Below are 144,179 nucleotides of genomic sequence, written 5' to 3'. Positions count from 1 at the left end.
TCTGCTGGAATGTCAAGACGCAGTTGAACACAGCAGTTTAAAGCAGGATAACTCAAGCAGCAGGAAGATACACCAAAGAACTCTACTGCACGCTGGATGGACTGCAAGCAAACACCCTGAGAAACATCTCCTACAAGTCTGATTCCCACTCCATGTACCCTCTACTCCTCCTTTTCACATTACTACCCTCTGTTCTCAAAATGTCATTTCTTTACCCCTCTGCTCCATCACAAAGCTTATACATCTCACCCTCACTGCTACCATCTCCCTACTACTGCTCTCATCACCTCCTGCTAGTACTTTACTCACCTGCTGACCCAAACACCAGGACAGGAAGACATGTGCACTCATATACATCCCGCTCCCATGTTACTTCCCTCACCCTCCTTGTTCTCCTAACTAGAGATGAGCGAATCGAACATGACGAAGTGGAATTCGTTTCGAAGATTAGGAAAAATTCGATTCGCGCCGAATCCGAAAATTAGCAAACTTCGGATGCACGAATCAAATTTTCCCAAAAATGGCGGCGACATGTGTGGCGACGGAGCGGGGATCTCTGGGAAGGCACGCAGACAAGGCTATTAGTCGTCTCCCCACGCTGCTGCTGGGGGGACTTTTTAACATAGGCCTCTGTATGGCCTTCAATTTTAGCTGCTTACGCTCCGCCACTCTGCCATGGGCCCCTGTACCGCCTCCTCATGCTGCTGCCAGGCCCATAATCTGCCATGGGCCCCCGTACCGACTCCTCATGCTGCTGCCAGGCCCGTAATCTGTCATGGGCCCCTGTACCGCCTCCTCATGCTGCTGCCAGGTCCAGAGTGTGTTATGGGTCCCTGTACGGCCTCCCATTGCTGCTGTCTCCATCGCCACACTCTGCCATGTGCCACTTTCAGGTCTCCTCACACTGCTGGTGGGTTCCATTTTGTCATAGGGTGCTGTATGGCCTCCCATTGCTGCTGCCTCCACCGCCACCCTGCGCCATGTGCCTGTCGTCTGCTCACGCTGCTGACGGCTTCCGCTTTTTAACCGAGGCCTGTGTTTGGCTTCCGAATACTGCTGCATCCACCGCCACCCTGCGCCATGTGTCTCTGTCGTCTGCTCACGCTGCTGACGGCTTCCGCTTTTTAACCTAGTCCTGTGTATGTCTTCCGAATACTGCTGCCTCCACCGCCACCCTGCGCCATGTGCCACTTTCAGGTCTCCTTACACTGTTGGTGGGTTCCATTTTGTGATAGGGTGCTGTATGGCCTTCCATTGCTGCTGCCTCCACCGCCACCCTGCGCCATGTGCCTCTGTCGTCTGCTCACGCTGCTGACGGCTTCCGCTTTTTAACCGAGGCCTGTGTTTGGCTTCCAAATACTGCTGCATCCACCGTCACCCTGCGCCATGTGTCTCTGTCGTCTGCTCACGCTGCTGACGGCTTCCGCTTTTTAACCGAGGCCTGTGTTTGGCTTCCGAATACTGCTGCATCCACCGCCCACCCACTGCTGCTGCCAGGCCCGTAATCTGTCATGGGCCCCTGTACCGCCTCCTCATGCTGCTGCCAGGTCCAGAGTGTGTCATGGGTCCCTGTACGGCCTCCCATTGCTGCTGTCTCCATCGCCACACTCTGCCATGTGCCACTTTCAGGTCTCCTCACACGGCTGGTGGGTTCCATTTTGTCATAGGGTGCTGTATGGCCTCCCATTGCTGCTGCCTCCACCGCCACACTGTGGCTCCACACTCTGGTTTTGGCCCCGTGACTGCCCAAATGAGTGAAGTGTGCGGTGATTCTAAGATTGACGGCACTCATCTGCATGTCATACTGACTGACAGTATTAGTTCTCTTCCCCAGCAGACTCCAAGGGCATTTAAATTAAAGGTACAGTGTTCTGCACTAATATAAAGGCTCTCTGAAGCCTAGAAACACCCTTTTTATAAGTTAAATTCGCAGCGAATATATTCGCCTCGAATCGAATTTATTCCGCGAATTCGGCGAATCAGCCGAATCGAATTTTTGAATAATTCGCTCATCTCTACTCCTAACCTCTGGGGATATCTCCCCAAACTCTGGTCCTCCACTATCTCACCCCCACATGGGTCACCCTCCTTCCTCCAGGAATAGCTACAATCCATTCAATTTTATCTCTATCCCCGTGCTCCTAAAAACCACCCTGCCTTTTCATGTGCACTCTGGAATGCCCGCTCTGTCTGTAATAAGCTCACCTCTGTCCATGACCTTTTTTTCTCCCGCTCCCTAACGTACTAGCAATTACATAAACCTGGCTTCAAGCAGCAGATTCTGCTTCTCCCGCAGCACTTTCCTATGGAAGCCTTCTCTGGACCCACTCACCCAGACCCAATGGTTGTAAAGGAGGTGGAGTTGGTATGCTTCTATCCCCACTGAGCACCTTTCAAGCCCTCCCTACACCTCCCTCTCTAACCTTCTCTGCTTTCGAGACTCACTGCATTCGCCTGTTTTCTCCCATTTCTCTGAGGATTGCAGTGATCTACCAGCCTCCTGGACCGGTGTCCAACTTTCTTGATGACTTCTCTGCTTGGCTACCCTACTTTCTCTCCTCTGAAATACCCAATATCATTCTTGGAGATTTCAACATCCCCAGTAATGTCAACAACCCGGCTACATCCCAACTCTTCAACCTAACCTCATCTTTTTACGGTTCTCCATTCACTCTGATGGGAATACATTAGACCTTGTTTTCTCCCATCTGCCCTATGCTCCCTCACTCACATCTTCAATCACTTTCTCTCTAATGGCACCTACCCCACCCCTCTAAAGCATGCACAGATCACTCCCATACTTAAAAAGCCCTCCCTGGACCCCACCAACCTGTACAACTTAAGACCTAACTCCCTGCTCCCGTTTACCTCTAAACTCTTAGAACGCTTAGTCTACAATCACCTGAGCTCCTATCTCACTGACAACAACTTTCTTGACCCTTTACAGTCTCGCTTTTGCTCACTCCACTCCACTGAAACTGCCCTACTAAAACTCACTAATGATTTACTAACTGCTAAAACCAATGTCAATACTCCATACTCCTACTACTTGACCTCTCTGCGGCTTTTGATATCGTTGACTATCCCCTCCTCCTCAAAAAACTCCACTCTCTTGGCCTCTGAGACTCTGCTCTCTCCTGGTTCTCCTCCTACCTAACGCAGCGCTCCTTCAGTGTTACCTATAACTCTGTCTCCTCCTCTCCACTTCTTCTTTTTGTAGGGGTCCCTCAAGGTTCTCTCCTTGGACCCCTTCTCTTCTCCATCTACACCTCCTCCCTTGGTCACTTGATAAACGCTCATGGCTTTAAGTACCATCTCTATGCTGATGACACACAAATCTATCTTTCTACTCCTCACCTCACCCCTTCAGTCTCCTCTCACATTTCTAACCTACTAAGTGACATATCAGCATGGATGTCACTCCACTTCCTCAAACTCAATCTTTCTAAAATGGAGCTCCTACTATTCCCTCCAGCCCGTGCCCCCTCCCCTGACTTCTCCATCAAGATCAATACAGCCATCAGTCCCTCCCCTCATGCCAGGGTACTAGGTGTAATCCTGGACTCCCATCTGTCCTTTCAGCCCCATATCCAATCGCTGTCCAAATCTTGTAGACTTCACCTCCGCAACATCTCCAAGATACGCCCGTTCCTAACCTCGGAAACCACTAAGCAACTTATTCACTCCCTTGTTATCTCTCACCTTGACTATTGTAACTCCCTCTTCACCGGCCTACCAAATTGCAGGCTATCCCCTCTTCAGTCTATCATGAATGCTGCTGCCAGACTCATCCACCTTTCTAACCGTTCTGTATCTGCCATCCCTCTCTGCCAATCCCTCCACTGGCTACCTATTGCCCAACGGATAAAATTAAAAACATTAACAATAACACATAAAGCCATTTATAACTCTGCCCCAAATTACATCACTTTTTTTCTGTTTTTGGGAGTGATTTACTGGCAGAAAAAAAACCCTGAATCCTCCTAAGCTTTTCACTGCTAAGAGCCTGTCTCCAGCATTTTCTTTCTTAGTGGCAGCCGCCAGCGTCCTCAACAACCAGTGAATAGCTGGTTGTCAAGGATCGGCCGCTGTGTCCTTAACAACTGATGACTCATCAGCTGTCAGTGGGGATCCCTACTGACAGCTGAATGTAAACAAAAGAATTGCTGGCAATGAAAATTTGAGGGGAAAAAAACAGCATGGGGGCCCTTCCCCAATCCTTCAGGTCTGGTATGGATTCTGAGAGGAACCCCCAGCCAAAATGAAAAAAAAAATCCTTACCAGATCCTTATCCAAGCATTCAGCCTGGTAGGCCAGGAAAGAAGTGGGGGGGTGGGGGGGGGCGAGTAAGTCTCCCTCACCACTGGACTCAAGAGCCATTGACGAGGACGCAGGGGGTGAGGTTGAGCTGCACTATTTATGTCAATACACACATGCTCAGGATTGAGCCTGCACAAGAAAATTGCCTAGAAAGTGGCTCGCTAATTGGGGTACTTGAAGAGGGGAGGAGCCAGGAGCATTGGCAGAGAACCCCAGAAGAGGAGGATCAGGGATTCTCTGTGCAAAACCATTGCAAAGAGCAGGTAAGTATAACATGTTTATTATAAAAAAAAATAATAATAATAAAAATTTGAACCTTTACCACTTGCCCTCCTGAGGATTTACCCCCCTTCCTGAACAGGCCATTTTTTGCGTTACGGTGCTGCTTTACTTCAACTGACAATTGCGTAGTCATGCAATGCTGCACCCAAATGAAATTTATGTCCTTTGTTTCCCACGAACTGAGCTTTCTTTTGGTGGTATTTGATCACCTGTGCGATTTTTATCGCTATGAAAAAAAAAAAAAGATCGACAATTTTGAGAAAAAAGCTATATTTTTGACTTTTTGCTATTAAACATGTCCAGTGAAAAATTTTAAAAATCTAATTTTGTCATACATTTAAGCCAAAATGTTTTCTACGACATGTGAATATGGAGAAGGTGGGAGATGGAGAGAAAATAACTCTACCTAGCCTTGTATATTGGTTTTACTGGTACCACACCCCTAGGAAAATAGTTGAAAAGACCCTAACCAAAAAAGATAATGGGGCTTTAAAGGTGCCATACCATAACATTATAAATATAGTAAACACGTATAGACAATAGATAACATTTTATTAGGTTAAAAAACCACCTATAGGTGGAAAAAGTTGATAGGCATATACATGGAAAAAATTACAATCAACAAAAAAGAAAGGTCGCAGTAAGCCGTGGCTGACGTCCTAGACGTTAGGGCGTCACGAGTGTCAAGCCGCAACGAAAAAAGAAAGGTCGCAGTAAGCCGTGGCTGACGTCCTAGACGTTAGGGCGTCACGAGTGTCAAGCCGCAACGAAAAAAGAAAGGTCGCAGTAAGCCGTGGCTGACGTCCTAGACGCTAGGGCGTCATGGGTGTCAGCCACAATGAACAGCAGCCACTACATACAGTGGGGATCGAAAGTTTGGGCACCCCAGCTAAAAATTTGTATTAATGTGTATAAAAAAGCCAAGGAAAGATAGAAAAATCTCCAAAAGGCATCAAATTACAGATTAGACATTCTTATAATATGTCAACAAAAGTTAGATTTTATTTCCATCATTTACACTTTCAAAATAACAGAAAACAAAAAAATGGCGTCTGCAAAAGTTTGGGCACCCTGCAGAATTTATAGCATGCACTGCCCCCTTTGCAAAGGTGAGACCTGCCAGTGTCATGGATTGTTCTCAATCATCGTCTGGGAAGACCAGGTGATGTCAATCTCAAAGGTTTTAAATGCCCAGACTCATCTGACCTTGCCCCAACATTCAGCACCATGGGTTCTTCTAAGCAGTTGTCTAGAAAACTGAAACTGAAAATAGTTGACGCTCACAAAGCTGGAGAAGGCTATAAGAAGATAGCAAAGCATTTGATGCCTTTTGGAGATATTTCCATCTTTCCTTGGCTTCCTTATGCACATTAATACAAATTTTTAGCTGGGGTGCCCAAACTTTCGATCCCCACTGTAGGAGCAGAGAAACTATTGAAAAAATAAATAAAGATACATGGTTAACAGTGAAGTGTCAAGGTCCTACCTTTTCCCAGAGGTTATGCTGCTCCATGTGCTGGCATCCAGCCCCAACCCTATTGTTTGACAATCCCTTGCCTATTAGCTAAGAAAGTATCCATTGCTGTTTTTACATTCATCTCCCTTAGACCTAAAAAAAGATTTTGGAATTGGCATCTTAACTTTAATCATGTTCTGTGAATCCATCTCAAACAATACCTAGGTACGTTTGGCTCATCCCTACTGGCCAACATTTATTTCCAATATAATGAACACTTCTCCACTGACCATCAATGTAAAGGAACACTACTGTCTGCTTTTCTTTTCTGGACATTTTAGGTATTAGTTTTTTTCCTCATTAATATTACTTAAAATAATTTGGTCATACAGAGACGTTCTGGGTGTCAAATACCCTAAGTATGCCATATTCCGTATTCTCTTTACTTACTGCTCATGTTATGAACTGTAGATTCGGTAGTTATTAGCAAGGGTTCCCTGAAGCTTAAAATCTTTTGGCCTAAATACGAGGTGGCATCAAAAAGTTTTAAGACTAGCTCTGTTTACAAGAAAGTACTTTATTTATCTCCATTCTCACACTATCACCTTCAAACTAGTCCCCTTGTACAGCAATTCAGCGTTCCTAGCATTCCTGCCACTTCTGGAATGTGTCCTGGAAGTCTTCTCTTCAAGCACCTTCTGCTATTTGTGCTGGATCTATGCAATGTTGACAAAATGGCGACCTTTAAGCTGGATCTTTGGGAAAAGGTTAAAGTCCGCAGGAGCCAAATCTGGCGAGCAGGGTGGTGTAGAAGTAAGATCACTGCAGCCTGGGGATGAACTTGGTAATAACACGGCGCATGTTCAAAGCACATGTGAGGATTGCCTGGACTGTTCAGTATGGCACACAGACAATAGCAGGAACGTTGTGGATTGTTCTACGACGATCATCATGCACAAGTTGCCAAATGGTTTCAACATTTTTGGGGGTTGATCTAGATCAGTGGTCTCCGAACTGTGTCCTAAGGGCCAGATGTGGCCCTTTGCTTGCCTTTGATCAGCCCTTGGGATACTATGCCTCCCATTGATACGAAGCACTGTTTCTTCCACAGACAGCAATGATGGGGCACTATTCCTTTCACTGACGCCAATGATGAGGCACTATTACTACCATGGATACCAACAACAGGACACTATTTCTCTCACTGAGACCAGTTATGGGGCACTAGTCCACTTTCCCCCCAATATCAAAGATGGGGTACCAGGGGCGGACTGACCATTTGGAAACTTGGTCACTGCCTGAGGGCCCGGTATCAGTAGGGGGCCCCATGAGATGCCCCTGGTACCTTTTTCATAGGCATTTTTGAGTTTGGGCAAGGACACAGGGGCCCCATGATCCCCTATTGCCCAGGGGGCCCCATGAGTTGTCAGTCTGCCCCTGTGGGGTACTATTCCTCCCACTGACAACAAAGATGTTACATTGTTTATTCCCATTGATGCCAGGACATTTTCTACTCCCACTGGCAACAGTTTGGCCCCACTATAGTCTGAAGAACAGTAAACTGGCCTTTTGTTTGGGAAGTTTGGAGACCTCTGAGCTAGATGAAGGTCTTCCTGATCTCTCATTATCTTCCAGTGATGTTCTTGCTCTTTTGAAACACACATGCCACTCAAAACACTTCAAATGACTCATTGCAGCATCGCCATAAACTTGCCAAATTATGTGAAACGTCTCTGCGGCAGGTTTGCCTAGTTTCAAGCAGAATTTCACTTTTGTGCTTTGTTCTAACTTTCTGTCCATGAAGAAATAGGCAGCCGTGGTAATGTACGTAGTCAGAATAGCACCAGTTGCACAGCTCCCAATGTACACAAGACGATGTCTTTTGGCACAGTGACCTATTGTCAGGGCTCTGTCCTTTGCAGAGGTGTTAGGAGACCTGGCACCCCTGCCAGTACTTTGCATGGCCGCAGAAGTTCACATCAGCTCAAATGTGGCTCCAAACGGCCTTTATAAGGAAGCCCTGCACTACTCTCAGGTCCTGGTTGATCTCTGGTTTCCTAGTACCTTGTTCCTGTTCCTGTGTTATTGTGATCTGTGATTTCCTGATACCGACTCGGCTTGCTCTTGGAACTGTCTTCTCTGCTTAACCCCTGATCTGACCTCGGCTTGGCTAACGGATATTCTGTCTTGCTCCTCTGTATATGACCTCGGCTATCCCATCTGACTACGTCTGCTCTGATTTCCACCTGGTACCTGACCTCAGCTTTGAACTGGCTATCCTGTGATTCTCTGTTTCCCGGAAGGCTTGCATACCTCGCACAGGCACCACCTGTCTGCAGATCCCATCTCAGTGCTCCTGGGTGGACCACCAACCAGCACTCCTACAGGTGACCTGTGCCACTTTGGGCCTGACTCCTGCTGTCCTACTCTCAGGGGAGTCTGGAACTTAGCCGCAAGGGAAGCCCTCTCTCCATTGGCCTCTAACACCAGGTACGTGATACCTATGAAGGTTGGTACTCAATGTGACTGTGCGTGCAGCCTTGTGCTGCCGTCTGTTGGTGTGTTACAAAACTCTCAAAACTTTTTGATACCATCTCGTATTTACTCACTCAACATATTCTATACTTTGCTAACAAATGTCTTTATATATTTCTAGGTAAGTTTCCTGAACTACAAGGGCAATTTTACCAAGAATAAGTTTTGGGTTTTATGTTTCTTTTGGGTGCACATCAAAACTTTCATTGTAACTATATGAAGAATAATGAATAGACAGACCTTTGATACCTCGACTGATATATAGACTAATCCTTCATACCCCGGCTAATGTAAAGACTGATATTTGATACCTTGGTTGATATATAGACTGGTCTTTGATACCTCAGCTTGGGGCCCTCTGCAGAGTACAAGCAACAAATATTTTAAATCCTCAACAGAGTATAGACAGTATGGGGGGGGGCAGCTACCCAACTTACTAACATCTCTCCAGACCTTGATCTTCCAACCCTTCAGTTTAGTTTCCCCTTTCCTCCATTTTTTTTTAAATTCATCCTCCTTCCCATACATTTCTTATTTCTTCCTCGAAAAGGTTGGTTCAAACCTTGCACTGTGACTGAGGGGATAAACATTTACCAAATGCCATCTCTACATCCAAACATGGGAAAGAACCTGAGAAAAGAGGTGCCACAATAGATCCAAGTAATCTGACTTAAAAAATGAAACATTATTGATACAATTTGTAAGTAAAACATATATATGGATAAGTTGTAAATGCAAAGTAGCAAATGTTGATTTTGCAGGAGCCTCCACTTTTCCACATCCAAGCCTTCGTTGACCTAAACTTGAACTTTCATTTCAACAAAATTCCTCAGTAGCTGCAAAGCATATAAAGCCAATCTATGTGCACCGAATAATTTTCAATACCAGATATTACCCTGTAAAAGTAGCAGTGACATCATCACTGTGGGACGGAGCCAGCAGCTGCACTTACTACAGGAGTGGGTGGAGACAAGACCAGTCACCCAGAGGGAGCAGCAGTGAGCAGTCTTTGTTACAAGAAACTTCTATACAAAGTGCAGGAATTGTTTCATACTGGATTACTGTACAGGTCTGGAAGAAATACATAGAAGATGCCATGTTCCACATGGAAATCCACATGCCTCTTGATGCAAGCTGCGCTGAAAAAAAGATGACTGCCAAGGAGGATGTGTCCTGAAGTCTATATTTTGGGAATAATTGGGGATACAGGGATGGGAAGCGGTTTGTGGAATGTGGGGTTGTAGCTTTAAAGTGTTTTTGTGCAAATTTTCAGATCACACAATGTGGACCCATAAAAAAGCACTGTCAATCAAAACCACAGAACAAGCACAAACTACACTGCTCAAAAAAATTCAAGGAACACTTTAACAACCCATCAGATCTCAATGGGGAAAAAAATATCCTGCTGGATATCTATACTGATATGAACTGGGTAATGTTTAGGAACGTAAGGATGCCCCATCGTTTGATGGAACTGAAAATGATCAACCTACAGAGGACTGAATCCAAAGACACCCTGAAGATTAAAGTGAAAATATGATGCAGCAGGCGAGTCCATTTTGCTGAAATTTCATTGCAGCAACTCAAAATGGTCCTCAGTAGTCTGTAAGTCCTCCACGGGCTTGTATGCATGCCTGACAACGTCGGGGCATGCTCCTAATGAGACAGCAGATGGAGTCCTGGGGGATTTCCTTCCAGATCTGGACCAGGGCATCACTGAGCTCCTGGACTGTCTGAGGTGCAACCTGGTAGCGTGGGATTGACCGAAAAATGATATCCCACAGGTGTTCTATTGGATTTAGGTCAGGCGAACGTGAAGGCCATTCAATGGTATCAATTCCTTCATCCTCCAGGAACTGCCTGCATACTCTCCCCACATGAAGCCGGGCATTGTTGTACACCAGGAGGAACCCAGGACCTACTGCACCAGTTTAGGGTCTGACAATGGGTCCAAGGATTTCATCCCGATACCTAATGGAAATCAGGGCGTCATTGTCTAGCCTGTAGAGGTCTGTGCGTCCCTCCATGGATATGCCTCCCCAGACCATCACTGACCCACCACCAAAACGGTCATGCTGAATGATGTTACAGGCAGCAGAATGTTCTCCATGGCTTCTCCAGACCCTTTCATGTTTGTCACATGTGCTCAGCGTGAACCTGCTCTCATCTATAAAAAGCACAGGGCGCAAGTGGCGGACCTTACTATTCTGGTGTTCAATGGCTGTAATGCCTATGAAATGTGTTGGCCTTGGACCCTTAGTTCCTTCAGGGATTTTTACAATAAAGCATTGTTGCCCTTATGCCAGAAGCACGAGGAATGACACTGATGTAATTTCTTAAAGCTAAAGGAAAACTTACAAAGTAACAAGACATTATACTGCTTAAATTAGAAAAGAAGAATTAGATAAGAAATTGTTTGTGCAGTTTAAGAACTTGTTTGTGCATTTTGTAATGTTTACTTGTTTGAAATCTTTAAGTTAAGAGTAGATAAGAACTTGTTTGTGTAGTAAGAGATGTTTCATTAGGATTGGGGGTAAATTATAAGAAGTTGTTGGGACCTTTCACTTCTGCTGACACTTCCTGAAGTGGGTGTGGCGCCTGCCCAGTTTGGGAATGTTGCCATAAACACTGAACCAGGGTATTTAAGGAGAGGCCTGGACATGGTGAAGCCAGAAGCCTTCAGCTGCTTTGGTGTTAATGAAATTAACAACAGGTGTACTAGATGGGCAACAAAGACAATCCCCAAAAGAAAAATGGTTTTACAGTTGGAGGACACTGACATTTTTTCCCTACTCATCTTTTCTGACTGTTTTTCACTAGTTTTGCATTTGGCTAGGGTCAGTGTCACTACTGGTAGCATGAGGCCATACCTGGACCCTACAGAGGTTGCAAAGGCAGTCCAACCCCTCCAGGATGGCACATCAATACATGCCATTGCCAGAAGGTTTGATGTGTCTCCCAGCACAGTCTCAAGAACGTGGAGGAGATTCCAGGAGACAGGCAGTTACTCTAGGAGAGCTGGACAGGGTCGTAGAAGGTCCTTAACCCATCAGCAGGACTGGTATCTGCTCCTTTGTGCAAGGAGGAACAGGATTAGCACTGCCAGAGCCCTACAAAATGACCTCCAGCAGGCCACTGGTGTGAATGTCTCTGACCAAACAATCAGAAACAGACTTCATGTGGGTGGCCTGAGGGCCCGATGTCCTCTAATGGGCCCTATGGTCACTGCCAGGCACCATAGAGTTCAATTGGCATTTTCCATTGAACACCAAAATTGGCAGGTCTACCACTGGCACCCTGTGCTTTTCACAAATGAGAGCAGGTTTACCCTGAGCACATGTGACAGACGTGAAAGGGTCTGGAGAAGGCATGGAGAACATTATTCTGCCTGTAACATCATTCAGCATGACCGTTTTGGTGGGAGGTCAGTGATGGTCTGGGGAGGCATATCCATGGAGGTATGCACAGACCTCTACAGGCTAGACAATGGCACCCTGACTGCCATTAGGTATTGGGATGAAATCCTTGGACCCATTGTCAGACCCTACACTGGTGTAGTGGGTCCTGGGTTCCTCCATGTGCACAACAATGCCTGGCCTCATGTGGTGAGAGTATGCAGGCAGTTCATGGTGGATGAAGGAAATTATACCATTAAATGGCCCCCACTCTCACCTGACCTAAATCCAATAGAACACCTGTGGGATATCATTTTTCGGTCAATCCCACGCTACCAGGTTGCACCTCAGACAGTCCAGGAGCTCAGTGATGCCCTGGTCCAGATCTGGGAGAAAATCCCCCAGGACTCCATCTGCTGTCTCATTAGGAGCATGCCCCGGGCCCCCGACATTGTACATGGGGGTCATACAAACTACTGAGGACCATTCTGAGTGACTGCAATGAAATTTCAGCAAAATGGATTAGCTTGCTTCATCATTTTTTTCACTTTGATTTTCGGGGTGTCTTTGAATTCAATCGTCTGTAGGTCGATCATTTTCATTTCCATCAAACGATGGGGCATCCTTACATTCCTAACACATTACCCAGTCCATATCAGTATAGATATCCAGCAGGAGATATTTCCCCATTGAGATCTGATGGGTTTTCAAAGTGTTCCTTTAATTTTTTTTAAGCAGTATATAAACAGTGAGGGAGGGTTGCTGAGCCTATAGTTGGACTTTTGCTTGACAAAGTGTAGCAATTGTCTATGTTACATCAATTGTTTTCATTGTTGGTGAAAGAAGTGCTTCATAATGTCATTTTAAAAACCATTCCTGTTCTAAGACTGTCACGGCATTATGCTAATAGATTTGTGTTCAGAGAAATTCATTAACATTTGCATCCACTCTTTACTAAAGCAGTATAGGGTGCTCTGTGCAGCTTGGCCTGTCATTCTGTAGATGGTGGGGGCGATGGACTGGATAAAGACAACACTACATTGCATTATTCTGCTCCAGGTCCTCTTTTACATCGGCGCTGATGACTATGAGTATTCCTATGAAGAAGACCACTTTGTAAGTAGGAATCCAACTTCAAAATTACTTTATCAGTAGAGATCCACACAGTGTTTACATTAAGTTATGGTGTATCTATAGCCAAAAGGGTTTTCAGTCTTCAAAAATTATATTTTATTTAATTCAGGTACCTTTATAGTGCCGTCAATTTGCGCAGCACTATACATATGTATTACACATTTACATCATTCTATAACCCTCAAGGAGCTTACAATCTAAGGTCCTTAACTTACATTCATACATACACATACTAGGGTCAATTTAGACCGGAGGCAATTAACTTACCAGCATGTCTTTGGGGTGTGGGCGGAAACCCACACAGGCACAGGGAGAACATGCAAAATCCAGGCAGGTAGTTCTATGGTTGGGATTCAAACCAGAGACCCTAGTGCTGCCAGTTAGAAGTGCCAACCACTTAGCCACTGTGATACACCTCTTATTAAGTTTGTATTGCTATTTGTACCTCCATTAGGGAGCTTTGTGTAGCTAGTGGGTCTGCCAAGCCAGTACAGGGAAAAGGCTCTCTTTCATTTCCAATGTACTTACCTACTGTTGCTCAGTCTTTCTTAAATGCTAATTCCAATTATCTCCCAACCCTTAATCCATCACAACCCCCTTGGAGCAATCCACAGCTTTTTTTTGTGAAATAATGTGGCCCTGTTGTCTAAAGCATTATGGGTTCTTGGCGACTGGAATACGTGTCCCCAGTGGGGGAGGGGGGGGGGGGGAGTGGATAAAGTAACTCCAAGTATCATTACATCTAGAAAATGGAAATTTCAGGGGACAGTGCCAGACATAGGGTGTGCAGTTCACCCTGTATTTGGGTTGTAACCTAACATTTTAAGTCCTGATGAAGGGAATCTATTAGAAACCCAAATTGTGTTGCCTTTCTAATGGATACTGTGAAGGATACATTATACACTCACTGGCCACTTTATTAGGTGCACTTGTTCAATTGTTTGGTAACACAAATTGCTAATCAACCGATCATATAGCAACAACTCAATGCATTCAGGAACGTAGATGTGGTAAAGATGACTTGCTGAAATTCAAACCGAGCATCAGAAGGGAGAAGAAAGGGGATTTAGGTAACTTTGAATGTGGCATGGTTATTGGTGCCAGATGGGCTGGTCTGAGTATCTTAAAAACTGCTGATCTACTGGGATTTTTACGCACAACCATCTCTAGGGTTTACAGAGAATGGTCTGAAAAAGAAAAAAATATCCGGTGAGTGGCAGTTGTGTGCAGGAAAATGCCTTGTTGATGTCAGAGGTCAGAGGAGAATGGGCAGACTGGTCCGCGGTGATAGAAAGGCAAAAGTAACTCATATTAATATGGACCAAAATTTCTGAGGAATGTTTCCAACACCTTGTTGAATCTATGCCATGAAGAAAGAAGGCAGTTCTGAAGGCAAAAGGGGGTCCAACCCAGTACTAGCAAGGTGGACCTAATAAAGTGGCCAGTGAGTATATATGAACTCCAGTACGTTTTGGTGCTCTCCTTCCTCTAGCTCTGATAGGTTTTTATTATTGCTCTGTGTGTTCCTACTGGAGGAGATTCACTCTCTCTATCTTTCCTGGTGAACATCAACACCAGGGCAGAAAGTGGTGGGAAACCCAGTTGTCACCAGATTAGGCTGTCAGGGAAAATCTACCAACGCCCGTGTTCCGGAGTCAAGTATGCAGATCAGTTCTGACTTCACACTTGGTTTTTGCTGATCTGCATGCCTATCAGTGGCTCAGAAAATATTCAAGCCACTGGATCAGCTTGACAGTTGTCAACTAGAATTTTCCCAAGGTGGTCAGAAAATGTAGCTCCTATATTCTTCTTGATAACTGTTTCCATCAAGTAGAAATAACCCATGCAATATTCATTCAAAAACTAGTGTGTTATTGTGTAAGGTGGAAGAGTTCTTCATACAGGTGATTGAAAATAATTTTTGAGCCTAAAAATCTGAAATTGCACAGTAATAAAAAAAACTTTTGTTATTTATTGGTCTTCATCAGGAAAATAAGGGATGGATTTATAAAAAAAAACAATTACAGAGCTATTCTTCCTGCAAAACTGCATATGCATTAGTTCTGTGCAAATGGGGGCAGATTAAATTTTAATAGGCTAAATTTTCTCTTCAGGTTGAATGCTAATATTAAGAATAGAGCAAATCAGGGAAGTACCACATTATGGCCACTTGATGGATTTGACGATTATAGTAAATAAAGTGGTTGTAAACCCTTACATATACTCAGTGCAATGTTTGGCCTCAGGTGATACCCAGAAATTAACCAAACCTTCCTGCATAAGTTGTACCTGGGTATCTGAAAGGATGTAGAGAAGAAAATACTGCAAAGTCAAGAATTTATAAAGTTTGTTTGAACTATTAGAAACCAAGGGGTGGATAGCTGAAATTACACTCTGCAGAGCTCAATGAGGAGAGTCCTGAGACAAAGTTTACTTTGTCCCCTAAAACCAATATATACTATATTGCCAAAACTATTGGGACACTGCTTTAAATCATTGGACTCAGGTGTTCCAATCATCTCCATGGACACAGGTGTATAAAATCCAGCCCCTAGGCATGCAGACTGCTTCTACAAACATTTGTGAAAGAATGGGTCACTCTCAGGAGCTCAGTGACTCCAAGCGTGGTCCCGTGATAGGTTGCCACCTGTGCAATAAGTCCATCTGTGACATTTCCTGGCTACTAAATATTCCACGCTCAACTGTTAGTGGGATTATAACAAAGTGGAAGCGACTGGGAACAACAGCAACTCAGACACCAAGTGTTAGGCCACGTAACATGACAGAGCGGGGTCAGCGCATGCTGAAGCACACAGTGCGCAGAAGTCGCCCACTGTCTGCAGAGTCAATAGCTAAAGACCTCCAAACTTGGTGTGGCCTTCAGATGAGCCCAACAACAGTGCGTAGAGAGCTTCATGGAATGGGTTTCCATGGCCGAGCAGCTGCATCCAAGCCTTACATCACCAAGTGCAATGCAAAGCGTCAGATGCTGTGGTGTAAAGCACGCCACCACTGGACTGTAGAGCAGTGGAGATGTGTTCTCTGGAGTGACCAATCATGCTTCTCTTTCTGGCAATCCAATAGACATATCTGGGTTTGGCTGTTGCCAAGAGAACGGTACTTACCTGACTGCATTGTGCCAAGTGTAAAGTTTGATGGAGGTGGGATTATGGTGTGGGGTTGTCTTTCAGAGGTTGGGCTTGGCCCCCTAGTTCCAGTGAAAGGAACTCTTAAGGCGTCATCATACCAAGACATTTTGGACAATTTCACGCTCCCAACTTTGTGGGAAGAGTTTGGGGATGGCCCCTTCCTGTTCCAACATGACTGCGCCCCAGTGCACAAAGCAAGGTCCATAAAGACATGGATGCGTGAGTTTGGGGTGTAGGAACTCTTCAACCTGAGAGAACACCTTTGGGATGAATTAGAGTGGAGACTGCGAGCCAGGCCTTCTCCTCCAACATCAGTGTCTGACCTCCCAAATGTGCTTCTGGAAGAATGGTCAAACCTTCCCATAGACACCCTCCTAAACCTTGTGGACGGCCTTCCCAGAAGAGTTGAAGCTGTTATAGCTGCAAAGAGCAGGCCAACTCAATATTGAACCCTACGGACTAAGACTGGGAGGCCAATAAAGCTCATGTGTGTGTAAAGCCAGGCGGCCCAATACTTTTGACAATATAGTGTATGTATTATTTGTTATCTTACATAATGACAAAGATATCACTTAATTTACAGAACCATAGTGGGAAGGTAAAAAGTGCTCCAGTCCAGTATATACAGGTTGGAGAGCTGTTAATTTCCCAGGTTACTTTGCAAATCAATGCAGCACGTTATGGGGGATCTCTTACCAATTTGCATAATGTATTTGTCAAGTGAATTACTTGCTATTATCAATCATGTCAATCCTGTTGACATGCAAACAGTGAATGCAAATGATCTCACCTGGTCCATTGTTGATCTCACTGCATCCATTACAATGCTAACTGGAGATATGGATTATTAGCCTCTGTGTCCTTTGCTTACAATGTAACTCATCAAGTGCGAACAATTGAGGGCACATTCATAAAGAAACACATAGGGGGAGATTTACTAAAAGTGATGCACACAGAATCTGGTGCAGCTTTGCATAGGAACCAATCAATTTCTAGGTTTTATCATCAAAGCTTAATTGAACAGAACTGAAGTTAAATGTTGATTGGCACAGCTGCACCAGATTCTGCGTGCTCCAGTTTTTGTAAATCTCCCCGATAATGTATTTGTTGACTATACACTATTGCAGCATTCACCTTGTTTATCAAGGCATACTCCATTTGGAATTGTTAACATCTGCCCAAATGAGCAACATTTGTCCACATTGACTATTATTTCAGATGATAAGATTGACGCAATTCATGACAAGATCCCCCACCTAACATACCATATCTACCAACACATTCAACACTTTCCTCCTTAGATCCTATTGCCACAGGGTAGGTTGCTATTCTTCTGTCTGATGCCCACCTAACCATCTCCACCATGGATCCCATTCGCAAAAATACTCTGCTCACATCTTGCTCTATTCCAATGTCTAATTCATATCTTTCTATCTCTCTCTTTCTACTGGCATATTCCTCACCCTTCTAAACCATGCCACTGGTCTCCCCCCTACTAAAACACCCTCACTGAACCCTTCCTGTCCAATCAACAAAGGACCCATCTCCTTGCTCCTGGGTTGCTTCCAAACTTAGTCTACAGCTGTCTGAGCCACCAACTCCCTGTTAACAACATTCTTTGACTTACACCCACAACACTCCACAGAAACTGTCCTCCTAAAACTCGAAAACAACGTATTAATTACAAACACCAATGGTCACTATTCAGTATTCTTTCGATATACCTTTCTGCTGCCTTTGACACAATTGACCACTTGATCATGCTCCAAAAATTCTACTCCCTTGGTGTCAGGAATGGACTGGCCAGCTATGGTGGGACTCACCTGCCTTTTGATCTGCAGTACTAGGGCTGGCCAGCGGGTGTTCCCAGCAATCAGAGACTCAACTTTGCAGCCAGCTAACACCTGTAACTGATTATGCTGGGATGGCCAGACCCACAGACTCTGCCTTGGTGTTGTGTTTGTCCTGGGCCCTGTATCCTGTTTCTGTCCTGCATCCTGTTTCTGAACCGCTGCTGACTTCTCCTGCTCTGATCCCGGCTCGCTCCTGACCATCCCTCTGTCTGACCCTCTGTACCACGCTGCTTGCTACCTGTTCTGATCCCTGGCTTGTGACCCTGACCAATCTCCGCTTGCTCCCCCTGTACCTACCTGCCCTATTGATATTGACCCGGCCTGCCTGACGACGCTTGCTTGTATGTACTGTTATCTGTGGGTGGTTTGGTTTGTTTGCACTGTATTATGTTTTAGTATTGCACTGCGTTTATGTTTGTATTGTTAGTGTTAATAAATTATATTGTTTATAACATATCAGAGGTCTGCGTTTCCCTGCGTCAGTCACACATCTCTGGTCACACCTGGGAGCCCTGACATTACACCAAGGCCAATCCTGACCAGAAGTGGCTGCACAGGGAAGCCATCTTGGCTTGTTGATGGGAAGGATGGATCTGGATGAGGTTGAGTATTTATCTCTGCTAGTGCTTGATGACAGAGAGTATGCTTATCAGACTCTGAAGGAGTATCCCCGGGATGAACTGCTAGAATGTATACGGCTCGCTCATGTTCTAGTAGATCAGGGCACAGAGTTCTCTGAGGTGCAGCCATTGATTCAGGTTTGTGTTGAGTTGGTTTCATCTGGTTCCCCCGAATGCAGGGATGAATTTTTGCCACCATTTAGTGCAGACCAGGTAGAGTCCCTGGTGTGGTTATTAGAGGATGATGTGGGTTACTTTCTGGAGCGTTATTCCACATGTTCACCACAGACACTAAGAGATTGTATAAACGCAGTGCAGTCATTGACCAGACAGGCTTTGTGTAAGCTCAGCTTTGTTCAACCCATACTGCAGACATGGACAGACTTGTTGCACCCAGCCTCAGTCAGCTTACAAAAACCCAGTCCTGCTTCTAACTCTACTCCTGTATTCCCACCAGCTCCTCCAGTTACAGCCCAGTATACTTGGCTATCTACCGCATGTCAGTACCCTGTTCCCACTCGCTGCACCTATCCTGCCTTTAACCCTGTAAAAAAGCCCTCTGTAGCAACTGCTCCCTCTCCTGTTCCATCCTCCAGTTTTTCTCTGTCTCCAGCTGCTCCATTCGTTTGCAGACCTGCGTTTACTTGCAGTGCTCCAGTAGTTAAAACCAGAAAAAAGCGAAAATTCTTTCCAACCAATACCATCCTGCCAGTATCCAAACCGGTGAACCTGCCTTCCGTGACTCAGTCTGAAGCCTCTACTCAGCCGGATGCCTCTCCTCAGCCGGATGCCTCTCCTCAGCCGGATGCCTCTCCTCAGCCGGATGCCTCTCTTCAGCCGGATGCCTCTCTTCAGCCTGAAGCCTGCATTCAGCCTGATGCCGCTACTCAGCATGATGAACTGATCCAGCCCGACGATCCTATTAGGCCAGTTGACTCGATGCCCGCTGTTGATCCAGATGATCCGGTACCTGATCCAGTGCCCGCTGTCGTGCCAATTGACTCAGAGCCCGCTGTCATACCTGGTGACCCGGTGCCCACTGCCTTGCCAGATGACGCGGTGCCCGCTGGCAAGCCAAATGACCTGATGCCTGGTGACCCAGTGCCCGCTGTCATACCTGGTGACCCGATGCCCGCTGTCGAGCCAAACAATCCGATACCTGATGACCCGGTGCCCACTGTCGTGCCTGTTGACTCGGTGCCCACTGTCGTGCCTGTTGACTCGGTGCCCGCAGTCTTGCCAGACGACTCGGTGCCCGCAGTCTTGCCAGACGACTCGGTGCCCGCAGTCCCGCCAGTTGACTCGATGCCCGCTGTTCCGCCAGTTGACTCGGTGCCCGCAGTCTTGCCAGACGACTCGGTGCCCGCAGTCTTGCCAGACGACTCGGTGCCCGCAGTCTTGCCAGACGACTCGGTGCCCGCAGTCTTGCCAGACGACTCGGTGCCCGCTGTTCCGCCAGTTGACTCGGTGCCCGCTGTTCCGCCAGTTGACTCGATGCCCGCTGTTCCGCCAGTTGACTCGATGCCCGCTGTTCCGCCAGACGACTCGGTGCCCGCAGTCTTGCCAGACGACTCGGTGCCCGCAGTCTTGCCAGACGACTCGGTGCCCGCAGTCTTGCCAGACGACTCGGTGCCCGCAGTCTTGCCAGACGACTCGGTGCCCGCAGTCTTGCCAGACGACTCGGTGCCCGCAGTCTTGCCAGACGACTCGGTGCCCGCAGTCTTGCCAGACGACTCGATGCCCGCTGTTCCGCCAGTTGACTCGATGCCCGCTGTTCCGCCAGACGACTCGGTGCCCGCAGTCTTGCCAGACGACTCGGTGCCCGCAGTCTTGCCAGACGACTCGGTGCCCGCAGTCTTGCCAGACGACTCGGTGCCCGCAGTCTTGCCAGACGACTCGGTGCCCGCAGTCTTGCCAGACGACTCGGTGCCCGCAGTCTTGCCAGACGACTCGGTGCCCGCAGTCTTGCCAGACGACTCGGTGCCCGCAGTCTTGCCAGTTGACTCGGTGCCCGCAGTCTTGCCAGACGACTCGGTGCCCACTGTCGTGCCTGATGACTCGGTGCCCGCCGCTCCGCCTGGGGGTCCGGCGCCCGCCGCTCCGCCTGGGGGTCCGAGGCCTGTCGCTCCGCCTGGGGGTCCGATGCCTGTCGCTCCGCCTGAGGGCCCGAGACCTGTCGTTCCGCCTGGGGGTCCGGCGCCCGCCGCTCCGCCTGGGGGTCCGATGCCTGTCGCCCCGCCTGGGGGTCCGATTCCTTTTGCCCCGCCTGGGGGTCCGATGCCTTTCGCCCCGCCTGGGGGTCCGATGCCTGTCGCCCCGCCTGGGGGTCCGATGCCTGTCGCCCCGCCCGGGGGCCCGGTGCCTGTCGCTCCGCCTGGTGGCCCGCTGCCTGCTGCTTCGCCTGGTAGCCCGATGTGCCTCTGCCCGGGGTCCTGCCCGATGTGCCTCTGCCCGGGGTCCTGCCCGATGTGCCTCTGCCCGGGGTCCTGCCCGATGTGCCTCTGCCCGGGGTCCTGCCCGATGTGCCTCTGCCCGGGGTCCTGCCCGGAGTCCTGCCCGATGTGCCTCTGCCCGGAGTCCTGCCCGATGTGCCTCTGCCCGGAGTCCTGCCCGGTGTGCCTCTGCCCGGAGTCCAGCCCGATGTACCGCTGCCCGGAGTCCTGCCCGGTGTGCCAGTCTTTGATATCCCGCCAGTTACCAGACCCGGGCGGTGGAACATTTTTTCCAGCTAGGACTGTTTGGAGCGTCCTGAGGCCGCTCCTTGAGGGGGGGGGGTACTGTCAGGAATGGACTGGCCAGCTATGGTGGGACTCACCTGCCTTTTGATCTGCAGTACTAGGGCTGGCCAGCGGGTGTTCCCAGCAATCAGAGACTCAACTTTGCAGCCAGCTAACACCTGTAACTGATTATGCTGGGGTATTTAAGGGATGGCCAGACCCACAGACTCTGCCTTGGTGTGTGTTTGTCCTGGGCCCTGTATCCTGTTTCTGTCCTGCATCTTGTTTCTGAACCGCTGCTGACTTCTCCTGCTCTGATCCCGGCTCGCTCCTGACCATCCCTCTGTCTGACCCTCTGTACCACGCTGCTTGCTACCTGTTCTGATCCCTGGCTTGTGACCCTGACCAATCTCCGCTTGCTCCCCCTGTACCTACCTGCCCTATTGATATTGACCCGGCCTGCCTGACGACGCTTGCTTGTATGTACTGTTATCTGTGGGTGGTTTGGTTTGTTTGCACTGTATTATGTTTTAGTATTGCACTGCGTTTATGTTTGTATTGTTAGTGTTAATAAATTATATTGTTTATAACATATCTGAGGTCTGCGTTTCCCTGCGTCAGTCACACATCTCTGGTCACACCTGGGAGCCCTGACACTTGGCCTCCAAGACGTTACTTACCACCAGGGGCGGACTGACCATTTGGAAACTCCGGCACTGCCCGAGGGCCTGGGGTCAGTAGGGGGCCCCATGAGATGCCCCTGGTACCTTTTTCATAGGCTTTTTTGAGTTTGGGCAAGGACACAGGGGCCCCATGATCCCCTATTGCCCAGGGGCCCCTTGAGTTGCCAGTCCGCCCCTGCTTACCACCAAAAGAAAGCTCTATTTCTAGGGGAAAAAGGGACATACATTTCATTTGGGTGCAGCATTGCATGATCATGCAATTGTCAGTTAAAGTAACGTAGTGTTGTATTGCAAAAAAAATGGCCTGGTCAGGAAGGGGGGAAATCCTCTGGAGGGCAAGTGGTTAAATGCTGTATCAGGGTATAGTGGAAGCCTCAGCCTGCCCTGGGAGCACCTAGTGAGAGCTCACTCTTGGTCCGTACTTGGGTGCAGACAATGGCAACACTACAACAAAGGTGAGTTCTGTTAGAGTGCTGGAGTGCCATTCTAAATGAATGACATTTTACTGCAGAAACATATGCTACATGCATTACCGTGTTTTGTGCTAACTTGCATGGTAATGCACTGGTTAGTACAACACGATAAATGAGTCCTTAAGTTTGGGAACTGGTGGATAATCGTCTATTTGTCACTCCATAGTTACGATAACCTGGCATCCCATTAAATCCATCTATATTCCAATAAACTTTACTTCATCATACTAATAAAATATACGTGGAAATATGTTTCAGGCTAGGTTCACATCTGTGCGGGTGGTGCCGCTGCGGATCTACGTGCAAATCCGTGCAGGCGCCCACACTGGAAAACGCAACCTTACTGGGAACCAAGGTTCCTCTGCGGGTTGCGTTTTCCAAAGAAGTGCAGGGACTTCTTCCCTGCGGGTCACGGGCACGGGAGTCCATTCAAATGAATGGGCTCTCATGCCCGTGCAAAACACAGCCGCATATGTGAACCAGGGGTCAGGGTTATCCTCACACATGTCCACTTGACCTTCAGGTCTATCCTTTTGCAGGGTATACATGGTTTGAATTCTGAACGATTTTCGTCCAAAAATCGAAAACATTGTTCGCTCGGTAATCCTATGGTGCCGTCAATGATTTCGAAAATCGACCGACCAAGTCATAAAGTTCACCCCATACAACAGGCGAAACTTCTGTTCCTTCCAGGTCACGGCTCATGCGCATATTCTTTTTGGAAAAACAATTGTACGATTTGACCATCATTGAGTTGAAAATTGGTTGTTTTTCACTAATTTTCCAACATGCCCAATCACCGAAAAGGGGAGGAACCATGAAAATTGGCCAGTGCCATTGACCCACTAACAGATCAAAAATCGGCCAATTATTCTTAGGTCCGATTTTTGGACATAAAATCAGTCGAATTTCGATCCATGTATGGTTGGCCTTAGTGTTATCGTCACCCACAGAAACTAAATGATCAACATTTACCAGTGCCTTGCACTATTCCTCCTCATCATAAATATCCACACATTTGTCAGAACTCATTTCAGTGTTTGGCAGGGCAGTGTCTGGAGACACACATCGGAGTGGTTGCCTCCCATGGGAACGTCACTATCCACCAACTCCACTGGCACATGAACCTCTTCCAGCAACTGTCCTGACACCTAACCTTCATAACATAATTCCACAATTGGTTTACTGACCCCATTCACTTGATTTGTGCCATCTGACCAACACCAGCTCGTTTGGTATCACATTGTTCATTACCACACTTTTAGATCCTTTGTGGGACGTGGGCACGATCTCTGCTATGTGCTCAATCTCACTTGGCCCTTCTATTTTGGGAGACAAGTGTACAATCCAATCGCACACGTTGCTGCGTTAAAAATGGCGGTGTGTATAAGTGGGCGCTGCAGAGACCGTTGACTGGAACCGAACAGAATCAGCAAGGAAAAATGTCACCAGCACACCAAGGATTACCAATATGGGTCCAAAAGGTTTAAGGAACGATCACATAGTTGCAGCAAGGCAAAGTTTCAGAGTCTCGTAGGACTCCTTCACATGCCTGATGAAGGGGTCCTGCGAGACTCCGAAACGTTGCCTTGCTGTAACTATGTGATCGTTCATTAAAACTTTTGGACCCATATTGGCCATATGCCTGATGAAGGGGTCCTACGAGACTTCGAAACGTTGCCTCTCTGTAACTATGTGATCGTTCATTAAAACTGATGAAGGGGTCCTGCGAGACTCTGAAACGTTGCCTCGCTGTAACTATGTGATCGTTCATTAAAACTGATGAAGGGGTCCTGCGAGACTCCGAAACGTTGCCTCACTGTAACTACGTATGTGATCGTTCATTAAAACTTTTGGACCCATATTGGCCATATGCCTGACGAAGGGGTCCTGAGAGACTCTGAAACATTGCCTCTCTGTAACTATGTGATCGTTCATTGAAACTGATGAAGGGGTCCTGCAAGACTCCGAAACGTTGCCTCGCTGTAACTATGTGATCGTTCATTAAAACTTTTGGACCCATATTGGTGATCCTCGGTGTGCTGGTGACATTTTCTATTTTGGGAGGGACACCATCTGCAGCAACTGCAAGTGTGCCCTTGACTATAAAATGGATATCAGGGATGGATGGATGGATGGGAGCAGTAACACTGAGGCAGCTCTTCTTAGAGTGGAAGCAAGGCTCTAATGCAGGAACATAAAAAAGAGAGGAAGGCGCCTCTAAGTGCAGTATTGACAATTTATTAATAAACAATAGATAAACAATAGATAAACTCTGACCTACAAAGCCATTCACAATGCCGCCCCGAACTACATAACTGACCTGATACCCAAATACTACCCTACCCGTGCCCTCCGCTCCTCACAGGACTTCCTACTCTCTAGCTCCCTGGTCTCCTCCTCCCACGCTCAATTGCAGGACTTCTCCAGGACATCCCCCATCCTCTGGAACTCCCTACCCCAATCAGTCAGACTGTCACCTACCATCCTCACCTTCAGGCGCACCCTGAAAACCCTCCTCTTCAGGGAAGCCTACCCCAACCTCACCTAACACCTGACCTCACCTAACAACTAACCTCCTCCACTCCTCCCACCACTCCATCCCCCACAGCCATTTCCTCCTTTACCACCTTCCCCTTCCTCCTAGATTGTAAGCTCGAAAGAGCAGGGCCCTCGAACCCCTCGTGTATTGTATTGTTACTGTCTTGTCTCATGTTCTGTCCCCCTTGCTACTGTACAGCGCTGAGCATACCCTTTGGCACTATATAAATACTGTATAATAATAAAAAAATTGCACTTACAAGATAAATCGATCCTGGGCTCTACTTCCTGATCCTATAGACAGAGTTTGCTGCTGGATGTCTGGATGCTCCACCTGGATTTTATTACACCACACGATGAGTCTTTTTAACTTTTTATCTTGTAAGTGCCATTTATCTATTGTTTATTAATAAATTGTCAATACTGCCCTTAGAGGCGCCTTCCTCTCTTTTTTTTTTTTTGTGCCCTTGTCTATAAGCTGCTCTGCAGTCCCTCCATTTAGGAGCAACAGAGCATCGGCCATTTTCTCTGTGTAGCGCCTTTTTCAAATTTTGCAAGGAAGTCCCCAACCTCCTCTGTAGGTAACATGGGTTGCATGTAATCAGAGGCCCAGAACTCAGCCCTTCTTGCCGTAGACTTGACATCGCAGCTATTGCTACGAGCAACCACCCTCCTCTCAAACTTGTGGTCAGCCTGTCGCTCATTCCTGGCACTCAGAGCCATTTTGCCAAACACAGATGCAGTCCTTTGCTTTGATATGGAACTTTGCAATGGAGGTGGGGACAAAGGGCATTTAGAGACACCCCCACTCCCTGCACCGCAAGCATCGCTCTTGCCAGAGTGTCTTGTCCAGGCTTCCCAAATTGCATTCTTTTGCCAGCTTAGGACTCTGCACATTAATAGCTGGTCTCCCTTCACCGGTGTTGCCAGGGGCAACCGCAGCCATTTCCCACTGTGGCAACCTCAGTTCATCCATGTATGGGCCTCGTTCTGGTGATAACAACCCTTCCTGCCACAGGGGTCTGTCTCTCATTTCAGAAATCCTTTCTTCTTTTTTGAGTTTTGGCCGCCCCATCTTCACAGTCACGCACATAGAAGTTTGTAACATAGTTCAGCAACACAATGGAACACCGTCTCTTTAACCACCTCCCGTCCGGCCGTTGTATATAAACGGCTGAGCGGTGGCAGTGCAGGGGTGAGTAGCCATTTATAAACGGCCTCCCTGCACCCTGCTTGTGCGCGCTCCTTGGGAGCGCGCAGTACTGCAATCCGGTGCTCATTGTGTCCTCCGGACACAGAGAACACCGATTGTCGGACGGGACCTCTATACGAGGTCCCGATCATGTGATCACTGATTGGCCAATCAGTGATCACATGCAGAGTAGTAAGCAAGATGTCACTTCTGACATCATTGCTTACTACGTGTGAAATCTGTGAATGATCACAGAGGTCACATGGTACAGGGCTATTCACAACAGCCTTGTACCATGTGACAAGCTGTGACCAATCACAGCTCACTCAGTAGTTCTCAATGGCTGCAAGAATGCAGCCAGAGAGAAGTAGAAATGATTGCTTTTATAGCCTTTATGGGTGTAAAAGCAATCAGTGTAGAAAAAAAAAAAAATCTTCATCCCCCCCCACAAGTAGTACAGTGTCACCATCTTCATCCCCCCCTACAAGTAGTACAGTGTCACCATGGTGACACTGTACTGCTAGGGTACTGCTAGGGTGACTGCTAGGGTGACAGTATGTAAAAATAAATAAATAAATAAACAAATTATATAAAAAATGTAAAAAAAAATGTTTAAAAATTATAATTTTGGTTATAAACTGTATTGGGGTTTTTTTTTTACTAAAATATAACTGAATAAATTTTGGCCAAGATTTATGATGAAATACTATTTATTTGCTAAATTTTATAAGAAAAACACTTTTTTTCAAAATTTTTTAACTTTTTAATTTACATAGCAAAAAAAAATAAAAATCCCAGTGGTGAATAAATACCACCAAAATAAAGCTTTATCTGTCTAAAAAAATGCTACAAAATTCATATGGGTACAGTGTTGAATGACCGCGCAATTGTCATTCAAAGTGTGACAGCGCTGAAAGCGGAAAATTGGCCTGGACTGGAAGGGGGTAAAAGTGTCCGGACTGGAAGTGGTTAAGGTAAGTTCCTTTGCTCTTGCAGGTTCTCTCACCAGCACACACACAAATTGTACTGTCTCATACACATAAACACAGTTCATATACAGTTGCGCTCAAAAGTTTGCCTCCCCTGGCAGAAATGGTGAAATTTTTGCATTGATATTGAAAATATGACTGATCATGCCAAAAAAATGCTCTTCTATTGAAGGATGATGATCATATGAAGCCATTTATTATCCAATAGTTGTTTGGCTCCTTTTTAAATCATAATGGTAACAGAAATCCCCCAAATGGCCCGGATCAAAAGTTTCCCTCCCCTGGAATGTTTGGCCTTGGTACAGACACACAAGGTGACACACACGGGTTACAATGCCGATTAGAGGTTGATGTCCCACATCTGTGGCTTTTTAAATTGCAATTAGTGTCAGTGTATAAATAGTCAATGAGTTTGTTAGCTCTTACGTGGAAGTCCTGACTAAGCTAGATACTGAGCCATGGGGATCAGAAAAGAACTGTCAAAAGTCCTGCGTAACAAGGTAATGGAACTTTATAAAGATGGAAAAGGACATAAAAAGATGTCCAAAGCCTTGAATAGGCCAATCAGTACTGTTAAATCACGTATTAACCTCTTCATGCCGGCTGAACGCAAGTGTGCATCTGGCATCTGGGCCTAGACGCCGAGCGGCTGCACATTTGCGTTCTTTTAAAAAAGGACATATGTGCTGAGAGCACGCGCCCTGCGCGCTCCCAGCACACATGTCCGGTACTCACGGAAAGGTCCCAATCTCCTCTTTCGATCGGGACCTTTCCTGATCATGTGACTGCCGTGAAGGCGTGTCACGGCGGTCACATGACCCTAAACCCCGCCCCGCCTCCCGGCTTCTGAAACTCTTAAAGGGCCGGGAGGCGCCGGCGTGAAGGGGTTAAAAACTGGAAAGTTCAGGGATCTCTTGATACCAAGCCAAGTACAGGTAGACCAAGAAAGATTGCAGCCATAACTGCCAGAAGAGCATAAAGATCCTGTTGCACAGGTGATATCAAAAGGATTTCGTGTGATTTTATTCCATTAAATTCGTGCAGGGGATATGATAAAAAATGCGCACTCACGAAATGCGTCAAGGAGGAGCTGTACGCCGTGACGTCATGGAGCCTCACGAAGGTCTGACAGCCATCTTAGAGAGTGGCAGGTCAGACTTATGGGTTTTTTTTTAAAACTCTGCTTTTTCATGTTTTCTCCACGTGGATGATACTGTTTTTATACCATAATAAATTGATTTAATTACTACACTATGGGCACCTGTTTCTTAGCTCTATATCGAGCTAAACAATTTCCAGGATTCTATCCAGAGAACAGCTGCAGAGCAGTTCCAGATCCATCGGCGGGAGTCTCTTCCTATGCTGCTTGCTTGGTCCACAATAAAGGGGGCTTCTGGCAGACCTTACAATCATCATATGATTCTATATATTGCGCTTTTATTATGCGCATCAGGTGAGTGCGCATTTTTTATCCTATCCCCTGCACAAATTTAATGGAACAAAATCACACAAAATCTTTTTGATATCACCTGTGCAACAGGATCTTTATGCGACAAAATTTTTTGATTGGTGTCAGACTTTCACCATTATATGAAGATTTTTCGGTTTATTGACTCTCACAGTTGTACGCAATTATTTGCACTTATTATAACGAAGCACTTTCTATTTATCACTTGTATTTATTTGAACCACAATTATCATCATTTTTTTCATTTTTATTCATTTTTTTAGCACTGCACTTTTTGTTTATATGTGTCATTTAAGGTCTTTGGGTTCCTTTTTAGTGCACATGCTGCTGACCCTATTGGAATCCTGAGAACTCGCTGCTTTTCTCATCATATATGTGAGAACTAGCATCAAGGGTTGAGCTTTTACAGCACACAGCCACTCGCTTTCTTCTTTTTTAAGGGCCTTTTAGCCCAATTTTATTTAAAGGAAAGTTCCATACAATATATGTTTCCCACGCAGGAGTATCCACCATCAACGCAAATGAAACAAATATTCAGCCTCCTGGCTCTCTCAGGTATACAGCCCCTTGCTGCTCTGGCTTCTACCTCTCCTAGGTGGAGCCCTCCTGACTCCTGAGTAATGACCTCCTGTCTGCCGGGGTGTAGCCCAGAACCATGGTTTGGCCTCTACAAAAAGGCCTGCATACACCTGTGCAATTAGCGTGCTGGGGGTTCTGAAAACATGGACCCAGGATTGGAGATTTCATCCCTCCCAAATCACTCTGAGATCTCCAGGCCCCAGGTCCCAAAACGGGCTTTACAAACCAACGAGGAAACTGACAAACCAGTTTCCTCTGCATTAAGAGAACTGCCTGGAGCCCCTCAACATGTATAGTTGAGAATCCTGGGTTATAACCTTCACATAGACCAGGGGTGGGCAAACTTTTTGACTTGAGGGCCGCAATGGGTTCATATATTGGACCCGGGGGCCGGACCAAGAGTAGATGAATGATGTGTATGTGTGAATATAAATTAAATTAAAATTTGTAACAATAAATGTTTAGATTAATTTAAGGTAGAAAAGCATAAAAAGAGTTATTTTACAAAACTTTTATGCCCCCCATTAGCTGCTGGCCAGTCCAGCCACTACCATGCCATCCATAGTAAGTATAGTAATATTCCCCCATAGTAAGCATAGTAATTAATCCCCCATATACAGTTGCAAGAAAAAGTATGTGAACCCCTTGTGATTACGTTGAGTTTTGCATGAATTGGGCATAAAATGTGCTCTGAATGTCATCTAAGTCACAACAATAGAAGAATACAGTCTGCTGAACATAATATTACACAAACATTAGATGTTGCCATGGTTTAATTGCACATAACATGTAAACATTCACAGTGCAGGGAGGAAAAAGTATGTGAACCTTTGGACTTAATAACTGGTTGACCCTCCTTTGGCAGCAATAACCTCAAGCAAACGTTTCCTGTAGTTGCAGATCAGACCTGCACAACGATCTGGAGTAATTTTGGACCACTCCTCTTCACAAGACTGTTTCAGTGTAGCAATATTCTTGGGATGTCTGGTGTGAATCGCTCTCTTAAGGTTATGCCACAGCATTTCAATCGGGTTGAGGTCAGGACTCTGATTGGGCCACTCCAGAAGGTGTATTCTGTGATGTTGCAGCCATTGTTTTGTTGAATTACTTGTATGCTTTGGGTCATTGTCCTGTTGCATCACCCATCCTCTGCGGAGCTTCAGTTGGCGGACAGATTTTCTTACGTTTTCCTGAAAAATGTCTTGATAAACTGTGGAATTCATTTTCATATCAATGACAACAATTCATCCAGGCCCTGAGGCAGCAAAGCAGCCCCAAACCATGATGCTCCCTCCGCCATGTTTTACAGTGGGGATGATGTTTTGATGTTGGTGTGCTGTGCCTTTTTTTCTCCACACATAGTGTTGTGTGTTCTTCCCAAACAACTCAATCTTGGTTTCATCTGTCCACAGTATATTTTGCCAGTAGTGCTGTGGAACATCCAGGTGCTCTTTTGCAAACTTCAAACGTGCTGCAATATTCTTTTTGGACAGCATTGGCTTCCTCCGTGGTGTCCTCCCATGTACTCCATTCTTGTTTAATGTTTTCCTTATTGTAGATGTGTCAACAAAAATGTTAGCATGTGCCAGAGATTTCTGTAGGTCTTTAGCTGACACTCTGGGATTCTTCTTTACCTCATGCAGCATTCTGTGCTGTGCTCTTGCAGTCATTTTTATAGGACAACCACGCCTAGGGAGAGTAGCAACAGTGCTAAACTTTCTCCATTTGTAGACAGTCTGTCTTACCGTGGACACATGAACATCAAGGCTTTTGGAGATACTTTTGTAACCCTTTCCAGCTTCATGCAAGTCAACAATTCTTGATCGTAGGTCTTCTGAGAGCTTTTTTCTGCGAGGCATGGTTCACATCAGACAGTGCTTCTTGAAACCAGTAAACCCAAAACAGGTGTGTGTTTTTTAAGGGCAGGACAGCTGTCAGCAACACATCCAATATCATCACACTGATTGGAGTCAAGGTTGGCTCACTCCTGGCTCCAATTAGCTCTGGGAGAAGTCATTAAGCTAGGGCTTCACATAATTTTTCCTCCCTGCAGTGTGAATGTTTACATGTTATGTGCAATTAAACCATGGCAACATCTAATGTTTGTATAGTATTATGTTCAGCAGACTGTGTTCTTCTATTGTTGTGACTTAGATGACGTTCAGAGCACATTTTATGCCCAATTCATGCAAAACTCCACGTAATCCCAAGGGGTTCACATACTTTTTCTTGCAACTGTAGTAATTCATCCCCCATAGTAATTCATCCCCCATAGTAATTCATCCCCCATATAGTAATTCATCCCCCCTATAGTAATTCATTCCCCATATTAATTCATCCCTCATATAGTATTTCATCCCCCATAGTACTATTCCCCCCCAAGTAGTAAGCCAAGTCCCCCCTGTGTCAATTTACTTACCTTTGCTCCGCGCGTTCCTCTCGCCGTGTTCCCGCGCCGTTCCGGTCTTCAGGGCGGACTGTGAGAGGAGCCTAGCTCCCCTCATGTTCGTCACGCTGCCCCGCCTACACACATCCTGACAGCCAATGTTTGCCTGCCCTGGCTGTTTTTTTTTTTTCATCACGCTCCGCGGGCCGGATTAAAAGGTCCGCCGGGCCGTATACGGCCCGCGGGCCGTAGTTTGCCCATTGCTGACGTAGACCGTGGCAGGATACCGCACTGCCACAGTATGTATTGATATCTATGTTATTTGCCATGAACCACAATTTTCATTTATTTGCTCAAACATTTTTTGTCATATTAAATCATTAAAAGCATTACGTATAGAAATGTACATGAAAGATATTATCATGTAAAACACACTGTATATTAAATATTAGGTGAGAGAAAATAAAATATGGGGAAAAATACTGAAAATGTACTATATGTTCTACAATAGAAACTCAATTTCCCTGATTTTGTGATTTGTTCTGATACAGATGGACTACAGGTCACTGGATGATGCCGCAGAGAAGAATGGATCCCGGAGCAAGAGAGCAACATGTATGACGGGTTTTGTTTTCTTTATTTAATCAATAATATTAATAATAAATAACAGTTTTCCTCAAAATGTAACATGGGGAGGACAACAGAAGAGCTCTCCCAGGATAATATAATGGGAAGGAGCAATTATTCAAATCAATAAACATTTTCTCTCCCCCTCTCTTTCTCCCATCTTTCTGCTTACTGCTTTCTCTCTCTCCCTCCCTTTACCCCTCCCTCTTTTTCTCTTCTTCCCATTCCCACTCCCTCTTCCCCTCTCCTCTCCCTCCCTCTCTCTGTCTGTGTTCTCTATCTATCTTGCTTGCTCTCTAGCCCTCTTTTTCCCTCCTTCCCTCCCATTTCTCTCTCTCTCCTACTCTCCCCCCCCTCTCTCCCTTTCCCTCTCTCCCTCTCCTCTTTCTCTCTCCTTCTCTCACTTTCCCTCCCCCCTTTCTTTCTCCCTTTTTCACTCTTCCCCTCTGCCTCTCTTCTCTCTTTCCCTACCTTTCCCTTGCCCTTCCCCCCCTCTCTCTTTCACTCCCTCCCTTTGCATGCCCTTCTTCTCTCTATACAATATCTCTTTCATTCTCTCTTCCTCCTTCTCTCCCTTTCTGTTCCCCCCCCCTCTCCCTCTCCTCTTTCTCCCCCTCCCCTTCCCTCTTTCTCTCCCTCTCTCCTTCTCTACATTTTTCCCTCTCCCCTCTGTCTCTTCTCCCCCCACCCCCTCCCTTTTCCTTTTTCTCTCCCTCTCCCCTCTTTCTCTCCCTCTCCCCGCTTTCTCTTCCTTCAACCCTCTCTCTCTACCTTCCTTTCCCTCTCCTCTCTCTTTCTCACCCTCCCTTTCCCTCTTCCCCCTCTCTCTTCCTCTCTCTTCCTCCCTTTCCCTCTTCCCCCTCTCTCTTCCTCTCTCTTCCTCCCTTTCCCTCTTCACCCTCTCTCTTCCTCCCTTTCCCTCTTCCCCCTCTCTCTTCCTCTCTCTTCCACCCTTTCCCTCTCCCCCTCTATCTTCCTCTGTCTTCCTCCCTTTCCCTCTCCCCCTCTCTCTTCGTCCTCTCTTCCCCTCCCCCCTCTCTCCCTCTCTCTCCCTTCATCCTCTATCCCCCTCTCCCCTCTCTCCCCCTCTCCCCCCCTCTCTCCCCTCATCCTCTCTCCCCCAGTCCCTTAATCCTCTCTCCCCCTCTCCCTCTCTCTCTCCACCTTCATCATCTCTCCCCCTCTCCCCTCTCTCTCCCCCTTCATCATCTCTCCCCCTCTCCCCTCATCATCTCTCCCCCTCTCCCCTCTCTCTCCCCTCATTCTCTCTCCCTCTCTCTCCCTTCATTCTCTCTCCCCCTCTTCACTCTCTCTCCTCCCTCTTTCTCCCTACTCCTGCTCTCTCTCTCTTTCTCTCCCCCCTTTCTTCTCCCCCTCTCTTTCTCCCACCTCTCTCTCCTTCCCTCCTGCCTCTTCGCTCTCTCCCTCTCATCCTGCTCCCTTTCTTCCCTCTCTCTCTCCCCCTCCCTTTTTCTCCATACTCCTGCTCCCCCTCCTTCTTCCCCAAATGTCTCCCCCCTCTCCTTCCCCCCTTCTCCTTCCTTCTTCACTCTCTCTCTCCCTCTGCCCCTCCGCTCTTCATTGTCTCTCTCCTGCCCCATCACCTTTTTCCTCTCCCTCCCACCCTGTCTCCAGTTTTGAAGGGCCAGAAAGTGATATACCCCTACATTTAATATGGTTGATGTATTATTAGTGTAAGTTCATCCAAGGTTTTTTTGTTACTGTTGGATATAGTGGGGGAGGATTTGAACCCCTGTCGGATGTTTGTGGTATTCTTTGGCTCCATTAAAAAGATTTTCTCTTCCTTGCCATCCCAGTAACAATTGTTTCACCAACCAGAAAGTGAAAGAAACCTACAAGGACTTTGGCCCCTTTCAGATGGGACGGACCCATCAGCGGATCCACCTGCTTAGCGGGGGGATCTCTTTGCTGATCCCCACTGAGCAGGTGGATGACAGGTCTGTGGCCGCTCCGCTACTGCAGAGAGGACACATGCACAGCCCGTTGACTTCTATCGAACGGTCAGATGGAAATGGTCCACTTGCCCATTTCCACCTGACTGTCATCCAATCCAATCCGCTGAATGGATGTAGAACTGATCCTCATCCCTCTGTTTTTGGCATACTGGACCATATTGGATGCTGGTGGGTGTTAGCAGACACACTGGTCCATAGAGGTCTATGGATGGTCCAATCGGGTCCGCTGGAAAAACTGACAGGCAGGCCTGATCAGGCTGTCAGTGTGAAAGGGGCCTTAGACAGAATTAAAAATCTGACTGGGGTTCTATTCTTCCCCTACTCTACTAATGAGAAACAAAAAAAATTTTTTTTGTCTGTATTGCTGTTGGAAATTTTTCCTAATTTTCTAACTGCTGAAACGATTGTCACCAAGACAGGAAGAGAGGGGACATTTCTGTAACTGAGCCCGTTACAGCAGTAAATTAAAGTTCCATTTCTTCCTACTCCATCCAAAACAAAATGAGTTTTGGCTGGACATACACTTTACAGTCTTTGCTCCAGCCCAACTTTCATTTCAGCCTCTTCAGTATACCCCCCATGGATCAGGGTCATTTTTACATTTCTAGGCCTGTTTTTTTCTGGCCATACCCTTTCCAGTACTAAAGAAAAGAAAGCAATACACACCGCATGTTTTTAAGGGCGAATCAGCCTTTCTTTTGGAGATATTTTGCAAAAAATATTTTTATTAAATAGTTAAGACAAAAGCAAAAAAATACAAAAAAAATGTTTTTACGACTGTTTTCTGTGTTATTTAAAAAAAATAGTTCTATGGTCTTATCATAGATAAAAGTATAAATGTATTCTATATTTTGTCCTGTTTAAAATGTCTCAAAAATTATTATTCTCATCCAAAACATTGAGCATTTTATTTTTATTAAATTGTTAGACAAAAACAAAAAAAGATTAAAAAAAGGTTTTTACGACTGTTTTCCATGTTAGTTAAAAAAAAATAGTCTATGGTCTTATCATAGATAAAAGTATAAATGTATTCTATATGTTGTCCAGTTTAAAATGTCTCAATTGTTATTCTGATCCAAACCATTGAGCATTTTATTTTTATTAAATTGTTAGACAAAAACAAAAAAAGATTAAAAAAAAGGTTTTTACGACTGTTTTCCGTGTTAGTTAAAGAAAAAAATTGTCTATGGTCTTATCATAGGTAAAAGTATAAATGTATTCTATATGTTGTCTTTTTTAAAAGGTCTCAAAAATTATTATTCTGATCCAAAACATTGATCATTTTATTTTTATTAAACTGTTAGACAAAAGCAAAAAAAGACAAAAAAAAGGTTTTTATGACTGTTTTCTGTGTTAGTAAAAAAGAAATAGTTCTATGGTCTTATCATAGATAAAAGTATAAATGTATTCTAGATTTTGTCCAGTTTAAAATGTCTCAATTGTTATTCTGATCCAAACCATTGAGCATTTTATTTTTATTAAATTGTTAGATAAAAGCAAAAAAAGACAAAAAAATGTTTTTACGACTGTTTTCCATGTTAAGTAAAAAAAATAGTTTTATGGTCTTATCGTAGATAAAAGTATAAATGTATTCTATATGTTGTCCTTTTTAAAAGGTCTCAAAAATTATTATTCTGATCCAAAACATTGAGCATTTTATTTTTATTAAACTGTTAGACAAAAACAAAAAAAGATTAAAAAAAGGTTTTTATGACTGTTTTCCGTGTTAGTAAAAAAAAAAATAGTTCTATGGTCTTATCATAGATAAAAGTATAAATGTATTCTATATTTTGTCCAGTTTAAAATGTCTCAATTGTTATTCTGATCCAAACCACTGAGCATTTTATTTTTATTAAATTGTTAGATAAAAGCAAAAAAAGATAAAAAAAATTTTTACGACTGTTTTCCATGTTAGTTAAAAAAAATAGTTTTATGGTCTTATCATAGATAAAAGTATAAATGTATTCTATATTTTGTCCTGTTTAAAATGTCTCAAAAATTATTATTCTGATCAAAAACATTGAGCAAAGATATCTACAATGAAATAATTTTTCACTTTTTTTGTAATTACGGTGAGGAACAGAAGTATTTGAACACCCTGCGATTTTGCAAGTTCTCCCACTTAGAAATCATGGAGGGGTCTGAAATTCACATTGTAGGTGCATTCCCACTCTGAGAGACAGGATTAAAAAAAAAATTCAGGAAATCACATTGTATGATTTTTAAAGAATTTATTTGTCTTGCACTGCTGAACATAAGTATTTGAACACCTAAGAATTCTGGCTCTCAAAGACCTGTTACTGTGCCTTTAAAAAGTCCACCTCTACTCCACTCATTAATCTAACTTAGTAGCACCTGTCTGAGCTCTTTAAAGACACCTGTCCACCTCACAGTCAGTCAGACGCCAACTACTACCATGGGCAAGACCAAAGAGCTGTCAAAAGACACCAGAGACAAAATTGTGGACCTCCACAAGGCTGGAAAGGGCTACAGGGCAATTGCCAAGCAGCTTGGTGAAAATAGATCAACTGTTGGAGCAATTGTTAGAAAATGGAAGAGGCTAAAGACGACTGTCAGTCTCCCTCGGACTGGGGCTCCATGCAAGATCTCACCTTGTGGGGTATCACTGATGATAAGAAAAGTGAGGAATCAGCCCAGAACTACAAGGGAGGAGCTGGTCAATGACATGAAGAGAGCTGGGACCACAGTTTCAAAGGTCACTGTCGGTAGAACACTACGCCGTCATGGTTTCAAATCATGCATTGCACGGAAGGTTCCCCTGCTCAAGCCATCACATGTCCACCCCCGTCTGAAGTTTGCCAATGACCATCTGGATGATCCAGAGGAGGCATGGGAGAAAGTCATGTGGTCAGATGAGACCAAAGTAGAACTTTTTGGTCTAAACTTCACTCGTCGTGTTTGGAAGAAAATGAAGGATGAGTTACATCCCAAGAACACCATCCCTACTGTGAAGCATGGGGGTGGTAACATCATGCTTTGGTGGTGCTTTTCTGCGAAGGGGACAGGACGACTGCACTGTATTAAGGAGAGGATGAATGGGGCCATTTATTGTGAGATTTTAAGCAACAACCTCCTTCCCTCAGTCAGAGAATTGAAGATAGGTCATGGCTGGGTCTTCCAACATGACAACGACCCAAAGCACACAGCCAGGAGAACCAAGGAGTGGCTCCGTAAGAAGCATATCAAGGTTCTGGAGTGACCTAGCCAGTCTCCAGACCTAAATCACATAGACCATCTTTGGAGGGAGCTGAAACTCCGTGTTGCTCAGCGACAGCCCCGAAACCTGACAGATCTAGAGGAGATCTGTGTGGAGGAGTGGGCCAAAATCCCTGTTGCAGTGCAAACCTGGTCAGGGACTACAGGAAACATTTGACCTCCGTAATTGCAAACAAAGGCTTCTGTACCAAATATTAACACTGATTTTCTCAGGTGTTCAAATACTTCTGTTCAGCAGTGCAAGACAAATACATTCTTTACAAATCATACAATGTGATTTCCTGAATTTTTTTTAAATTCTGTCTCTCAGAGTGGGAATGCACCTCTATGATTTCTAAGTGGGAGAACTTGCAATATCGCAGGGTGTTCAAATACTTCTGTTCCTCACTGTACATAGTTAGTCTGGCTGAAAAAAGACAACAGTCCATCCAGCTCAACCATAAAAAAACCAATGCAATGCAACACTAAAAAAGAACAAATGATTGAATAAAAATGAAAAAAGTTTAAATGTTTCAATACACACAAAAAAAAATCATAGTTAAAGGATAAGTTCACCTTTGGGACATGTTACATGTTCCACCCGTTTTTAGGGTGGAACATGTAACATGTTTCCATAGCCCTCCCCCTCCCGACAGTACTGGGAGAAGTTTCCCCATACTATCTGTTAGATTTGAAAACAGCATGGCCGTGCAGGGCTCCGCCCACACGGGCGTGTCATTCATTCACGGACTTCTGTGAAAGAATGAACTCCAAGTCCTGGCAGCCTAAGCAGCTGTTGGCTTGTAATTTTCAATGAACATTGAAGCTTCCTGCCATAATTTCTGCTTGCTCCAACATCCCGTACGGTAAGCAGATATTCTGACAGGTCTTCAGGAGACCTGCATGGCACCAGCGATCTATCGATCACAGGTGCAATGCTTTCCAGGCTCCTTTGGACAAAAATAATAAATGCACATTTTTTTACCTGCAAAAAAAAATGTGCATTTATTTTGTCCAAAAGGTGAATGTATCCTTTAAGAGGAGAAGGGGAAGAAGCTGATTAGGGTAAACTAAGGGTTAACATGGGGCTAAATAGGAACAAATAATTAAAAAGGTTAAAAATAAAAATGACCTGTCAGGTTGCTTTAACTGACATCAAGGACCTCATTCAAATGACAGATTAGTGCCATACCAGGGGCGGACTGACACCTCATGGGGCCCCCCGGGCAATAAGGGATTATGGGGCCCCTGTGTCCTCACCCACACTTAAACCACACCCAAAAAAGCCTATGAAATGTACCAGGGGCATCTCATGGGGCCCCCTACTGACCCTGGGCCCTAGGGCAGTGCCGAGTTCCCAAATGGTCAGTCCACCCCTGTGCCATACAGTACATTACCGAGAATCAGCATAAATCTGCAGTAGGGATCAGAGGCCAGGAATCCTTTACGGATCAATGACAGGCTGACAATTGCCAAAGCTGTCTGCTTGATATGTGGTTACATGCCAACAGCCCTGGGCTTGTCAATTACATAGTTACATAGTTAGTCTGGCTGAAAAAACACAAAAGTCCATCCAGTTCAACCATAGAAAACGTGTGACATTGATTTGTATAGGTGTCTTGGCTGCAGCTGATCCCTACTGCAGAATTACACAGATTATTGGCAGTGCATGGCCCCAATCAGCCATGTGAATAGGGCCTAATGCAGATTGAAGCTCATACCTTTGACATGCAGATGAATAAAACAAAGTAAATACAAAAGCACCAATGTCACTTTGTACCTCTTTATCTTGCAGCTGAGCAGTGTTTATAAACATTGTGTTAGATGGTCCTTTTTCTGATAGCAGAAGCTTAGACAGCTGTTGTAATTGCACAGCAACTCCTGGCTGTCATTTTGATGGTTGGGAATTGTTGGGGAGTGTGCATGTGTGTGTGTGGGGGAGCAATTGAAAAAAGATAGTGTGTAAAAACAACCTCTTTATTTGTCCTAGCATGACCATTCTAAACAGGACAGAAAATGAGAGGATGTCACAGTAAGAGATCAGGCTTGGAGACCAGGAGCTATAGCAGTAGAGAGGCTCCCACCAACCAGCTGGATAAGTAAAGCTGAAGGTCACCCTGGTGGACTACACGGGTTCATTGAGGTGCAGAGCCTAAGCACTGACCGGTATTCACCAGAGCTCCTGATGGTGGAGATGGGTTTTCCTGCATGATAGTACCAGGTTGTGGTCTTCAGGATCGCCCAACCAGGAGGTGGGCAAGCCAGGGTCCAGTAGCAGCTATCGCAGGTAGTGATCAAGCGTAGTCTTCAACCCCTTGCCACCAGCACCTCCCGGCACTTTAATAGGTTTTAGATGCCAGGAGGTGGGGGGGGGGGTGGTTTCTGATCATGTGACCACCACAATTGGCTGTGACAGTGCTCACAAAAACGGAAAGCTCCCGATTGCAAGTAGATATCAGCAGATATCTGTTAGCTGACAGTAAGTATGGTGGGAGCGTGCATGGCACATGCTCTCGACACAAGTCTGTTTACCTTTAGGTACCCACAGGGATTTTTTTCAGTGGGAACGTGGAGGAACATGGGGGAACGTGGAGGAACATGGGGGAACGCAGTTCTGGCACCTTCATCACTGAAAGTATGTAATGGCAAGGGCTGCTGGGCTGTGCTGGAGGATCTATTGATGCTGCCTGCTGGGAATTCTATTGTTGCTGGTGGTGGTTTATTGTTGATGGGGGAATCTAGTGTTGCTGGGGAATCTAGTCTTCCTTGGTGATCTAGTGTTGCTGGTGGATCTATTGTTGCAGGGGTGAATCTATTGTTCCTGGGGGATCTCTTATTGCTGGGGTGCATCTATGTTTGCTGGGAGGGTCTGTTGTTGCTGGTTGCTGGCTGCATGTTACTGCTTTTCTTGTTGCCATTAACAAATTCCTTACAAATTGATTCTGTATTCTCTAAAAGGGGGTGGTACTGGGAGGTGGGTAGGGGGTTTAACCAAAGGGTGGTGCTCGGAGGTGGGTAGGCGGCACAGACAAGGGGTGACTCAGAAATAGATAGTACTGGCACCTAGGGTGCACGTATATGCAGCCTCTCGGTGATAAAGCCCACCTGCTGAGAGGTCATATATTTCCACTCGGCCAGCATCAAGGAGTTAAACAAGCCAAAGGTCGGTAACAAGTGGTTGCAGGTTATGATCAAAGAGAAGCATAGTTGAGGAACAAGCCAAAGTTGATAATAAGTGGTAGGGGAGATACAGACAGCAGCAGGAGTGACAAGAGTGAGATGGCTGGAAAGAGCATAATAATCTGGTAAATAGGAAGTAAAAAGGCAAGGCTTAAATAGGAAGTTAATGGAACGAGCAAGGGGTTCAAGGTTCAAGAGAAACAAGGTTTAAAGGCAAGATCTGCTACCCCTCCGCTAATCCCTCCACTGGCTTCCACTCGCCCAAAGAATAAAATTAAAAATTCTAACAACATCTTACAAAGCCATCCACAACTCTACCCCCAGCTGCGTCACTAAACTGGTCTCAAAATATCAACCAAACCTTTCTCTTCGATCCTCCCAAGACCTTCTACTCTCTAGTTCCTGTGTCACCTCCTCCCATGCTCGCCTCCAGGACTTCTTCCAAACTTCTCCCACCCTACGGAACTCCCTACCCCAATATGTCCAGCTATCACCTAATCCAGGGTTTCTCAACCAGGTTTCTGTGGAACCCAATGGTTCCTCCAGAGGTTGCCAGGGGTTCCTTGAGCAATAAGCAATTTTTCCCTCTCAGGTAAGTTCCCACTGACAGCATTGATATTTTTAGCAATCTGTAAGGGGGTAATTCTTCCCAATAACCACATGTGTAAGGAGCATTCTTACGTCTGACTATCACACTAATGAATCATAAATTGTGGATATAGTCATTTTTAGCAGGGGTCCCCGAGACCGGAAAGTGACGTCAAGGGTTCCTCTGCATTGAAAAGGTTGAGAATGGCTGTCCTAATCTATCCACCTTTAGATGATCTCTGAAAACCTCTCTCTTTAAAGAAGCCTCTCCTGCTTCTAACTAGTAACTGCCTTTTATTTCCTCCATCAGCCCATCCCCCTCAGCTATTACCTTTTGTATCACTCAACCCTTCCTCCTAGATTGTAAACTCTAACGAGCCGGGCCCTCTGTTAACTCTTGTACCAAATTTTAACTGTAATGTCTACATTAATTTTTGTTGGCGTTATATAAATCCTGTATTATAATATTAATCTTCCAAGTAATTGTCCCAGGAGCTCTCCTGCATCACAAGTGGCTACAGAGGTCGCAGGTTCAGACCTGGGTCCTGACAGGAAAAATACAAAATTTTTAAATTGTCTGCAGAACAAGAGGTGAGAAATCTTCCAGCAGCAGCACCCATCGAAGAGGTGAATTCCCATCACTTTGCAGGGATTTTCTCTCACTTCCTCTTGCATTTCTGGGAAAGAAAGCAAAGAGAGATCTCCCAAATGACACACAGATATCAAAAAGCAAGGATATTTATCTGTTCCCTACTCTTTCAAAAAAGAAAATGGCTCTACGCAATGTACACTTTTATTTAAGATAGAATGACAGAGTGATGGCCTTTTGTTCAAAACTACTAACAAGTATATTTTTTTTTTAATTTTTGTTTTTTAATTGAATTTACTTTCTGTGAAAAAAAAAAAATCAAATAACAAGAAACTACAATAAACACACACAAAGGATATAAAACATGGAACACTTTGCAAAGCAATATGGGAAGGTTTACTGTTTTTCAAAAATGTTTTAAAGCAAAAATGCATTTTGAATTTAGAGAATTATTTTGCCAAAATTTTCCTGGTGGGAAATCAATTTTACAGACATTCTACTCATCCCAACATGATAAAACTTTGATCAAATGTTGCAACTCAATGGATTTCTGGTTAATCTAAGGAGTGCACTGTCACTTCTTTTTTTTTTTTTCCCCAACAGCAACGAGCGGTTTGTGCTACTTTCCATTTGTTTTCAACTATAACACTTACAGCACATGTACCACAGACGGCGGGGCAACATTTCTCTGGTGCAGTCAGACCTATTACTTCGAGACAGACCTAAAATGGAGCCTATGTAGCAGCCAAGGTAATAATTGTTTTTACATGCTACCTACAAAAAAAATTCTAAAAAATCTTCTCCCTGCAAGTTTAGAGCATAATGTGCTAGTATGCATCTCAGGGGCGGACTGACCATTTGGAAACTCGGGCACAGGGTCAGTAGGGGGCCCCATGAGATGCCCCTGGTACCTTTTTCATAGGCTTTTTTGAGTTTGGGCAAGGACACAGGGGCCCCATGATCCCCTCTTGCCCGGGGGCCCCATGAGCTGTCAGTCCGCCCCTGATGCATCTCATACTAGCACATTATGAAAGACTTACCTGAAAACTAAGCCCTCCAGCAGAGGCTGTCATGGCTCCCCGAGGCTTCCATCTTCAACCGGTCTTTCTTTCCGGGTTTGCGAGTTGTGGCCATCTGATTGGTTGAGCCACGATGTTGTCACTCCCACACATACGCAAAGGGAGTCTCGGCCATGGCATGGCTCTCTCAATGGACGGCATGCCATCCATTGAGTGCGCAGTGTGCATGCACCAGTGACATCATAGCCTCTTCTACAACAAATTTCTCCTAAATGGTGCATGTTTAGGAGATATTTGCAGTACCTACAGGTAAGCTTTATTATAGTCTGTGAGTAATAATATGCTAACTATAGAAAATATATAAATCCTCAGTTATATCACAAAAACCATATATCAAATCAAGCAAAAAGAAAAATGTCCAAAATAAAATCAAATAAGTATAAAAATAATGTCCTTCCAAAATATATAGTCACTCTGTGAAAAATTCCCAAAAACAATCTTCATATTGAAACCTTCCAAATGGCTCCTAAGGCCAATAGAAAACCTCAAAGGAAAAGAAAAATCACATAGTGCATTATCTTTGACAACCCTTAAATAATGCACACTGAATAAACAAATGAAATATATGAAAAACGCAAAAACATGCGTGATCACAAATAGTGATAAAGTGAATAAATGTGTCAAAAAACGTGACAGTGAATCAATCAAGTGAAAAATATATCAATCCAACAACACGTGAAACTACTGTGTCCACTTCTATAGTGTAAGGAGTGAATACCCTTACCAAATATAATAAATAATGCGCCTTATAACTATCAGGACAGGATAATTTCACATAATCTGCTTCACCAAGGAGATACTTTTAGGATATCATCAGAGCCTTATAGATACACTCAAGATGTCATCCGAATACAGCAGCTTGCATGTTCCTTATCCTTCTACCATCAATCTCCAAGCTCCACCGATGTCATATATGAAGTAAAGTATAGTGTAAGCCTGCAATACACCAGTAAAATATACTTTATTAATCTGCTTACATGTTATTCCATCTTTAAAAACGCCTAATATATGATAGCCAGACCTCTGGGAGTATCCTGGTGTCCTCCACATGCAATTCAGAGAGGAACTGCTAGTATCCAAGATGGCCGCTCAATCACTTCTGATTACGCTGTGTGGCTGACGTCACTTCCCTTGACGCGTTTTGTCATCGGACTTATGAATAATAATAGATAATGCACTATGTGATTTTTCTTTTCTTTTGAGGTTTTCTATTGGCCTCAGGAGCCATTTGGAAGGTTTTAATACGAAGATTGTGTTTGGAAATTTTTCACAAAGTGACTATATATTTTGGAAGGACATTATTTTTATACTTATTTTATTTTGGACATTTTTCTTTTTGCTTGATTTGATATATGGTTTTTGTGATATAACTGAGGGTTTATATATTTTCTATAGTTAGCATATTATTACTCACAGATTATCACACTTTTGGGGTGAAAGTGTACACATATTCTATAGGGGAGATTGGATATAGTTATTTGAGGGGATACCGTAATTTCAAATTATTTAAGCTTAATTATAGGCCTACCTGCAGGTAAAAGTTACCAAAGTCGGTTTACTTCAACTTTACGTTATTCCAACTCACCAGCCAAAGCTTAGGGCTCTTTCACACTAGCGGGTGTAAAAACAGGCGGCCAAGCCATGGTTTTTCTAACCCCGGGCCACCCACCCAACATCACAGTCTAGCAAGGCTGCACACATGCCACGGCAGCTGCAATTTTACCTCGGGCTTCAGAGTTTGACAGATGGCAGTGCCTGTCAAACCCACTCATTAAGATCAATGGAGCTAAAACTCAACCACGAGCCAGACTCTCAGTTCGCAGATGCAGTCCAGTGCCGCAATGTAAAACTGCCATCAGCAATTAAAAAAAAAGTAAAGAAAAACAGACATCAGGAGGTGCCAGGAGGCTGCAGTAGTGGCCATTTTACAAACATCTGAAGAATATATTTAAAAAAATATATATTTTAAAAAAAAAAATTTTCTTGAGATTTTTTTTAACCTATAAAAAAGTAATTGTAACATATATTCTTACATATATTTGTAAATGCATTCCAAAAATTTAGATTAAATGTATTTTTAAAGACATACAGTATATTTGAAAATAAAAATGCATTTCAGCATACAGTACAAATAACTACATCCAAACTCCCCTATAGCATATGTGTACACTTTCACCCCAAAAGTGTGATAATCTGTGAGTAATAATATGCTAACTATAGAAAGTATATAAATCCTCAGTTACAGTCAGGTCCATAAATATTGGGACATCGACACAATTCTAACATTTTTGGCTCTATACACCACCACAATGGATTTGAAATGAAACAAACAAGATGTGTTTTAACTGCAGACTGTCAGATTTAATTTGAGGGTATTTACATCTAAATCAGGTGAACAGTGTAGGAATTACAACGGTTTGCATATGTGTCTCCCACTTGTTAAATGACCAAAAGTAATGGGACAGTTGGCTTCTCAGCTGTGCCGTGGGCAGGTGTGTGTTATTCCCTCATTAACCCAATTACAATGAGCAGATAAAAGGTCCAGAGTTCATTTCAAGTGTGCTATTTGCATTTGGAATCTGTTGCTGTCAACTCTCAAGATGAGATCCAAAGAGCTGTCACTATCAGTGAAGCAAGCCATCATTAGGCTGAAAAAACAAAACAAACCCATCAGAGAGATAGCAAAAATATTAGGCGTGGCCAAAACAACTGTTTGGAACATTCTTAAAAAGAAGGAACGCACCGGTGAGCTCAGCAACACCAAAAGACCCGGAAGACCATGGAAAACAACTGTGGTGGATGACCGAAGAATTCTTTCCCTGGTGAAGAAAACACCCTTCACAACAGTTGGCCAGATCAAGAACACTCTCCAGGAGGTAGGTGCATTTGTGTCAAAGTCAACAATCAAGAGAAGACTTCACCAGAGTGAATACAGAGGGTTCACCACAAGATGTAAACCATTGGTGAGCCTCAAAAACAGGAAGGCCAGATTAGAGTTTGCCAAACAACATCTAAAAAAGCCTTCACAGTTCTGGAACAACATCCTATGGACAGATGAGACCAAGATCAACTTGTACTAGAGTGATGGGAAGAGAAGAGTATGGAGAAGGAAAGGAACTGCTCATGATCCTAAGCATACCACCTCATCAGTGAAGCATGCTGGTGGTAGTGTCATGGCGTGGGCATGTATGGCTGCCAATGGAAATGGTTCTCTTGTATTTATTGATGATGTGACTGCTGACAAAAGCAACAGGATGAATTCTGAAGTGTTTTGGGCAATATTATCTGCTCATATTCAGCCAAATGCTTCAGAACTCATTGGACGCCGCTTCACAGTGCAGATGGACAATGACCCAAAGCATACTGCAAAAGCAACCAAAGAGTTTTTTAAGGGAAAGAAGTGGAATGTTATGCAATGGCCAAGTCAATCACCTGACCTGAATCCGATTGAGCATGCATTTCACTTGCTGAAGACAAAACTGAAGGGAAAATGCCCCAAGAACAAGCAGGAACTGAACACAGTTGCAGTAGAGGCCTGGCAGAGCATCACCAGGGATGAAACCCAGCGTCTGGTGATGTCTATGCGTTCCACACTTCAGGCTGTAATTGACTGCAAAGGATTTGCAACCAAGTATTAAAAAGTGAAAGTTTGATTTATGATTATTATTCTGTCCCATTACTTTTGGTCTCTTATCAAGTGGGAGGCACATATGCAAACTGTTGTAATTCCTACACCGTTCACCTGATTTGGATGTAAATACCCTCAAATTAAAGCTGACAGTCTGCAGTTAAAACACATCTTGTTTGTTTCATTTCAAATCCATTGTGGTGGTGTATAGAGCCAAAAATGTTAGAATTGTGTCGATGTCCCAATATTTATGGACCTGACTGTATATCACAAAAAACATATATCAAATCAAGCAAGAAGAAAATTGTCCAAAATAAAATAAAAAAAGTATAAAAATAATGTCCTTCCAAAATATATAGTCACTCTGTGAAAAATTCCCAAACACAATCTTCATATTGAAACCTTCCAAATGGCTCCTGAGGCCAATAGAAAACCTCAAAGGAAAAGAAAAATCACGTAGTGCATTATCTATTATTATTCATAAGTCTGATGACGAAACGCGTCAAGGGAAGTGATGTCAGATGCAGAGCGAAACCGGAAGTGATTGGGCGGCCATCTTGGATACTGGCAGTTCCTCTCTGAATTGCATGTGGAGGACACCAGGATACTCCCAGAGGTCTGGCTATCATATATTAGGTGTTTTTATATATATGTGTGTATGAAATATTTTACACACACACATATAAATATATATATATATATATATATATAATTATATATAATATGGCCAAAATTGTAGCATTTCAAATATGTCAATATATTTGGGAGGCATATTTTTTAAATAGATTTAAAATAGATTTTTCTTCCATATTGGCTGTATCTATGGAGAAGCTGTGATGGACACCGTGGTTGCCACACTAGGCTGTTCTCCTGGTTTGAACTACAAACATGTCTTCCTCTCTTCATCTCCATAACATTGGGTGGCAATTTGCAGCTTAAAGAAGATAGGAAGGAAGATAACTTTGCTTGTGATTTTCATTGAATTCACAGTAACTGACAAGGACATGGAATTTCTGGCAAGATCAACAGGTATTTTCTGTACTGGCTAAAAATTTTCCTAGTCAGAAAAAAAAAAGGTAATGCGGCCATCACATCTGAAAACTGGCAACCTGCAATATATTAAAATGTTCTTCTTGGGCTTAGATATCTTTTAACATTAAAATAATGCTATTTTCCGGCAAACCCGTTATATTTGAAATGTATTTTTTAAAATATTTTTCATATATTTTGTAATAAAAACGCATTTCAACATGCAGTATATATATATACCATGAGCAGCAAGATGGCCAGTTTCTGGGACCAGCGTGACATCACGCTGCCTCCATTCTTACCCACATGGAAGAAAAATATATTTCAAGTATATTTTAAAAATATTCTTCCCAAATATATTGAAATATATTTTAAAATATATTGAATATGGCCAGAATTGTAGCATTTCAATTATATGTCAATATATTTGGGAATAATATTTTTTAAATATATTTGAAATATATTTTTCTTCCATGTGGGTAAGAATGGAGGCAGCGTGATGTCACACTGGTCCCAGAAACTGGCCATCTTGCTGCTCATGGCATGTTGCCACCCACCAACCTTTCAACAATCCCACATCATGTAAAAATAATTTTTTTTGCCTGGAGTTATACTTAAAAATGTATCTGTTCCAACTTACCTACAAATAAAACTTAAAAACAAACCTACAGAATCTTCAGATTTGTGTTTGTAACTCGGGGACTGCCTGTACTACCCTCTGAAACCACAGAGAGAGCAGTCTCTTTTCAGAGAGCAGGAGGTCTTGTCCACCTGTATGAGAGCCTTTACAGATTTTCAAAATTTGGATAACCTGTTACAGATGTTACTTATAAAAGTGCTAAATAATACCAACTGAAAAAATAAAAAAATAATATCACTGAAAGGTTTACCCAATCTGGTGGTTAAAGGGCCCATTCACACCAGTGACTTGGCTAGAACACATGTGTATATGGCCGCAGGGCTGATGCATCTACAAAGGACCAAGATTGGATGGAAGTTTGGACCAAGCCCTACTTCTTTTGAGGATAGGGCACCCACATACTTGTCTTTAGGAGAAGCTCCTCCATATTGTGCCACTCGCTCTCCTAGCCCACCTCTGAACATATTCCTGGCTTGAAGCCTGTTAGCAGGAATGAAGAATGTTCTCTCATGATGCTTTTCAATGATGTACTGAAGAAGATTGGCATAGCATTACAGTACTTGACTTCCTCAACAGTGTGTTTATGGTGCAGAACACAGTACCTCCATTACACGACCTCATGAAGTAGTTTCCAAAGTGCAGGGCACTATACTGCAGCTATCACACAGCACATTAAGTCCAGCCATCTCTCTAAATTGTTCCAAGAAGGTCCCCCAAGGCACCAAGTACCACACAAGCTTGTAGGTAGGTGTAGTCTCAAGGTTTCAAACCTTCTGTGTGTAGCAGCCCCCCCCCCCCCAAGCCTCCCTAACACTTACCTGAGCCCCCTCGTGATTCATTGATATCCATGAGAGCCTCGGTTCTCTGGAAACTCTCACTCCTCATTGGCTGAGACAGGAGCAGGAGCCATTGACTCCCGCTTCTGTCAGTCACAACCAGTGAGCCAATCAGGAGAGGGAGGGGGCAGGTTTGAGCCGCAGCTCTGTGTGTCTATGGACACACAGAGCCGTGGCTAGGGAGCATGCCTGCTTAGGTGCCCCCATAGCAAGCTGCTTGCTATGGGGGCATCCTACAGGAGGGAGGGGCCAGGGGTGCCAGCATGGGACCCCAAGAAGAGGAGGATCCAGGCTGTTCTGTGCAAAAGCATTACACACAGAAGGTAAGTATAGACATGTTGGTTATTTTTAAGAAACAAAAACAAAGACTTTAGTGTCACTTTAATTGTTTTTAAAGATGAACTCTGGGTAGATATAAAAGGAATAGATTAATTTTGCACTGCAGTTATCAATTAATCATTTTAAAAAATATTTTTAGTCTGTATAGCAGAGCTCAGAAAACTGGAGGGAGCAGCAGCACAGGGAAACAATGGGGTGTGCCACAGACCAAGTACCATTCTGATAGGAGAAGAGAGCAGAGTGACAGATCATTTCATCAGTGTGCTTCTTTTCTTTTTACTGTTTGGTGTAAAGAACTTGTAAGCAGGGGCGGACTGACAACTCATGGGGCCCCCGGGCAATAGGGGATCATGGGGCCCCTGTGTCCTCATCCACACTCAAACAACACCAAAAAAAACCTATGAAAGGTACTAGGGGCATCTCATGGGGCCCCCTAATGACCCTGGGCCCTCAGGCAGTGCCCAAGTACCCAAATGGTCAGTCTGCCCCTGCTTGTAAGCCAATGTGAAACTGCAGCAGAGAATGAGGGTTGGGCTCTTGGAAGAGCTGTGTAATTATCAGGTCCATATGAACAGAAATAGAAACCTTTGGCCAGGTAAAAAAAAGGTTTCATAGATGTGTCTCATCTGTGTATTTAGTTAGGCATTTGGCATTAAATCATAGCACACCTCAGTTTCAAATTCATCGTGTTCAGTCAATGTTTTGATCTTGTTTCTGATCATTTTAAAGGAAACGTGGGAATTTCCAATTGTACTTCTTCAACACTCTGCAGTGCCCAGCTAGATGTCTGCACTCTTCTATATAATGACACTGCAAGTCAAGATGTCGCTAGAATATCCTGCACGACGCTCAACTCTTATTTAGATGGCTATGAACAAATTCAGTGCAGTGGACCAGGTACATCGTGAATTGTGTGTGCACAGATGAAACATGTCTGACCACAAAGTTTTGTATTTACCTTTTATGCTTATATTCTCTGCTTGGTTTGTCCTTTTCTTTTTTTTTTTTGCTTTACAGTGTTACCATCAAATAACACCTTGTGCTCTACTACAACCGGGACAACATCTACCACAGCTTCAACTCCACCACCCACAAGTGACCAACCTGTGTCTACCACACTTCCACCATCTACAACAGATGTCCAAATTACAACACCATTAACTACATCTCTTCTATCCTCAACAGATGTTCAATCTGTTGCATCAACCACACTTCCACCAAACACAACAAGTGTTCAATCTGTGGCGTCAAACACACTTCCACCATCTACAACAGATGTCCAAATTACAACACCATTAACTACATCTATTCTATCCTCAACAGATGTTCAGTCTGTTGTATCAACCACTCTTCCACTACCCACAACAAGTGTTCAATCTGTGGCGTCAACCACACCTCCGCCATCAACAACAGCTGACCAAATTTCAACACCATCAACTACATCTCCACCACACACAACAAGTGTCCAATCTGTGACATCAACCACACTTCCACCATCTACAACAGCTGTCCAAATTACAACACCATTAACTACATCTCCACCACCCACAACAAGTGTCCAATCTGTGACATCAACCACACTTCCACCATCTACAACAGCTGTCCAAATTACAACATTAACTACATCTCTTCTATCCACAACAGATGTTCAATCCACTGTATCAACCACACTTCCACCAAACACAACAAGTGTTCAATCTGTAGCATCAACCACACTTCCACCATCTACAACAGCTGCCCAAAATACAACATCAATAACTACACTTCCGCTACCCACAACCAGTGTTCAATCCATGACATCAATCACACTTCCACCATCTACAACAGCCATCCAAACTACAATGTCATTAACTACATCTCCACTACCTACGAGTGTCCAACCTGTGACATCAACCACACTTCTCCCATCTACAACAGCTGTCCAAATTACAACACAATTAACTACATCTCCACCGCCCACAAGTTTCCTTCCTGTGACAACATCAACTTCAAGTGCACCACCCTCAACAAGTGTCCAACCTGTGACATCAACCACACGTCCACCATCTACAACTGGTGTACAAACTGCAGTACCAACAACCACACTATTGGCATCAACAATAGGTGTGACATCTGGGACAACTTCAGTGACTACGACTACTACATCCACAACAGCAATTGTTTCCACGGGACAACTAAGCACAGCCTCTCAGCTATCTTCGGGATCTCCTTTGCCAGGGTCAAGCACAATGTCTTCTACATGCAATGCACCAGGCTCAACTAGCTGTACGTATATGTATTTCACTGAAAGTGAAGTGGACTTACTAAAGGGGTAGCGCTTGTTTACTTTGGAAAGTGAGTGTTGGCAAATAAGCTGCCCTCGCTTAGAATATTCAACCACAAGCAAGTAAAATAAAAAAAAAAATAGAAAAATAATAATAAAATAAATAAATAAAACAGGATTTTTGGTCGTACACAGTTGTGTATTTAGAGCGCACACAAAGCTTTATCCTATTTATTAGCATTTGCTTTGCATCACATTAGAAGCTATTTGCTTGTTTGCTTTTCCCTCTCTCTTTAAAATGTCAGATGGAGTCTACTGAAAAAAACAAGAGAGGGGGAGGGGGAAAGGGAGAAGCCTCTGCTCTGGCTAAATGTACAAAGGGGCCTAGAGTGCCACCTGCTGGATATGAGGATATAAAATAAAGCATGCAATATTTCATAATCCCCTAATTTAAAAAAAAAAGAATATATTTTTTTTTTTCAGTGATCCTTACCATAATAAATCAATAAGGAAAATACATGCAAAACCACTGTACAGCATTGCTTTTAAAGTGTTACTAAACCCACAAGAGTACAATCAGTCTGTATATGCAGTAAAGCATGCTTGTTATACTCACTGTGGAACCTAAGGGGTTAATTCTCCACATGCAGGGCCCGGGGAGACCGGATATAGTGAATGCAGGGCCCGCGGAGACCGGATATAGTGAATGCAGGGTCCGGGGAGAGCAGATATAGTGAATGCAGGGTCCGGGGAGAGCAGATATAGTGAATGCAGGGTCCGGGGAGATCAGATATAGTGAATGCGGGGTCCGGGGAGACCAGATATAGTGAATGCAGGGCCCGGGGAGACCAGATATAGTGAATGCAGGGCCCGGGGAGACCGGATATAGTGAATACGGGGCCTGGGGAGACCGGATATAGTGAATGCAGGACCCGGGGAGACCGGATATAGTGAATGCAGGGTCCGGGGAGAGCAGATATAGTGAATGCAGGGTCCGGGGAGATCAGATATAGTGAATGCGGGGTCCGGGGAGACCAGATATAGTGAATGCAGGGCCCGGGGAGACCGGATATAGTGAATACGGGGTCCGGGGAGACCGGATATAGTGAATGCAGGGTCCGGGGAGACCAGATATAGTGAATGCAGGGTCCAGGGAGACCGGATATAGTGAATGCAGGGTCTGGAGAGACCAGATATAGTGAATGCAGGGTCCGGGGAGAGCGGATATAGTGAATGCAGGGTCCGGGGAGAGCGGATATAGTGAATGCAGGGTCCGGAGAGAGCGGATATAGCGAATGCGGGGTCCGGGGAGAGCGGATATAGTGAATGCAGGGTCCAGGGAGACCGGATATAGTGAATGCAGGGTCCGGGGGAGACCAGATATAGTGAATGCAGGGTCCTGGGAGACCAGATATAGTGAAAGCAGGGTCCAGGGAGACCGGATATAGTGAATGCAGGGTCCGGGGAGACCAGATATAGTGAATGCAGGGTCCGGGGAGACCGGATATAGTGAATGCGGGGTCGGGGGAGAGCAGATATAGTGAATGCAGGGTCCAGGGAGACCAGATATAGTGAATGCAGGGTCCGGGGAGAGCGGATATAGTGAATGCAGGGTCCAGGGACACCGGATATAGTGAATGCAGGGTCCGGGGAGAGCAGATATAGTGAATGCAGGGCCCGGGGAGAGCGGATATAGTGAATGCAGGGTCCAGGGACACCGGATATAGTGAATGCAGGGTCCAGGGACACCAGATATAGTGAATGCAGGGTCCGGGGAGACCAGATATAGTGAATGCAGGGTCCAGGGACACCGGATATAGTGAATGCAGGGTCCGGGGAGACCAGATATAGTGAATGCAGGGCCCGGGGAGAGCGGATATAGTGAATGCAGGGTCCAGGGAGACCAGATATAGTGAATGCAGGGTCCGGGGAGAGCGGATATAGTGAATGCAGGGTCCGGGGAGACCAGATATAGTGAATGCAGGGTCCGAGGAGACCGGATATAGTGAATGCAGGGTCCGAGGAGACCGGATATAGTGAATGCAGGGTCCGGGGAGACCGGATATAGTGAATGCGGGGTCCAGGGAGACCAGATATAGTGAATGCAGGGTCCGGGGAGAGCGGATATAGTGAATGCAGGGTCCGGGGAGACCAGATATAGTGAATGCAGGGTCCGGGGAGACCAGATATAGTGAATGCAGGGTCCGTGGTTTTGTAACACTTTAAGGGCTCATTCAAACAGGAAGAAAAAATGCTGCTTTTAGATGCATATTTTCTGCATGATAGAAAGATCCTAAGTAAAATATGCACCTGAAGTACTTGGATTTACACACATGTGTTCACGTTTATACATGTAAGTGAGTACATTCTGCAAATATATGCCCATAAAATCTGCAGTTGTGTTCTTTTTTTTTTTTTTGACAAAGCACAGTGCACATTTTCATAGGTAAACACAGCTTATTGATTACTATAGTGTTGCATTCAGATGGGCACAAAACTATCTGCTGTATGCATCTAAATGCAGCGTTTTTCTGCCCGTGTGAATGAGCCCTAAGATTCCCCAAGTAATTCAATACTGTGAATAGACCAGCATGCAACCTGCCCTTTTATATATGAAAAATGAGAATTCTGCTGCTAATTATCCTTTGTGTATTGCATATCAGCCACCAGTACATACGCGATAAACATGGCCATGCTGCAGCTCTGGATGAATCAAGCATCTTCGGTAAGTTCAGATTGCTGTCATTCAACGAACTAGGCTGTAGAAAGGTGAAAAAGTTCTGGACAGAGTTATTGGGATGGATGAGGAGCCTAATTATTATTGTTATTCAGGAGGTGGTATCAAAAAGTTTGGAAACTAGTTTTGTAACACGCCAAAAAGATGGCAGCACAAGGCTGCATGCACAGTCACAGGGAGCACCAACCTTCATAAGTCAGTGTGCCAAAACACATCATCCTGTGTACATCGGGAGCTGTGCATCTGGTGCTATTCTGAACATGTGTGTTACCACGTCTGCTATTTCATTATGGACAAGGGTGGACTGACCATTTGGGAACTCGGGCACTACCCAAGGGCCCGGGGTAAGTAGGGGGTCCCATGAGATGCCCCTTTCACAGGTTTTTTTGGGTGTGGTTTGATTGTGGGCAAAGATACAGGGGCCCCATGATCCCCTATTGCCCGAGGGGCCCCATGAGTTGTCAGTCCGCCCCTGGTCACAGACAGCAAGTTAGGACAAAGAGCAAACATGAAACTGGGCAAATCGCTGGATCTCCCCCCACCACTTGCCAGTGTTTCTCTGGCTTACCATTTCAACCAGTGCACTCGACAAATGATCCGACGATGCGGCTAGTTGGTTACAGAGGCGAAGAGAGACCAGATCATCTCTGATCACCTCTATGGCCTTGGAGGACCAGAGCGATGTCATGACATCACTTCCAGTATAGGAAGGATGTAAACAATTTTTCTTTTTTTTTTTAAAGAAAAAGATCAATTTTTTTTTATCTTTTGTTTTTAAAGGTAAAATAAAGATTTGGGGTCTTTTTGACCCCAGATCTCTCCATATAGAAGACCTGTTCTTGCATATTTCTATTACAGGGGATGTTTATGTTTCTTGTAATAGGAATAAAAGTGATAAAGAAAAAAACATTAAAAAGGGACAGTGTAAAAACAAAAAATAAAATAAATAAGAAAAAATACATTCAGAAGTGAACTCACGTGTAAATCGTACACACATATGTCAATGGTGTTCGCAGCACACGTGCGGGGTATCGTCACAAATGTTAGAGCAAGAGCCATAATTCTAAAGCCAGACCTCCTCTAAAATATTTTACAGGTTACCTGTTTAGAGTTATAAAGTGTCGCCTATAGGGATTTTTAAATTCCCTAGTTTGTCACCATTCCATGAGCATGTGCAATTTTAAACCGTGACATGTTAGATATGTAATATTATCTTTCATATTTTACAGAAAAAAAATGGGATATATTTGTGTGTAGTTTTTTAATTCATTAACCACTTCCAGTCCGGACACTTTTACCCCCTTCCTGTCCAGGCCAATTTTCAGCTTTCAGTGCTATCACAATTTGAATGACAATTGCGCAGTCATGCAACACTGTACCCATATGAATGTTTTAGCATTTTTTTGAGACAGATAAAGCTTTATTTTGGTGGTATTTATTCACCGCTGGGATTTTTATTTTTTTTGCTATGTAAATGAAAAAGTCCAAAAATTTTGAAAAAAAGTGTTTTTCTTATAAAATTTTACAAATAAATAATATTTCATCATAAATCTTGGCCATCATTTATTCCGTTATCTTTTTAGTAAAAAAAAATAACCCAAATTAGTTTATAACCAAAAATTATAATTTTTAAACATTTTCTTTTTACATTTTTATTTTTTTTTAATATTATTTATGTTTTTTTTTTTTTACATACTGTCACCCTAGCAGTACAGTGTCACCATGGTGACACTGTACTACTTGTGGGGGGGTGTGAAGATTTTTTTTTTTTTACAGTGATTACTTTTAAAGGCTGTAAAAGCAATCATTTCTCCTTCTCTCTGGCTGCATTCTTGCAGCCCAGGGGCGGACTGACCATTTGGAGACTCGGGCACTGCCCGAGGGCCCGGGGTCAGTAGGGGGCCCCATGAAATGCCCCTGATACCTTTTTCATAGACTTTTTTGAGTTTGGGCAAGGACACAGGGGCCCCATGATCCCCTCTTGCCCGGGGGCCCCATGAGTTGTCAGTCTGCCCCTGTTGCAGCCATTGAGAAATACTGTGTGAGCTGTGATTGGTCAAAGCTTGTCACATGGTACAAGGCTGTTGTGAATAGCCTTGTACCATGTGACCTCTGTGATCATTCAGAAGATTCATTCAGAAGTGACATCTTGCTTACTACTCTGCATGTGATCACTGATTGGCCAATCAGTGATCACATGATCTGGACCTCACACAGAGGTCCTGTACGATGATCGCTGTCCTCTGTAGGTCGATCATTTTCATTTCCATCAAACGATGGGGCATCCTTACATTCCTAACACATTACCCCGTCCATATCAGTATAGAGATCCAGCAGAAGATTCTTCCCCATTGAGATCTGATGGGTTTTCAAAGTGTTCCTTTAATTTTTTTTTGAGCAGTGTACTATTTAGGAGGTGGGGGGATTATGTGCTACTTAGATGTGTTATTTTGATGAATGAAGTTTTCAGCCCTATTATTCCTCAATCTGTTTAACTGTTCTACTGTATGATTTCTATGATTTCCAGAATCAACTGAATTCAGGAGGAGTCGATGTCATAGAGTCACTCTGGAGCTATACCACCAGCTCCTCTGTTGGGTTTCAGCAAACTGCAATTCCACCAACGTTGTATATATTAGGGAATATCACCAAAAATGCTCAACAGGCAAATCTCAAGTTTAACGTGACCACAGTAGAAGTAAGTATCATACAGATCACAATATGTGCGTATATACTGTGTGTATAAATATATATATATATTTACTGTACAGGGCGCCAAGGATGGATCCTGGATGATAAATGTGGTGGACATTTACTAAAACTGGTGCACTCAGAATCTGGTGCAGCTGTACATGGTAGCCAATCAGCTTCAAATTTCAGCAGGTGTCAATGAGCAGGTGTCAATGAGGGATGGCGTGAAACAGGACAAAGGGTGTTGACTGGCTAGCTCATGGGTTCTTAACCTGTGGCTTTCCAGCTGTTGGAGAACTACAAGTCCCATGAGGCATTGTAAGGCTGACAGTTGTAAGCAAGACTCCCAAAGGCTCAGCAATAAGGGACAGGAGCCAGATCCTCTGCTCAGGAAGAAAGTCTCCAGATTGCTGGGTGAAGAGGAGTTCATCTAGATTTTGGGGTGGTACAACTGGAGCTGCTGACTAGCACTCCAACAGAGACTGCATCAGAGAAGCTGTGAATAGTTCTGGAAGTTGTCCTCAGATTTCAGTTCCCTCCATGTCCATTGTTGCACTCAATATTTCCCTCATTTACCCAGCGTGTTAAACTTTTTTCTAATGCCCACCTAACCAGCTGCATCCTGACTCCTATTCTCTCTTAAACACCACCATCACCCTCTGCCTCTATCCTACACTTTCTAACTTAAATTTTCAATATCTCCAGCTCTTCTGGCATCTTCCCCAACTTTCTAAAATATGCACTGGTCACCCACATGGTTAAAAAGCCTTCACCGGATCCCACCACTCTTAACAACCTACGCCCCATCTCCTTGCTGCTCTTTACCTCCAAATTCCTTGAAAGCTTGGTCTACAACCACCTGAGCTACCACCTCACTGAGAATAACCTTCTTGATCCCTTTCAGTCTGGATTTCACCAGCAACACTCAACAGAAACTGCTCTCTTAAAACTCACAAATGTTTTATCTTCATTATTCTGCACTCTTGGATCTCTCTGCTGCCTTTGATGCAGTTGGCCACCCCCCCGCCTCCTCAATAAACTCTATTCCTTTGGTCTCCATAAGAGTATTCATCTTACCTATACCACCTTACGTTCAGTATCACTTACACACTTACAATTCTACCTCCTCCACTCCTCTTACTTTTTCTGTCATGGTCCCCCAAGATTCTGTTGTTGGACCTCTCTTATTCATTAATTTATTAACAGGCATATCAATATGGATACCACTCCACTTCCTCAAACTCAGTCTATCTAAATCCAAGCTCATAATAGTTCCACCTCCACATGCCCCTTCCCCTGAATTCCCTCTGTCGAGATCAGTGACACAACTATCAGTCCCTTCCAGTATGCCAATGTGCTAAGTGTAATCCTGGACTCTGAACTTTCCTTTCAGCCCCACATCCAATCACTGTCCAAATCTTGCCACCTCAACATCTGCAACATCTCCAAAATAAACTCCCTCCTCGTTAGATTACTTTTAAGTAGCCTATCCCCCCTTCAGTCCATCATGAATGCTGCTGCCAGACTCACCCACCTTACCAACCATCAGTGTCAGCTACCCCTCTCTGCCAATCCCTCCATTGGCTTCCACTCACCCACCAAAAAATATTCAAAACAAATTAGAAATCCATTCACAACTCTGCCCCCAACTACATCACTAACCTTGTTTCAAAATATCAACTAAATTGTTCTCTTCTTTCCTCCCAAAACCTCCTGTTCTCTAGCTCCCTCATCACCTCTTCCCATGCTTTCTTCTAGGACTTCCACAGGGTCTCAGGTCCAAGTACCCATAGTCAGGGTTGAAAGCTCTTTAGCACCCAATATTTCTCTGATCCTTCAGTTTTGGGACTCATATCGAGACCTAAAAATCCTCAGAAAAAGAGCTCAGTTTTTAGTCTATATGGGATTACTCCGAAACCTCTCACCCTTCATACATAAGTGAGAATCCCTGAGTACTCCAGCTGCTTCCTGTCAGCCCCCCCCCCCCCAAAGGGACAACAATCGAAATAATGGGGACACATACCTCTAATCCCTGGTGTCCTGTACAACAGCTACCATTAATATGTTTTATCTGAGTATTTAGCTGTTTGCTTGGAGTTCAACTCTGACATCACAAAACCAGCTTAGTACTAATGTTGAGTTTTTGGGTTTACATTCCCTTTAATGTTTTATTTAAACCTAAACTATGATTCTGAGTATCTCCGAAAGATGTTATTACACCTAAAAAAAGAAAGCATGTAAAATACAAGATACATGGATAGATATTGTGTTACTGATTTTTTTTTCTATCACACAGAAGGTGCTTTCAATTGCTGACCAGCTGATGACAGACATCTCTTTGGAGCCCTCAGTCAGTCTGGAGGAGAACCTTGGTCCTCAATTAGTGGGATGTATTGAGAATGTTTTCTCTGTGATGTCAGTCACCTATCAGCCCATAAGTAAATCCTACAAGAACTTTGAGCTTTTCTGCTCTGCGTCCTCTTGCAGAGATCTTGAAGTAAACAAAACCCTGCACCTTGATTCTTCTACATCTGTGTCATTGCAAAATGAGAACAATTTTCCACCTGAATGTTATATAAATTTACTTTTTATGACTTTCAATCCAAAGAACTTTAGCTTTACCAGCCTGTATGATAGTAATACAATGGATACATGCTACGTTTTGGCCAGTGACATAGAGATATATGTGATGATAGTCAATAACAGAAGCTACCACATGGCCAACATCAATACAACCTTTACATGTGGGAACAGAATGTGTGACCAGACGGCTATATGCGTCTTTTGGGATTTCCTTTCTAATAAGTGGTCATCACAGGGTTGTGTTACACAAGTTTCCAATGGATCCACCTACTGCACATGTAGTCATCTGACCTCCTTCGCTGTATTAATGTCCAACTCCATAAATGAAAATACTTTTGATTCAACTATACAGGACTACATTACCAAAATTGGACTTTTTATTTCCACAGTGTCTCTGGTAGTTTGCATATTGATACAAGTGATACTTTTGAAACACTCTCTGAAAATGGCAGCTCTCTACAGACACGTGGTCATCATCCATATGTCCGTGTTTCTTTTGATTGGCATGATCTCCTTCCTAGCATCAAGTTTCATTAACCAGTCTGTTCAGGATCAGCTGTGCATGGCCTTTACCTTCTGCAGTCATTTCTCCTTCATGGGCTTCTTCTCTTGGACCCTAATTCAGAGCCTTTATCTAGCATCTCGACTGTTGTTTGTTTTCCACCATGTTACCAAGACCGAACTTGTGTCCATCTCTGTTGTGTTTGGATACATGTGTCCAGTGGCTATAGCTGTGGGCACATTCTTGGTATATTTTCCAAATAATTACATGAAGGATAATGCTTGCTGGCTGAACATTGAGTCTGGTGCCAATATGGCATTTAATATACCAGTGATTGTAATCTTGTTCATAAATTTTCTAGTACTTATTGTTGTGATCCGGAAACTTCTGAGGCCATCAATCTCAGAGGGGAAGAGTGAAGATGAAGAAGTGCTGAAAAAGATGACAAAGGCCGTTGTTTTTTGCACACCACAGTTTGGTTTGACATGGGCTATTGGGATCCCTCTCCTATCCATCCCAGCAGTCCAAAAATCTTTAGTTTTAGAATACATTTTTGTAATACTTAACCCTCTTCAGGTAAGTTCTTTTGAAAGGCATTCTTGCTCGGGAGATAAACCCAGATAATTTCAAGCTGTATCATGTCTTAAACACATACATGTTGTTTATCATGATTTTTAACAAGCACAAATCAAATACCCAGTCTATAGTAGCGGTAAATGAATATATGCTATCCAGCCAAAACTGTGTGGACATCTGACCATAACACCTGCCCTATATGGTCAAACTTCTGTAGACACCCATGCATATTACTGAATATGGGTGTTTCCAGTTCAGGGTACTGTTAATGCTATAGCATAGAAAGACATTTTGGGTAACTGTGAGTTTCCAATTTGTGACAACAGTTTTGATGAGGGCCCTTTTCTACTCCAGAACTTCTGCATCACGGGCAAAAAGCCAGATCTATAAAGGCATGGTTTTACCAATTTGGTGTGGAGGAACTTGAGTGGCCTGAACAGATTCCTGACCTCAACTACGTTGGAATAATATGGAATGCCCAATAATTGGCCACTTGGCCAAGGCCAGAATAATGGAGGCTGGAGTAGCCTCAAAAAGGGGACCCAGCTCCATCTTAATGCCCATGGTTTTTGAATAGGATATCCAACAAGCTCATGAGTGTGTTGGTCAGATGTCCAATGACTTTTGGCCATATAGTGTAGGTGGTATTTGTTGAACACTTATTATTAAAGGGTGCTTTTAGGTGTACATTAGCCCCCTGCCCGCAGACCTCCTCAACCATTGGGCCTGGGTTGTTGGGTAGAAACTTTGCCCTCAATAACATAGGTACAAGACAATGTACCCACCCCCCATGTTGAGGGCATGTGTCATGATATACATCAGGAGGGGAGCTGCATGCTAGTTCTCCTCTTTGAAGACCAGCATGCTCAAATAAGGATCTGGAACCCCAGCCTTTTTTCTCATTGTTTGCGTAGATCGGAAAGGTCTGGTGTGCCATTAAGTGGGGAACCCTGCTTATTTCTTTCTGTTATTTTTTTTTTTTTGCTTGGGGCCTCTCTTGACATCCATACCAGACCCACATCAAGGATAAAGGTCTGGTATGTATTTTTGTTTAGCGTGGGGGTCCCCTATTAACATTTACACTATATCAGATCCTCATCCAAGATAAGGGCCTGGTAAAGATGAAGAAAATCCTCAGTTGTTTGTTTATATTTTCTTTGTAAATATCAGTCTAGCTGTAGCAGGTTGTATGCATTGGTTTTTAAAGGCGTTTTTCATTTTTAATGTTGTCTTTAAAGCATTTTTAAAATTGCCATTCACTGAATTTTTTAAAATAATTTTTGCTTTGGTACAAGTTCCCCAGGGTAGTGCCCCCCTCTCCCAGTGCCATTTGTTTCAATTTGTTTCATGATTCCCTGCCTTTTACAAAATAAATTAATGCTTTTTAAAATTCAACTCTAATTGATTTCAATGGGATTCATATTCAGCACCCATGATGTCTCATTAAAAGGAAACTGTTACCAAAAAAAGCGTGTAGAAGCAGAAACAACACCTCTTGCGCTCAGGGACCCAGATCAAGGGTGGATGGGTGGGAAAAATACTTTTGGAAGTATGTCCACCAATGGATGAAAGGTTGTGTAGCTCTTAACAAGGCTGGGGAAGCCCGACCAGCACTGCAAAGTGAAACAAAAAGAGAGCGCACCAACCTTGCGCATTACCTCAATAAACTGTGATTTTATTAAAATGAGATATTTACTCACAAACAAAGAAGTAAAACAAGCGTATGAGATCCTCAAGAGAGTATTGAAGTACAAAACCAGAGCGAGTCACATCAAGAGGGGAGACTCTCAAAGTTCCCTGACGCGTTTCGAAGGGCTCTGAGTAAGAAGGGACCCCCCCTTTGAAATGCTTCAGAGGAGCTTTGTGAGTCTCCCCTCTTGATGTGACTCGCACTGGTTTTGTACTTCAATGTCCCCTTGAGGATCTTATACGCTTGTTTTACTTCTTTGTTTGTGAGTATATATCTCATTTTAATAAAATCACAGTTTATTGAGGTAATGCGCAAGGTTGGTGCGCTCTCTTTTTGTTTTACTTTGCAGTACCAAAAAAAAAGCATCACATAGGAGACATTTTGTCCCCTATGTGATGAAAAATGTAGCTTAACTAGCTGCCGACCGCAGATAGCCGAATGACGGCTGCACTGCGGCCGGCCAGTTCTGAGTGGACGTCATATGACGTCCTCCCAGAACGCGCTCTCCTGCGCGCCACAAAGGGCGCGCACCCGGCGATCTCCGTGATCGCTGTGTCCTACAGAAACAGCTGATCACGTGATGTGGTAAAAGGCCAATCACAGCGGCCTTTTACCACGTGATCAGCGGTGTCCAATGACACGCTGATCAGAGGGAAATGCAAGTGCCGGTTCTCGGCTGCACTTTCCTCACGCTGTCAGATCGTGAGGAAAGTACTGCCGAGAACCGGCAGTTGTCAGAGCGGGGATCGGCACCGATCATCAGGGCACTGATGATCAGTGCCCTGATGATCGGTGCCCAGCAGTGCCACCCGCAAGTTCCGCCCACCTGTGCCCAGCAGTGCGCCCACTAGCTCCGCCCACCTGTGCCCAACAGATCATCCACCTGTGCCCAGCAGTGCACCCACCTGTGCCCAGCAGTGCACCCACCTGTGCCACTCTGCAGTGTCACACACCTGTGCCCAGCAGTGCCACCTACCTGTGCCCAGCAGTGCCACCCACCTGTGCCCACCCACCTGTGCCCACCAGTGCCACCCACCTGTGCCCACCCACCAGTGCTGCCCACCAGTGCCACTCACCAGTGCAGCCCAGCAGTGCTGCCAGTCAGTGCCACCAGTCAGTGCCCAACGGTTGTGCCAGTCAGTGCCGCCAGTCAGTGCCCAGCAGTGATGCCAGTCAGTGCCGTCTATCAGTACCCATCATCAGTGTCACCTATCAGTGCCGCCTATCAGTGCTGCATATTAGTGCCGCCTATCCGTGACACCTCGTTAGTGCTGTCTATCAGTGCCGCCTATCCGTGCCACCTCATTAGTACTGCCTATCAGTGCCCTTTAGTGCTGCCTATCAGTGCCCATCAGTGCCGCCTATCAGTGCCCATCAGTGCTGCCTCATCAACGCACATCAGTGAAGGAGAAAAATTACCTGTTTGAAAAATTTTATAATGGAAACAAAGAAACTTTTTTTTTTTCAAATTTTTTGCAATTTTTATTTATAGCGCAAAAAGTAAAGTGCCCAGTGGCGATTAAATACCACCAAAAGAAAGCTCTATTTGTGAGAAAAAAATGATCAAAATTTCATATGGGTACAATGTTGCATGACCGCGCCATTGTCAATCAAAGTGCGGCAGCGCTGAAAGCTGAAAATTGGCCTGGTAAATAAAGGGGTATAAGTGCCTGGTAGGCAAGTGGTTAATGAAAAAAAGTGTAAAAAAATAAAGTTACACTCAAGTACTTAAACCTCCTCCCCAAAAAAATTTTTTAGCTTCTCCAATCCGCATGTGCCTACGTACAAAAATGTCACTTGCCCTACACATATTACATATCACCACACACGTCATAGTGAAAGCAATAATTCTAGTCCAATATGTAGGGTACCGAAGCCTGTTGCCTTTTCATATGTGTATGTAATTTTAACGCTTGGCATGTTGGGTATCTATTAGCTTTGTACAACCCCATCTTTCATATTTTACCAAAAAAATGGGTAATCTAGAGCATTTGTGTGCCCTAAAAGTAACTTCAGTGTATTTTTAACTGAAATTTGCACCTTTGCGCCAATATCGTGTGACATAAAAAGTTAGCACTACCACTATTATATTTTTGAGGGTGTCTGCTTTCTAAAAAAATATAGAATGTTTGGGGGTTTGAGGTAATCTTAAGGCCTAAAATAATTTTTTTAATGTGTGCAAAAAAATGCAAAAACGGCTCTGGCAGCAAAAAGTTGTAAAAAATACGTCTATGTTTAACTAATTCGCATTCGTTCATTCTCATTCTATTAACCTAGAAATTGGCCATGACTGTTTTTTAACATTTGGCTCCCATTGATTTCAGTGGGGTTCAATCAATAATGTTTGCCGAACTCCACGAGCCAAACCCAGGTATATTTGGCTCATCACTACTCCCAAGTTGCAGGGGACTGCTAGAGATTACAATGGCCCTATTTTAAAAGAAAATATAGTGCTGATGATGGGAGGGGCCCATAAGATCTTTACTGTAGAGATGGATCCTGAATTTTCTACCTAAATTCAGCAAGTCTGTGACAGGGCAAACTCAGCTGAACCACTGGAAGCCTATTTCTCAAGTGTATTCCTTCTGTGTTTTTATTGACAACCAATTAGAAGTCACAGAAATATCTCTTATGGACCACAATTAGAACTACAGTATATGAGCAAGTATTTTCTATGAGACTAAATGGAGAATTTCTAGCCAAACTTGACCTATCACAGTCAGGAAAGAGTGGGGATTTCCTATGAACACCCATTGAGTAGGGTGAGATGCAAGTTCAGTTTGGAACTGGGTTTTGGGCAAACTCAGCCTGTTCATGGCAAATAGCCAGGGGTCCCATGTGACACCCTTGACCAAATTTAGTCACTAACCACATTTTGCCAATCACGGCACCCAAAATCTCTGGCAATGTGTTTTGATTAACGCAGTGCTAGGAATCTGTCTTTAAATAAAGGGAGTTTGATGTGTACACATCAATGGGAATCGGGTCATCTTGATTTATAAGGATTTTATCGCTGGGGGGAGGGTAAGAAGTTATCAGCACTCCAAAAGATGCATTTCCACAATTTATTGTGAGTATATCTGCAGGTACTTCCATGTTACCCACAGAATACATCACAGGACTTCCAATGGTGCTCACAGAATCCCTGTCAGTACTTCCAATGATACTCATGGATTTCCTGACAATGGTACTCACAGAATCCCTGTCAGTATCTCCAATAATACTCATGGATTTTTTGACAGTGTTTCCAATGGTACTCACAGAATCTCTGACAGTACTTCCAATGATACTCATGGATTTCCTGCCAATGTTTCCACTGTTACTCACAGAATCCCTGACAGTATTTCCAATGATACTGATGGATTTCTTGCCAGTGTTTTCAATGGTACTCACAGAATCCCTGATAGTACTTCAGTGATACTCGTGGATTTCCTGCCAATGTTTCCAATGGTACTCACAGAATCCCTGCCAGTATTTCCAATGATACTCATGGATTTCTTGCCAGTGTTTCCAATGGTACTCACAGAATCCCTGACAGTATTTCCAATGATACTGACGGATTTCTTGCCAGTGTTTCCAATGGTACTCACAGAATCCCTGTCAGTACTTCCAATGATACTCATGGATTTCCTGACAATGGTACTCACACAATCCCTGACAGTATTTCCAATGATACTGATGGATTTCTTACCAGTGTTTCCAATGGTACTCACAGAATCCCTGCCAGTACTTCAATGATACTCATGGATTTCCTGCCAATGGTTCCAATGGTACTCACAGAATTCCTGACAGTATTTCCAATGATACTCATGGATTTCTTGCCTGTATTTCCAATGATACTCATGGATTTCTTGCCAGTATTTCCAATAGTACTCACAGAATCCCTGACAGTATTTCCAATGATACTGATGGATTTCTTGCCAGTGTTTCCAATGGTACTCACAGAATCCCTGCCAGTACTTCAATGATACTCATGGATTTCCTGCCAATGTTTCCAATGGTACTCACAGAATCCCTGCCAGTATTTCCAATGATACTCATGGATTTCCTGCCAGTGTTTCCAATGGTACTCACAGAATCCCTGCCAGTATTTCCAATGATACTCATGGATTTCCTGCCAGTGTTTCCAATGGTACTCACAGAATCCCTGACAGTATTTCTAATGATACTCACAGATTCACTGCCAGGACTTCCAGAGTTCCCTAAAACCAGGCTGGGCATGTCTTCTAACCAAAAGGGTATTTAATTTCCACCCTTCGAAATTACGGGTGCTGTGTCTATAAAACAGCTTTTCATTATTGCAAGAGCTATAATACTATCTGTGAGATTGACTGACCATTAGCCTCACTGTGCCTGACCTGTCAAGACCCCAGCCTGGACCTTACCACTCTTCTGCCTACTATCTGCCAAAACCCCTGCCTTGAGCTGACTACTCCTCTGCCAGCTGCCTGCCAAGACCCCTGCATGGACTTGAGTTTTCTCCTGCTAACCTTCTTGTTATGCAGTCTTCACATCATAGCCTTCCCTATTCCTTCTATCCCTTTTCGTGGCAATCCTGAGGGTCACATCCTGGGGAGAGTTGTAGCTAAGCAAACCAGGTTTGCAAACCACAAGGTTCTCTCCTCCTTCACAAGCTTGGGTGAAGATCAACTGTCACTTAGACCTTGAGCCTTGGTGGAGCTTATATGACCTGCCGAGGGACCACCATAACAATAAAATGTCACATAGATCAAACTGCCATGCCAATGTTTTGGGGACTCACAAGGTCCCCCTCCTCAGGGGAATGCAGTGACAGCAATGTAAATCCATTTGTCGACCACATCCTTCAATTATTATTATTCAGGTTTTATATAACAGTTTACAACATGAGGGCAGCCAGTACAGTTACAATATAATTCAAGAGGAATCACAGGGCCCTGCTCGTTAGAGTTTACAATCTAAAAGGGAGGGTCAAGTGATACAAAAAGTTATAACTGTGGGGGATAGGCTTCTCCGAAGAGAAGGGTTTTCAGGTATCACCTAAAAGTAGACATAGTAGGAAATAGTTGGGCAGATTGGGGTAGGGAGTTCCATAGAATGGGAGAGGCTCGGGAGAAGTGCTGGAGGCGAGAATGGGAGATGGTGACAAGGAAGCTAGCAAGCAGGAGGTCTTGAGAGGAACGAAGAGAACTATTTGGTTGGTATTTTGAGACTAGGTTAGTCATGTAGCTGGTGGCAGAGTTGTATATTGCTTTGTTATTGCTAGAATTTTTTATTTAATTTGTTGAGTGAGCAGAAACCAATGGTGGGATTGGCAGAGAGAGGTAGCAGACACTGAACGGTTGGCAAGATGGATGAGCCTGGCAGCAGCATTCATGATGGACTTAAGGGGGGATAGCCTATGTAAAGATAAGCCAATGAGGAGAGAGTTGCAGTAGTCTAGGTGAGAGATAACCAGGGAGTGAATTAGAAGCTTTGCGGTGTTATTGGATAGAAAGAAGCGTATTTTGGAAATGTTGCAGAGGTTGAGGTTTCAAGCTTTGGACAGTGATTGGATACGTGGCCGAGAGGAGAATTCGGAGCCTAAGATTACACGTAGCACCCTGGCATGTACAGATAGGTTGAGAGTTGTGCCATTGATCTTCACAGAGTAATACAGGAGAAGGGACACATGGGGGAGGAAATATTATAAGCTCAGTTTTGGATAGATTGAGTTTGTTGAAGTGGTGTGACATCCAGACTGATATGTTTGTTAGTAAATTAGTGATACGTGAGGATACTGAAGGAGGGATATGAGGGGTAGAGAGATAGATTTGGGTGTTGGCAGCATAGAAATGGTATTGAAAGCAATGGGATGCTATCAGCTGACCCAGGGAGGATGTGCAGATCAAGAATAGGAGAGATCCAAGAACAAAACCTTGGGGGACTCCAACAGAAAAAGGAAAAAGAGAAGAGGAAGCAGAATTGAAAGTGACACCAAAGGTCCAATGGGATAGGTAGGATGAAAACCAACAAAGAGAACAGTCACAAAGAGCAGAGGAATAGAGAAGGAGGGGGTTGTCCACTGTATCAAAGGCAGCCAAAAGGTTAAGGAGTAGGAGTACCGAATTGTGTCCATTAGTTTTAGTTGTTAACAATCGTTTGTGAGTTTTAGGAGAACAGCTTCTGTTTGTGAGTGTTGAGGGCAAAATCTATACTGAAGGGGATCAGGAAGGTTATTCTCAGTGGGGTGGTCACTCAGTCGGTTGTAGACCAGACGTTCAAGGAGTTTGGAGGAAAATGGGAGCAAGGAGATGGGATATGGGTTGTTAAGGTCAGTAGGGTCCAATGAGGGCTTTTTAACTATAGGGGTGACTAATGCATGGTTTAAAGAGTTGGGCAAGATTCCAAAAGAGGGAGAAAGATTGAAGATGTGAGTTAGAGAGTGTAAGATAGAGCCAGAGGGTGACCGTAGTATTTGAGAGGGAAATTTCGATGTACATAAATCCTCATCAGTCATAGTAACCCAACATCTGCTGATGTGTACACATAGCAGTCTCATTATTTTTTTTATTATTATTATACAGGATTTATATAGCACCAACAGTTTGCTCAGCACTTTACAATATAACGGGAGACAATACAGCAACAATACAGTTCAATACAAGAGGGATTTGAGGGCCCTGCTCCTTGGAGCTTACAATCTAGGAGGACTCATTGTTAATGGTCGGCGATATCAAATAGGATTCCCTTTCCTGGCTACCCAGGCTGTATGCCTGGATAAAGGACTAGCTGAGAATGTAAGAGGAAGAAATAACAAGATTTGCCTCCCTCAGACTTCATTGGGGTTCAGTGCTAAGTTTGGACGTCTCGCTGGGCTCACTAAATCTCCCACGTACCGAACTGAGACAGATTCAGTCTTCCCTATCTCTAAGGAATGAAACACAACCCTAGTCCCCCCAAAAAGTAAAAAAATCTATTATGGGTTAAAATGTTAAACTATTAAATACTTTTACTAAAAAGCTATTTTATATACATTCCTGTTCTTTTTATCCAATAGGGTTTCTTTTTGCTGCTGTTTGGCTGTCTTCTGGATAAAAAGGTTAGTATTTCCCTGGTATAACAAGTCTTTCAGCTACTTTGCGTAAAGGTAATGTATAGTATTTTTTTACATACACTTTAAACTGCTTGCTGCCCAGCATATGTATACAAATGTCCTGGTTATACCAGGTTCATGGCTGTACCCATATGGAAGAAAAATATATTTGAAATATATTTTAAAAATACTCTTCCCAAATATATTGACATATATTTGAAAGAGTACAATTTTGGCCATATTCAATATATTTAAAAAAAAAAAAATATATATATATATATATATATATATATATATATACACTGTATGTTGAAATGCGTTTTTCTTACAAAATATATGAAAAATATTTTTTAAAATAAATTTCAAATATACTGTATGTCTTTAAAAGTACAAATCTACATTTTTGGAATGCATTTACAAATATATGTAAAATATATATGTTAAAATGACTTTTTTATATGTTAAAAAAAATCTGAAGAATATATTTTAAAAAAATATATTTTTTTTAAAATTATATATATTTTTTAAATATATTCTTCAGTTTTTTGTAACATAAAAAAGTCATTTTAATATATATTTTCCCTAAATTTAGAATCATCTTCTGTGCATATCACTGGCTTTTTAGTTTTTCTGAGCCCACCTTATCATACCCTGTCTGGTTGTACTTTTTTAGCTGTGAACATTGTATGGTTCATAATTGCCACTTGGAATTCTCCATTGAGTCTATATTGCAAATAGCCTGATTTGGACTTCTTTTTTGCCTCAGGTTATGGATCTTGTCAGAAAACATCTTTGGAAGAATTCCTCTCCCAGCACCTTGGTAAGAAATGTTGTAAAACGGAAACTTTTTGGGTGTAACCTTTTGCACGTAATATATCTTTCTGGTGGAGAAGGTGTTTCTAATGTAAATGGCATGGTGTAAATGAAGATACAGATTTTTTTTCCTCCTGTGCTGTTTATTATAGTGGGAGAATATCATTGGGGAAAAAAGATCCGAAAAAGAGAAAAGTGATAACGAAGCTCCTTCTGTTTATATTGTATAAAATGATGTTACACTAGCACAGCTGTGCAGTAGTGTTACCATTGTATTCCATTAGTATTCCCACATGGAAGAAGAATATATTTGAAATACTACAATTTTGGCCATATTCAATATATTTCAAAATATATTTCAATAAAAAAAAAACAAAAAAAACTATATATATATATATATACATATATATATATACTGTATGTATTTTAAAAATATTTTTCATCTGGGGAGACCGGATATAGTGAATGCAGGGTCCAGGGAGACCGGATATAGTGAATGCAGGGTCCTGGGGAGACCAGATATAGTGAATGCAGGGTCCGGGGAGACTGGATATAGTAAATGCAGGGTCAGGCGTGACCGGATATTGTGAATGCAGGGTCCGGGGCGAGCGGATATAGTGAATGCAGGGTCTGGGGAGACCGGATATAGTGAATGCAGGGTCAGGGGTGACCGGATATTGTGAATGCAGGATCCGGGGAGAGCGGATATAGTGAATGCAGGGTCCTGGGAGACCAGATATTGTGAATGCAGGGTCCGGGGAGACCGGATATAGTAAATGCAGGGTCAGGTGTGACCGGATATTGTGAATGCAGGGTCCGGGGCGAGCGGATATAGTGAATGCAGGGTCCGGGGAGAGCGGATATAGTGAATGCAGGGTCCGGGGAGACCAGATATAGTGAATGCAGGGTCCGGGGAGACCGGATATAGTGAATGCGGGGTCCGGGGAGAGCAGATATAGTGAATGCAGGGTCCGGGGAGACCGGATATAGTGAATGCAGGATCCGGGGAGAGCGGATATAGTGAATGCAGGGTCCGGGGAGAGCGGATATAGTGAATGCAGGGTCCGGGGAGACCAGATATAGTGAATGCAGGGTCCGGGGAGACCGGATATAGTGAATGCAGGGTCTGGGGAGAGCGGATATAGTGAATGCAGGGTCCGGGGAGACCAGATATAGTGAATGCAGGGTCCGGGGAGACCAGATATAGTGAATGCAGGGTCTGGGGAGACCGGATATAGTGAATGCAGGGTCAGGGGTGACCGGATATTGTGAATGCAGGATCCGGGGAGAGCGGATATAGTGAATGCAGGGTCCTGGGAGACCAGATATAGTGAATGCAGGGTCCGGGGAGACCGGATATAGTAAATGCAGGGTCAGGTGTGACCGGATATTGTGAATGCAGGGTCCGGGGCGAGCGGATATAGTGAATGCAGGGTCCGGGGAGAGCGGATATAGTGAATGCAGGGTCCGAGGAGACCAGATATAGTGAATGCAGGGTCCGGGGAGACCGGATATAGTGAATGCAGGGTCCGGGGAGACCGGATATAGTGAATGCGGGGTCCGGGGAGAGCAGATATAGTGAATGCAGGGTCCGGGGAGACCGGATATAGTGAATGCAGGATCCGGGGAGAGCGGATATAGTGAATGCAGGGTCCGGGGAGACCAGATATAGTGAATGCAGGGTCCGGGGAGAGCGGATATAGTGAATGCAGGGTCCGGGGAGACCAGATATAGTGAATGCAGGGTCCGGGGAGACCGGATATAGTGAATGCAGGGTCTGGGGAGAGCGGATATAGTGAATACAGGGTCCTGAGTTTAGTAACACTTTAAAGTGGAGCTCTGGTCAAAATGTCAAAAATATAAGTCAGCAGCTACAAAAATTTTAAAAAACAGACACTCACCTGTCCCTCAATCCACCGGCCATCCTCTGTCCCTGGCACTGGAATCTTAAGTGTGGGCACTCGGCTGTGACATATAATAATGAATAACACAGTGCAAAAAAATATATAGTTATAATAAAGTCCACAATCTTACATAATAGGTGCTTAAATGCTCCAAAAAAGAAATCCGTGTAAAAGAAAGAAAATTAAAAAAAATCCCATTCCTTTAAGACAAAAGATGATAACTCCACGTTGTGCTCAGTGGACCCCCCCTTGTGTCTTCCACACTCACCAGATAATATGGACTTTTAGCTTTCTTGGGTTTAAGAGTCAAAAATGCTTATTTCTGGTGAGATGTGCTCATAGAGATATCCAGGGTTCAATAGAGTTCCAGACCCATGTTTATGGAGTATAGGTGCCATTCATCAGTATGTTCCATCATTCACCATACAGACAAGAGGAAAGCAAAAAGGACACTAATAGTGTGATATTGCTGGGCTATTTATGCCATAAAAACAGTGATACGTATTACACTCCCATTCAGGGGTGGACTGACAATTCATGGGGCCCCCGGGCAATGGGGGATCATGGGGCCCCTGTGTCCTTGCCCAAAGTCAAAAAAGCCTATGAAAAAAGGTACCAGGGGCATCTCATGGGGCCCCCTACTGACCCCGGGCCCTCGGGCAGTGCCCGAGTTTCCAAATGGTCAGTCCGCCCCTGCTCCCATTAAATCAGCAATACATGAGCATTTTGGCAATAATTCTTGTTTAGCCTCCAAAGGTAATACAGCGCTAATAAAGATGGCTCTGTTTGTGTGCGCTCCATTCACCGGACGTGACGTCACACAAAACCACTGGAACCAGAAATTGCATCGACGCGTCTCGCCCCCTCCTCCAGGGCGTCCTCAGACAGTGATCTCCGGCCCCTGCATAATTAATATACCCTACATACGCACCTCCCATCCTGTGACTCACTTCCTGAATACTTTCTGTTGGGTGTACTAGCTTCAGACTCCTAATAATTAGATCGACTTCCTATACCCAACTGTACCAATCATACAGCACATAATCTGATTTTTTTAAAAACTTTCATACTAATATATCTATAAATAAAATCATAATCTATGTAAATAAAACCATCTCATACATAAAATAGAATAAAAATAAAAAACAAAAACAATGAGGATAGTCTCGGAACTGTGATCCAGATGAAATAAATGGAACTATATTCATGGTGGAACAGGGCACAATCTATGGTCATTTCCTCATCGAACCCAAAATAACAATAGGGTTCAAGTGCAAGAAAATGAACCAAACCAACACTCTAAAAACTGTTAATAAAATGACTAATGACCAATATAAATGAATAAAACCATAATTTTACCAATTGTAAATGAAACAATTCAGATCTATTTCTACATTTAACCCATTGGGAACTATGGTGTCTAATTTTTGAATTCATTCTGTGATATTGATTTTTTTTTTTTATGTCACCTCCTCTCCATAAAGGCTTATCTTTATCAATCCCACAGAATTTCGAAAGAGTGGGGTCCTTGTTGTGAAAATTTCTAAAATGATAAGATAAGCTATGATGTCTGAAACCCTTTTTGATGTTTCTAATATGTCCACTCAAACGTACTGCAAGTTTTCTAGTAGTTCTCCCTACATATTGCAGTCTGCATGGACATTCTAAGAGGTAAGTCACATAGGTACTCGCACATAAAATACATCTCTTGATCTTATAGGTTTCTCCTCTAGTATAAGATTGAAAATGTTCCATTGTCTTAATTTTGCTCTCCACAGTCCTACAATCCAAATACCTTCCACATTTGAAAAAAAATATTTGTTCTAGAAAGGTGCTTTTTTGTGGGGGGGATCTTTCACATTTCTGGCTAGTTTATTTCTCAATGTGGATGGTTTTGTTTAAAGAAATCTTGGTGTCTTAGGCAAAATTCCTTTGAGGATATCATCCTGCAAAAGGATTTGCCAATATTTTCCAAACATTTCCTCAATCAGCCTATATTGTCTAGAATACCCCGTAATAAATGTTACACCAAAATCTTCCACTCCATGGTTGGCCTCTATACCCTCTCCTTTGAAAATCCCCTATATGTGGATTCCAACCTAAGGGGTTCAAACCTGTTCTGCAGCAGTACCCTAAATTTAGGGGTTCTATCTTGCAGATTATCCTCTTCTCTATAATCCAACTTTGGAGGAAAATTATTATTTCCCTTCTTACCATATGGTTCACCTCGTTGTTGTGTGTCCTTCCTCTTATGGGGATTTTCAAAGGAGAGGGTATGGAGGCCAACCACGGAGAGAAAGAGGAGGACCCATTTTCAGGGGAAGTGGAGGTTTCTACTTCCCTCCAGAGAGAGGAAGGAGGGGTTGGAGACAAGACTACCCAACACCCGATTTGGAAAACCAAGTAAGAGATGGCGGAAGGGAAAAAAAGTGGCTGTAGAGGGGGGAGGAGAAAAAAGGAAAAGAGAAGGGTAATGCAGAGTATTTTCAACCTGAGTGACGCCACATTCACTGAAGATGAACTGAATGTTTTGGAATTAGGCTTAAAATATGCTCCAGATAAGAATCTGGATAAATTTGATACATTTATAGATTTGCAGAAGTTTATTAGAAAGGTGAATATTAAGAAATATCTTGAAAAAAAATGGGACAATAGTGGGACAGGATGATGAGAAATATATGCATACTAATTTGAGGAATAAGTCCATTTTTAATCCAAGGATAAATAATAATAATTGCTGTGTAGAGACTTTTAAAAAGATGGTGGAGCATGATTTGGAAAGATTAACAATTCTCCCTATTAGGCAGAAAAGAGATTTGATTAAGGGGTTGGAACATCTGGAAAATTTTCAATGTTATACTAGAGGAGAGACCTATAAGATCAAGTGATGTATTTCATGTGCGAGTAGCCATGTGACTTACCTCTTAGAATGCAGACTGCAATATGTAGGGAGAAATACTAGAAAACTTGCAGTACATTTGAGTGAACATATTAGAAATATCAAAAAGGGTTTCAGACATCATAGATTGTCTTGTCATTTTAGAAATTTTCACAATAAGAACCCCACTCTTTCAAAATTCTGTGGGATTGATAAAGTGGAGCCTTTCTGGAGAGGAGGCGACATAAAAAAAATCAATATCACAGAATGAACCAGATGGATTCAAAAATTAGACACCTTAGCTCCCAAAGGGTAAATGTAGAAATAGATCTGAATTGTTTCATTTCCAACTGGTAAAATTATGGTTTTATTCATTTATATTGGTCATTAGTCATTTTATTAACATTTTTTAGAGTGTTGGTTTGGTTAATTTTCTTGCACTTGAACCCTATTGTTTTTTAGGGTTCGATGTGGAAATGACCATAGATTGTGCCCTGGCCCACTATGAATATATAGTTTACATAGTTAGTCTGGTTGAAAAAAGACAAAAATCCATCCAGTTCCACCATGAAAAAAAAAAAAGTTATAATCCTATACCCACAGTTGATCCAGAGGAAGGCATAAATACCCAGCAAAGCATGATCCAATTTGCTCCTGCAGTGAAAAAAAATCCTTCCTGATCCCCCGAGAGGCAATCAGATGTTCCCTGGATCAACTTTACCTATAAATGATAGTATCCAGTTATATTCTGTGTATTTTAAAGAAATAATCCAGGCTCTGCCTGCCTATATGGAGGGAAGCACTAAATGAAAGAACATGTCCAACATCCCTTTAGATGTGCATTCCTGCTGACCACTAGGTGCTGCAGACTTTAACAAGGAACTATTCAGTAGAAGACACAGCTAAAGCCTGCAACAACCAGTGGCTAGCAGGCATGCACAGTTAAAGGGAAGCTGGGGAAATATTCTTTCATATAATGCTCTGGAAGAGCAGTACAGTGGATGACACTAGCCCTAAAGATCATGCCCATGCATGATGAGGAGCAAAAACGAGTGATGGAAAGAAAGCTAACAGCTGTGAAAGGCATGGCAACAACATTATGGATTATGAGGACCAGGACTGGTGGTGATTGAAGTTATTCAGACTTCAGGAGATGTAGGGGGCTCAAGGTAGCCTCCGCAGCTTCGGATTTTCATATTGTGGATATGCAAGTTTGCAGGGCATTGAGAGGAAGCAGTTTCAACAGAGGAGAGGACTCTTGAACCTCCTTGGGACACAGCAGTGATGGTAGGGAGGGAGGGGGAATCTGCCCAGCTGGATCTACCTTTATTCGAATAGCAGTAGAAGGTTTGGATCATTGACCCAGAATCAATGGAAGACTATTTCAGCCTGATCATTGATAGAGGGAATATAAAGGCTTCATTTGAAATACACTGTGGCATAGATTCTGGGGAAAGACCCTAATGAAATGAAACTGGATGAATTGCAATATTCTATACCACCCATATATTGCATCAAGATTGATCCAGTACTGCCATTATGAGTGTTGGCAATAAAGCAAGGTAAGGGGTGTATGGGCTTGTACACACCAGGATGGCACAATTGATTTTTAAGTGGTTAGATTTTATATTACAGTATTGCAGATACCTTTCAATAACTCTACATGTTCTTGTTCATGTTCTTCGTTGTCATTTGATTGAAGCACGATTTTTATGTTTTAGGCAATATTGTAACAATATACAAGAGAAGTTATTGCTGGTGTTCTGAGGGAGATGCTCACAAAATATACACTAAATTGCCAATAGTATTGGGCCAACTGCCTTTCCATACACATGAACTTTGATGGCATCCCAGTCTTAGTCCGTAGGGTTCAATATTGAGTTGGCCCCGCCCTTTGCAGCTATAATAGCTTCAACTCTTCTGGGAAGGCCGTCCACAAGGTTTAGGAGGGTGTCTATGGGAAGGTTGGACCATTCTTCCAGAAGCACATTTGTGAAGTCAGGCACTGATGTCAGACAAGAAGGCCTGGCTCACAGTCTCCGCTCTAATTCATCCCAAAAGGTGTTCTATGGGGTTGAGGTCAGGACTCTGTGCAGGCCAGTCAAGTTCCTCCACTCCAAACTGGCTCCTCCATGTCTTTATGGACCTTGCTTTGTGCACTGGTGTGCAGTCATGTTGGAACAGAAAGAGGCCATCCCCAAACTCTTCCCACAAAGTTGGGAGCATGAAATTGTCCAAAATGTCTTTGTATGCTGACGCCTTAAGAGTTCCCTTCACTGGAACTAGGGGGCCAAGCCCAACCCCTGAAAAACAACCCCACACCATAATCCCCCCTCCACCAAACTTTACACTTGGTACAATGCAGTCAGGCAAGTGCCGTTCTCCTGGCAACCGCCAAACCCAGACACGTCTATCAGATTGCCAGACAGAGAAGTGTGATTGGTCACTCCAGAGAACACGTCTCCATTGCTCTAGAGTCCAGTGGTGGCGTGCTTTACACCACTGCATCTGAAGCTTTGCATTGCACTTGGTGATGTAAGGCTTGAATGCAGCTGCTCGGCCATGGAAACCCATTCCATGAAGCTCTCTACACACTGTTGTGCTAATCTGAAGGCCACACCAAGTTTGGAGGTCTTTAGCTATCGCCTCTGCAGACAGTTGGCGACTTCTGTGCACTGTGTGCTTCAGCATGGGCTGACCCCGCTCTGTCATTTTACGTGGCCTACCACTTGGTGGCTGAGTTGCTGTTGTTCTCAGTTGCTACCATGTTGTTATAATCCCACTAACAGTTGACCGTGGAGTATTTAGTAGCAAGGAAATGTCACGGATGGACTTATTGCACAGGTGACAACCTATCACGGGACCACGCTGGGAGTCACTGAGCTCCTGAGAGCGACCCATTCTTTCACCAATGTTTGTAGAAGCAGTCTGCATGCCTAGGTGATGATTTTATACACCTGTGGCCATGGAGGTGATTGGAACACCTGAATCCTGTGATTTGGGGGGCTGGCCCAATACTTTTGGCAATACAGTATAGTATATTTTAATATGTATTAGTAATTTTTTATACAGCAGAATGTCAGCATTGTCTCACTCAATGGATGTGTAAAAAAAACCAAACCAAATTCATTTACTTTGCTTTACAGACTACATCAGTGGCATCCATTACCTGAATGACCCTTCAACATCGCTACTTGGTAAGTATGGCATGAAGGCTTTCAGTCTATTTCAGCATTTCTCAACCTTTTTATTACAAAGCACCCCTTGAAATATTTTCAGGTCTTGAAGAACCCCAGCTAAAACTAATATACTGAGTATCAGTGTGCCTCTTACATTGGAGGTCAGAATGGAGAATCCCAACCCTTTACAGACAACCAGATATCATTGGTGTCATGCATTTGGCTCAGACAAATGGCCTTGGCTCCAGAACTATGCAGGAACCATGAAGTAAAAAGTCAGCCAGCGACAGCTCAAGGAACCTGATGCAACGTCTGGAGGAACCCTGGTTGAGAATGGCTGCTGAATCCTATATTACAGTTGTCCTAAAATTATAGTTCATTGTTATTTTCACCAAATGATAATAGTGAGGGATTTTTTCCAGAGGGAAAGCGGGGGAACGCAGTTCCGGCACCTCCAACTCTGAATGTATTTAATGGCAAGGGGTGCTGGGCTGTGCTAGAAGGTCTATTGATGCTGGCTGCTGGGGGATCTATTGTCACTGGAGAGAATCCATTTTGTATTGTGATCTATTGTTGCTGGGAGGTCTATTGTTTTATTGTTTCAAGTGGGGAATCTATTGTTGCTGGGGGGGGGTTATTTGTTGCTGGAAGGGATCTACTGCTGAGGAAGGGGTCTATTGATGCAGGCTGCTGGAGAGTCTGTTGATGCTGGCTTCTGAGAGATCTGTTGTTGCTGCTGGGTGTCTATTGTTGCTGGGATGTCTATTGTTTCTTGTGGGGAATCTATTGTTGATGGGAGGTCTATTGTTTCTGGTGAGAAATCTATTGTTGTTGGTGGGTCATTTGTTGCTGGAAGAGATCTACTGCTGAGGGAGGGGTCTATTGATGTAGGTTGCTGGAGAGTCTGTTGATGCTGGTTTCTGAGAGATCTGTATTTACTTCTGGGGGTCTAATGTTGCTGGTGGGGAATTCTTGTTGCTGGGATGTCTATTGTTTCTGGTGGGTAATCTATTGTTGCTGGGGGGGGGGCATTTGTTGCTTGAAGGGATCTACTGCTGAGGGAGGGGTCTATTGATGTAGGTTGCTGGAGAGTCTGTTAATGCTGGCTTCTGAGAGATCTGTATTTTCTTCTGGGGGTCTATTGTTGCTGCTGGGCGTCTATTATTGCTGGAATGTCTATTGTTTCTGGTGGGGAATCTATTGTTGCTGGGAGGTCTATTGTTTCTGGTGGGAAATCTATTGTTGTTAAAGGGTCATTTGTTGCTGGAAGAGATCTACAGCTGAGGGAGGGATCTATTGATGTAGGTAGCTGGAGAGTCTGTTGATGCTGGCTTCTGAGAGATCTGCTGTTGCTGCTGGGTGTCTATTGTTGCTGGGATGTCTATTGTTTCTGGTGGGGAATCTGTTGTTGCTGAGGGTCCATTTGTTGCTGGAAGGGATCTGCTGCTGAGTGAGGGGTCTATTGATGCAGGCTGCTGGAGAGCCTGTCGATGCTAGCTTCTGGGGGATCTGTTATTGCTGCTGGGGTCTATTTTTGCTGGGGTGGTATTTTGTTGCGACGGTTCACTATTGCTGCGAAAATCTATTGTTGCTGTGGTGGGGTCTATTGCTGCTGGCTGCAGGGAAACAACTTTTCTTATTATCATTAACAAATGCCATAGAAATTACTTAGCACTACTAAATTATTCTTGACTCTGTATTCTCTAAAATCAGCTGTACTGGGAGGTGGGTAGGGTGTGTAACCAAGGGACGGTGCTTGGAGGTGGGTAGTTTGTGGAACCAAGGGACGGTGCTTGGAGGTGGGTAGTGTGTGGAACCAAGGGACGGTGCTTGGAGGTGGGTAGGGGGTGGAACCAAGGGACGGTGCTTGGAGGTGGGTAGGGGTGGAACCAAGGGATGGTGCTTGGAGGTGGGTAGGGGGTGGAACCAAGGGACGGTGCTTGGAGGTGAGTAGCGGATGGAACCAAGGGATGGTGCTTGGAGGTGGGTAGCGGTTGGAACCAAGGGATGGTGCTTGTAGGTGGTGGAACCAAGGGATGGTGCTTGAAGGTGGGTAGGGGGTGGAACCAAGGGACAGTGCTTGGAGGTGGGTAGCGGATGGAACCAAGGGATGGTGCTCGGAGGTGGGTAGCGGGTGGAACCAAGGGACGGTACTTGGAGGTGGGTAGGGGGTGGAACCAAGGGACGGTGCTCGAGGGTGGGTAGGGGGTGGAACCAAGGGACGGTGCTTGGAGGTGGGTAGGGGGTGGTACCAAGGGATGGTGCTTTGAGGTGGGTAGGGGGTAGAACCAAGAGACAGTGCTTGGAGGTGGGTAGGGGGTGGAACCAAGGCACGGTGCTTGGAGGTGGGTAGAGGGTGGAATCAAGGGACGGTGCTTGGAGGTTGGTAGGGGGTGGAACCAAGGGACGGTGCTTAGAGGTGGGTAGGTGGTGGAACCAAGGGACTGTGCTTGGAGGTGGGTAGAGGGTGGAACCAAGAGACAGTGCTTGGAGGTGGGTAGAGGGTGAAACCAAGGCACGGTGCTTGGAGGTGGGTGGGGGCAAAGACAAGAAGCAACATTGAAGTGGGGAGTTTCTGTACTTATTCTCTGAGAAAAAAAAGGATAATCTCTAATAATAATATGTGTAGATAGAGAATACCAGAAACGTTCAGACAGACAAGATATGACCTTGTACATAATAATGTGACTACAACCATCATTTCTGATTGTATCAAGTTGTAAGTCATGACTCCAGTATGTCGAGTTGTCAGCTTGATTGGTTTCCAGACATACATAATATGACATCCCCAGTGACACCAATACAGTGATCAGTGCTAATAAAAAGCACTGACACTGTACTAATGGGACTGGGCAGGAAGGGGTTAACCTGTGGGGCGATCAAAGGGTTAACTGTGTGCTGTGTGTGTTTTACTATGGAGGCATGCTGCTTTTTATTGCTGTGCAGTGCATCCATACCAAGCCCTTCAGGTCTGATATGGATTTTGAGCGGAACCCCCACGGCAATATTTTTTTAAAAAATGGCATGGGGGTCCCCCCAAAATCCATACCAGACCTTTATCCGAGCATGCAGCCCGACAGGTCAGGAAAGGAAGCGCCCCCCCACTCCTGAATCATACCAAGCCACATGCCCTCAACGTGGGGGGATGCTTTGCTCCCCCCCAAAGCACCTTGTTTTCATGTTGAGCACCCCCAATGAACCTTACCAGGCCACATGCCCTCAACATCGGAGGAATGTTGATGGGGACAAGGCCTCTTCCCCACAACCGTGGTCAGTGGTTGTGGGGGTCTGTGGGTGGGGGGGCTTATCAGAATCTGAAAGCCCCCTTTAACAAGAGGACCTCCAGATCCCATCCCCCCCACCCATGTGAATGAGTATGCAGTACATGTGTCAGGGATACTACAGCGGTAGCCTCTAGCACTCCACAGACCGGATTCCCCCAAGGCGTGGAATCTAAGCTCCGACCTGCTTGTTCACCAGGGCCCCTGATGGTGGGGATGGACTTGGAGCAGGCCGAGACCAGGTTGCGGCCCCTGGGTTCACCCAGCTGTGGTAGAAGCACCGTTGGAGGTGTATAGCAGGTGAGAGTCTGATGTGAGGAGGTAACAAGAGCAGCGTTGGGCTGGCTGGGTCGGTAACAGTGGTGGCGGCGCAGTACAAAATCAGCAGGCAGAGGGATAAACAAGTCACAAGCCGGGTTCGGTAACAGGAGGTCAGAACATACAGGGTTAAGCAGGAAAATGGTCAGACAAGCCAGGGATCAGAGCAGGAGACGGACAGCAAGTCAGGGTCAGGCAAGGTCGGCAACAAGGCAATCTACAGTATGCGTTCCAGACTTCAGGCTGTAATTGACTGCAAAGGATTTGCAACCAAATATTAAAAAGTGAAAGTTTGATTTATGAATATTATTCTGTCCCATTACTTTTGGTCCCATAACAAGTGGGAGGCACATATGCAAACTGTTGTAATTCCTACACCGTTCACCTGATTTGGATGTAAATACCCTCAAATTAAAGCTGACAGCTTGCAGTTAAAGCATATCTTGTTCATTTCATTTCAAATCCATTGTGGTGGTGTATAGAGCCAAAAATGTTAGAATTGTGTAGATGTCCCAATATTTATGGACCTGACTGTATATATACACATGATTTTGCGCACCCATGCCGCCCTGTAGCAGTATTTCTGCTATAGGAAGGCATGGAAGTGCTTACAAAAAATTTTTTTTAAAAACTTTTTTTATTTTACTTTTAGCCTGGGTTCACACTGATGCGGTGCGGAAATTGCCGCGTTTTCTGTGCGAATTCCGCACCGCATCAGAATCGCACCACTTTCATGCGAACCGCTGAGGGTGAGCATGTTAAGTTAACAACACCCTGAAAGCGGTCCGCAAAATGTGGTGCGATGTGCAATAATCGGATCGCTTAGGTGTGAATACCCATGCAATCCAATTCTAGCACGGACCAAAAAAGGGTCCTGCACCTTTGTGGTGTGGATGCGGTGTGATTTGAGCCATACAATATGTATGAATCCAATCACACCACACACAATTCGCATGTGATTTGCATAGGAATGCGGCGCAATCCCTGCATGAACCACATGTGATATACCGCACCGCATATATGTGAACCCGGGCTTAAGGTCGCTCCAACGTCACATCTGCAGATTTAAATTCATCCCTTTTATGTGCAGATTAATAGACCAGCGTAAATAAAAAGTAGTCATTTTGTACGTCTTTTGAAGTGTTGATAAAATCTGAAGTCAGATGATTCTTTTTTGACAGCAGCAGCTGCTGGAGCTGCTCTATGTACACAGCAATTCCTGGCTTCATTTTCAGAGCCAAGAATTGCTGGCAATTGATAGTGGCGGGGGGAGGGACAGAAGGACTGGACATGCTGCACATGTCCTGTGTACTAAAATAAAATTTTTTTTCTTTTTTTTTGGGTGTGAGTAGCACATTCAGTGTCTTAAACTGATTAAAGCTGGACTCTAGGCAGATACAAAATGGATGCAACCCTGTAATAATTAATACATCATTAAATTTATTTTTTTAAATGCAAGCAGTGTAAGCCCTTGATTTTATACGGTATCAACCTCTTGCAGTGGAAATATAACTGGAGGCTCAAAACAAATCTGCTGTTATAAGTCTGCTGTCATAAATCTGCTGCAATAAATCTGCTGTCATAAGTCTGCTGTCATAAATCTGCTGTCATAAGTCTGCTGTCATAAATCTGCTGTCATAAATCTGCTGTCATAAAACTGCTGCCACAAATCTGTTGTCATAAGTCTGCCGTCATAAATCTGCCGTCATAAATCTGCCGTCATAAATCTGCCGTAATAAGTCTGCCGTCATAAATCTGCCGTAATAAGTCTGCCGTAATAAGTCTGCTGTCATAAGTCTGCTGTCATAAAACTGCTGTCATAAGTCTGCTGTCATAAAACTGCTGTGATAAATCTGCTGTCATAAAACTGCTGTGATAAATCTGCTGTCATAAAACGGCTGCCACAAATCTGTTGTCATAAGTCTGCTGTCATAAGTCTGCTGTGATAAATCTGCTGCAATAAATCTGCTGTCATAAAACTGCTGTGATAAATCTGCTGTCATAAAAAACGGCTGCCACAAATCTGTTGTCATAAATCTGCCGTCATAAGTCTGCCGTCATAAGTCTGCCGTAATATGTCTGCCGTCATAAGTATGCCGTAATATGTCTGCTGTCATAAAACTGCCGTCATAAAACTGCCGTCATAAATCTGCCGTCATAAATCTGCCGTCATAAGTCTGCTGTCATAAGTCTGCTGTCAGACTGTATCATATAGTTATACGTTAATATTAGGTTGTATTTATGACATGCTTTTGCATTATGTCCTCATCAAGGAACTGAATTAGGTTTTCTTTTTGTTTTCCCTACAGTGACCCCTGGGACACCCGGCTCTGTAGAATGTGGTCACACGTCTTCACCTCTAAAGATTCTGGAAGCTAACAACACAGAGCTAGTGCTGAAAATCTAAACATAAATTCTCTTCGACTGACATATTTTGCTGGCATTATTCTGCGATTTTATTGCAAGAAATAATAGAATTCACATGAAATACACTAAAGATACTTTTTAGTTACGGTCATTGTTTGTTTAACCGCTTCCCGACCACCCTATAGCAGAAGTACAGGATGCGCAAAACTTCGTGTGTGTATATATATATATATATATTTATTTATTGAAATATGACCAAAGTCATATAACAAAATACACTTTGGCATAAATGTATGTAGAATATTTTTTTTTTGTATTTTTTTTTTTCATTGGATATGTTTTATAACAGAAAGTAGAAAATATTGGGGTTTTTGGGTTTTTTTTAGATGTTTGGTCTTATTTCATTTATATATTAACTTCTTCCCTACCGCGCTATAGCCGAAAGGCGGCTACAGCACGGTTGTCTAGTTCTAGGATGATGTCCATGGACGTCATTCCAGAACACGCGCCCCCAGCGGCACGCACCCGGTGTCGCCGGTGATTGCTGTGTCCTGCAGATGACAATGACACAGCAGATCACCGGTAAATACAGTTGCTGGTTATCGGCTGCACTTTCTTCACGCTGTCACAGCATGAGGAAATTACTGCTGATAACAGGCAATTGTCAGAGAACAGATTAGCACCGATCATCAGGACAATAATGATCAGTGCCCAGCAGTGCCACCGACCTGTGCCACTCACCTGTGCCCATCAGTGCCGCCCACCTGTATCCATTAGTGCCTCCCACCTGTGCCCTGCAGTGCCACCCACCTGTGCCCAGCAGTGCCACCCACCTGTGCCCAGCAGTGCCACCCACTTGTGACCATCAGTGCCACCCACCTGTGCCTAGCAGTGGCACTCACCTGTGTCTAGCAGTGCCACCAACCTGTGCCCAGCAGTGTCACCCATCAGTGCTGCCCAGCAGTGCCACCCATCCAGGGGCGGACTGACAACTCATGGGGCCCCCGGGCAATAGGGGATCATGGGGACCCTGTGTCCTTGCCCAAACTCAAAAAAGACTATGAAAAAGGTACCAGGGGCATCTCATGGGGCCCCCTACTGACCCCTGGCCCTCAGCAGTGCCCGAGTTTCCAAATGGTCAGTCCGCCCCTGCGCCCATCAGTGCCTCCCATCAGTGCCGCCTATCAGTGCAGCATCATCAGTGCCAGCTCATCAGTGCCGCCTATCAGTGCAGCATCATCAGTGCCGCCTATCAATGCTGCCTATCAGTGCCTCCTATCAGTGCCCACCAGTGGTGCCTATCCGTGCCACCTCATCAGTGCCCATCAGTGCTGTCTATCAGTGCCCATCAGTACTGCCTATCAGTGCCGCCTCATCAACGCACATCGGTGAAGGAGAAAAATTACCTGTTTGCAAAATGTTATAACAGAAACAAAGAAAAACTTTTTTTTCTCAAATATTTTTACCTTTTTTGTTTATAGCGCAAAAAATAAAACCCCCAGTGATGAGTACATACCACCAAAAGAAAGCTCTGTTTGTGTGAAAAAAATGCTAAAAATGTCATATGGGTACAGTGTCGCATGACCACGCAATTGTGATTCAAAGTGCGACAGCGCTGAAACATGAAAATTGGCCTGGGCAGGAAGGGGGTAAAAAAAAAAGAGTGGTGATCAAATACCACCAAAAGAAAGCTCTATTTGTGTGAAAAAAATGATAAAAATGTCATATGGGTACAGTGTTGCATGACAGCGCAATTGTCCTTCAAAGTGCGAAAGATGAAAATTGGCCTGGGCAGGAAGGGGGTAAAAAAAAAAAAGCTGAAAATTGGCCTGGGCAGGAAGGGGGTAAAAGTGCCCAGTAGGCAAGAAGTTAAAAAAAAAAAGTGGTGATCAAATACCACCAAAAGAAAGCTCTATTTGTGTGGAAAAAAAATAATTTGCATAATTTCCCATATGGAAGAGGTGATTGTAGCCGTATTAGTGCATTTGCAACAGAAACAATTGAGTACTGTCCGTGATACTTTTTTTTTATTTGCACTAACATACAATTTTGAGGACAAGCTTTCGGAGTATGTCCCCTTCTTCAGAGTCCAAGCACTGCTTTGCTGGACTTTGAAGAAGGGGACACTCCCCGAAAGCTTGTCCTTAAAATTGTATGTTAGTGCAAATAAAAAAAGTATCACGGACAGTACTCAATTGTTTCTGCCATATGGAAGAGAAATATATTTCCAAAATATTTAGAAAAAAAAAAATTATACATGCAACATATATTTACAATATATGGGCCTACATGAAAATATTTGAACATGTATTCCAAAAATGTAAATTAAAATATATCTTCCAAAGGCATATATTTAAAAATATATTTTTTAAAATATATTTTCCAGATATTTTTGAACATCTAAAAAAATGCATTTAACATAGATTTTTAAAAAAAATACTTGTAAATGCATTTCAAATGACACTTTGAAATATATTTCAGCATGTTTTCTGAATATATTTTTAACCACTTGCCTACCGGGCACTTATACCCCCTTCTTTACCAGGCCAATTTTCAGCTTTCAGCGCTGCCGCACTTTGATTGACAATTGCGCGGTCATGCAACATTGTACCCATATGAAATTTTGATCATTTTTTTCTCACAAATAGAGCTTTCTTTTGGTGGTATTTAATCACCACTGGGCGCTTTACTTTTTGCGCTATAAATAAAAAATTGCCAAAAATTTGAAAAAAAAAAAGTTTCTTTGTTTCTATTATAAAATTTTTCAAACAGGTAATTTTTCTCCTTCACTGATGTGCGTTGATGAGGCAGCACTGATGGGCACTGATAGGCGGCACTGATGGGCACTGATAGGCAGTACTAATGAGGTGGCACGGATAGGCGGCACTGATAGACAGCACTAATGAGGTGTCACGGATAGGCGGCACTAATATGCAGCACTGATAGGCGGCACTGATAGGTGACACTGATGATGGGTACTGATAGACGGCACTGACTGGCATCACTGCTGGGCACTGACTGGCGGCACTGACTGGCACAACCGCTGGGCACTGACTGGTGGCACTGACTGGCAGCACTGCTGGGCTGCACTGGTGGGTGGCACTGGTGGGCAGCACTGGTGGGTGGGCACAGGTGGGTGGCACTGGTGGGCACAGGTGGGTGGCACTGCTGGGCACAGGTAGGTGGCACTTCTGGGCACAGGTGTGTGACATTGCAGAGTGGCACAGGTGGGTGCACTGCTGGGCACAGGTGGGTGCACTGCTGGGCACAGGTGGGTGATCTGCTGGGCACAGGTGGGCGGAACTTGCGGGTGGCACTGCTGGGCACCGATCATCAGGGCACTGATCATCAGTGCCCTGATGATCGGTGCCGATCCCCGCTCTGACAACTGCCGGTTCTCGGCAGTACTTTCCTCACGATCTGACAGCATGAGGAAAGTGCAGCCGAGAACCGGCACTTGCATTTCCCTCTGATCAGCGTGTCATTGGACACCACTGATCAGGTGGTAAAAGGCCGCTGTGATTGGCCTTTTACCACATCACGTGATCAGCTGTGTCCGTAGGACACAGCGATCACGGAGATCGCCGGGTGCGCGCCCCCTGGGGCGCGCAGGAGAGCGCGTTCTGGGGGGACGTCATATGACGTCCACTCAGAACTGGCCGGCCGCAGTGCAGCCGTCATTCAGCTATCTGCGGTCGGCAACAAGTTAATAATATATTCATAAATATATTAAAATATATTTTTGAAATATATTGAATAGGGCCAAAATTGTAGTATTTGAAATATAGGTCAATATATTTGGGAAGAATATGTTAAGAATGTATTTTTAAAATATATTTAAAATATATTTTATTTCCATGTGGGTTTGCTTGGAAAGTTTGGAGACTCCTTTTGTATGTACTTCCAATTCATTGAGAGGACACAACCTTCCTTCACATAGCCTGGATCTACTGAACCTTCCTGCCATCCATTTTGTGCCAGGTAAAACCCTATGGCAGTCCGACTTGGATGCCCCTGGATGGAAACCATGCAAATATCCCAGTCAAGTATCCTCTACGTCTCAAAAGATCAATAGACTGAAAAGTAAAGTGTCAGTTACAGGGGCGGACTGACAACTCATGGGGCCCCCGGGCAATAGGGGATCATGGGGCCCCTGTGTCCTTGCCCAAACTCAAAAAAGCCTATGAAAAATGTACCAGGGACATCTCATAGGGCCCCCTACTGACCCCGGGCCCTCGGGCAGTGCCCGAGTTTCCAAATGGTCAGTCTGCCCCTGGTCAGTTATAAGTGGAGTGTGGTCTCCTAGGGCTTATGATATGCTTTGAAGGCTCCAATGGCCAAATCTACCATCATAGTCTGCAGCATTGTTCCTGCTTATATTGGGGTTTTGGGTTTTCCTGTCCAGCATGGAGCCAATGAGAGACATAGGAAACTGCTAAGAGGTTTAATTCTCAGGCATCTATAAAATATCTGAATTTAATGTTTTTTAATGGATGACTTATTAAAATCTCATGGACAGGGGCGGACTGACCATTCGAACACTTGGGCACTGCCCGAGGGCCCGGGGTCAGTAGGGGGCCCCATGAAATGCCCCTGGTACCTTTTATAGGCTTTTTTTTAGTGTGGGCAAGGACATGGGGCCCCTTGATCCCCTATTGCCCGGGGGCCCCATGAGTTGTCAGTCCAGTCATGCTCATGGACCTTGGTTTCTTTCTTTTGAAATGCTGTATTTCATATCTTGTAATCAGTAACCGTTTGCAAAATTGTAATTATGCTTTGCGTTTTATCATAATGTGCAATAAACATTTATTAAACACATTTTTTTTAAATAAATTTATTTTTAAATTAATTACACTTTTTTTAAACAAAAAAAAAAAACCTTTTTCTGTAGTATTAAAAGCAGGAAGGTGCTGCGTGAATTATGTGCCAAGAATCATTGTGATCCTGCCCAGAAACACTCGGAAAATGCAGCTGAATCTCATCACAACAGATTCAAGAGAAACAAATGATGGGTTTTGGGGAATTTCTATTTAATTTTTCTTTTAAAAGCTCACAATCTAATCAACTAAAGTTTTATTATTAAAAAAAAAAATCGTTACTTATTAAATAAATTTGACACACCGTGAATTCATGAATATTTGTTTGCAGAGGGTGCTAGGCTTTTCTAATTAGAAAGCCAAGCATTTGCTGTAGAAATTTTAAGATCTTACCATCTCTGCTTTGAAATGGAGGTAATAACGTGATATAAACTATATTGCCAAAAGTATTGGTCGGCCTGCCTTTCCACGCACATGAGCTTTATTGGCCTCCCAGTCTTAGTCCGTAGGGTTCAATATTGAGTTGGCCCCACCCTTTGCAGCTATAACAGCTTCAACTCTTCTGGGAAGGCCGTCCACAAGGTTTAGGAGGGTGTCTATGGGAAGGTTTGACCATTCTTCCAGAAGCACATTTGTGAGGTCAGGCACTGATGTCGGGGGAGGAGGCCTGACTCACAGTCTCCGCTCTATTTCATCCCAAAGGTATTCTATGGGGTTGAGGTCAGGACTCTGTGCAGGCCAGTCAAGTTCCTCCACCCCAAACTGGCTCATCCTTTTCTTTATGGCCCTTGCTTTGTGCACTGGTGTGCAGTCATGTTGGAACAGATAGGGGTCATCCCCAAACTCTTCCCACAAAGTCGGGAGCATGAAATTGTCCAAAATGTCTTGGTATGCTGACGCCTTAAGAGCTCCCTTCACTGGAACTAGGGGGCCAAGCCCAACCCCTGAAGAACAACCCAACACCATAATCCCTCCTCCACCAAACTTTACACTTGACGCAATGCAGTCAGGCAAGTACCATTCACCTGGTAACTTCCAAACCCAGACACGTCAATCGGATTGCCAGACAGAGAAGTGATTGGTCACTCCAGAGAACACGTCTCCACTGCTCTAGAGACCAGTGGCGGCATGCTTTACACCACAGCATCCGATGCTTTGCATTGCACTTGGTGATGGAAGGCTTGGATGCAGCTGCTCGGCCATCGAAATCCATTCCATGAAGCTCTCTAGACACTGTTGTTGTGCTCATCTGAAGGCCACACCAAGTTTGGAGGTCTTTAGCTATTGACTCTGCAGACAGTTGGTGACTTCTGCGCACTGTGCGCTTCAGCATGCGCTGACCCCGCACTGTCGTGACGTGGCCTACCACTTGCTGGCTGAGTTGCTGTTGTTCCCAGTTGCTTCCACTTTGTTATAATCCCACTAACAGTTGAGCGTGGAATATTTAGTAGCCAGGAAATGTCATGGATGGACTTATTGCACAGGTGACAACCTATCACAGGACCAGGCTTGGAGTCACTGAGCTCCTGAGAGTGACCCATTCTTTCACAAATGTTTGTAGAAGCAGTCTGCATGCCTAGGGGATTGATTTTATATACCTGTGGCCATGGAGGGGATTGGAACACCTGAATCACATGATTTGAAGGGGTTACATAGTTAGTCTGGCTGACAAAAGACAAAAGTCCATCCAGTTCAACCAAAAAAAAGTTATAATCCTATACCCACAGTTGATCTAGAGGAAGGCAAAAAACCCCAGCAAAGCATGATCTAATTTGCTCCTGCTGTGAAATAAATTCCTTCCTTTCTTTTTTTTTATTTAAATATTAGTTTTTCATATAAAATACATGTTCCATCATTACTCTCATATAACATACAAAACCATCATTTATATCCCTTTCTATCTTTATTCCCATTACCCCCCCACCGTCTATCTAATACCCCCCCACCCTACGAACCTACCCCCGCCCCCCCCTTAAAACCACCCACTCTGCATTTTCCATTATATCTTTTCTTAAAAATTTTCACATATCTACCTATCTATCTACAGCTTCATATATTTCACCTTGGACACAAAATCTTCCCATTTTCCCCATCTCCTACAATATAACCCCATCCTGTCTTCCTGCATATAATACAGCTTCTCCATCCCACATATCTTATTCATTCTTTCCACCCAATCCTCTTCTCTCGGCACCTCTGAACTATGCCAAAACTTAGGTATCAGACCCTTTGCCGCATTCAGATAATACCATATACCCGAATCCTTGTATTTGTTCACTGATAGTTCTGTACTGTGTAATAAACACAACTCTGGATCCAATCCTATCTTTATCCCAGATATTATCCCAATCAAATTTACCATTGTCTCCCAAAAACCTTGAATCTTTGGGCACTCCCACCATATGTGTTATAGCGTACCTATCCCTCCACACCCCCGCCAACACTCCAGTGCATTCTCCCCATTCATCTTATATTCAACATTCGGTGCAATGTGCCATCTTGTTAAACACTTATAATTTACCTCCACCTCTCTCATGCTTATATTCTCGTGTGTTAGTCTATATATTTTCCTTTGTTAATCTTCATCTATCTCTATTCCCAAATCCCTTTCCCATTTTACAATATACATCGGCTTTGCGCGTGTGTCTAACTCGGTGAGAATTTTATAAACTTTTGCCGCGCCCCGTTTCCCGTCTCCACGTGATTCCAACAACCTCTCAAACAAATTCCAATCCTTTCTCGATCTCAAAGGTTTCGGAAGATTCCCAACAAAGTGTTTCAATTGGTGGTATCTCCATTCATCTATTAATGAAAAGTTCCCTCTTGTCCTCTTTCAAATCCTTAAGTGTTCTCACTTCCTGCCCTTCCATAACATCCCTCAATTGAATATCCACCTTTTTAAACCATTTTCCTGTGCTCTCCTCCCTGCCTGGAGGGAAAAACTCCATGTTCCTTAGTGACATTAATTGTGAATTAAAATCCCATTTCATAAGCTTGTGCAGTTTATCCCAAACCTTTAAAACATTTAATGTATAAACACTCGTGGTATCTTTTAATCCTCTATATTGTGCTGGTTCCCATATGATTTTACTCAAGTTAACTCCGCTTAATTCATTTTCAATCTTGACCCATCTTTTCCCCTCTGGATTGTGTGTCCAATCATAAATTCTTGCTAGAACTACTGCTCTATAATACCTCTTAATATCGTGCACTCCCAATCCTCCCTTCTCTTTATTTCTACTCAACAAATCATAAGATATTCTAGGTTTTTTATTTTTCCATATATATCTTGTTAACATCTTTTTAATTACCTTGAAAAAAACCTCCGGGAGTTTAATTGGGATCATCTGGAATTTATACAGGATTTTAGGTACTATTACCATTTTTATCAGATTTATGCGCACCATCCAGGACGGGTTACCTCCACCCAATTTCTTTAATTCCTCCTTAATCTCATTTAAAAATGAGATATAATTTGATTTATACAAGTTCGTATATGAAGCAGTGAGTTTAACCCCTAGATATTTTATCTCTCTATCTTTCCATATAAAAGGTAATTATTTTTGTATCTTTTCTTTTTCACTATTTGGAAGGTTTACATTTAAGATCTCAGTTTTTGTTGGGTTGATTTTCAAATTTGATAGCTCCCCATACTCCTTTAAGCTCTTCATTAAATTTGGGAGTGTTATCCTAGGGTTTCCCACATAGAACAACAGGTCATCCACAAAGGCTGCCACTTTATGTTCAATTCCTCCTATCTGTATTCCTTTTATGTCCATATTTTTTCTAATAGTTGCCAATAAAGGTTCCACTGACAATACATACAACAATGGGGACAGTGGGCATCCCTGTCTTGTTCAATTCGACATCCCAATAGGTTCCGACCTCTCTCCGTTAACTAAAATAACCGCGGAGGGCTTTCTATACAATTTTCCTATCCACTCTCTCATTCTAACTCACAGTCCTAGAGTCTCCAGAGTGTCCATCATGAAGCTCCAATCTACTCTATCGAATGCCTTTTCAGCATCGATTGAAAGCACCACCGCCGGGGTTTTCCCCTTCCTAACTTTATGGATAACCAACAAAGTTCTCAACCTATTGTCTCTACCCTCTCTCCCCGGGACAAATCCCACCTGATCCCCCTGGATCCATTCTGGCATTAATTATTTCAGTCTATTTGCTAAGACCTTTGCATATAACTTAGTGTCTATGTTCAAAAGTGAGATTGGTCTATAGCTAGAGCACTGAGAAGCATCCTTCCCTTCCTTTTGAATAAGCACCACACGGGCCTGCAAAGATTCCCGCCTCATCTCCATCTCCCCACCCAGGGCATTCATATATTTCTTCAATTTAGGTATTAACAAATCACTATATTTTTTATAATACCTCACAGTATATCCATCTGGGCCTGGACTTTTCCCCGTCATGGTACTCTTTAGTGCTAGTTTTATTTCCTCCTGCGTAATTTCTAAATCAAGGGAATTCAGTTGATCTTCACTTAACTTCAATAGTCCTGCATTTTTTAGATATACCCTTCTTTTTTCTCTACTCGAATTTCCACTTTTATTTACTGAATCCTGGGAAGTTATATTATACAGCTTGTTATAGTATTCCTTGAACACCTTGGCGATCTCTTTAGTAGAATAAACCATTTCTCCCTTGGGGTTTCTTATTTTTTCTATATAATTCCTGTTTTTCTTTTTCCTCAAGGCTTTCATTAAATATTTTCCTGGTCTATTTCCCCATTTATACCTCTCACTTGCCACTTTATTAAAAACTCTTCTCCTCTCGCCTTCCATCAATATCTCTAGTTCTTCTTTCTTTTTTATTACCTTCTGTCTTATCTCTTTTGTTATTCTACTTTTATGTATCTGCTCCAGGTCAAATATTTCTTTTAACAATCCATTAAGTTTCTCTCTTCTTTCCCTTTTCTTGTTTGCCCTGGACGCGATTAATATACCTCTTATGTAGGTCTTATGGGACTCCCATACTGTAGCCACTGACACTTCCCCTGCCTCATTCTCCTGAAAAAATCTTTCAATCTCTTCTCTAATTTTCTGATCAATCTCCTGATCCAGGAGAAGAGCCTCGTTCAACTTCCATCCTATACCACCTGTCGACCGCCTCCCCCACCCTAATTTCAATGTACAGGGGCATGGTCTGAGAGGGAAATTGCCTCTATTTCTACTTTAGCCACCATCTCTATAAGTTGATCAACCAATATATAGTCCAATCTTGAATACATCTCGTGTGCATTAGAGAAGAAGGTATAGTCTCTCTCTTTCCCATGTTTTACTCTCCAGATATCCATCAGTTGGCACTCATGCATCACCTTCTTTAAAGTTCTCAGAGACCTACCTCCCTCTCGCTGCGCAGAAGAAGTTGTGTCTATTTGTGGATCCATACAGAAATTCAGGTCCCCTATCACTATCAAACGTCCCTTTTTAAAGGCCATCAGTTTGCTCAATATACTTTTCAAATATAACTCCGGTCTCTTATTTGGGCAATAAATATTTGCAATTGTACATTCCATTTCTTGCAATCTACCTCTCAAAAACACAAATCTCCCCTCAGGATCTATTTCTCTCTCCTCCAACTCCAGCCTTATGTATTTTGCAAACCCTATTGCTACTCCCTTAGCTCTCTTAATGGAAGAATCTGCGTAATACCATATTGAGTAATTTCTAGAGTTCAACTTAATATTTGACTTAATCTCAAGATGTGTCTCTATGTTTCAACTCCTTGAATAGCTTAAATCTCTTCCCAGGACAATTCAACCCATTTACATTATATGTTATAAACCGTAAATCTTCCATTCTTCTTATATCTCTTTTTTTCTCCTCACTTTCCTCTTTTCCACCAAATCCCTTATACTTCCCTTTCCTTTGCAGATTGTTGACTTTATTACCTTTCCCCTGTTCCCTACTACCCACCCTCCCCCATTACACCCTTCCCATCCCACTTCCCACCCCTCCCCTCCCCTCCCTCCCAGCTCCTCCCACTTTTAGGCTTCTAATATGCCTATTAAGCATTTGTGGACCTAAACGCCACTATTGATTAGTATTTGGGGTTGAACTCCGCCCATGGGCAGCTCCTCCTCCCACCCACCTCCCCAGCACTCCCCATCCATTAAATCAACTCATTAAAGTTCCACAATATCCCCCAGAGGAAGATCTCAAAAATATCCCTATTTAGGCAGTGAATCTATTTTTTCTATATCACTACAATTCCTCAAACCTCCTAATATATACTTCCGAAGGAGATATTAAAATCTCACAAGAGCGAAGAGGAGTTGGAGGGGAGCGGAAAGAAACAAGTGGAGGGAGAAAAAAAAAAAACTTTCCCTTTCTCTCCCCTCCTCCGCTCTCCCCCTCTAGTTGGAGACATTCTGTAAGGACGTTATTACACTGCACAGCTTGGTGTCATCTGCAAAAACTGAAATGGGATTTATAATCTCAGACCCTATATTGTTTATAAATATATTAAAAAGTAAGGGTCCCAACACTGAACCTTGGGGTACCCCACTAATAACACTGAACCTTGGGGTACACTACTAATAACACTGAACCTTGGGGTACGCCACTAATAACACTGAACCTTGGGGTACACCACTGACACCCCTAGACTGTTTAGAGTATGAATCATTAACCACTACTCTCTGAATACCATCTTTTAGCCATTTTTCTACCCATTTACATACGGATTTCTCCAAGCCTGTAGACTTTACCTTACACATTAGCCGTGTGTGGGGAACTGTGTCAAATGCTTTTGTAAAATCCAAGTATACCACGTCCACCGCCACCCCTCTGTCCAAGTATACCTTGTCCAGCGCCACCTCTCTGTCCAAGTATACTATGTCCACAGCCATCCCTCTGTTCAAGTATACTAAGTCCACAACCACCCCTCTGTTCACGTATACCACGTCCACCACCACCCCTCTGTCTAAGTATACCATGTTCACTGCCCCCACTCTGTCCAAATATACCACGTCCACCGCCACTCCTCTGTCCAAGTATACCACATCCACAGCCACCCCTCTGTCCAAGTATACCACATCCACCGCCCCCACTCTGTCCAAGTATACCACATCCACCGCCACCCCTCTGTCCAAGTATACCACGTCCACAGCCACCCCTCTGTCCAAGTATACCACATCCACCGCCCCCACTCTGTCCAAGTATACCACATCCACAGCCACCCCTCTGTCCAAGTATACCACATCCACCGCCCCCACTCTGTCCAAGTATACCACATCCACCGCCACCCCTCTGTCCAAGTATACCACATCCACCGCCCCCACTCTGTCCAAGTATACCACGTCCACCGCCACCCCTCTGTCCAAGTATACCATGTCCACCGCCACCCCTCTGTCCAAGTATACCACGTCCACCGCCACCCCTCTGTCCAAGTATACCATGTCCACCACCACCCCTCTGTCCAAGTATACCACGTCCACCGCCACTCCTCTGTCCAAGTATACCACATCCACCGCCACTCCTCTGTCCAAGTATACCACGTCCACCGCGACCCCTCTGTCCAAGTATACCACATCCACCTCCACCCCTCTGTCCAAGGTTTTGCTCACCTCATAAAAAGAAATCAGATTTGTTTGAAAACTTCTGTCTTTCATGAATCCATGCTGTCTGTTGCTTAAAATATTTTTTACCAGAAAGAACTCATCTATGTGGTGTTTTATTAAACTCTTCAGTATCTTCCCAACTATAGAAGTTAAACTAACAGGTCTATAATTACTTGGTAAAGAATTTGGTCCCTTTTGAAATATTGGCACCACATTGGCCTTACGCCAATATTAATACTTTTGGCAATATAGTGTATATCAAAGAGAGCGCACTTGGTGAAAAACAAAACAAAACATAATCCCACCAAATCACAACATAGGCTCCCTCCATTAAACCACACATGGAACTCTGAACATTGTCAAAGCTCCATACCATATTTGATCCCCTATCATTCAGCAGGATTTCTGGCTACCAGGTGTCTTTCATACAGGTAACAAGCTGAGATTAGAAGCAGTCTCTTAAAGGGAGTGCTGCTAATCTCATTTTGTTACCTGTATAAAAGACACCTGTTCACAGAAGCAATCAATCAGATCCCAAACTCTCCACCATGGCAAAGACCAAAGAGCTGTCCAAAGATGTCAGGGACAAGATTGTAGACCTACACAAGGCTGGACTGGGCTACCAAACTATCGACAAGCAGCTTGGTGAGAAGGTGACAACAGTTGGTGCAATCATTCGCAAATGGAAGCAACACAAAACAACTGTCAGTCTCCATAGGTCTGGTGCACCATGCAAGATCTCACCTCGTGAAGTGTCAATGACCATGAGAACAGTGAGGAATCATCCCAGAACTACACGTGAGGATCTTGTCAATGATCTCCAGGCAGCTGGGACCACAGTCACCAAGAAAACAATTGGTAACACACTACGCCAACAAGGATTGAAATCCTGCAGTGCCCGCAAGGTCCCTCTGCTCAAGAAAGCACATATATATATATATATATATATACACATATACATACATACTGCATGTTGAAATGCATTTTTATTACAAAATACATGAAAAATATTTTTAAAAAATTAATTTCAAATATACTGTGTGTCTTTAAAACTACAAATCTACATTTTTGGAATGCATTTACAAATATATGTAAAAATATATATTTTTTTAAAATATATTCTTCAGATTTTCTTTAACATATAAAAAAGTGATTTTAACATATATTTTTCATCCGATCATATCATTCTGGAGTATATGCAAATTGCTATCATAAAAACTAAGGCAGCAGACTTTGAGAAAATTAATATCTGTGTCATTCTCAAAACTTTTGGCCACGGCTTTACGCTTGGATTAATTTTTGCTGGAAGATCTGTTTTGCTGTCTTCAGGACTAGAGATGAGCGAATCGAACCAGGCGAACCGGAATTCGATACGAATTTTAGGAAAAATTCGATTCGCGTCGAATCCGAATATTTGCCTACTTCGGGTGCGCGAATCGGATTTTTCCCGATCAGCCGGCAAAAGTGTCCCTGCAGAGAGCTCCGCTATTTCTGACAGTTCTCTGACAGAAGGAACACATGTACAGCGGTTGAAACATTGTATCTATTTGTTTCCATTTAGGATACAGATGTTTTTATTCGGAAACAGATGTTTCAACCGCTGTACATGTGAAGGAGCTGTCAGAGAACTGTCAGAAATAGAGGAACTCTGCAGATACACTTTTTGCCGGTTTGGAATTCTTATTTTCATCCTACTTCTTCTTCTTCTTCTTCATCCTCATCCTCATCCTCAGAAGAAGAAGAAGAGGATGAGGATGAAGAAGAAGAAGAAGAAGAAGAAGTAGGATGAAAATAAGAATAATTCCAAGCCGGCAAAAAGTGTATCTGCAGAGCTCCTCTAAGTGTATCTGCAGAATAGAGGAGCTCTGCAGATACACTTTTTGCCGGCTTGGAATTATTCTTATTTTCATCCTACTTCTTCTTCTTCTTCTTCTTCTTCCTCTTCATCCTCATCCTCTTCTTCTTCTTCTGAGGATGAGGATGAAGAAGAAGAAGAAGAAGTAGGATGAAAATAAGAATAATTCCAAGCCGGCAAAAAGTGTATCTGCAGAGCTCCTCTATTCTGCAGATACACTTAGAGGAGCTCTGCAGATACACTTTTTGCCGGCTTGGAATTATTCTTATTTTCATCCTACTTCTTCTTCTTCATCCTCATCCTCATCCTCAGAAGAAGAAGAAGAGGATGAGGATGAAGAAGAAGAAGTAGGATGAAAATAAGAATAATTCCAAGCCGGCAAAAAGTGTATCTGCAGAGCTCCTCTAAGTGTATCTGCAGAATAGAGGAGCTCTGCAGATACACTTTTTGCCGGTTTGGAATTATTCTTATTTTCATCCTACTTCTTCTTCCTCCTCTTCATCCTCATCCTCATCCTCTTCTTCTTCTTCTGAGGATGAGGATGAAGAAGAAGAAGAAGAAGAAGTAGGATGAAAATAAGAATAATTCCAAGCCGGCAAAAAGTGTATCTGCAGAGCTCCTCTATTCTGCAGATACACTTAGAGGAGCTCTGCAGATACACTTTTTGCCGGCTTGGAATTATTCTTGTTTTCATCCTACTTCTTCTTCTTCTTCTTCTTCTTCTTCTTCATCCTCATCCTCATCCTCAGAAGAAGAAGAAGAGGATGAGGATGAAGAAGAAGAAGAAGAAGAAGTAGGATGAAAATAAGAATAATTCCAAGCCGGCAAAAAGTGTATCTGCAGAGCTCCTCTAAGTGTATCTGCAGAATAGAGGAGCTCTGCAGATACACTTTTTGCCGGCTTGGAATTATTCTTATTTTCATCCTACTTCTTCTTCTTCTTCCTCTTCATCCTCATCCTCATCCTCTTCTTCTTCTTCTGAGGATGAGGATGAAGAAGAAGAAGAAGAAGAAGTAGGATGAAAATAAGAATAATTCCAAGCCGGCAAAAAGTGTATCTGCAGAGCTCCTCTATTCTGCAGATACACTTAGAGGAGCTCTGCAGATACACTTTTTGCCGGCTTGGAATTAATCTTATTTTCATCCTACTTCTTCTTCTTCTTCTTCATCCTCATCCTCAGAAGAAGAAGAAGAGGATGAGGATGAGGATGAAGAAGAAGAAGAAGAAGTAGGATGAAAATAAGAATAATTCCAAGCCGGCAAAAAGTGTATCTGCAGAGCTCCGCTAAGTGTATCTGCAGAGCTCCGCTATTTCTGACAGTTCTGTGACATTCACTCCATACAGCGGTTGAAACATTGTATCTATTTGTTTCCATAAATGGATCCATTTATGGAAACAAATAGATACAATGTTTCAACCGCTGTATGGAGTGAATGTCCCAGAACTGTCAGAAATAGGCTATTTCTGACAGTTCTGGGACATTCCCTCCATACAGCGGTTGAAACATTGTATCTATTTGTTTCCATAAATGGATCCATTTATGGAAACAAATAGATACAATGTTTCAACCGCTGTATGGAGTGAATGTCACAGAACTGTCAGAAATAGCCTAAGAAATAGCGGAGCTCTGCAGATACACTTTTTGCCGGCTTGGAATTCTCCTTCTTCTCATCCTTCTTCTTCTTCTCATCCTTCTTCTTCTTCTCATCCTTCTCCTTCTTCTCATCCTTCTCCTTCTTCTCATCCTTCTTCTTCTTCTCATCCTTCTCCTTCTTCTCATCCTTCTTCTTCTCATCCTTCTCCTTCTTCTCATCCTTCTTCTCATCCTTCTTCTCATCCTTCTCCTCATCCTTCTTCTCATCCTTCTCCTTCTTCTCATCCTTCTCCTTCTCCTTCTTCTCATCCTTCTCCTTCTCCTTCTTCTCATCCTTCTCCTTCTCCATCTTCTCATCCTTCTCCTTCTCCTTCTTCTCATCCTTCTCCTTCTTCTCATCCTTCTCCTTCTCCTTCTTCTCATCCTTCTCCTTCTTCTCATCCTTCTCCTTCTCCTTCTTCTCATCCTTCTCCTTCTCCATCTTCTCATCCTTCTCCTTCTCCTTCTTCTCATCCTTCTCCTTCTCCTTCTCCTCCTTCTCCTTCTCCTTCTCCTTCTTCTCATCCTTCTCCTTCTTCTCATCCTTCTCCTTCTTCTCATCCTTCTCCTTCTCCTTCTTCTCATCCTTCTCCTTCTCCTTCTTCTCATCCTTCTCCTTCTCCTTCCTCATCTCCAAGGGCATTTAAATTAAAGGTACAGTGTTCTGCACTAATTTAAAGGCTCTCTGAAGCCTAGAAACCCTTTTTATAAGTTAACTTCGTAGCGAATAAATTCGCATCGAATCGAATTTCTTCCTGAAATTCGGCGAATCAGCCGAATCGAATTTTTGAATAATTCGCTCATCTCTATTCAGGACCAAAAGTTAGAAAATAATAATTATTATTATTACTATTATTATTAGAATATAATCAACCATATTAAAAAGATACAAATTTTGTGCCATAAAAAATAATAAACCAATAGAATATTATGGAAAAAAATGTCATTATAGGTTCCTTAAAATGAGTGAATGTAGACCTTTAGCAGAGTTGTGTGGTTTCCTGGAATACTATATGGTACCTGTCATCTGCTGCTCTTCAAACTCAGAGGTGAGAAGATTGATGATGATTTGCATTGACGCTGCATGAAGAAAGACAGTACAGAGGAGTACATGATCTAGATGTGCTGGTATACTCTCGGTACTATGGGTTGGATGAGAGCGGGACCTCATTGCCTCTTTCTGATGCTGATGGCGACTTACATTCAGACAGAAGACCACGCAGAAGATGTACATGTGCAGGTAGGTAGGATTCAGATGGTGTTATACAGTATTTCTGAGATTTTCTTTGAGTGAACCCTCACTTCTGAAACAAAGAAACCTCCAGTGGCAGGGCTGTGGATAAGGGGGTACCACCAATCCTCCTGTTCGGGGCCCAGGCCAGCAGGGGGGCCGAGGCAGCTGGGCGAAACGGAGTATGATCGGCACGTTGAGGGGTGCAATTGCTGGAACAAGTCCCCTGTATGGCTCTCTCTGCAGAAGCTTCTTCTCTACCTCCAATTGGCTTTCAGCTGCCCCATACAGGGGATCCAGTAGTTGCTCCCCACACCCCCCTCCCTGTGCACCATACATTTTCTCCTGCTGCCTAGGCTCCCCTTGTGTGCCCCCACCCCCGCAGTGCCCTCTTCTCCTTCCCACTGACACACAATAGGATCCCCCAGGATGGAAAGTGGGGGAAGGGTCCAGTAAATATGTAAAATTTACCAGCCCCTTACTTTCCTGAATGAACACAAGAACTGATCAGTACTTATCAATCACTGTGTTCATAACTGAAGAATAGTAAACTGTTTTTTTTTAGGGGGGCCCTGTGAGGTTGGCTGTATGCGGTCCCGTGGCTTCTAACAGCTTCCCTGTCCACTGGTGTTAGGTCTGCATTCTGCAGAGAAAGGTCGTCCATACACTCTGCTAATTTTGAATCGTTCTCCCAATAAAAGTTCTTTATTCATAAAGGGTACAGCACAGTGGCTAAATGGTTAGCACTTCCGCCTGGCAGAACTAGGGCTGTTGGTTTGAATCCCAACCACGGCACCACCTGCCTGGAGTTTGCAAGTTCTCCATGTGCCTGCGTGGGTTTCCTCCCACACTCCAAAGACATGCTTGTAGGTGAATTGGCTCCTGTCTAAATTGTCCCTAGTATGTGTATGTATGAATGTGAGTTAGGGACCTTAGATTGTACACCCCTTGAGGGTTAGGGATTGATGTGAATGTACAATATATATGTAAAGCGCTGCGTGAATTGACGGCGCTATATAGGTACCTGTAATTATACAGTGTGGAAGTTATAGCAGCCTACATGTAAAAAACCTTATTCATAGCCATAACCAAGGGTGTTTTTAACTGAAACGCGTAAGTTGCTGTAACCCAGTGTTTCTCAACTCCAGTCCTCATGGACCCCCAACAGGTCATGTTTTCAGGATTTCCCTCAGATGAAACAGCTGTGGTAATTACTAAGGCAGTGAAACTGATCAAATCACCTGTGCAAAATAATGGAAATCCTGAAAACATGACCTGTTGGGGGTCCATGAGGACTGGAGTTGAGAAACACTGCTGTAACCTGAACTCTGTACCCTTTATGAATAAAGAACTTATATCGCGAGAACGAGTTGGAAATGGCTATAAATAAGGACCCTGTGGCTGTGAATGGCGGCGCGGGTATGGCACGCACGCGAGGCTCACGCCCCCTACCTGGAAATGCAGAATGACATATATATACGTAATCCACACAGTATATCTGCTATAGGGCGGTCCTAAAGCGGTTAAATCTAGGTTCACACAGATGACATAAAGGGGCACTAGACAAAACTTTTCAAAGATCAGTACTAGTACTGTGCCAAGGTCTCATTTTCAGCAAAGCCAAAATCTGGAGAGCGTTGCTCAAGACTACTGGAAGACTGCAAGGGTAGTTTGTAAGTCACAATCGTGGTCTGAAGGCAGGATCCCTGCTAACAAACAATAAAAGCTAATCTAGCGTACTGAGCCTGATGAGTGCGGTGGATTTACTAAAGGTAAATATACTGTGCAGTTGCTTTAGATCCAAGGGAAAGCTCCGAAAGTATCACTGAAACTCATATTTTTTAAATTTTTTTAATATATTTTTTTTTATAAATATATTGGAAAATGGTTTGATGGGTTTTAAAATGGGCTATAAACGTGAAAAAAAAATAATATTTAATATACCATATTAAGATATAATTAATATATTAATGATATAAAATAAACAAACTGCGTCCACGTAAATACATTTGTGCTCTGCTGGGTAGGTAGTTGGTGCTGGAAATTGGTGCTGGAAGTGGGTTTAATTGATATCACTGTTGTGTTGATGTAGTCCCTTTAGGCCCCATTCACACCTGAGCGTTTTGTAGCACGAAGCTCTAAACTCCAAAACGCTCATGGAGAAAAAAAATCAATATTGCTCTATGGAGATGGGCAGCACAGCGGCTAAGTGGTTAGCACTTCCACCTGGCAGTACCAGGGTTGTTGGTTCGAATCCGCACCACCTGCCTGGCGTTTGCATGTTCTCCCTGTGCCTGCGTGGGTTTCCTTCTACGATCCACAGACATGATGGTAGGTTAATTGGATCCTGTGTGAATTGTCCCTAGTATGTGTATGTATGAATGTGAGTTAGGGACTTTAGATTGTACGCTCCTTGAGGGTTAGGGACTGATGTGAATGTAGAACATTTATGTAAAGCGCTGCGTAAATTGATGGCGTTATACAAGTGCCTATAATAATATGGAGATGGTCCTCCACTCCAAGTCACCTGAAGCTCAAAAAAGTTTTGGAGCTCCATTCAGACAGATTCATGTGTTTTTACTCCCACAAAAATAAATAGAACCGTGCAAATTGCGTGTTTTCATGTGCTTTTGTGCATTTTATCACGCAACCAAGAGTGTTTTCCTGGCAAGGCAAAACATGACAAAACATGACAAAACATGACGGGTGGCACAGTGGCTTAATGGTTAGCACGTCTGCCTTGCAGTAAATGGGTTTGATTCCCGACCATGGCACCTCCTGCATGGAGTTTGTATGTTCTCCCTGTGCTTGCGTGGGTTTCCTCCGGGTACTCTGGTTTCCTCCCACACTCCAAAGACATGCTGGTAGGTGAATTGATTTGTGTCCAAATTGGCCCTAGTATGTGTATGTATGAATGTGAGTTAGGGACCTTAGATTGTGCGCCCCTTGAGCGTTAGGGATCTTAGATTGTACGCCCCTTGAGCGTTAGGGATCTTAGATTGTGCGCCCCTTGAGCGTTAGGGATCTTAGATTGTGCGCCCCTTGAGCGTTAGGGATCTTAGATTGTACGCCCCTTGAGCGTTAGGGACCTTAGATTGTACGCCCCTTGAGGGTTAGAGACCTTAGATTGTACGCCCCTTGAGCGTTAGAGACCTTAGATTGTACGCCCCTTGAGGGTTAGGGACCTTAGATTGTACGCCCCTTGAGGGTTAGAGACCTTAGATTGTACGCCCCTTGAGCGTTAGGGACCTTAGATTGTACGCCCCTTGAACATTAGGGACCTTAGATTGTATGCTCCTTGAGGGTTAGGGACCTTAGATTGTACGCCCCTTGAGCGTTAGGGACCTTAGATTGTACGCCCCTTGAGCGTTAGGGACCTTAGATTGTATGCCCCTTGAGCGTTAGGAACCTTAGATTGTACGCCCCTTGAGGGTTAGGAACCTTAGATTGTACACCCCTTGAGGGTTAGGGACCTTAGATTGTACACCCCTTGAGGGTTAGGGACCTTAGATTGTACGCCCCTTGAGGGTTAGGGACCTTAGATTGTACGCCCCTTGAGCGTTAGGGACCTTAGATTGTAAGCCCCTTGAGGGTTAGGGACCTTAGATTGTACGCCCCTTGAGGGTTAGGGACCTTAGATTGTATTCCCCTTGAGGGTTAGGGACCTTAGATTGTACACCCCTTGAGGGTTAGGGACCTTAGATTGTACGCCCCTTGAGGGTTAGGGACCTTAGATTGTACGCCCCTTGAGGGTTAGGGACCTTAGATTGTACGCCCCTTGAGGGTTAGGGACCTTAGATTGTAAGCCCCTTGAGGGTTAGGGACCTTAGATTGTAAGCCCCTTGAGGGTTAGGGACTGATGTGAATGTACAATATATGTAAATTGCTGCGTAAATTGACAGCACTATATAAGTACCTGAAATAAATAAATAAATTACAATTATGTAGATGACAGCACAGTCCATGTAGGTTTCCCATATAAAGAGATGAAGAGCTGTGCAAAGGAATGGGGTTCCAATCCAAGAGAAGGGACCACCACCATACACCCAAATAAGTTATCCTCTTACCAAAAGTGTTGACTGCACAAGTCGGTCAATATAAGCAGTATCATAAATCCAGCGGGTGCTGCAACCAGTTCTTGTATTACAATTTTGTAAAAAAAAATTTCGGTGGGAAGGCCAGCTTAATTTGTTTGATGCTGAAAATGTCCCCATTGTGAATGTGCATAACTGCTCCTCGTAGAGTATCTCAGTGCAAACTGGTAAGTCAAATCAGAGCCCATTAGGTTAGCTGAATACAGTACAGCTAGGGATGACCAGATTGGTTCTACTACTGGTTTTACTACTCAGCTACTTCACTGGCCAAAATGTGTAGATTGGATGTTCACTGTGATTTACTGAAGTCCATACCAGTTCACTGTAGTGCACACATTGAGTCCTCACTTTCTGGAAGCCCTCCAGTCAGCAGTGCAACAGAGAACCAACTGGGATCCCAAGTAGTGTTGGGCTAGATGTTAAGTTTTGACTCGAACATTGGCCATTAGTGTGTTCGGCGAACAAACGAACGGTAAGGGCGTTCGGCAGGCTGTTCACCTGCCGCGCCCCACAGTGCACTGCGCTCTGACAGTGCATTGTGATTGACCAAAGCAATGCACCTGACCACAGGTCAAGTGCAAAGTTTTGGCCAATCAATCACAGCACATGATGACGTCACAAGGGGGTGGGGTGACCCCTTCCTCTTGTGACGTCATCACTGTATTTAAGAACTGTCATTGCGGCGCAGCTGTCAGACGGCTGGGAGTCAGGGTCGAGAGCGGAGCGTTTCTTTTTTTTTTTTTTTGGTTCGGTGGTGGCGGCGAGCATTGTGATTGACGTTGGATCTACTTTAGGTGACTTGTCTAAAACTGTCTACTGTCATTTTTTACACTACACTTTTCTTTTTGTGAATGAGTAGTGGTACCATGTACAGGGGCGGACTGACCATTCAGAAACTTGGGTACTGCCCGAGGGCCCAGGGTCAGTAAGGGGCCCCATGAGATGCCCCTGGTACCTTTCATAGGCTTTTTTGGGTGTGGTTTGAGTGTGGGCAAGGACACAGGGGCCCCATGATCCCCTATTGCCTGGGGGCCCCATGAGTTGTCAGTCCGCCCCTGACCATGTACCACATACTCATTCACATGAGGGGGGTCCGGGATCTGGGGGCCCCCTTGTTAAAGGGGGCTTCCAGATTCTGAAAAGCCCCCCACCTGCAGACCCCCACAACCACCAGCCACAGTTTTGGGAAAGAGGCCTTGTCCCCATCAATATGATGTCCAGCTCATGTTGAGGGCATGTGGCCTGGTATGGTTCGGGGGGGTGCTCGCTCAACCCCCCTTTACTGACCTGTCAGGCTGCATCCTCGGATAAGGGTCTGGTATGGATTTTTTTTTTGGCATGGGGGTTCCCCTTAAAATCCATACCAGACCTGAAGGGCTTGTAACTGTCAGCTTTGCAATGCCTCATGAGACTTGTAGTTTGGCAACAGCTGGAGGACCGCCAGTTTGACACCCATGATCTAGACAGTATTATTATCTTACCAGATTACATACTATTTTTCCCCGCTAATGTCTTTTAGCGATGCTGAAGCCATCCAGGCTCACTGCTTCATCTATGGTGGACATGTCCAAATATTACATCTTTTTGATCAGTTATTATTATTATTATTATTATTATTATGAACAAGGCTCGAGAAAACAGTAATCACTGAGCCTAGGTTCACACTATGAATCGCACAGGAACTGCACTGTGTTCGAGTGTGAACCGGTGCTCAGTTATTTTCTATAGAGGAGGAATCAACATAGCCTAAAGGGCATGCGAGGAGTTATTATTATTACTATTATACAGGATTTATATAGCGCCAACAGTTTGCTCAGCACTTTACAAAATGAAGGCAGACATTACAGTTTCAATACAATTTGGTACAAGAGGAAACAGAGGGTCCGGCTCATTAGAGCTTACAATCTAGGAGGAAGGGTTGAGTGATACAAAAAGTAATAGCTGTGGAGGGATGAGCTGATGTAGGAAATAAAAGGCAGTTGACTAGTTAGAAGCAGGATAGGCTTCTTTAAAGAGAAAGGCTTTCAGGGATCGTCTAAAGGTGGACAGATTAGGAGATAGCCGGACAGATTGGGGTAGTGAGTTCCATAGGATGGGACAAGCTCAGGAGAAGTTCTGGAGGCGAGCATGGGAGGAAGTGACATGGGAACTAGAGAGCAGAAGGTTTTGGGAGGATTGAAGACAGCAGTTTGGTTGATATTTTGAGACCAGGTTGGTGATGTAGCTGGGGGCAGAGTTGTGGATGGCTTTGTAAGTTGTTGTTAGTATTTTGAATTTTGTTCGTTGGGCGAGTGGAAGCCAGTGGCAGGATTGGCAGAGAGGGGTAGCAGACACTGAATGGTTGCTAAGGTGGATGGGCCTGGCAGCAGCATTGATGATGGACTGGAGGGGGGATAGCCTATGTAAAGGTAATGAGGCAGAGGTTGCAGTAGTCGAGGCGAGAGATAACCTGGGAGTGAATTAGGAGCTTTGTGGTATCATTGGGTAAAAAGGGGCATATTCTAGAGATGTTGCGGAGGTTGAGGCGGCATGATTTGGACAGGGGTTGGATGTGGGCCTGAAAGGATAGTTCAGAATCCAGGGTTACATCTAGCACCCTGGTAAGCGGAGATGGGTTGATAGTTTTGCTATTGATCCTGACCGAGAAATCAGGGGAAGAGGCACGTGGAGGAGGAACTATTATGAAGCTCAGTTTTGGATAGAATGAGTTTTAGGAAGTGGTGTGACATTGAGTCTGATATGTATGTTAGTAAATCGGTGATGCGTGAGAAACTGATGGGGTGAGCTGAGGGGTAGAGAGATAGATTTGTGTGTCATCAGCATAAAAATTGCATTGGAAACTATAGGAAGCTATCAGCTGACCCAAGGAAGAAGTGTAGATCAAGAATAGGAGAGGTCCAAGGACAGAACCTTGGGGGACCCCGACAGTAAGAGGAGTAGGAGAGAGGAAGTAGAGTTGTAAGTGACACTGAAGGTGCGGTGAGATAGGTAAGACTCGAACCAATGGAGAGTACAGTTATGGAGACCAAGTAAACAGAGTTTTTTGAGGAGGAGGGGGTGGTCAACTGTGTCAAAGGCAGCGGAGAGGTCCAAGAGTAAGAGTACGGAACAGTGACCATTGGTTTTAGCGGTTAATAAGTTGTGAGTTTTAGGAGAATAGTTTCTTTGGAGTTTTGTGGGCAAAATCCAGACTGAAGGGGATCTATATATAATCATATACAGTAGTAGATGATCAATTAGCCTGCTCGCCAATTTGCATTATTGTCAATTATTCCAGGTTCTACAAAAATGGTCTTTTGCATCTTATGTGGGTTTTTTTTGTTTTTGTTTTGTTTTCTTGTTTTTTTAATGGTTGCCGGATTAATTATACCAAGAAATCAGAAATCCACTTAATCTCCAACTCTATAGGAGTGGGTGGACGAAATGCAACATTTGCAAAGAATGGAAGAACTAACTGATGATAGCTATGCTAAATTTTTGAAAGTGTGGTCTTCCTGGAGATATTTTTACACAACAACCGCTAAATTCTGAGATCTGCTGACAACTGGGGATTCTTGGCATAAAATATAGCGGATTATGATATGACGAGGTGCAATAAAAAAGCGTCCCCCTTTGTTTTGTTTTTTTTCTGTATTTTTTTTTCTCCTTTTTCTGGAATGTACCAAAGTTGTTTAGTAAGGGGGGGAAAGTCTTCTTTTATGGTGGGACTTTAATGGCACAATTAACTTGTATGATAAATTTCAACAATTCAAAAGAGATTTTTCATAAAAACAGTATGAAATGTTATTTTTACAATCTTCAAAAATAAATATAAAGCTACAATACATGTTGCGGCGGTGTCATCAGAGATGGTATTGCAAATCTAATCATGGATCATGCATGGTTCGTACTTGACGCGTTTTGAGATCAACAAAAATCTCTTCTTCAGAAGTGCTTAAGAACAGCCATCAAGCATGCTTCTTGGGATAGACCTGCTCATCAACACTTTCTCACGCAAATTCCTTGTGGTCATCGCTTCGCACTCATAGTAGCACAGCCCTATCAGTACCAACCAGCAGGTAATCTTGTTGAAGGTGCATTTGGGCGGGGCCCCTTCAGGAGGCGTTTGGGTGGCATCTTTCATCCACTGGTCTCAGTTTTTTCTTTATTAATTTTTGTTTCATCATTTTTGCCTGAGATATATGAGAAATCTGTGGCTGTGTTCACATAACAATTTGTTCGTAATATTTCCTGGCGGTTTTTACCTCACAGGGAATCATACGTCATGCCTTTTTAAGCACTTCTGAAGAAGAGATTTGTGTTGATCTCGAAACGCGTCAAGTGCGAACCGTGCATGGTGCCGTTAAAGTCTCACCATAAAAGAGGACTCCCCCCCTTGTATTCATTAGGGATGTTGGCACTTTGTGTATTATATCCCTTCCTTTCTCCAAAGTTGTTTAGTAATATCCCAAAGGTAGTTATTGAAGTGAAAATTTATCAATATATACCTTTAGACTTGCATACGTCTACTTTTTTGTTTTGTATTTTATTGAGTATATGTTTGGTACTATGGAAAACCTATTAAAAATGTAATAAAAAGTTATAATATTGAAAAAAATCTATCTCTAAATCTATCTAATATCTATCTATCTATCTATCTAGCTAATATCTATCTATCTATCTATCTATCTATCTATCTATCTATCTATCTATCTCTAAATCTATCTAATATCTATCTATCTAGCTAATATCTATCTATCTATCTATCTCTAAATCTATCTAATATCTATCTATCTATCTCTAAATCTATCTATCTATCTATCTCTAAATCTATCTAATATCTATCTAATATCTATCTATCTCTAAATCTATCTAATATCTATCTATCTCTAAATCTATCTAATATCTATCTATCTCTAAATCTATCTATCTATCTAATATCTATCTATCTATCTAATATCTATCTATCTATCTATCTATCTATCTATCTATCTATCTATCTAATATCTATCTATCTATCTTTCTATCTCTTGTTGCTGCCCCAAAAACATTTTACATTTTAAGACCCATTTGGAAACCCTAGAAACTCACACAGTCGGATCTTGTTTCATAGCATACAATATAAAATCACTTGTTATCATAGCTTTTGTTAGGTAACCTATACTAGTGCCTAATGGCTAGTATCCTTTAGCCACTTTACTTTGCAAATCAGCATTGGATATTGGAAGGATTTGAATGGTGTTGATTTCTCCTTAGGAGAAACATTATTAGGGGCTGTACATCCTTTCTATAGAAGTATGTAAAGCACAGCAGGCAAAATGTTCACCTGATACCCAGCCATTCATAGCTTGGAGAGGTGATGGTATATTTTCCTATACATCAGTATGATAGCATCATTCAGGTCACTGGGAGATCAAGGAGATGTAAAGAATGAAATCTTATAGGATTGGTATTTGCAGGGACCAGAACCCCAATTCAAGTCTCCCCGGATTAATAAAACAACTGCTGCAAAAGTGACTGCAGAGCTCAATCTCAGTCTTCACGGGACTCAGTCTTCATGGGACTGAGATTGAGCTCTGCAGTCACTTTTTTGCAGCAGTTGTTTTCTTATTCCGGGGTGAGGGGGACTTGAATTGGGGTTCTGATACCTGCAAATACCAATACTATAAGATTTCATTCTTTACATCTCCATTATCTCCCAGAGACCCGAATGTCCTTTTGTCTTTTTCGATCAATTGACCATGTTGACCATGCTTATCAGACAACATTTTCCCAGAAATTGTGTATCTTTGATACTGTACCTGGCGACACGGCAAATAAATTGGCAACGTCAGTCACAGAGAGACCAGCTAAGTGGCACCAACAATTTGCCCTCTTTGAAGCTCAGTAAGCTCTGACTAGCAGCGCACGCAGTGAATGAGGAAAGTGAGGCTTCCCACCTGGGTGTCTCATCACACAGCAGAAGAAAAAGAAGGTTACATCACTTCCGGTTTCAATGCGAAACATGTCGTCGCTTTCACACCTGCAAATCATGTAGTGTTTCCATTTTTTTGTCTAACCCCTGTACTTTTTTTTTAGTTTTGGATGGAGTGGGAAAGGACTAAAAAAGCAAGTCAGGCAAATGGCAAATTAGAATGCATGTTAGGCATGGTGCAGTTGGGAATGTATTATACTATACGTGGTTCTTTGACCACTTAAATGTTGAACAGAGAACAAAGTTAAGTTTATCAGCCTCCAACCAACATTCAACTAGCTGCTAACAATCTGTGCCTCAACATTTAAGGGATCATCACTATTATTATTATTATTATACAGGATTTATATAGCGCCAACAGTTTGCTCAGCGCTTTACAATATAACGGGAGACAATACAGCAACAATACAGTTCAATACAAGAGGGTTTGGAGGGCCTGATCCTGGGAGCTTACAATCACTACCATATATATTTAATTCTCCATCCATTCCAGTTTACAGTACATACCTTGTTTATCATCTTTAAGCCCTGATAAAGTGACCCCAAAACACGTTGGCTCGATTTGATTGGACATTGACATTGACATTGGAATATATCAGTATCCAACTACTAACTTGTGCTGTGACACTATTAGATGATATATATTTTTTTGAATTTCAATGGTTTTTATTAAGTTTTGTAAAAACAAGAAGGATTAGAGCAAAAGACACACCCACGCAGGGGCTAGCAATGGTACATAAAAATAAAAGAAATCAGTATTGTAGCTCCAACAATGCGAGAGGCGTGCCCACATAGGGGCTAGCAATAGCACATAAAATACAGAAACAGTGATATAGCACCAACAAAAATTTCCAGCCAAAGGGAAATATCTATGGCCTCACGTAATCAAACAAAAAAGAAAGAGGTAAAAAGAGTAAAGAAGGAAGAAGAAAACAAGACCAGAAGCAGGGATCCGGGAACGCATTTACCATACAGCGTCATACACCCAGACTATCCGGGGGGAGCGTGGGAAAAGCATATGTCAACCACGGCTCCCATATTTTAAAATATTTTTGTTGGGAGTCATTACAGTACTCGACATCTGTTCATTGAGCATCAGAGTGGTCATACAGTCCCGCACCCCCTGAAAAGGGACAGACGGGCTCTTCCATGACTGGGCAATTGTTCTAGTGGCTGACAGAAACAGATAGGAAGAAGGAAACAAGACCAGAAGCAGGGATCCGGGAACTCATTTACCATACAGCATCATACACCCAGACTACCCGGGGGGGAGTGTGGGAAAAGCATATGTCAACTACGGCTCCCATATTTTAAAACATTTTTGTTGGGAGTCATTACAGATACTTGACATCTGTTCATTGAGCATCAGAGTGATCATACGGTCCCGCACCCCCTGAAGAGGGACAGACGGGCTCTTCCATGCCTGTGCAATTGTTCTAGTGGCCGACAGAAACAGATAGGAAGCCAACTTCTGCTGATGAGCCAACAGGCCTGGTATGGGACAATGAAGCAAAGCATACCGAGCCTCTCGGCATATGGAGAGATGGAACAGGGTGTAAAGAAGGCCAAAGACACAAGATCAAAAACTAAGCAATCTCGGACATGACCACCATATATGCAACACATTTCCATGATGGCCGCAACCCCGAAAGCAGCGATCACTATAAGTAGGGTTCGCTGGGCTATTCGAGCCGGAACCCAATACCAATGAAACAGTTCTTTGTATGCCGCCTTTAGCGTGGCCATATTAAATTAACATTTAGCTACAAATGACCAGGCCTTAGTCCAGTCCTCCAGATCCACGACCGTCCCCAAGTCACGTTCCCACTGGACAACATATGACAGAGAATTATGCATTTGGCGCTTATTCAAGGACAGATGCTATTTTTTTTAACTGGATTTTATTTGAGAAACTTTTTCATCAATGGAACAACACAGAAACAGACCACCACACAGGGTGGAAGAAATACTGTACAATTAGAGGAGCGACCATACCCAAAGAAAATAAAATAATAAAGTATCCACTACATGGGCCTGAGCTAGTAACATTCAATAAACAGACATGGCAATGCAGAAAAAATATGACTGGCATACTTATACTATGGCACATTGGAAAGAGTCGGGCACATATACTCAATCCATTGGGACCATATAGCATTACATTTTCACATAGAGTTCCTGAGATAATAAGTATGTTTTTCATAGTAGATGCATTTAATAAGATCTATTAGCCATTCCGAAAGAGTAGGTGGGTGAGGAGAGGTCTATTTACGTGCAATCAGCCTACGAGCTATGAACAAGGCTCGAGAAACAGTAATCACTGAGCCTAGGTTCACACTATGAATTGCATAGGAATTGCACTGTGTTCAAGTGTTAACCAGAGCTCAGTTATGTTCTATAGAGGAGGAATCGACATAGCCTAAAGGGCTTGTGAGGAGTTATTATTATTATTATACAGGGTTTATATAGCGCCAACAGTTTGCACAGCACTTTACAAAATGAAGGTAGAAATTATAGTTACAATACAATTTGGTACAAGAGGAAACAGAGGGACCGGCTCATTAGAGCTTACAATCTAAGAGGAAGGGTTGAGTGGTACGAAAAGGTAATAGCTGTGGGGGAGGAGCTGATGGAGGAAATAAGAGGCAGTTTACTAGTTAGAAGCAGGATAGACTTTAAAGAGAAAGGTTTTCAGGGATCGTCTAAAGGTGGACAGATTAGGAGATAGCCAGACAGATTGGGGTAGGGAGTTCCATAGGTGTTCCACTGAAAGGGTAATCCCCAATAAACCATTTAGAGTACCAACGACTTTGGCCCAATACCTCTTTAGCTTGGGACATCACCACAAAAGATGGATAAGTGATAATCTAAGATGCTCTTAGTTAACCTCCCTGGCGGTATTCCCGAGTGTAGCTCGGGGTAAAGTTTCAGTACCAAAAGCGGTAACCCAGAGCTACACTCGGGCTTACCATGCGACGTTGCACAGGGATTCCCTACAGCGCTTACCTTGTCCTTCACTCCAGCGATGCATCCCCTGCAGCGTCCCCGGCCATCTCCTCCAGCCGATGCCGGCATCTGGCTTCCGTGTTCCGGTCCCTGTGACGTCGGGACGTACGGGCGCCGGAACCGGCGGCAAATTTGAAAATTTAAAAAAAAAAATTACATTTTTTTAAAAACTATTATTTCATAGCAAAACATTCCTGTATCAAAGCATTTCACATACATGTTGTCCCTACTGCTTTGTCCTGTGCCCTGCCTGCATTTTGACTGTTTAGGTCGATAGTAAATCAGAACTACTTGCAGAATTGAGTGATGATTGGTGGGGGAAATTCACCATCAGACAGTGAAAACGATTTTGCGACTTTGCTCAGTGATGTGCGAACTTGGCGCTATATTTCAAATTTCAGTGTTTTTGGTTTGATTATATTATTGAATTAAATTTATTATTATTATATTATTATTTTTTATGAGTATTTATTAAATTATAATTTATGATTTCGTGTTTCAAGTTTTATCATATCCGGAATGTTTACTAGACTCGGACAGATTTCAGGGAGTTATTCCTAAATTACAGGCCTACAATAAAAAAAATACATATTTCCATGCAAAAAAATGGTACCGCTTTCAGCACCAAAAATCTGAAATAATCAGACCGCCAGGGAGGTTAAATTACAAACCAAGAACATTTTGGAAATCCATTCTTGTTTAGAACCTGCCAGCCCAGAATTCTTAAACCCAGTTCAAACTCCACTGAAACACTTTTGCACAGAAATGACAATAGGACAGTCTTAGGGTTCCAATGATACCTATCTACAGTTGTGGCCAAAATTATTCAACCCCCACTGAAATTGAGTGTTTTGGCCAGTTTGACATTGCTTTTGATCATTCAGTCATCTTGCTTACATTTACATTAAAGAGGCACTTGTAGGTCAGACAAATATAACATAACAGTTATAATGAAATAACCACAAATGTCTTTTCTGTGCTCACAGCATTATCAGTTTTATTCAACCCCCAAGTGACATTCAATCTTAGTACTTAGTACAGCATCCTTTTACAGTTATAACAGCTTTTAAACGTGAAGCATAGCTTGACACAAGTGTCTTGCAGCGATCTACGGGTATCTTCGCCCATTCTTCATGGGCAAAGGCCTCCAGTTCAGTCACATTCTTAGGCTTGCGCACTGCAACTGCTTTCTTTAAGTCCCACCAGAGGTTCTCAATCGGATTTAAGTCTGGTGACTGCGATGGCCACTCCAAAATGTTCCAGCCTTTCCTCTGCAACCATGCTCTAGTGGACTTGGAGGTATGCTTGGGATCATTGTCCTGTTGAAAGGTCCAACGTCTCCCAAGCCTCAGGTGTGTGACGGACTGCATCACGTTTCCATCCAATATCTCCTGGTACTGAAGAGAATTCATGGTACCTTGCACACGCTGAAGCTTCCCTGTACCTGCAGAAGCAAAACAGCCCCAAAGCATGATTGACCCTCCACCATGCTTCACAGTAGGCAAGGTGTTCTTTTCATCATAGGCCTTGTTCTTCCTCCTCCAAACATAGCGTTGATCCATGGGCCCAAACAGTTCTAATTTTGTTTCATCAGTCCACAGAACACTATCCCACAACTTTTGTGGTTTGTCCACATGGCTTTTGGCATACTGCAGTCGACTCTTCTTATTCTTTGGAGACAGCAAGGGGGTACGCCTGGGAGTTCTGGCACGGAGGCCTTCATTACGCAGTGTGCGTCTTATTGTCTGGGCTGAAACTTCTGTACCCACATCTGACAAATCTTTTCTCAGTTCCTCAGCAGTCACACGGGGACTTCTCTCCACTCTACGCTTCAGGTAGCGCACAGCAGTCGAAGTCAGCATCTTCTTTCTGCCACGACCAGGTAGCGTTTCAACAGTGCCCTTTGCCTTGAATTTGCGAATGATGCTTCCTAAGGTGTCTCTTGGTATGTTTAACATCTTTGCAATCTTCTTATAGCCATTGCCCTTCCTGTGAAGAGAAATCACCTCTTCTCTTGTCTTCCTGGACCATTCTCTTGCCTTCACCATGTTTGTAACCACACCAGTAAATGTCTAGAAGGAGCTGAGTATCACAGTCATTTTAAAGCTGCCTAATTGGTGCTTATTATGCTTGATTGCTGCTCGGTGACATCCACAGGTGTTTTCAATACCTGATGGAAAGCACCTGTATGAACCTCTGTTCTTCAGAGTGGTAGTCTTTAAGGGGTTGAATAATTGTGGCAATGAAGAAACCACATAAGAACCATTTACTACTGTATTACATAAACAATTGATGTCATTTTAGTTGCATTTGGGTAGTTACAACGTCCTTGTAGGATTTGATTCTGAATACAATTCCAAATGTACACTATAGTCCCTAAACCCCTTTACAGCATTGGGGGTTGAATAATTTTGGCCACAACTGTATTTGTCATGTATCTGGTAAGGGAGCCTGACGTGGAGATGAAGGCATCCTCTTCCACCTCCTGCTCGGTGCCCCTGATAGAGCAAACAGAAGGCACGAGAGCCAGGAGTGGCACAAGTGCCTGGCAAGTCTGCAATATCAGCAGACAGGTGGGTAGTCCGGATGACCAGGATGCAGGTGAGCAGAGGATGCAGGTCAGCAGGAGCAGTATTTGGTAGGTTCTAGCAGGAGCTCAGTAGGTAGCAAGTGGTAGTCACAGGCTGGAGAAGTTAGACAAGTTAGACAAGCCGGGTTGGGATCTATCAAGCGGATCAGGTCCAGGGAGCAGGCAAGCGGATAGTCGGGGTTCAGGCCAGAAGTCAGCAACCATAGGCAGATAGCAGGGGAAAAGGCAAAGGCGTAGTCAAAGGATAAGCAAGGTCTGTGCAGGCGGAGTTCAAGTGAAGTCAAGACAGGTCAGGTCGGCAACAGGATCAGGATACAACAGACAGCAGATAACGGAACGTTGTAGATCAGAAGGCAAGGACTCCTAGTGTGGTAGTGGTTTAAATAGCCTGCCTGGCACCAGTCTGGTGGTAGGTGTGCACACCAGCGTGCACGTTGATGCGTGCACGCATGTGTGCATGCGCACGGGCATGGCTGTTAGGTAATTTGCATAGGTCATAAATGTGCGCCTGGGCATTCTCTGTTTTCCCTGACACTATTCTTTCAAGAAATAAAGAAAAACCTGACAAGGGTTCTAGCCTTCCCATATTTCATCAAAAAGAACTAAAAATAAGTAAGGGGAAATCTCTGTAAGGGAGCCCACCAAACAGAAGAATAACCCAACAGGTGATCTAATTCTTCCCCAATAAAATAAAGAATAAAAGTTTAGATTGGACACGTACTTTAGGAACCCAAAGCTGTATACACTCACAGGCCACTTTATTGCTTGGTAATACAAATTGCTAATCAGCCAATCATATGGCAGCAACTCAATGCATTTAGAGATCTAGACGTGGTGAAGACGACTTGCTGAAATTCAAACCGAGCATCAGAATGGGGAAAAAAGGGGGTTTAAGCGACTTTGAATGTGGCATGGTTGTTGATGCCAGACAGACTGGTCTGAGTATTTCAAAAACTGATGTTAGAAGATTGGAAGAACGTTGCCTGGTCTGATGAATGTGGATTTCAGCTGCGACATTCAGATGGTAGGGTCAGGATATGGAGTAAACAGCATGAAAGCATGGATCCATCCTGCCTTGCATCAACGATTCATGGATGTGCAGCCGACAAATCTGCAGCAACTGTGTGATGCTATCATGTCAATATGGACCAAAATATCTGAGGAATGTTTCCAACACCTTGTTGAATCTATGCCATGAAGAATTGAGACAGTTCTGGTGGCAAAAGGGGGTCCAACCTGGTACTAGCAAAGTGTACCTAATAAAGCAGGGGTGTCAAACTGACGGCCCTCCAGCTGTTGCCAAACTACAAGTCCCATCATTCCTCTGACCTTGGAAGGCATGCTTGTAACTGTAAATCTTGCAATGCCTCATGGGACTTGTAGTTTGGCAACAGCTGGAGGGCTGCTAGTTTGACACCCGTGCAATAAAGTGACCGGAAAGTGTAATGTTCCTGGTACTTTTATGAATACTCAAGGCCCCCTTTAGTCAGATGCGTTTAAACATACCACTATGATTTAGGGAGGAAAGCCAAAGTTTTTGAGAAAAAAAAAAATCACATGAACACAACAGAACACATTAAAATAAAAAAACAAAAACAATTCAACAAAAAATGTATGGTTCTGGCCCATAAGGTATGCATCCAGTCTCTACTGTCCATTAAACAATCAAGCACACCAGTACACTGGAGGCAAAAGGCAAAGGCAAACCACAGTACCAGTTCAATTGTAGATGGAGACCTATAGGCACACGGAAAAACAAACCCAATGAAGATAGCATTCTTTGTAGAATGGCATTCTACCCATTTATCCACCATTCCTCCCAGATCCCACATTTGTGTTATACAATACACCCTGTTCCAAATTATTATGCAAATTATATTTTTCTCATTTACCTAAATAATTGCTGTAAATAACAATCAGCATAATTCTCATGTTATCAACTATTAAGAGTACAATTCACATTTTATTGAACAAACCTCCTAATGATAACAGGATTTTTGTTCCAAATTATTCCGCACAGTAAGTTTCAAAACACTTTATAGGTTGTAAAGAACTGAAAATTGTCATTTGTTGTGTTTGCAGCATATTTACTGAAATCAAAAGCTATTTCAATCAAACTTTTAACAACATTTTAACTTTTTAAACATTTGAACCGGTCACGTTACATTGTAACATAGGACCCCTTATTTGATAGCAGCTTCACAAGTCTTCCATCCATTGAACTTGTGAGTTTTTGGACAGTTTCTGCTTGAATTTGTTTGCAAGATGTCAGAATAGCCTCCCAGAGCTGCTGTTTGGATGTAAACTGCCTCCCACCCTCATAGATCTTTTGCTTGAGGATGCTCCAAAGGTTCTCAATAGGATTGAGGTCAGGGGAGGATGGAGGCCACACCATGACTTTCTCTCCTTCTATCCCTATAGCAGTTATTGTTGCAGGGGTATTATTTGCAGCATGAGATGGTGCATTGTCATGCATGAAGATGATTTTATTATGGAAAGCATAGTTCTTTCTTCTGTACCAGGGAAGAAAGTGGTCAGTCATAAACTCCACATACTTTGTAGAGGTCATCTTTACACCTTTGTGGACCCTAAAGGGGCCGACCAGCTCTGTTCCCATGATTCTGGACCAAAACATGACTCCACCACCGCCTTGCTGATGTCGCAGCCTTGTTGGAACAGGGCGGCCGTCCACCAACTGTCAGGCTCCACCCAACGGGATCTCTAGTGGTCCACGGCACGGGGTTTCCCAGGGCGCGGAGTCTAAGTCCCAGTCTGCCTTTTCACCAGGGCCCCTGATGGTGGGGATGGACTTGGTGCAAGACTGAAACCAGGTCGCGTTCCTGGGCACCCCCGGCGGCGGCAGAGGCGTCCCGCTGGGGGTATGTGCCCGGGTTGAGCCTGCTGTGAAGGGGATGACAGATCCTGATCTGAGCGGGATGGATGGGATGACAGATCCCGATCCGAGCGGGATGGATGGGCAACTGTCAGGAGTGGACGAGGTCAGACTAGCCGGGTCGGAATTGTGCGGGCAGCGTGGTACAGGGGGAGTAAGCGGAGAATAGTCGGGGTCACAAGCCAGGTTCAACAGGTAGCGGGCAACGAGGTACCGAGGGTCAGGCAGAAGGATGGTCAGGGACGAGCCGGGGTCAGAGCAGGAGAAGGTAAGCATAAGTCAGAACAGGCAGAGTTTGGCAACTAGGAAGCGTACTTACAGGACTGGAACAAGACCTTGCGGCAACTTGGAGATGCACAGGCAGCTTTAAATAGGGCGCCCTGCTCTCCCATTGGTGCGGCCGCGATCGCTACTGCGCATGCGCGGCCGCCGCGATCGCCGAGGATTCTGCGCTCGCCGGCTGGGACGGATCGGCGGTCTGCGCATGCGCGCGCCGCCGAGGACCCGGGATCCCTGACACCAACCATCCACTACTCCATCCATTTGGACCATCCAGGGTTGCACGGCACTTATCAGTGAACAGGACTGTTTGAAAATTAGTCTTCATGTATTTTTCTGCCCAATGCAGCCGTTTCTGCTTGTGAGCATTGGTTATTGGTGGCCGAATAGAAGGTTTATGCACAGTTGCAAGACTCTGGAGGACTCTACACCTTGATGTCCGTGGGACTCCAGAGGCACCAGCAGCTTCAAATATCTGTTTGCTGCTATGTAATGGTATTTTAGCAGCTGCTCTCTTGATCCGATGCATGGATCTGGCAGAAATCTTCCTCGATGTGCCTTTATCTGCTCAAACTCGTCTGTGTTCTGAATCAGCCACAGATTTCTTAATAGTACGATGATCACGCTTAAGTTTTCGTGAAAGATCTAATGTTTTCATACCTCGTCCAAGTCATTGAACTATTTCACTTTTTTCGGCAGCAGAGAGATCCTTTTTCTTCCCCATATTGCTTGAAAATGGTGCTCTGCTTAATAATGTGGAACACCCTCCTTTAGTAGCTTTTCTTTAAATTGGGCTTACCGGCCAATCTAATTATCACAGGTGTACGAGATTGTGTTCAGTGATCAAAAGAGCCCTGACACACAATGCCATCCATGAGTTACACTAAAAAACAAAATATTTCATCTTTGTGACACTTACAGTTGTGGCCAAAATTATTCAACCCCCACTGAAATTGAGTGTTTTGGCCAGTTTGACATTGCTTTTGATCATTCAGTCATCTTGCTTACATTTACATTAAAGAGGCACTTGTAGGTCAGACAAATATAACATAACAGTTATAATGAAATAACCACAAATGTCTTTTCTGTGCTCACAGCATTATCAGTTTTATTCAACCCCCAAGTGACATTCAATCTTAGTACTTAGTACAGCATCCTTTTACAGTTATAACAGCTTTTAAACGTGAAGCATAGCTTGACACAAGTGTCTTGCAGCGATCTACGGGTATCTTCGCCCATTCTTCATGGGCAAAGGCCTCCAGTTCAGTCACATTCTTAGGCTTGCGCACTGCAACTGCTTTCTTTAAGTCCCACCAGAGGTTCTCAATCGGATTTAAGTCTGGTGACTGCGATGGCCACTCCAAAATGTTCCAGCCTTTCCTCTGCAACCATGCTCTAGTGGACTTGGAGGTATGCTTGGGATCATTGTCCTGTTGAAAGGTCCAACGTCTCCCAAGCCTCAGGTGTGTGACGGACTGCATCACGTTTCCATCCAATATCTCCTGGTACTGAAGAGAATTCATGGTACCTTGCACACGCTGAAGCTTCCCTGTACCTGCAGAAGCAAAACAGCCCCAAAGCATGATTGACCCTCCACCATGCTTCACAGTAGGCAAGGTGTTCTTTTCATCATAGGCCTTGTTCTTCCTCCTCCAAACATAGCGTTGATCCATGGGCCCAAACAGTTCTAATTTTGTTTCATCAGTCCACAGAACACTATCCCACAACTTTTGTGGTTTGTCCACATGGCTTTTGGCATACTGCAGTCGACTCTTCTTATTCTTTGGAGACAGCAAGGGGGTACGCCTGGGAGTTCTGGCACGGAGGCCTTCATTACGCAGTGTGCGTCTTATTGTCTGGGCTGAAACTTCTGTACCCACATCTGACAAATCTTTTCTCAGTTCCTCAGCAGTCACACGGGGACTTCTCTCCACTCTACGCTTCAGGTAGCGCACAGCAGTCGAAGTCAGCATCTTCTTTCTGCCACGACCAGGTAGCGTTTCAACAGTGCCCTTTGCCTTGAATTTGCGAATGATGCTTCCTAAGGTGTCTCTTGGTATGTTTAACATCTTTGCAATCTTCTTATAGCCATTGCCCTTCCTGTGAAGAGAAATCACCTCTTCTCTTGTCTTCCTGGACCATTCTCTTGCCTTCACCATGTTTGTAACCACACCAGTAAATGTCTAGAAGGAGCTGAGTATCACAGTCATTTTAAAGCTGCCTAATTGGTGCTTATTATGCTTGATTGCTGCTCGTGACATCCACAGGTGTTTTCAATACCTGATGGAAAGCACCTGTATGAACCTCTGTTCTTCAGAGTGGTAGTCTTTAAGGGGTTGAATAATTGTGGCAATGAAGAAACCACATAAGAACCATTTACTACTGTATTACATAAACAATTGATGTCATTTTAGTTGCATTTGGGTAGTTACAACGTCCTTGTAGGATTTGATTCTGAATACAATTCCAAATGTACACTATAGTCCCTAAACCCCTTTACAGCATTGGGGGTTGAATAATTTTGGCCACAACTGTAAATAGAATTTGCATAATAATTTGGAATAGGGTGTAAACAGGGAAAAAATAATATTCCCATTTCCTAGAATGGTTTCCATATGGTCATATGAAGTACCCCAGCTGTTTTTTGACTGGATATTTCTTGTTCAAAAAAAAAGTATGATACACTGTGACTCATTATGTACATTGAAGTAACAATTTATGTTTTTGTTTGATTTGCAGGAGGACTATGGACCTTGGAATGATGCGGTCCAAAAGAATGGCACAAGGAACAAGAGATCCTTTAGTATGAGGCACAAAAACATAGCTCTGTAATAGGAATGAGAAAAAATGGGAGCCTTCTTGTCATTGCAGAGGGCTAAATAAAGGTGTTTTGGTTGTTTTAATTGACTCTGTCAGCTTACAAAATAATATCAAGATTTAAGTGTCTTGCAATAGAAGGGTACTTTCATTGCTCACTCCCGGCAGCCCATATCTACCTTGCCTACGTTTATTTCAGTGCTGAAGCCTCCTTCAAACTCTTCAGCATTCGGCACCTCTGTGAGTGTTGGAAGCCTTTGTTACCCACTACACGATGGTCTCTTTCTCCAACCCCTACTTCGCTGTTGAGTCCTGTAATGAATTAGAGGTCATAGGATGGAATGGCAATGTGCCATGTGAATATTTTATAGGTGCTCTTCTTAATCATGAAGCTTTCCTCTTGATTTCTTTTGTAAGCTTACGGGGTCACTTTAAAGGAACAAAAGACTTCAAATGGCTCCAGACAGGTATGAAAGTTCCTTTTAACGATCCTTGACCTGTTCTTATGGCAGAAAACAGCCCATCATTAGCTGGGAACATGATGTTGAGAATCAGAGATGGACCTTATGCCTAGCCCTAAGGCTTCCCATACCCCTAACCATTTTTCATCAGCAAATGCATGATATGATGTTCACATGGGTTATGATGGAAAACAAAGCCAACTGGTTTTATATAAAAAGTCCATATGATGAAATGTGAGACTAATTTCAACCAAAAATATTATTTTTGAATTCTAGTTGTAGGAAAGTAAAGCAGAGTAACCAGTTCCCCCGATACTTTTCCTGAGCACGTCTGCTGCTATGTTCTTGAGCCAAAATCCTGTGTCTGATGTCTGCGTAGGCATTGCTTGGGGTCAGTGTCAGAGTTTAGATGTGATTAGTGACCTCCTTTGTACATGAAAGTGTGCTGGTGTTAGGTCCTGGATCTGAACCAAGGACCTCTGCTGTATCTGGCAGTAACTCTGAGCCACCTGAAATGCTAGACAGCTCCTTGTCTGATCCCTTAGACAATCTTGCCTTTTACCTGGTTTCTAGTGAACCTTGAACTCTTTGCTCCTCCCATGAACTTTCTGATTTCTGAACTTTCTCAGATTATTGTGCTCTTCTCTAGCCGGTATCTTGCTTCTTTCGCTCCTGCTGACTTCTGTGTCTTCACTACCACTTGTTACTGATCTTGGCTTGTTTTTCCACTATGCTTCGGCTTGATCCCAACCTGCAACCAATTGTTACCAACCTTTGGCTTCTTACTGACTACACTTCTGCTTGATCTATATTTGCTACTGAACCCCGGTTAGCCCATCTCCCAGTGGGGCGATTCTGAGGACTGTGACCGTGTGCTAACATGCAGCAGAACCCATCTCCACCTTGGGGAAGCACGCGTCATCCACCAGGGGTACCTGCTTGTGTACCTTTCTGCTGGTCGATGGGAGCTTCACTACTGCTATAGCTACTGGTCTCCAAACCTCATTCCTGATTGTGACAGCAGGTCTACTGCTGCATCCTGGGAGGATCAGGAAGAAGGCTACATGCTCCCTCATACCCATAAATACCAGGCATTTCCTAGGGCTCCAACTAATGAACAAAGTAGTGGGATGTGCAGCAAAGATGATTATCAGCATGTCGTATGGGCTGCCAAGAGAACGTGTCACATTGCCTTGAAGGGAGAAAGTGTCAGAATCTGTTTAATGTAAGTGCAAGAAAAATACTTCAGAAGGCTTAGGCATTGCAAAGCCTCCAAAATGCTGAAGACTGTGTAGTCGACATATCTTGACTTTTGCCCCTGCATGTAATGTGGGCAGCTCTCTACTGGGTGGACAAGTCAGCAGAGTAGTCACTTTAAATAGGCTTTTTCTGTATTGTTGAAGATGTTTCAACACTCATCCAGCTTGCTCAGGTCTAATAAGCATCCGAAACCTACCCCAGTTTTATAGCCAGGTGGGTGACTAAATCACCTTGGCCACCACTACTGCATGTATCAAGACAAATGTTGATTGTCCAAGATGTCCACTTGGATGTGACTAACTACTAATAACTTTCAGAAATTGTTTTTGAAAAAAAAATCTCTGTGTTCCTCTACTAAGTTATTTTTTCTTTCTCAACTATCACAACAGCTGTGATTGGTGTCTGCACTCTCCCCTTCTCTTTCAATGGAAAGGTGTATAATCAATGCACCAATGATGGCGGAACAAAGTTCTACTGGTGCGGTCAAAGCTACGATGTTGATAAAGATTTTTTATGGAGTCTGTGTCTTACAGCAGGTATGCAACTTATAATAAAGTCATTTTGGATGCAAGCAGTATAAGAGTTTTATAGTCTGACACTAGGCTGATATGTAAGGGACCTGGATAGGACCTCCATTCATGCCAAGCTGACCCACGTCCCAACCCACTTCATCTTGGATCAGATAGTCATCTACCTGTAGATTAGGAGAAACTCCGCCATATTGTGTCCCTCTCCCAACTGGCCTGGTGCTATACTGTATTTACATGCCCCTTCATCCACTCTCCATCTGCCTATGTATCCGCAGCAGCTGGTGGGAGAGGAAAGCTGGCAGTGCTGAAGCTGACCCATGTCCCAACCCACTTCATCTTGGATCAGATAGTCATCTACCTGTAGATTAGGAGAAACTCCGCCATATTGTGTCCCTCTCCCAACTGGCCTGGTGCTATACCGTATTTTCGTGCCCCTTCGCCCACTCTCCATCTGCCTATGTACCCGCAGCAGCTGGTGGGAGAGGAAAGCTGGCAGTGCTGAAGCTGACCCATGTCCCAACCCACTTCATCTTGGATCAGATAGTCATCTACCTGTAGATTATGAGGAACTCTGCCATATTGTGTACCTCTCCCAACTGGCCTGGGGCTATATTGTATTTACCAGCCCCTTCCCCCACTCTCCATCTGCCTGTGTACCCGCAGCAGCTGGCGGGAGAGGAAAGTCGGCAGTGCTGAAGCTGACCTATGCCCCAACCCACTTCATCTTGGATCAGATAGTCATCTACCTGTAGATTATGAGGAACTCTGCCATATTGTGTCCCATTCCCAACTGGCCTGGTGCTATATCGTATTTACCAGCTTCTTCCCCCACTCTCCATCTGCCTGTGTACCCGCAGCAGCTAGCGCGACAGGAAAGCAGCCAGTGCTGAAGCTTACCCATGTCCCAACCCACTTCTTCTTGGATCAGGTAGTCATCTACCTGTAGATTATGAGGAACTCTGCCATATTGTGTAACTCTCCCAACTGGCCTGGGGCTATATCGTATTTACCAGCCCCTTCCCCCACTCTCCATCTGCCTGTGTACCCGCAGCAGCTGGCAGGAGAGGAAAGTTGATAATGCTTCAGGGGGGCAGGCACACAGGGGGGAATCAGATGTGGGGAGCACAGGGAGGGGGATCAGTGCAGAGGGATGGGAGGACAATTACAGAATGATGCACTGTGTCTGTGTCTCTCCCTCCAGCAGCCAAAAGCTGATGGGAGTGGGAAGTGCCTCTGTGACCAAACTCCCGGTAGGCATGGAAAAACGCATCAGAGGGCATGGCCAGAATGGCAGCTGAGGCCATTCCTTAATATTGGACTCCTGGGGTTGCTTAAGAAGTGTCCATCCCTTCTCTTGTATTGGCTGATACTGAAATCACTTGGACTCATGCTCCCCTCTTCTCACTTGCTAGTGGGATGATCCTTTTCCTTCCATCCATAACTTGGAGCAGCGCCATGAGGTATACTTTTCACTATGTCCTCCTGTCCCGCCGCACAGATCACCCTCTCTGGGCCCCCCTGTGTGCCCGGGCCCTCTACAGGATCCCCGGTGGTACCCCACTATTGGCAGTCCTGCATGCAATCACCTTCCATAAACAGTATTTACTCACCTTTAGTCTTTGACCTCAGTCGTGAATCAAGGTCAAATGCGCTTTTGCCTCATCATGGGTTATATACCAGATGGCTCCTAGGATTATTCCTTAAATTCTTCACTTTCCTCAGATGCAAACATTCACTCATGCAAAAAAAAAACAAATTGGGGTCAATAGTGCTCTCCATATATTTAATATAATATTAAATGGTTTGTAACACACGGAGAGCACTATTGGGTCCTAAGTTTTTTTTTTTTTTTTGGGAGTAAATGTCTGCATCTGAGGAAAGTGGAGAAGATAAGGGATAGTCCTAGGAGCCATCTGGTATAAAGCCCTTGCGGGGGCAAACTTTATGGACTTTATGTTAGAGTTTAAGTAATTGCCTATATATAATTTATATTTGTGTTGTTTAGTAGAGTTGCTCTCAGGGGCGGACTGAGATCTCATGGGGCCCCCGAGCAATAGGGGATCATGGGGCCCCTGTGTTCTCGCCCACAGTCAAACCACACCCAAAAAATCAAGCCTACGAAAGGTACTAGGGTCATCTCATGGGGCCCCCCACTGACTCTGGGCCCTCGGGCATTGCCCGAGTGCCAAAATAGTCAGTCCGCCCCTGATTGCTCTACATCATAATAAGTATAGACCAATCACAGTGGTCATGTGATCGGCAGCTCCTTTTCGCCCCCCCCAGGCGTAAAGACCCTAATAAATAGACGCTCGAACTAGTGGGAAAGGGTTACATTTCTGCCATCATTATTTATTGATATTATGTAACTATGTAATGAAGTGATCCAGAATCAGAAGAATCCCCAGTTTACTCATTATGATTTGCCTGACTATCTGCAATCAGCTCTATATGATTTGCAAATAATCACACAGTTCAGGAGCTCAGACAATTGGAATTCATAAAATGTGTGATTTTTCTGCAGAACGCAGAATTTTCTGCAGACCAATGTGAATGCAAAAAAATAAATTAATTAAAAAAATAATAAAGATAATAAAAAATAAATAAATTTATATATAATTGAAAACTGATCTGATTTGTAGATCTATTTGCTCAACACTATTATTAACATATGTTATCTTTATGTATTTGTCAATAATCAATAGGGTTCCTTGGAATTTCAAACTGCTCTCCTACAACACTTGCGGATAACACTTCATATTGTCTGATAATGCCTAATAACCAAGCCTTTGTGACTGCTCTCTGCAGAATCCCTGGAACTTTCAGTGGCATATATATGGAAATGTACTGCTCTGGGCCCAGTAAGTTTCAATTTCAGTTTATTTTTTAAAAAAGTTAACTTTAGCACCAAGATAATACATCAATCCTTTATATATGGTTAGCATAGTCACAAAGAATATATCTCCTATACTAAAAAATTAAAATCTTCATAAATTTTGGCCAAAATGTATTCTACTACGTGTCTTTGGTAAAAAAAAAAAAAATAAGTATATATTGATGGGTTTGTATGAAAGTTAGAAAGTTATAGTATCTACAAACTGTGGTATACTGTATATACTGGAAATATTTCTCACAAACAATATTTTCCTCTACTGTGTTCTTAAAAGAATGTTAAGTTCTCATACCTCCAGAAAAAGGATCTGCCCTCCCAACATTTTTATATATATCTTCAGCTACGCCATTTTTTCTCCACCATGTCCCCCACTTTGACTCTTGGGAAACCTTCGCCCTTTGAGCATCTATGTATACAGGGCCCACATCAAAGGGGTATAATTTCCAAAACATACAAACTCTTAATGGACGCTACCCCCCTTTCTAGCGACACTCACCATTACATGCGCAAGTGGTCCCAGTTTCTACAATGTGACATCGATCTAACACACTGGAAGAAAATTTGGGAAAACGCATCTAAATCCTCTGTCTGTGTGGTTTATAAAGAAAATACATACAAAATTCTGATGTTGTGGTACAAAACCCCTGAAGTTATTCATGCTTTTAACCCAAGTGCTTCTTCTGCCTGCAGGCGTTGTGGGAGGGATTTTGGCTCCCTCTTCCACATTTTTTGGACTTGTAGATCCATTGTCCCTTTTTGGGAAGAGGTTTTGTCTTTTTTACAATTGTTATTGCATACCTCTCTCCCCTTTGAACCTCGATACTTTTTATTGGGTTTGCCGTTTTCAGGTCTTCCCAAGGTGTCCAGGAAACTTTCCACACATATTTTGACTGCAGCCAGAAGAAGCGTTCCTATGTGTTGGTTATCCGCTATACTGCCCTCGATATCCACTTTGTTTAAAATTATTGCTGATGTACTACAGATGGAATATCTGACTGCTATACATTCCGGCTTGACAGCTGTGTTCGAGGCAGTGTGGCACCCATGGGATAATTTCTCCCCTTCCCACCTTTCTCCAACTGTGCTGGTCTGAGAGCCTTCCCACTGTAGCTATGTGACGTTATTATGTTTGTAACCATGCAGATTTTACCATTGATGTGCTTTTGCTTTTTATTTTGTTCTCTTTCAACGTATTCTTTTTATATGTATATATGTGAAAATCAATAAAAATTGTTAATACAAAAAAAAAAGAATGTTAAGGCAACCCTGCCAGGTGGACGCAGGACCAGGGATGGACTGACAACTCATGGGGCCCCTGGGCAATAGGAAATCATGGGGCCCCTGTGTCCTCGCCCCCACTCAAACCACACCCAAAAAAGCCTATGAAACGTACCAGGGGCATCTCATGGGGCCCCCTATTGACCCAGGGCCCTCGGGCAGTGCCCGAGTGCCTAAATGGTCAGTCCGCCCCTGCACAGTACATTAAACACTTCAGCACCATGAGGTTTTACCCCCTTTATGACCAGGCCATTTTTTGGCTATTTAGCACTTCGCTACTTTAATTGCCAATTAAGCAGTCATGCAACGCTCTACCCAAATTAAATGTATATCATTTTGTTCTCACAAATAGCATTCTTTTGCTGGTATGTGATCACCACTGTTTTTTTTTATTTTAATATATATTAAAAAAAAAAACATTTTGGAAAAAAACATTGTTTTTTACTTCCTTCTATAAAACATATCCAATAAAAAAATTAAAATCTTCATAAATTTTGACCAAAATGTATTCTGCTACGTGTCTTCGGTAAAAAAAAATACCAATAAATAGATATTGATTGGTTTGTATGAAAGTTATAGTATCTACAAACTATAGTATATATACTGGGAATATTTTTCACAAAGAATATTTCTTAAAAGAATGTTAAGGCAACCCTGTCAGATGGGCACAGGAAATTAAACATTTCAGCACTGGAAGGTTTTACCCCCTTTATGACCGGCCATATTTTGGCTATTTAGCACTGCGCTACTTTAACTGGCAATTGAGCAGTCATGCAAAGCTGTACCCAAATTAAATGTATATCATTTTTTCTCACAAATAGAGCATTCTTTTGCTGGTATGTGATCACCACTGGTTTTTATATTTTCTAATATATAAAAAAAGACCAAAAATTTGGGGAATCAAAATAGTTTTTTACTTCCTGCTATAAAACATATCCAATAAAAAAAATTAAATCTTCATAAATTTTAGCCAAAATGTATTCTGCTATGTGTCTTTTTGTAAGTGGGGTTCACTCGGAAGAGAGACCAGTCACTAGTGGTGTACCCCAAGGCTCTGTACTGGGTCCTGTTCTGTGTAATCTATATGTAAGTGATATAACTAAAGGTTTGTTGGGTAAGGTATGTCGTTTTGCTGATGACACAAAGGTGTGCAATAGGGTTGATATCCCTGGAGGTGTCTGTAACATAGAACATAATTTGGCATTGCAGGAAGATTGGTCAAAAAAGCGTAAGTTGCAGTTCAATGTTTCTAAATGTAAAGTAATGTACCTAGGGAAAAATAATCCCTTGAGAGAGTACAACATTGGGAGTACAGTGTTGGCCTACACTAAAGAGGAAAAAGGCTTGGGGGTACTTATTTCAGATGATTGCAAAATGAGAAAACAGTCTGGCCAGGCAGCGGGAAAAGCAAATAACATTCTGATTCCTCTGTATATCACTGGAGGGGTCACCAGCAAGAGGAAGGAGCAACTGATTCCTCTATATAGATCTTTATATCACTTGAGGGGTCACCAGCAGGAGGAAGGAGGTCCTGATTCCCATATATAGATCTTTATATCACTAGAAGGGTCACCAGCCGGAGGAAGGAAGTCCTGATTCCTCTATATAGATCTTTATATCACTAGAGGAGTCACCGGCAGGAGGAAGGAGGTCCCGATTCCTCTATATAGATCTTTATATCACTAGAGGGGTCACCGACAGGAGGAAGGAGGTCCCGATTCCTCTATATAGATCTTTATATCACTAGAGGGATCACCAGCAGGAGGAAGGAGGTCCTGATTTCTTTATATAGATCTTTATATCACTAGAGGGATCATCGGCCAGAGGAAGGAGGTCCTGATTCCCCTATACAGATCTTTATATGACTAGAGGGGTCACCAGCAGGGGGAAGGAGGTCCTGATTCCTCTATATAGATCTTTATATCACTAGAGGGATCACCAGCAGGAGGAAGGAGGTCCTGATTCCTCTATATAGATCTTTATATCACTAGAGGGGTCACCAGCAGGAGGAAGGAGGTCCTGATTTCCCTATATAGATCTTTATATGACTAGAGGGGTCACCAGCAGGGGGAAGGAGGTCCTGATTCCTCTATATAGATCTTTATATCACTAGAGGGATCACCAGCAGGAGGAAGGAGGTCCTGATTCCTCTATATAGATCTTTATATCACTAGAGGGGTCACCAGCAGGAGGAAGGAGGTCCTGATTTCCCTATATAGATCTTTATATGACTAGAGGGGTCACCAGCAGGAGGAAGGAGGTCCTGATTCCTCTATATAGATCTTTATATGACTAGAGGGGTCACCAGCAGGAGGAAGGAGGTCCTGATTCCTCTATATAGATCATTATATCACTAGAGGGATCGCCAGCAGGAGGAAGGAGGTCCTGATTCCTCTCTATAGATCTTTATATCACTAGAGGGGTCACCAGCAGGAGGAAGGAGGTCCCGATTCCTCTATATAGATCTTTATATCACTAGAGGGATCACCAGCAGGAGGAAGGAGGTCCCGATTCCTCTATATAGATCTTTATATCACTAGAGGGGTCACCGGCGGGAGGAAGGAGATCCCGATTCCTCTATATAGATCTTTATATCACTAGAGGGATCAGCTGCAGGAGGAAGGAGGTCCTGATTCCCCTATATAGATCTTTAGTGAGATGTCATGTAAAATACTGTGTCCAGTTCTGGAGACCTCAATTACAAAAAGATATTGATAAGATAGAACGAGTCCAAAGACTAAGAGGTAAAAAAAATGGTGAAAGGTCTAGGGGATAAAACATATCAAAAGCGACTTCAGGAACTTAACATGTACAGTTTGGAGGACAGAAGGGAAAGGGGAGACATAATTGAAACCTTTAAATACGTCAGGGGGGTGAATAAGGTTCAGGAGGGCAGGATTTTCAACACAAACCAAAAATCAAGAACACGGGACATGACCTCAAACTAACTGGGGGGAAAGTTCTAAACTAATCTTCGAAAGTACTATTTTACTGAAAGAGTAGTTGATGCTTGGAATAGACTTCCAGCAGAGGTAATGAGCCAGTAAACAGTAAATAACTTAAAACATTCTTAGGAGAAGCATAGATCATAGTACTGAGAGCCGGGACACGGCTAGGTTTTTTGTTTGATATTTTCCTGCCCATTTATTTTGGTTAAACACTGTACAGCACTTTGTATATAGTTTTGTAAATGGCACTAATAAACACCTTCACTGTTGGCCACTAATCTCACTGGATTTGGTATCTGTGCCTGAAAGACTGCTTACCCCAGGACGCATATATCCCGGCTGCCTATCCCCAGCTCACAATATATATAATAACTATATACTATAGTATACAGGCATACCTCAGTTTACGATTTTAATTCGTTTTGTGGGTCTCCCCAAAATCCATACCAGTCCCTTATCTGAGCATGCCTGGCAGGTCAGGAAAGGGGGGGGGATGAGCAAGCGCCCCCCCCCCCTCCTGAACCATACCAGGCCACATGCCCTCAACATGAGGGGGGCGCTTTGGGGCAGGGTGACTCCCTCCCAAAGCACCTTGTCCCCATGTTGATGGGGACAAGGCCCTCTTCCCCACAACCCTGGTTGGTGGCTGTGGGGGTCTGTGGGCAGGGGGCTTATTGGAATCTGGAGCCCCCTTTAACAAAGGAGTCCCCAGATCCCACCCCCCTATGTGAATGACTATGGGGTACATGGTCCCGCTACTCATTAACAAAAAGTGTAGTGTGAAAAAAGACAGGACACGGTCTTTGACAAGTCCTTTATTAAAAGAAAAAACTAAAAGAATGTCCCCGCAGTAGATTCAACGTCAATCACGATGTCCGCTGCTGCCGCTGACCTGAAAAAAGAATTTAAAAAAAAGGCTCTGCTCCTGACGATGGCTCCCGGCTGTCTGCCTCTGAGCTGGCTTGACAGTTCTTAAATATGGAAGGGGCAGGGCTATCCAGTGACATCACGTGTGTGGCCCCACCTCCTTGTGACATCATTGACCCAGCATGCCCCAGTTGATGATGACACAAGGAGGTGGGGCCACACGTGTGATGTCACTGGGTGGCCCCTTCCCTTACATATTCAAGAACTGTCAAACCAGCGGAGCAGGCAGACGGCCGGGAGCCAGCATCAGGAGCAGAGTCTTTTTTCCTTTTTTTTTTCAGGTAGTGGCGGCAGCAGCGGACATCGTGATTGACGTTGGATCTGCTTCGGGGGACATTCTTTTATTTTTCTTCATTTAATAAAGGACTTGTCAAAGACTGTCTCCTGTCTTTTTTCCACACTACACTTTTTTTTTGTGAATGGGTAAAGGTACCATGTACCCCATACTCATACACATGGGGGGGCCAGTATCTGGGGGCCCCCTTGCTAAAGGGGACTTCCAGATTCTGATAAGCCCCCTGCCTGCAGACCCCCACAACCGCAGGCCAGGGTTTGTGGGGAAGAGCCCCAAAGCACCCCCCATGTTAAGGGCATGTGGCCTGGTATGGTTTAAGGGGGGGGCCTCGCTCAACCTCTCCCCTTTCCTGACCTGCCAGGCTGCATGCTCTGATAAGTGGTATGGATCTTAGGGGGGACCCCCCCACCATTTTATTTTTATTTTGGCGTGGGGGTTCCCCTCAAAACTCATTCCAGACCCGAAGGGCTTGGTAAGAATAGAAGGTGATCCCACAACATTGATTTATTATGGTGCTGGATTTTAAATGTAATTACCACTTTTTTTTCTTCACTATAGCTCAGAAATTCAGCTGTCACTTTCCCCTCAGCTAAAAGAAAGCAAGTCTCTTTTTAGTTTATTTCCCCAAGTTAAAAGAAACAATGTTTCCTTTTAACTATATAAATAAAAGTGCAGCGCTGCACTTTTATTTATACAGTTTTATCGAGGTTTATATGATTACCGTTAGTGCTACAGCTGCTATACTAAGAGCGCTCACTTTGTCTTACCATTTAATAATGTTTCCTTTTAGTTTCTTAAAAGAAACAAAATTTCCTTCAACTCAGGGGAAAGTGACAGCTAATTCTGTGAGCTATAGTGAAGAAAAAAAAAAAAGCCGACAATTGCATTTAACACCTGTATATCAGTAGTATATATTATACTATTATAAAAACTGATATAAAAAAATCTAAATAGTACATTTTTTACTATTTGGATCAGAGGTGTCCAACCTACGACCCACGTCCTAGCCATTCAAGATGGCTATGAATGTGGCCCAACATAAAATCATAAACTTATTTAACCACTTTATGCCCGCCCGCCATCAATGTACTGGTATGGTACGTGTATGGTACGTGTATGTCGCAGCCCACTTCCAGGCTTTGGGTGTTTGCGCACCCAAAGTAAAGCATGGATCAAAAACTAAGAGATCGTGTAGTAAAAGCAGCACAGTTTACACACATTACACATGGTTAGGCACATATTCACAGTTGCTAAATGGTTAGCACTTCCGCCTGGCAGTGCTAGGGTCGTTGGTTTGAATCCCAGCCACTGCACCTCCTGCCTGAAGTTTGCATGTTGTTCCTGTGTGGGTTTCCTCCAGGTACTCCGGTTTCCTCCCACACTCCAAAGACATGCTGGTAGGTGAATTGGCTCCTGTCTAAATTGGCCCTAGTATGTGTATGTATGAATGTGAGTTAGGGACCTTAGATTGTACACCCTTTGAGGGTTAGGGACTGGTATAAATGTACAATATATATTAATGTAAAGCGCTGCGCAAATTGATGGCGCTATATAAGTACCTGCAATAATAATAATATTCAACCACTTGATCGCCCTAGATGCTATCGCCTTCCCAGCCAGTATCATTCAGTACAGTGACAGTGTACAGTATTATCCCATAATAAGCAACTGATCACTACCATTAGTAGCAAAAATTTTATTCCAGGACAGGGGCGGACTGACCATTCAAGTACTCGGGCACTGCCCGAGGGCCCATGGTCAGTAGGGGGCCCCATGAGATGCCCCTGGTACCTTTCAAAGGCTTTTTTGGGTGTGGTTTGAGTGTGGGCAAGGACACAGGGTCCCCATGATCCCCTATTGCCCGGGGCCCCATGAGTTGTCAGTCCGCCCCTGTTCCAGGACTATATATACTGTATAGCATAGTTTGCAGGCGCTATGACTTTCACACAAACCAATCAACATACACTTAATCGGATTTTTTCATAATTTTTGATCTTTTTTCATTTATATTGCAAAAGATAAAAAAAAACAGTGGTAATCAAATATCACCAAAAGAAAGCTCTACTTGTGAGAACAAAAATATAAATTTAATTTGGGTACAGCATTGCATGACCACTCAATTGCCAGTTAAAGTAGCGCAGTGCTAAACAGCAAAAAATGGCCTGGTCATGAAGGGGGTAAAATCTGAAGTGGTAAAAATTTTGACTATTTGGGGGTGAATAGTTTGTAAAAATGTGTTTACACTTAATGAGCACATGCAGCCCCAAGAAAAATTTGACAGTGTCTCTGTACTGGATTTCCCCCCAAAAAAATCTCCCACTCTTCACAATCACGCCTTATTCATGCCATCAGTTTTTGGCAGCACCTATATTTGTGAGCAACTATTTTTAAGGATGAAGCATGCAAAGGGCAAAATTAGAACCAAAATATCTGATGAGCACCTTAAGAATTCATTGAGAATTGCTACTACATCCATCGAACCAGATATTGATGTGCTAGTTTATCAAAAACAGTTGCAAATATCGCACTAATTTTATGTTGCCCTATTTTACTTTTATAATTTAAAAAATTGCAAAAAATGAAGTTATATTATTCAGATAGGCACATTATCTATATCAGTGATCATTTTGTGATCTGCCCGACTTTTCCTGTTCTTCAGCTATCCTTATTGTTAATGTATTTTATATGTGACCCAAGACAATTCCTCTTCTTCCAATGTGGCCCAGGAAAGTCAAAGGGGTGGACTTTTTTGCAATTATTTTCTTGAAAAAAAAGTATATTAATCTAGTGTTACATAGTTACATAGTTAGTCTGGCTGAAAAAAGACAAAAGTCCATTCAGTTCAACCACAGCAAAAAAAGTTATAATCCTACACCCACAGTTGATCCAGAGGAAGGCAAAAAAATCCCAGCAGAGCACGATCAAATTTGCTCCTGCAGGGAAACAAATTCCTTCCTGATCCCCCGAGAGGCAATCGGATATTCCCTGGATCAACTTTACCTATAAATGTTATATCCAGTTATATTCTGTGTATCCAAGAAAGAATCCAGGACTTTTTTGAAGCAATCCACCAAGGGCGGACTGACAACTCCTGGGGCCCTCGGGCAATAGGGGATCATCGGCCCCTGTGTCCCTGCCCAAACTCAAAAAAGCCTATGAAAAAGGTACCAGGGGCATCTCATGGGGCCCCCTACTGACCCCGGGCCCTCGGGCAGTGCCATAGTTTCCAAATGGTCAGTCCACCCCTGCAATCCACTGAGCTGGCCAGAACCAACTCTTGAGGGAGTTTATTCCACATTTTCACAGCTCTTACTGTGAAGAAACATTTCCGTGTTTGAAGATTAAATGTCTTTTCCTCCAGACATAAAGAGTGCCCCCTTGTCCTCTGTGATGACCTCAGTGGGAATAGCTCTACACCGAGTTCACTATATGAACCACTGATGTATTTATACATGGAGATCATATCCCCCCTTATGTATTATACATGGAGATCATATCCCCCTTATGTATTATACATGGTGATCATATCCCCCCTTATGTATTATACATGGAGATCATATCCCCCCTTATGTATTATACATGGAGATCATATCCCCCCTTATGTATTATACATGGAGATCATATCCCCCCTTATGTATTATACATGGAGATCAAATCCCCCTTATGTATTATACATGGGGATCATATCCCCCCTTATGTATTATAGATGGAGATCATATCCCCCCTTATGTATTATACATGGAGATCATATCCCCCCTTATGTATTATACATGGAGATCATATCCCCCTTATGTATTATACATGGGGATCATATCCCCCCTTATGTATTATACATGGTGATCATATCCCCCTTATGTATTATACATGGAGATCATATCCCCCTTATGTATTATACATGGAGATCATATCCCCCTTATGTATTATACATGGAGATCATATCCCCCCTTATGTATTATACATGGAGATCATATCCCCCTTATGTATTATACATGGAGATCATATCCCCCTTATGTATTATACATGGAGATCATATCCCCCCTTATGTATTATACATGGAGATCATATCCCCCCTTATGTATTATACATGGTGATCATATCCCCCCTTATGTATTATACATGGAGATCATATCCCCCTTATGTATTATACATGGAGATCATATCCCCCCTTATGTATTATAGATGGAGATCATATCCCCCCTTATGTATTATACATGGAGATCATATCCCCCCTTATGTATTATACATGGTGATCATATCCCCCTTTATGTATTATACATGGAGATCATATCCCCCCTTATGTATTATACATGGTGATCATATCCCCCTTATGTATTATACATGGAGATCATATCCCCCCTTATGTATTATACATGGAGATCATATCCCCCTTATGTATTATACATGGAGATCATATCCCCCCTTATGTATTATACATGGAGATCATATCCCCCCCTTATGTATTATACATGGAGATCATATCCCCCTTATGTATTATACATGGAGATCATATCCCCCTTATATATTATACATGGAGATCATATCCCCCCTTTTGTATTATACATGGAGATCATATCCCCCCTTATGTATTATACATGGAGATCATATCCCCCTTATGTATTATACATGGAGATCATATCCCCCTTATTATACATGGAGATCATATCCCCCCCCTTATGTATTATACATGGAGATCATATCCCCCTTATGTATTATACATGGTGATCATATCCCCCCTTATGTATTATACATGGAGATCATATCCCCCTTATGGATTATACATGGAGATCATATCCCCCCTTATGGATTATACATGGAGATCATATCCCCCCTTATGTATTATACATGGAGATCATATCCCCCTTATGTATTATACATGGAGATCATATCCCCCCTTATGTATTATACATGGAGATCATATCCCCCCTTATATATTATACATGGAGATCATATCCCCCCTTATGTATTATACATGGAGATCATATCCCCCCCTTATGTATTATACATGGAGATCATATCCCCCCTTATGTATTATACATGGAGATCATATCCCCCTTATGTATTATACATGGTGATCATATCCCCCTTATGTATTATACATGGAGATCATATCCCCCCTTATGTATTATACATGGAGATCATATCCCCCCTTATGTATTATACATGGAGATCATATCCCCCCTTATGTATTATACATGGAGATCATATCCCCCCTTATGTATTATACATGGAGATCATATCCCCCTTATGTATTATACATGGTGATCATTTCCCCCTTATGTATTATACATGGAGATCATATCCCCCCTTATGTATTATACATGGAGATCATATCCCCCCTTATGTATTATACATGGAGATCATATCCCCCCTTATGTATTATACATGGTGATCATATCCCCCCTTATGTATTATACATGGAGATCATATCCCCCTTATGGATTATACATGGAGATCATATCCCCCCTTATGGATTATACATGGAGATCATATCCCCCCTTATGTATTATACATGGAGATCATATCCCCCCTTATGTATTATACATGGTGATCATATCCCCCCTTATGTATTATACATGGAGATCATATCCCCCTTATGTATTATACATGGAGATCATATCCCCCCTTATGTATTATACATGGAGATCATATCCCCCCTTATGTATTATACATGGAGATCATATCCCCCCTTATGTATTATACATGGAGATCATATCCCCCCTTATGTATTATACATGGAGATCCTATCCCCCCCTTATGTATTATACATGGTGATCATATCCCCCTTATGTATTATACATGGTGATCATATCCCCCCTTATGTATTATACATGGAGATCATATCCCCCTTATGTATTATACATGGTGATCATATCCCCCCTTATGTATTATACATGGAGATCATATCCCCCTTATGTATTATACATGGAGATCATATCTTCCCTTATGTATTATACATGGAGATCATATCCCCCCTTATGTATTATACATGGAGATCATATCCCCCCTTATGTATTATACATGGAGATCATATCCCCCCTTATGTATTATACATGGAGATCATATCCCCCCTTATGTATTATACATGGAGATCATATCCCCCCTTCTCTTCTTCTCAAGAGAGAATAAATTCAGTAAAATCAGTGTAAATGCTCCTTTTATTTTTTTACAGCAATCCAAATTTCTTCATCATCTACAAGAGCTACAACCCTGTCTACATCAACCACTACACCATACCCATTATTATCTACAGGAGCGCTTTTAGCATCTTTGACAACTTCATCTTCAACAGCTACAAGTTCCTTTGCGACTACACAGTCATCAACATTTAATACATCACCACAAACCACTACTATCTTAGATACAACATCACAAACATTGACTACATCTGCACCTTCCACAGCAAGCATCTCAGCGTTCATGTCACCTGTATCAACCACCAATAGTATCTCAGAGACTTCAGTTGTTACATCACCTCCATCGACTATGAGTTTGTTATCGGCAAGCATCTCAGCGTTCACTTCACCAGTATCAACCACCAATAGTATCTCAGGGACTTCGGTTGTTACATCACCTCCATCGACTATGAATTTGTTATCATCATTATCGGCAAGAAGTTCACCCCAACCATCCACTGGATCATCTATGGCATCAACAGCAGATACAACTAACATAAATACAAATAGGAGCGTGTCGACTGGTGAATTTTCATCCCAAGCCTATGCAACCTCTCAGTCATCTTCAGAAACACCAGCCTACAGCCCACAGTTTTCTACTTCTGAGACTTTTGGCACCAGTATTGGTAAGCAAACGTCCTGTACACCAGAGTAATGAAAATTTTGTATCGTCATTATTTTCGAGGATACATATCAATCCAAACAACTGGCCAAACCCACAAGTGGTATATCAGTGTTTGGTAAATGCTGGAAGGTTTAAGAGGTACTGAACTTTGAAAGGTGTGCCCAATAAAAGGCAGGCAGTGGGCAAAGAACTAGTCACCAGTATTGTCTTTGGTCTACCTGCAGCTGATCTTTCCCCTATTACTGTGTCTATATGTGAAGGGAGCCATTTTGGTAGAGGCAGGGCTTTTGCTTCCACATGTCGGAGCCTCCAGCAAAGAAAACAGTGAGTAACACAGCAGTGACATCACCAAGTTCACTCCAAATCTCCCGACAACAGCAGTCAGAGACAGCAGTGCCTCTATTAGCCAAGCCGGGTCAGATCAGGACAGCAGGTGCCAATATCTATTAGCCAAGCCGGGTCAGATCAGGAGAGCAGGTAAGAATATCTATTAGCCAAGCCGGGTCAGATCAGGACAGCAGGTGCCAATATCTATTAGCCAAGCCAGGTCAGATCAGGAGAGCAGGTGCAAATATCTATTAGCCAAGCCGAGGTCAGATCAGGAGAGCAGGTAAGAATATCTATTAGCCAAGCCGGGTCAGATCAGGAGAGCAGATGCCAATATCCGTTAGCCAAGCCGAGGTCAGATCAGGAGAGCAGGTGCAAATATCTATTAGACCAAGTCGGGTCAGATCAGGAGAGCAGGTGCGAATATCCATTAGCCAAGCTGGGTCAGATATGAAATCAGGCAGAGAAGACAGGTCCAGGAACAAGCCAAGTCGGTAACAGCAGATCACAGTAGTAAGGGAACACAGACAAAGATACTGGGGAGCCAGAGATCAACCAACAATTTGAGGGAGTGATGGGCTTCCTTATCAAGGCCACCTGGAGCCAAACTGGGCTAATGCGTGCATAACTATGCGCCAGTGCGCATGCGTGTTCTGGCTCGCGTCCGTGCTCAAAGATTTTTGCCAGCGTGCATTTCTGCGGCCATGCAAGGTACTGGCAGGAATGTTAGGTCTCCGAATACCTCTACTGTGGACAAAGCCCTGACACAAATTTTAATACTACACAAAGATAACCAGAGTAAGTACAAAATGTAGTTTTTAAATTATTTAATTTATTAAGGGAAAAAAGTTGTCCAAGCCTGCCTGGCCCTATGTGGAAAAGTAATTACCCCCTAAACCCCCTGCTGCATAACCCAAATGCGCTTGAGCTTGAGGTCAGGAACTGATGGCCGGACATTCTCCTTCAGGGTTTTCTGGTAGAGCGCAGGATTCATGGTTCCATCAATTATGACAAGTCCTCCAGGTTCTGAAGCTACAAAGCAGCCCCAGACCATCACACTACCACCAACATGTGTGACTGTTGGGATGATGTTCTTTTTATGAAATACTGTGTTAGTTTTATGCTGGATGCAACGGCATGCACACCTTCCAAAAAGTTCAACTTTTGTCTCATCAGTCCACAGAATATTTGACCAAAAGTCTTGGGGGATAATCAAGATGTTGTTTTGCAAATGTGAGACAAGCCATTGCCTTCTTGGTCAGCAGTGGCTTTCATCTTGGAACTCTCCCATGGATGCAATTTTTACCCAGTCTCTTTCTTATTGCTGAATCATGAACACTGACCTTAATGCGAAACCTCACAATCTCAATGGACATTGACTATTTGTAATCCTCATGCTGATAGCATTAGTAAATGGATAGGAGAGCATATCATATTTGTTTTAAACATTTTTTACATTTCTTCAGTTACTTCCTGGTTTTCTTTCCTAGGCAAAGGATGTCATACATCCCAGGAGTCTTCAGGAGGGGAGGAGGGGCTTTCTAAGCTAAGCACCCTTCTGAATGCCTGATCTAAGGGCAAATTAATTCCAGGGAGTAAATGCTACATTAACCACTTGCTGAATGACAGCTACAGCGTGGTTGTCCAGTTCTGAGAGGGTGTCATATGATGTCTTCCCAGAACGCACCCTCCCGAGCGCCCCCGGCAAACTCTGTGACACAGCTTTGGACACAGCTGATCACATGATGTGGTAAAAGGCCAATCACAGCGGCCTTTTACCACGTGATCAGCTGTGTCCAATGACACAGCAGTTGCCGGTTATCGGCTGCACTTTCCTCATGCTGTCAGAGGACGGATCGACACCGATCATCAGGTCATTTAGGTTCACCACTGTTCCAAGTTTCCTCCATTTGTGGATAATGACTCTCACTGTGGTTCGCTGGAGCCCCAAAGCCTTAGAAATGGCTTTGTAACCTTTTCCAGACAGATACATGTCAATTACTTTGTGGCATGATGTGTTGCTTTTTGAGATATTTTAACATCCTTTATTTTTATTTCTTGATTCAACAGGTCTGGTAGTAATCAGGCCTAGGTGTGCTGGTATGATTTAGCAAAGGGAGGACAATTACTTTTTCACATCGGGTCAGGTAGATCTGGACAGCTTTTTTCCCTTAATAAATGAAATCATCATTTACAGAGTACATTTTGTATTTACTCGGGTTATCTTTGTGTAATATTATAATTTGTTTGATGATTAAAAAATCAGTGGGGGGACAAATACTCTTTCACAACACTATATTTTTCATGCTATTTCTCCACACTTACATGCATGCTCCCCTCAATTGCCAAGTGTCTGCCTGCTGGATACCAGGGATGGCCTGAATATACCTGGGTTCGGTTCGGGGGCAGCTTCCCTGAACATTACTGAAGTTCAGAAGCTGAATTCAAACCTCACTGAAGTCAATGTGACACTAATGGAAATTAAAACAACCCATGACACTTACTGGTGGGTGCAGCATGGTGCGGTGGCAGTAATCACTCAGAGTTCAGTTGCAAATAACAAAACTTATATTGAAGTAACAGCTCAAAGTCACAAACAGCCCAGTGGGAGGTACCCGACTGGGACCACTCACAGATCTGTGGGGCACTGCAAGTTCTGATACGCTGACATCGTCTGCTTCAGAGGGTGGAATGAGGTCCAGCCATTCCGTGTCCAATTGGGGAGGATACATACGTGGATAGTGTGCCACTGCCCTATCCCTACTCATCCCGGACCTTTCCCTACCACTACTCACTTTCCCTGACAGACAGGTAACCTGTCCCTATACTGTGCACTCGCAAAAGCCCAGGAGCCAGGGTCTTAAATAGACTCTGTTTGAGCCAAGATGGCCACCAGAGTCACATGGGACAGTGACATCCAGGGGTGGACTGACCATTCGAGCACTCGGGCACTGCCCGAGGGCCCGGGGTCAGTAGGGGGCCCCATGAAATGCCCCTGGTATCTTTTTACAGACTTTTTTGGGTGTGCTTTGAGTGTGGGCAAAGACACAGGGGCCCCATGATCCCCTATTGCTCGGGGGCCCCATGAGTTGTCAGTCCGCCCCTGGTAACATCCAACCAGATCGATTACCAGTGACCAAGGAAACCATAAAGGAGTTAGTTCCTCCTGACTTCCTTTCCCTCTGCAATGCCTCTGTGGCTTGAGCACCACCTGCAGTGGAGGAAAGAGACTGCACCTGCCTACACACTTGCCCAGTTGCATTGAAATCAGATGTTTTTTGAACCTACCCCTGGTGGTGTTATAATTTTTTCCAATCTCTGTCGCTAGACTACTTGGTTTGCATGTAAATGTGGAAAGATAAAACCTGTGAAAAAAATGTGAA

The 144,179-nt window shown here is 43.5% G+C and overlaps 1 protein-coding gene across 1 annotated transcript; it reads left to right on the top strand.

Moving 5' to 3' along the window:
* Positions 1-57,044: 57,044 nt before the first annotated feature.
* On the top strand, positions 57,045-123,097 carry LOC149443319 (adhesion G protein-coupled receptor F3-like). The gene is made up of 5 exons (XM_089655702.1): positions 57,045-57,197; positions 59,487-60,851; positions 69,560-69,601; positions 70,362-70,415; positions 123,005-123,097. The coding sequence occupies exons 2-5, from the start codon at positions 59,514-59,516 to the stop codon at positions 123,095-123,097; spliced, it is 1,527 nt and encodes a 508-aa protein (XP_089511828.1). The 5' UTR covers positions 57,045-57,197; positions 59,487-59,513.
* Positions 123,098-144,179: the final 21,082 nt, after the last annotated feature.

The sequence above is a fragment of the Staurois parvus genome, unplaced genomic scaffold, assembly GCF_062004578.1.
Source record: "Staurois parvus isolate SC_StPar_1 unplaced genomic scaffold, SC_StPar_1.0 ptg000860l, whole genome shotgun sequence".
NCBI lineage: Eukaryota > Metazoa > Chordata > Amphibia > Anura > Ranidae > Staurois > Staurois parvus.
Note: the sequence above shows the minus strand (reverse complement) of the source record. Positions and strands in the feature narration are given on the sequence as shown.

Coding starts and splice junctions, on each gene's coding strand:
- LOC149443319 (XM_089655702.1), top strand. CDS start 59,514: ATGACAGACATCTCTTTGGAGCCCTCAGTCAGTCTGGAGGAGAACCTT. Junction 60,852..69,559: donor TAATACTTAACCCTCTTCAG/GTAAGTTCTTTT, acceptor TTTATCCAATAG/GGTTTCTTTTTGCTGCTGTT. Junction 70,416..123,004: donor ATTCCTCTCCCAGCACCTTG/GTAAGAAATGTT, acceptor TTTGATTTGCAG/GAGGACTATGGACCTTGGAA.